The 144,179-nt window shown below is 33.1% G+C and overlaps 12 protein-coding genes across 13 annotated transcripts; 10 read left to right on the plus strand and 2 right to left on the minus strand.

The window, feature by feature from the left end:
• Window positions 1-18,518: 18,518 nt before the first annotated feature.
• Window positions 18,519-26,972, plus strand: LOC131601187 (root phototropism protein 3-like). Its single transcript, XM_058872957.1, has 3 exons — window positions 18,519-19,374; window positions 19,726-20,027; window positions 26,280-26,972. The coding sequence occupies exons 1-3, from the start codon at window positions 18,643-18,645 to the stop codon at window positions 26,584-26,586; spliced, it is 1,341 nt and encodes a 446-aa protein (XP_058728940.1). The 5' UTR covers window positions 18,519-18,642; the 3' UTR covers window positions 26,587-26,972.
• Window positions 26,973-32,133: 5,161 nt separating this feature from the next.
• On the minus strand, window positions 32,134-34,822 carry LOC131601189 (myosin-binding protein 3-like). The gene is made up of 3 exons (XM_058872958.1): window positions 33,789-34,822; window positions 32,517-33,679; window positions 32,134-32,403 (listed from the first exon to the last, which is right to left on the minus strand). The coding sequence occupies exons 1-3, from the start codon at window positions 34,465-34,467 to the stop codon at window positions 32,344-32,346; spliced, it is 1,902 nt and encodes a 633-aa protein (XP_058728941.1). The 5' UTR covers window positions 34,468-34,822; the 3' UTR covers window positions 32,134-32,343.
• Window positions 34,823-40,586: 5,764 nt separating this feature from the next.
• Window positions 40,587-44,818, plus strand: LOC131601190 (pentatricopeptide repeat-containing protein At1g15510, chloroplastic). The gene has a single exon (XM_058872959.1). The coding sequence runs from the start codon at window positions 42,021-42,023 to the stop codon at window positions 44,637-44,639; it is 2,619 nt and encodes an 872-aa protein (XP_058728942.1). The 5' UTR covers window positions 40,587-42,020; the 3' UTR covers window positions 44,640-44,818.
• A 3,306-nt stretch (window positions 44,819-48,124) lies between these two features.
• LOC131601191 (molybdate transporter 2) lies at window positions 48,125-50,070 on the plus strand. Its single transcript, XM_058872960.1, has one exon. The coding sequence runs from the start codon at window positions 48,274-48,276 to the stop codon at window positions 49,708-49,710; it is 1,437 nt and encodes a 478-aa protein (XP_058728943.1). The 5' UTR covers window positions 48,125-48,273; the 3' UTR covers window positions 49,711-50,070.
• Window positions 50,071-53,465: 3,395 nt separating this feature from the next.
• LOC131601192 (uncharacterized) lies at window positions 53,466-57,147 on the plus strand. The gene has a single exon (XM_058872962.1). It carries the CDS (start codon window positions 53,791-53,793, stop codon window positions 56,983-56,985), a length of 3,195 nt encoding a protein of 1,064 aa, XP_058728945.1. The 5' UTR covers window positions 53,466-53,790; the 3' UTR covers window positions 56,986-57,147.
• A 4,141-nt stretch (window positions 57,148-61,288) lies between these two features.
• LOC131601193 (pleiotropic drug resistance protein 1-like) lies at window positions 61,289-68,071 on the plus strand. The gene is made up of 20 exons (XM_058872963.1): window positions 61,289-61,945; window positions 62,059-62,179; window positions 62,272-62,445; window positions 62,540-62,699; window positions 62,852-62,928; window positions 63,007-63,060; window positions 63,144-63,536; window positions 63,658-63,939; window positions 64,030-64,346; window positions 64,436-64,596; window positions 64,705-64,808; window positions 64,886-65,042; window positions 65,126-65,215; window positions 65,299-65,423; window positions 65,522-65,854; window positions 65,938-66,228; window positions 66,303-66,748; window positions 66,824-66,995; window positions 67,305-67,559; window positions 67,644-68,071. The coding sequence occupies exons 1-20, from the start codon at window positions 61,608-61,610 to the stop codon at window positions 67,902-67,904; spliced, it is 4,311 nt and encodes a 1,436-aa protein (XP_058728946.1). The 5' UTR covers window positions 61,289-61,607; the 3' UTR covers window positions 67,905-68,071.
• A 642-nt stretch (window positions 68,072-68,713) lies between these two features.
• On the plus strand, window positions 68,714-70,571 carry LOC131601194 (probable 2-oxoglutarate-dependent dioxygenase AOP1). The gene is made up of 3 exons (XM_058872964.1): window positions 68,714-69,128; window positions 69,330-69,654; window positions 69,765-70,571. The coding sequence occupies exons 1-3, from the start codon at window positions 68,755-68,757 to the stop codon at window positions 70,011-70,013; spliced, it is 948 nt and encodes a 315-aa protein (XP_058728947.1). The 5' UTR covers window positions 68,714-68,754; the 3' UTR covers window positions 70,014-70,571.
• Window positions 70,572-73,738: 3,167 nt separating this feature from the next.
• Window positions 73,739-77,614, plus strand: LOC131601196 (probable 2-oxoglutarate-dependent dioxygenase AOP1). 2 transcript variants are annotated; one of them, XM_058872967.1, is made up of 3 exons: window positions 73,739-74,245; window positions 74,334-74,655; window positions 77,109-77,614. In XM_058872967.1, exons 1-3 carry the CDS (start codon window positions 73,872-73,874, stop codon window positions 77,193-77,195), a joined length of 783 nt encoding a protein of 260 aa, XP_058728950.1. In that variant the 5' UTR covers window positions 73,739-73,871; the 3' UTR covers window positions 77,196-77,614. The 2 variants fall into 2 exon arrangements, with proteins under 2 accessions (XP_058728950.1, XP_058728949.1); XM_058872966.1 differs by lacking the exon at window positions 77,109-77,614 and adding an exon at window positions 75,191-76,558.
• LOC131601195 (putative pentatricopeptide repeat-containing protein At1g17630) lies at window positions 77,172-79,307 on the minus strand. Its single transcript, XM_058872965.1, has one exon. It carries the CDS (start codon window positions 79,293-79,295, stop codon window positions 77,172-77,174), a length of 2,124 nt encoding a protein of 707 aa, XP_058728948.1. The 5' UTR covers window positions 79,296-79,307.
• Window positions 79,308-84,181: 4,874 nt separating this feature from the next.
• On the plus strand, window positions 84,182-95,221 carry LOC131601197 (probable CoA ligase CCL8). The gene is made up of 16 exons (XM_058872968.1): window positions 84,182-84,515; window positions 91,903-92,033; window positions 92,128-92,280; window positions 92,389-92,578; window positions 92,675-92,832; window positions 92,969-93,022; window positions 93,164-93,271; window positions 93,365-93,463; window positions 93,562-93,654; window positions 93,769-93,846; window positions 93,924-94,028; window positions 94,138-94,228; window positions 94,330-94,403; window positions 94,498-94,665; window positions 94,810-94,863; window positions 94,981-95,221. The coding sequence occupies exons 1-16, from the start codon at window positions 84,332-84,334 to the stop codon at window positions 95,020-95,022; spliced, it is 1,782 nt and encodes a 593-aa protein (XP_058728951.1). The 5' UTR covers window positions 84,182-84,331; the 3' UTR covers window positions 95,023-95,221.
• Window positions 95,222-119,346: 24,125 nt separating this feature from the next.
• On the plus strand, window positions 119,347-120,793 carry LOC131603548 (probable CoA ligase CCL8). The gene is made up of 6 exons (XM_058875900.1): window positions 119,347-119,493; window positions 119,588-119,740; window positions 119,849-120,038; window positions 120,135-120,278; window positions 120,428-120,483; window positions 120,614-120,793. Exons 1-6 carry the CDS (start codon window positions 119,347-119,349, stop codon window positions 120,791-120,793), a joined length of 870 nt encoding a protein of 289 aa, XP_058731883.1.
• Window positions 120,794-122,788, plus strand: LOC131601199 (probable CoA ligase CCL8). Its single transcript, XM_058872969.1, has 9 exons — window positions 120,794-120,913; window positions 121,013-121,105; window positions 121,239-121,316; window positions 121,394-121,498; window positions 121,608-121,698; window positions 121,846-121,919; window positions 122,003-122,170; window positions 122,359-122,412; window positions 122,530-122,788. The coding sequence occupies exons 1-9, from the start codon at window positions 120,809-120,811 to the stop codon at window positions 122,569-122,571; spliced, it is 810 nt and encodes a 269-aa protein (XP_058728952.1). The 5' UTR covers window positions 120,794-120,808; the 3' UTR covers window positions 122,572-122,788.
• Window positions 122,789-144,179: the final 21,391 nt, after the last annotated feature.

Genomic DNA, 144,179 nt, shown 5'->3' on the forward strand with positions numbered 1-144,179 from the left:
CGATTACGAATGATTTTCTATTTCTTAAACTTAAGGTTTCAGTTTAAGTTTTCTCAAATCTCTCATAACCATATTGCGCCTTCTTATAATCTTTTTCAAGTACATATCACGTCTTCTTCTCTAGTCTCTCATCTCTTACGTTCTTTCTTTTTCATCTATATGTGTATGTATGACTCAATAAACTATTGTAAAAAAAAACCAACCGAACAAACTTAAATCACATTGGTTTGATTTGGTTTGGTTTCTAAACGCCAATCGAATCAAACCAAACCGCACTTTTTTTCTCTTGCGGTTTGGATGATTTTTTACGTCAAAACCGCCAAACCGCACCGTAAACACCCGTACTTAGGCTATATGCCCTATTCCAGTTAAGTAGGTCAATTCTAAATTTGATTTTTTTAGGGTCGCTTCTCTCACTCTAAGGGGTGCTCCTGTACTTTTGTGCAAAATAAAAAATTCTCTTTAAATTTTGAAGTATATTTTCTGATGCATTTCAATTCACATTCAATCCATTTGCAATTGAGACACATCCTCGTTTAAAAAAATTAAAAATTAAAAATATAAATATAGGCCCGTAGGACCTCAACAACACCACAACTCTCTTGTTTATTTTCAAAGCACACTTTTTATAATATTGGCTAAAGTTTTTAAACATGCAAGCCTAAAATTTTCATCTCATAGTCATTGGTAGGAAGAAGAATGAAGGCAATCATCTAGTCCATGGACGTGTGTATTTATCATTTTAACATTTGTAAAGGAATACTTTGCCAAAGCTATATCAAATATATTACGAGATCTCCAAATCTGATTTAAAAGTATATTTTTGGGACTATTTGTAATTAAAATGAGTGTCACATTTAAGAATATATGAATTGTAAATGAGATGTGTTCAAAAATACATCTTCAGATTTGAGAAGTATTTTTGCATTTTCATAAGATGACTCTCCACCTCTTAGACCATCTCCAGCGCAAGTTTTTTCTCATGGTTCGCCAGCTTGGAGTGTGAATATAGCATTGGAAAATGGAAAAAAGTTTGCCAGCTGGTCAACCGTTCCTTCACACTACAACGTTGCATTGAATCATTTTTCAATAAAATATATTAAAATATATTTATAAATAATAGAATGAATGAAATATTCCAATAGAATATCATAAAATATTAATAAAAGATAAAATTGTGGGACCCAATATGAGTATTTTAGAGTTGCACCATTGAAGTAAAATATTAGATGAGTTGTTTCAAACTGATGTGGCAATATGAACCCCACAAAGAACCCAAAAATAAATAGCACCATTGGAGATGCTCTTAGGATTAGGGGTGAGAGAAGTATTTTTTTAATGGAAAAAGTTAAGACTTTTTTGCAAGTGTATTTAGCTTTGAAAAAAGAGTTGGGCTACAAGACAAAAATATTTAAATGCTATTATTATTATTATTATTATTATTATTATTATTATTATTATTATTATTATTATTATTATTATTATTATTATTATTATTATTATTATTATTATTATTTAATTGTAATGTATATTAGTGCACAAATTTTTACATCATTAGTGCATTATAACCATTAAAAAGTATTATTTTAAAAGAAATTAAAATTAAAGTTAAATTTAAAATAAATTAATGGTTCTGATTTATTGAATATTTCTATTAAATTTTTATTATTACTTATTTTGGAACGAAATTTTTATTTGATCTAACGCTAATTTAATAATTTAAATGTATTAATTTTTTTCTACATATTTAAATGTTATTGTAAAATATAATTAAAATATAATATCATATATAATTATTAATTAAATTATGAAAGTAAAATTTGTTTTCATTGGTCTACTAATCTGTTTGACTATTTAAATACAAGTTAGTTTGTATTTTGTTTAAAATTAACTTTTAATTGATTAATAAATCATATTGGATTTTTATAGATTTTTTATACAGATTAGCACTTAAAAATAAGTTATAGGTGTTCAAAACAAAACCGATCCAATAAAAAATTGTAAAATCAAATCGAACTACATCGAAACCATAAAAAATGTATTTGATTCGGATGTGTTTGAGTCATTTTTTAACAGAATAACACGGTTCGGTTTATAGTTTGTATTTTGTAAACCGAATCAAACCAAAACAAATCTAAACCGTATTATGAAACAAAATCTTACTAATATATATATATATATATATATATATATATATATATATATATATATATATATATATATATGTTGTGAAAAACGATACCAATAACAAAGTATAATAGGGAATTAGGGAAGAGAATAAGAACACAAGAATTGGTTATAACTGCTATTCTTTCACTTTCTCTTAAAACAAGATTACAAGTTTACAAGAATAACAAATAACCTCTCTCACCCTAAATTAGGATTTGCAGCTTAGCAATGATGAGAGACTAGTATGCTATTTATAATAAAACCTAACATACTAACTAATGGGCTTTTTCAGCAAGGCCCATTACACAAGCCAACTTAATAAACAAGCTAACTTAACAAATTAGGGTTTAAACACTAAAACCTAATTTAACATGCTAACAACCCTAGCATCTTCGACATCTGCATGCTAGATCCATCTTCGACTACAACATGCACACTTCGACACCAGCATGTGAACAATCCTTCGACTTCATGCTTAACTCTGTCGAACTGTCGAACCAAGAAGCTACCTTTCGACAATACTAGAGTTCGATCCAATATCTCACAAATCTCCACCTTGGACCTAACTCTACAACGTCAAGGAACAGACTAGCTTTCTTCATGCAGCTTTATCAACTGCATACAGTGGAAAAACTTGCAACTCGGCAATGTCTTGGTGATCATATCAGCAGCATTGTCTTCAGTCGAAACCTTCAGCACTTGGACTTCTCCACGCTCGATTACTCCTCTGACGAAATGCAGCCTCACATCAATGTGCTTAGTTCGCTCATGATAGGCTGAATTCTTCGACAGGTGTATTGCACTTTGACTATCACATTTAACAGTGATACCTCGACCTTGAAGTTTTAGCTCCTTCGCAAAACCTTCAAGCCACAATGCTTCTTTCACAGCTTCAGTTAGGGCAATATACTCCGCTTCAGTGGTTGATAGAGCAACAACCTTCTGAAGTGTTGCTTTCCAACTAATTGCAGTGCCAAACATAGTGAAAACATATCCAGAAATAGATTTTCTGGAATCCATACAACCTGCATAATCAGAGTCGACATATCCTTCTATTACTGCTTTACTATCTTCAACCAAGGCTCCACCATAAATTAGGACTCTATTCAAAGACCCATTTATGTACCTTAAAATCCACTTCAATGCTTGCCAGTGAGCCTTTCCAGGATTCGCCATGTACCTGCTTACAAGACTGACTGCGTAAGCTATGTCGGGTCTAGTACAAACCATAGCATACATCAAAGAACCAACTATATTAGCATACGGAATGCTATTCATATAGGCTCTTTCGACATCAGTACTGGGACACTGATCAATACTCAGCTTGAATTGAGGGTTTGTTGGAGTCACAACTGGTTTCGAATTCGACATACCAAACTTTTCAAGAATCTTCCGTAGATATGCCTCTTGAGATAGGCATAACTTCGACTTCTTTCTATCTCTTCGAATGTCAATTCCAAGAATCCTGGAAGCAGCTCCCAGATCCTTCATATCGAACTCCTTATTGAGTTCAGCCTTCACCCTCATCACATCTTCGACACTGTTGCTTGCTATGAGAATATCATCCACATAAAGCAACAAAATAACAAATGAATTACCAGATCGAAATCTGAAGTAAACGCAGTGGTCGAACTGACTTCTAATGAAACTTATGCGTGCCATGAACTTGTCGAATCTCCTATTCCACTGTCGAGGAGATTGTTTCAGCCCATACAAAGATCTCTTTAACTCGCACACATAATCTTCCTTCCCCTTTTCGACATACCCTTCAGGTTGCCTCATCAGGATCGTTTCATCTAAATCACCATACAAGAACACAATCTTCACATCCATTTGTTCCAATTCAAGATCGAACTGTGCCACCATGGCAAGCAACATTCGAATGGACCTATGCTTCACAACAGGGGAAAACACATCATTGAAGTCGACACCTTCTTTCTGAGTGAAACCCCTTGCAACTAACCTTGCCTTGTATCTTTTCGACGTCACTCCTTCAATTCCTTCCTTAACTTTGAAAATCCATTTACAGCTGACTAACCTTGCCTCAGCAGGTTTCTTGATCAGTTCTCAGGTATGATTATCATGAAGAGATTTTATCTCATCATCCATGGCCTTCAGCCATTCAGTCTTATTTCGACTCCTCATAACTTCCTTATAGTCTCTAGGTTCTTCGTCTAGAACCTCACTTGCAGAGATTAAGGCATAAGCTATAAGATCTGCATATCCAAGTCTTTGAGGTGGCTTGATGACTCTTCTCGACCTATCTCTCGACAATAGGTAGTCATCGTCAGTTTCCTCAACTTCAGCATCTTCTGCTTCTTCTTCGACTTCATCTGGGATATGCAATTCAGCATCAACATGCTCCACCTCAACAGGAATCTCTACCTGTTCCAGCTCTTCGTCAGATGTTTCTGTACTTCGACCAACATCATCAGTTTTCTTAAAAGCCATTTCAGCTTCATTGAAAACTAAATCTCGACTGGTGATACACCTCCTGTGACCTGGCTCTAGGCACCATAGCCTATAAGCTTTGACTCCTTCAGGGTATCCCATGAACATGCATTTCAGAGCTCTAGGTTCGACCTTGTCTTGCCTAATGTGAGCATAGGCTACGCAGCCAAATACTCTCAGTTTGTCGAGATCTGGTGGATGTCCCGACCAAACTTCTTCAGGTGTCTTCATATCTAACGCTGTCGAATGACATCTGTTTATCAGATATGTTGTTGTCGAAACAGCCTCAGCCCAGAACACCTTTGTTAACCCCGCACTAGTCAACATGCATCTGACTCTCTCCAAAATAGTTCGATTAAACCTTTCAGCCAAACCATTTTGCTGTGGAGTACCTGCAGTAGTTCTATGCCTTGCAATACCAGAGGCAGCACAAAAACTGTCGAATGCCTCATTGCAAAATTCAAGGCCATTGTCGGTTCTCAACCTTTTGAGCTTTCTGCCAGTCTGATTTTCAACCAGAGTCTTCCAACTTTTGAAATTCTCAAAAGTTTCATCCTTAGTCTTCTGGATGAATACCCATAATTTTCTGGAATAATCATCTACTATGGATAGAAAATACCTTGCTCCTGAATGTGATGGACACCTTGCAGCCCCCCAAAGATTAGCATGGATGTAATCAAGGGATCCATGTGTTCTTTGTTTGCCTTTGTTGAACTTCACTCTGCAAGATTTTCCAAGTACACAGGGTTCACAAAACTTCAGCTTTTTGATTTTGTCTCCACCAAGCAGATTTTGTTTCCCTAATTCGACCAGACCCCTTTCACTGACATGGCCCAATCTCATGTGCCAGATTTCTGTTTTCGACAAAGGTTTCGTGGATGCAACATTTTTCGAACCACTTACAACTTCAGCCTCAAGGGTATACAAGCCTTGTTTCTTCACGCCTCTCAAGACTTCCTTCGAACCCTTCATGACTCTTAGGATACTTTTCTCTCCTTGGAAAACATATCCTTTCTTGTCGAATTCACCAAGAGAAATCAGATTTCTCTTCAAATCAGGAACATACCTGACTTCAGTCAACAACCTTATTGACTCATCATGGAGCTTGAATCTCACAGATCCAACACCTGCAATCTTGCAAGCCTTGTTGTTTCCCAGCAATACTGATCCACCATCTTGATCACATAATTCCTCGAACAAGTCTTTGTTTGGAGTCATGTGCCAAGTGCAACCTGAATCCATAATCCACTCCTTCTTAGAGTCACTGCTTGAAACCACAAGAACATCAGATGATTCGAAATCATCTTGAACAATGGCAGCGTTGCCATTATCCTTACCTCCATGATATTTCAAGCGTTCAGGGCACACCTTTCTTGTGTGACCCTCCTTCTTACAATGGTAGCATCGAATGCCAGATGCTTCGCCACTGTAAGTCTTCGACTGGCTTTTGCCTTTCTTCTTGTCGAACTTACCATCCTTTCGTAAGAGTTTTCCTTTAACGGCCAAACCTTCGCCAACAGTCGAAGGTTTATGCTCCTTTCGTTCATTCAAGTCCTTAGAGTACAAGGCTGATTGAACTTCTTCAAACGTCAGGGACTCCCTTCCATACAAGAGAGTTTCTTTGAAGTGAGCATGTGATCGAGGCAAAGAACACAATAGTAACAGCGCTTGATCTTCATCATCGATCTTCACATCAATATTTTCAAGATCAAGAATCAGCTTGTTGAACATATCCAACTGCTCAGCCAATACTTTGTCTTCAATCATCTTGAATGAATACAAAGCTTGCTTTAGGTAGATTCGATTTACCAGCGATTTGGTCATATACAAACTTTCAAGTTTCACCCATAACCCTGATGCCGTCGTCTCCTTTGATACCTGCCGGAGAACCTTATCACCAAGGCTCAACAAAATTGCGCTGTGTGCTTTCTCGATCATATTTGTCTTCTCCGCTGCCGTCAATTCTGCATTCATGGTTGCCTCTCCCTTCAACGCTTCCAAACAACCCTGCTGAACCAGTAGGGCTTTCATCTTCAAGCGCCACAGACCGAAATCATTCACTCCGGTGAACTTTTCAATCTCATACTTTGTTGAAGGCATCTTCTCCACGCTCACCGCACCAATTTGTTGTGAAAAACGATACCAATAACAAAGTATAATAGGGAATTAGGGAAGAGAATAAGAACACAAGAATTGGTTATAACTGCTATTCTTTCACTTTCTCTTAAAACAAGATTACAAGTTTACAAGAATAACAAATAACCTCTCTCACCCTAAATTAGGATTTGCAGCTTAGCAATGATGAGAGACTAGTATGCTATTTATAATAAAACCTAACATACTAACTAATGGGCTTTTTCAGCAAGGCCCATTACACAAGCCAACTTAATAAACAAGCTAACTTAACAAATTAGGGTTTAAACACTAAAACCTAATTTAACATGCTAACAACCCTAGCATCTTCGACATCTGCATGCTAGATCCATCTTCGACTACAGCATGCACACTTCGACACCAGCATGTGAACAATCCTTCGACTTCATGCTTAACTCTGTCGAACTGTCGAACCAAGAAGCTACCTTTCGACAATACTAGAGTTCGATCCAATATCTCACAATATATATATATATATATATATATATATATGATATTTATTTTAATTTATATATGATCAAAAATAAAATATTATTCATTTATAAATACTATTTTGACAAAATATATTTTATCGTAATTTTTGTATAATATTTATTGACGAATGTAATTTTATGTATATCATTCTTTAGACTTAAGATAGCCTTGAGTTCTTATTTCACAACTCCTTGCCAATTTTCATCTTTAAAGGCTTGATAGAGGTCAATTGGCTCACATTCAACTACCATTATTTCTTCAATCAGGTCACTGTCTTCACCTATCGTGTGGTCTAAAAATATTTCTTAGTCAGTAAGCCTAACTGATTGAGTTCTAGTCCTAGCGAATCTTCTCACCTCTTGAGTTTGAGCCACTTCACTTACTTGGTCATCTTGTAAGGTAGTGCTAATGTGATTTGAGCCTTCACATTTTGCATTGGATTGTTTAAAACTTTCGATCAGTTTTGTCCTTTGCTTTCATAAAATTACACATCTCTACTTTACCTTATTCTCATTTGGTGAGAATAGTTTATAAGCACTTGTTGAGTGATAGTCATCCCTAAATAAAGTTCATAACTTTCTAATTTAGACTAAAATAAGTATATTTAAAAATATATTTTCAAAATAAATTTAATGGTTAATTAGCTTAACTTGCTTTCCTACTAACATTAATTCATTGGTGGTTAATTAGCCTGCCTTATACTTTCATGTATGGGCAAAAATTTAGGTAAGCAATTATTAAGAATTTAGATGCCTTATAAATTATATTTTCAGTTAGAGGTGTTTATGGGTCGGTTTGGTTTGGTTTCGAGAGAATTATATTTCCAAATCGATCAAAACTATATGGATTGATTTGAATTAGATATACACATTTTTGCGATAAAACTCAAACCGGACCAAATCAAAAAATAATAAGTTAGTTTACGTTGGATTGATCTGACACATTAGAAACAAATGTACAAGAATATTTTTAAAATATCTAATTTACTTCAACAGATTTTTCATAGTAATATTAAGTTTCTAACTTTTTTCATTTCACCATATAAGTTATATAAGTTATGAATGTCATAAAAGGTGTTTCATTTTTTTCCTTCTTGAAGTGGAATATCTTATACTAGCTTTCATGATAATGAAGACATAAATTATATGAATTAATATAGTTGATTCACGTAAACACTCACGCGGGTAGAATTTTGGGAATCCGTTGTTTGAACCAATTAACATCGAGTTTCATTAGTTTGGTTTTTGCCCAAACTAAAAAAAGTCCGACCCAAACACTATGTTTTGGTTTAGATTTTTCCAAACCAATGAACACCCATACCTTTAGTGATTTTAATTCAATTAAAAATTATAATTCAAATGTATTACCTGTTAGAATAACAACTAGTAGAGAATATTAAAGAGAAACAAAAGTACAAGACAACGAACACGACTGATAATGCATTTCGGCCAATTATGCCTATCTTTTCGACTTTAGAGAAACTATAGTTTCTTTTTATTTCTGTGATTAATTAAGGTTACATTGTTACAAACAACATATACAATACTACAGCTCAGTTTACAATACTATCTCCCCCGCACCCCTAGTTACTTACCCACAACTAAAAGTTGGTCCTAAGACACGTTTTGAGTTTTCACATATTTTCCCCTTTGTCTTAGTATGAGTCATAATAAAAAATTTCCACCTTGGAGAATATCAAACACTTATGAAGACCTCATGCATGGAAATTACATCGTGATAACTAGGGAGATACACCTCCTGCTTAACATTGAGAAATATAAACGCTTGAGCTTGTACCTAATGATTAGCTTGGTTAACATACTAACGACATCCTCTAGTATAAACCTTTACAATTAATATCTATTTAAATGCAACTATCTCTATGATCTTGTCAAACCTCACATCAATATGTTTAGTCATGACATGATACACCTGATTATTTCCAAATAAATGATAACCTGACTATAATAATACAACCAAACTCCACCTTGCTCAACACCCAATTCTATTGTCAATCTTGTAAGCCATAAGGCTTCTTTTGTAGCTTTACCTACTTCACTTGTCTACATAGCCACTATGGATTGAACTATTGATTTCCACCAAATAGTTCCTTGTACTAAAGTAAATACATATCTTGTTATAGACCTTCTATCATCTATATCACTAGTATAGTCTTAACCAATATAGCCTACAGTTGAATTATTACCATATCCACTGCAAAACATGATACTATGATATGTTATATCCTTCAAGTACCTGAAAATCCACTCGATAACCTTCTAAGGACGCTTACCTAGTTTTGACTTATAGCTTGTGCCAAATCTAGTCTACTTCAGACCATAATATATTAAACAACCAACAACAATGACATAAGGAACCTTTGACATATACTCAACTTCTTAATGTGTGTTTGGACATTGATCCAATGACAACTTAAAGTGATTCACTAATGGAGTAATCATAACCTTCAAATTACTCATGTCAAACTTGTCCAATACCTTTTCAACATAACTTTACTGAGAAAATCATAATTTTCTAGCACCCACATCCCTGTAAATTTCCATACCAAAAATCTTCTTAGTAGCACCCAAGTCTTTCATGTCAAAATCTTTTCCCAACATGATATTCAGTTCATTTACGTCATGCAAATGATTAGAAAAAAAAACATATCATCAACATATAGTAACAAGATAATAAAAGTATGTGTGACGATCAAAGAGAAAATCTCATCATAATCAGTCCTCTTCTAAAGCGAGTACTACTTTTTTACAAGAAGAGCCTTGAACTTTTTTCCTTTTTTTTTTCTTTCGGTTACTACTGGTTTTTTCTTGAACACCCACTTGCAATCAATGATATTTTTTCCCTTAGGAAGTTGAACAAGCTTCCATCTTTGATTTTTTTCTAGAACTCTATCTCCTCCACAATTGCACCCATCCACTCATCATTCTTCTGAATAACTATAGCCTCTCTAATGGTTGAAGGGATTCTAAAACTAGTAAGAAGTGTATAGGCTACCAAGCCTTCATTCCCATATCATTTTGGTGGTTGGGTTTAATGGTGCTCTATATCATGTATAAGAATATAATCTTGTACTTCACTTAAAGTTTTAGCTCTATGGTCTATTTCAATATATGAGTGTGGTTCCTCTTGTTGTTCAGCATTTCTTGCATATCATTCACAGGTGACGAATCAATATCCACTTGATCCACTTGTTTGTTGGAAGTTTTTCTTTTAGATACTGAGACATATGTTGTAACTGAATAGTTTGTAGATGTTACCGGCTATCCTCCTTGCCATCATCACACTCAAGGTACCTTTGCTAACCTTCAAAATGTCTCTATCTCCATCAGACCTATAGGAGAAACCATTTTCTTGTAGAGTACCTAAGAAAATCAAGTTCTTCCTCAATTCTTAAATATATTTGACATTGTTCAATGTTTGCACACCACCATTGTCCATGACAATTTTAATTTGTCTCATTCCAATGATAATGCATATTTTATTATCACCATTATGAAAATCTAAATTACATGGCCTGAATTTAGTGAACTATTCCTGGTGAGATATCATGTGGTAAGAACAATCAAAGTCAAGAGTCCACACATATGTGCATTTGTTGGATGAAACACTCAATACATCTGCTTCACTGCTAGAATCATCAATTTGAACAACATTTGTAGAATTGGATGGACCTGTTTTTATTTGAACAACCCCTCTTCCAATTCTAAATATGTTTGCAACTATAACAATCGATTGTTTATCAATTCTTAAATTTAGACCTCTTATTTCTAGAACTTGCTTTACCCTTGTTCCATCCACGATCTTGATCCTTATTCACCAGCAGACCATCGTCTTGAGTTCCTCCCTCTATAATTTTCCTCCTTTAAGAATGAGTGAAAAGTATAACAATAACCACATCAAAATCGATATTATATTTTCCGTAAGTAAGAGTAGTTACTAAGTGGTCATAAGAACCTGGTAACAAGGACAACACAATAATTGTCTTATCTTTGTCATTAATCTTCACCCAAATTTTCATGAGATTAATGATTATGTTATTGAAAACATTGACAAGTTGTTGCAAATTGGACCCTTCCTGCATTCATCAGTCTGTGTAGTTGTTACTTCGTAAAAAATTTGTTCCTTAACGTCTTTGACATACACTGACTCTCCAATTTATCTCAAACCTCCTTCGGCATTGTTAGGTGCAGGATATGACATATTACCTCGTGTGAATCACATAAGAGAATCAATCTTGTAACCTTCTCCTTCATCTCGGTCAAATCGGTATCCTCCATGTAGGCCAATTTCGTCTCATGCAGTGCCTTTTGTAAACTTCGTTGAGCTAATAAAACTTTAACCATCCTTTTCCATAATCCAAAATTATGCGTTCCATCGAATCTTGTTACCTCGAATCCGCAAGAAGGTTAATCACCATTTTATATAAATTTTTAGAACACCAACCAATATAGAAGATTAAAGATAAATGAAAGTAAAAGACAATCAACACGGTCCATATTTAGTAACGCAGTTCGGTCAATAATATCTATCTTTATGACTATAGAACATCTATAGTAAGGATGACAATTTGGCCTATACCTTATGGAACCCGCAAAAAATGTCCACAACAGGTAGGTTAAAAACTCGCAAAATGGGTACGGTTATGGACACGAGTAATTACCCATTAAAATAAGCGAGTATGGGTGTGGGCACAAGTATCTTACTACCCACCACTCCCCATACCCGCACTACACATTTATATAATGTCATTTATATTATTATATAAAGATTCATGTCTATCAATTTTCAAAAAATATACCGGTATTAGACTATTACACATTCTAATAAAAGTGTTTATTTATTTCTTAACTCAACACTAACATTCATAATTTTTTTAATATTGTTAAAAAACTTAAAATTATATGATATTTTGTAATTAATCGATTTAATTTTATTAGAAACGCGGTACCTAATCTAGGGTTCTTTTTTATTTCTAAGTCTCGCCCCCCTAGTCAATCAATTATCACAATAAATAATTGAATCTAAGACAACTTTGAAGTTTTTAAAGTTTCCACTTTTTTTTGGCTTATCACCACTTGTTTAATTACATCAAGTAGTTCAAGTGGTTCAAGCCCTCTTTCGATTGTAGTTGCGGGGAATCGAACTGTGGTCTTCCCTACCAAATTCAACGCCAATCACCACTGAACCAACTAACGATTGGTACATATTATATCTTTTTTTGTTACCACATATTATTTCTTTTTGTCTTAACATGAGTCATTCTCAATATTAATGATGTATTTAATTTATACACCCTCCCGTTACTATTATAAATAACAAAACACTTTTTAAATTTATTGAATAAATAATATATCCGATCATTATTATATACGAGATACATCAATTATTCAATAAATTTAAAATTATTTTTGTTGGTTATAATAGTGACCACAACCTATATATTAAATATAGGGTCTTGCTAACCATTACCCTCGGGGCACTCTTTAAGCATATCAAATAAGAAAAGTATTCTTTATAAAAATTAACATTTCAATTTCCAATACATTTTCAATACATTAAATACACGTATTTTAATAAAAACTTATCACTTTAATCACTTAAATAGTGTCCCAATGACACTAGTTAGCATTTCCCTTAAATATATTATTTGTTCAATAAATTTGAAAAGTTATTTTTTTTAACAAAAAAAAAGAATTTTAAGATCGTAGAGAAACTAGAGGAAAAAAAAGTTCTCATTAAAGAATGGTCAAATGCTGAGAGTGGGACTCTATTTTTCACTTCACAACTTCTCTACCCATCACAAAAAGTTGGGTAGCGTACCTTCCACCAATCACATTACATAATTTAATTTTATCTTATTTAATTAATTATTAAATAGTATATTTTTTGGTTGTTTCCAAGATATTTTACATTAAGGTAACTTTACCCAACTTTTTGAGTTGGGTAGATAAGAGAATTCACCATAATTGATATGTTTATATAGACTTGTACATTTGTACTCCATCGAATCTTGAATATCTACAAATAATAAATACGTTTACCTTATTTAATTTTATTACTCTTATATTAGTTTTCTTATTTTAGTCTCATTCTAATAAATATTTTATTTTTTTATGAAACAAGTTTTAATGTGTATCATAATCTTTAAGAGGTTTAATGTAAAATAATTTTATACTTTATTCAATTGAGATTTATCAATCAGTTATATTATATATTTTTTTAAAAATAATAATATGATTTAATACTTAACATGATCATGATTGATTGACACTGTCAAATTAATTTTTTTTTCTAATCTTAAATCTAAAAACTTCAAAATTATAACATGAAGTACAAAAACATAGTAAAAGTGTGAGAAAGTATTATGAAGATTCTAAAGTCTCATATTAGTTGGAGATAGAGCATTGAAAGAGTATATAAAAAGGGAGACACTCCCCACTTTACCAATTGGTTTTGTAAGAATGAGTTAGTTCAAACTCTAATATGGTATCAGAGCCAATCGATCGGACCATGGGCCGTCTCTCGTTCCGTTAATATCCACGCATCAAGGTCAGAAAGAGTGTTGGACGTGTATATAGAGGGAGACACTTCTCACCTTACCTACCAGTTTTATAAGGATGAGTAAGGTAAAAAAAAATCGAGAAAAGAACTTTTGTTGGTCCAAAATATGAAATAATGAAGGCACCACCAATTGTTCGTTACATTTAATAATAATACTCACATAATAAATGCAAGGGGCCAATTATGGTGATGCTTCATTTGTCTTCTTCAATAGTGACGACTAAAATTTTCAATCAAAGTAAGTAAAATTGGTCACGAGTTTGGGTACGGATTTGTGATGTGATATACATGCTAGATTACATTTTTTATTTTGTTTTGGATTTTAACCTAACTTTGTTATTTTCTTAACTTTTTTCAAAGAACGTTACATCATACTTTTAGGATTTATATTCAATAGCAATTAGATGAGATGATAAGCATTTTTCTTAAGATAATAGGAAGTTTTGAATTTAAACCAATTTAACTCAATTATATAGAATATGTATTTTATTTTAATTAAATTAAAAAATGTGAAACTTTTGAAGTGGATAATTGTAATTGTTGAGTTTAAATATAAGTAATTAGTTTCACATTTTATTTATTAATAGTTAAATTTAATATATAAGAGTAGGGATGTTCAAAACTGTACCGACCCAATAGAAAACCGCAAAATCAAATCGAAACAGCAAAAACCACATTTGATTCATATGTGTTTGAGTCATTTTCTAGCAAAACAAACTACATTATGTTACAAAATCTTATTAACTAATATATATTTTTTTAATTTTTAAAGAAAAATCAACTAATATTATATGTATATTTTATTATTTCTTTTATATAATATTTATTTTAATTTACATAGCATCAAAAACAAACTATTATTAATTTATAAATATTATTCTGATAAAATATATTTTATCGTATTTTTTGTATAATATTTATTTACGAATGCAACTTCATGTATATCATTCTTTAGACTTAAGATAAAATTGTAAGAGCATTTTTATGTGTCAAATTATAAATTTATCTTGACAATTATAAACTGTTTATGGTAATGTATGAACGATTAAACACAAAATTATATTTTCCTTTATATGTGTATGTAGGGCTCAATATTTTTTTTTTTTTGTAAAAAATCGAACAAACCCAACAATTCAAACCGTATTTGTTTGGTTTTATTTTTTAAAGTCAACCGAAGCACACTTTTTTTGACCTTATATAGTAGCATAAATTTTGTGAGATTATTTGAAAAAATTTATGAAAACAACTTATGACATTATTCATAAGATTTTTTAACTTATTTTTACATGTTCTTCAAAATAACTAAAATTTATTATTTTTGTATTTTATGAGTATTTATTGAGATAAATGAAACAATTCCATATAACCTAGTTATAAAAATCCCAAAAATATTAGGCCTAGGCCATCTTTATTATATATAAAAAAAAAACCAAAAAATATCCATTTCTATGTTTGAGAAGAATCTATACGAGTGCTACATTATTATCATCACTACATTCTGGTGAGTTGTGTTCAGCAGGTGGCCACAATTTCATATATGAAGAATAGTATTCTTGTTTGTCTTATCAACTGGATTTTTCTTTGAAAAAAATCAAATCTAGTAAACTATATGTAGATTTGTTCATATGTTAGACAAACCTTTTATATATAAAATTAAATGACACCAAGGTGTCAAAGTTTAATTTGACACCAAATCTCAACCGTTAAAATAATTGATCAAATGGTGATACTAAATGAAATAAAATAATAATAATAATAAAAATATATAGCATATTTTTCTCTTAAAAAATAGGCTATTTAGGAGACGGACGTGGTCACCCTCTCAATTGGCGAAAAGTCTAAACAATAACCACATCCTCATCTTCTGAAGAGGAAACCTCCACTTCTATTCGAAAATGGAGTATATGTTCGTCAAAAGCATAATAAATCCAATGTCCTCAATGTCTTTCGGCACGACAGCAGGGGCAACCATTGTCTTTTTGTTCTTGAGAAAATAGTAGATAAAAAAATCACCACCATCGTCGCAATCGTCAACGAGGATGACTATAACCTTCAAAACCTACAACCCTGCGCTAACCTAAACCATATATCTAATATTTCTTCAAAAACCTACTCATTACAAAATGAAGGTTGTGAACAAAGAATCAGGGGTGTGGAAGAGATGTGCATTTTCATATGAGCTCACAAAAATTATGGGAGAAAAATAGAGCAATGGAATGGAGGGAGAAACTTATTTAAGAGAGTTAAAGCCACAAGGGAGCTTTTAGGTTCCCCCATAATTTTAAAAAGCTTAGCACACTTATGACATGTGTCATTAGCGTTTAAGGTATCGATAAAAAGACCATCATTACTTACATTAATAAGAAGTAAGTGTGACTATCTGAATGATTGATTGACATTCTCAGCTGACATTTTAGCTATTAATGAGACATATGGTAATGGGAGATGACTCATGTAAGGTCCCAGACTACTTTTAGGATTACCAACTGAACCCACACATCAACACGAGTCTTTTTAATATGCTTTGTCCTCACTCACACGCTATTCTGGAAACTTCCCAGAAGATCACCTATCCAAATACTACTTCAAGTCAGCGCGCTTAACTATGGAGTTCTTATTTGTTAGGATACCGAAAAGAAGATGCATCTTGTTGGTATAGGTAGTACCAATCAATCCTTATAAGCTTTCCTTCAATATGCAGTCACTTTCATATGTGAATTCGATTTTTGCCTGAAAACTGCTAGGAGTCGCTCATTGTCATGCCTTGTGGACCGATAATCACTTCACCCCCTCGCCGACCTCAGGTGTTACAACTCACCCCTCAATTAGGGGGCTTATGCAAATAAAAGGAGGGGTTCGCCTCCCACTAATAAGGTCGCCTTCAATTGAGACTCGCCCTAAGTTAAGGGACTTACCTCCCGGTCGCCTTCAGCTGAGAGAGTCATCCCAGACTAAGGGAGACACCTCCCATTAATAAGGTCGCCTTCAACTGAGGGACGCACCTCCTAAAACAAAAGGGTCATACCCGATGCCACGAGACGAAACCCAAGATAAGCTTTAAAGCACTTCGCCCATTTACAAGCCCTCGTGCTTAAGGGACTGTGTAGTGTTATTTTTGTTAAAGTCTCCAATAGGGGTGACTCTAGGGTCCCTGCATGGCGTGATATCGTCCGACGACATCTTCACAGAATGTGGGAGTTTCCCTTGAAGCAAGTGACGTGTATAGTACTGTTATCTCCTATTAGTCATATGAGAAGAAGTCATATCACGACTCCCTAGAAAATAAGTAGTCAAGAGTTTCCCCTAATCATGGGGTAGCAGTTACTGCCTCTCAGGATTCCCTACACCCTAGACCCAAAAGGCCGCTATATATATTTTTTCCCTAATTGGAGAAACGATAGATGATAATTTATGCATAACATCCAAAGTATGACGTTTATATACAAAGTCTTTCATCCCATGTGAGCAGATTTTCTAAAACCACTGCAGAACCACCATATAGAACTTCTTGCCGTCGTGGACAAACCTTAACTACGGCAAATTTTTATAAACCTACTAAAATCTCTAAATCTCTAAGTATTCTCTACCATTATAGGAATATAATGCACACATGCAATTTTTATTTTTACTTTTTGACCCGTACACATATTTTTCTAATACATTTATAAACTATAAAAAGAAGCTCATAATTAAGATAAGTTAGTAAAAAAAACCTTCCAAGGCTAAAATTATATTGATAGACAATGTTTATTCCTTCTTGTGTCCAGTTGTAGCTTCCAGAGAGTGTAGTAGGCCTTCATTTTTTTTCTAAACAAAAGTCACACCCCATCTCAAATATATGTAATATATATAGCATTGTCCTATAAAGATATCAAACAAATTTTCACTGTCCCTTTGCTTATTATCCTTATTGGATTCCTTATTATAGTAATCTGCAAATATAAATGGAATAAAATCCAGATTTCTTACTCAACACATGCTTGAGATAGGGAAAGAACAAAGGTGTCTGTTTCATGTTCCTTTCAAGTTTGAGAGTGCAATAATTAGTTTTGTGCCTGCATAGAAAGATATGAACAAAATATGATATCTTCTCTGTCATAAGGAAAGAATAAACGGCCTTATTATGAGTGGTCTCATTCCTTTCTCAACAAAATACCTTATCCATCCTCTTCATTCCTGTCTTCATCTTCACACTAAAATCTCATTTCCATAATGTCAAAAGAATAAATCTAATACATATATACTAGCGCGGATACAAACACTAACACGCCGATATGTCCGTTTTTAAAAATATAAAATTATAAAATTTATTGGATTATTTTAAAAATATTCAATTATTAAATCACGTCAAATGAACATATACATGCACACATCTGAGTTTTATGACCAGAGTCGTCTTTAAGAGTGTGTATGATAGACTGCAGCAGCATATGGCCTAAAATTTGCCACCGTGGCCAAATTGGACCTCATGACAGATTTGTCATGATTAAACTGTGACTAAATAAAACTTATAAAACTCCACAGTTAAATTATAGTTAAACTACACAGAGCCTCCTGAAATATAAGAGAATTATATCATTTCATCATGATGTCATTTTGTTATAGTATTTTCTAAAGGACATCATCAAATATCTCTCTCCATAGTGAAATATAATTGTAAGAATGTGAAAAAACTTTTTACACTGGTGCATAGTAATTACACTGATATAAATATGTAACTTTTTCCACATAGTTTATAATGCAAACATGTCAAAGACAGATACTACAACATAAAAAAGTTGTTCCACTACATTATTTGAGCTTCTGACAGAAATGAAGAACCAATCTTCTACAGAACAATCCAATTTCCATCCAAAATCACCATCAAATTTCACCTCAGAATGCTGGTTCGACGATGCGTGCATTCTAGACATGGATTACTTTGTGAAAACACTTTCTGGAATCAAAGCAAAAGGCGTTCGGGCCGATTTAATCGGTTCCATTATCACACACTATGCCTCCAAATGGCTACCTGACTTAGCTGAAAAGGGTGTAACACAATTTGAAGATACATCGTCATCGCCCGAGAGTGTAACAGCTTTATGGATGAAGAAAAGGTTCTTTGTAGAAACCTTAGTTAATGTTCTACCACCAGAGAAAGACTCAATTCCATGTAACTTCTTGCTTAGGCTATTGAGAACTGCTAATATGGTTGGTGTGGATGGAAGCTATAGACAAGAGCTTGAGAAGAGAATTTCGTGGCAGTTAGATCAAGCTTGTTTGAAAGAACTTGTTATACCTTCTTTTAGTCACACTTGTGGAACACTTTTGGATTTTGAACTTGTGATTAGGCTTGTTAAGAGGTTTGTTAGTTTGGATAATGAAGGTGCTAAAAGTGGTGCTGCTTTGGTTAAAGTTGCTAAGTTGGTTGATTCTTATCTTGCTGAAGCTGCTGTTGATGCTAACTTGAGTTTGGATGAGTTTGTTACTCTTGCTGGTTCTCTTCCAAGTCATGCTAGAAATACTGATGATGGTTTGTATAGAGCCATTGATACTTACCTAAAAGTATGTTTTCTTTACCTTTGAACTTTCAATTTATATCTTTCGTGTCCGTCTGCATACTAGTATTATATGAGATTGTTAATACCTTTCGTGTCCGTCTGGACGCTAGTATTATATGCAATTGTTAATACCTTTTGTATCCTTCTGGACGTTAGTATTATATGCAATTGTTAATGCCTTTCGTGTCCGTCTGGACGCTAGTATTATATACAACATTCATACACTTCAAACTTATTTCAAAGGACAAAACCCTGAGAGGCTCTGGCAGCCAAAACGGACAATACCTCGTAGCCATAGTGGTCAGATGGCTTGAGATCGTTCGGAATATACTAATTATGGTTTTTTTCGTAATAGGCTCATCCAAGTGTGTCAAAGCAAGAAAGGAAAGGTCTATGCAGACTAATAGATTGCAGGAAACTAACACAAGAGGCATCACTTCATGCAGCGCAAAACGAACGGTTTCCGGTGAGAGCAGTAATTCAAGTCCTTCTTTCTGAACAAACAAAGCTCAACAGACACAACAACAGTCACAACATTGATTGGAGTGGATCCATAATGAGTATAACCAGAAGTCCAACAAATGGATTTGGACTCGAGGCAGTTCCAACGGCAAGGTGTTTATCGAAGCGCGAAATGAATGCTCAGCATGTTGAGATAAAGATATTGGATTAATATTAATTTATTAATTAATTAGGTCTGACTCATGTAAATAAATATTGGCTTTAAATAAAGATACCTAAATGTGATGATTGTTTGGGTTTAATTGGTAATTAAGCCAAGGGGTTTTATTTTGAAATTCAAAATACAAATCCCTCTTCTCTCTCTTCATGACTGTTGGGACGTAACTATTGGGATAGGATGTGATTGTTGGAATAAAGTGTCTATAAAAGGACACCCTTATGCAAGAAATACCAACTTTTCTCATTCCTTCTCACTTCTTACAAATATACAAAAGTATCTTCATCATCAAGGATACACATAAGGAAGAAGGAAGAGAGGAGAGAACAATTGCTTTCAAGAATCGCCATTATGGATCCGGGTACGTTTTTATTGTTCATTCATAGAAATTAAAACACCGTGAAAAACATAATATCAAGATCCAAAACAAAATAATGCTAACAGTTGGTATCAGAGCAAGGTTACCGATATTATGATTTTCCGGTAATTATTAACTTGTATGAAAGTTATATTAAATTATGAAAGTTTATTAATATATATGTTGAAAATTTCAAATTGCAACGTTAATAGAAAATAAAATTAGTTGTGATAGTTTTCGTATTACCCTACTGCTTATATATACGTTAGCGTAGTACCAATAATGTTGATTACAGGTAAAGACAATTCTCATACTGTGTTAGTATGCAAACGCACTGTTCCAAAAATGTGATATATATCATTCTACAATTCTAATATGACATATTGGAATTGCATTAACAGTAACATGATGATATAGTAACTATTACATAGTAACAGTGCAGGATAGTAATGAACTTTTATATTAACCAGGGCGAATATTAACGTTTTAGTATAGTTGCTTCCTGTGCATAAATTACAATAATTTTTATATATTATATATAACTAATTACTTTAGAATTATTATATTGAGAATTTGTTAATCACCAAAGTGATCGAATTCGTTAAAGTTTACGATTCTAAATTATGAAAATGAATTTTGATTTGATATGAATAACATATTCATGTTAAATTATAATTATTATAAGACATATATAGATCATCCAAAGATGGATCATGACTTATAATTAATGAAATTAAAGTATTTATTTACTCGTTGCTTGTATATCCAAAGATAGACATGCATGTTATTTTGAGTATGACTAATTCTTCATTTTGCATCGGTTTATTTTATTAAAATGTGTTTATGAATCACCCAAAGGTGAATTTAGATACATGTTTAAAGGTAATTGGTTTGAATCCTTGAAGTTTATTCAAAGCACTAACGTATGAGCGCGTTTTAAATGTTTGCAGTTGCTACTAATATGTTTGCTCTGGGCAATGCAATGACAAAGTTCAATGGGCTGAACTATGCTGATTGGTCTGAAAAGATTCAGTTTCAACTGGGTGTTATGGACTTGGATATGGCATTGATAATGAATGAAAAGCCCGCGGCCATTACAGAGGATAGTACCGAAGATGAAAGGTCTCTTTTTGAGGCTTGGGAAAGGTCCAACAGGTTGTCTTTGAACTTGATGAGAATGACGATGGCAGACAATGTTAAGCCATCTATACCCAACACTGAAAATGCAAGGGAATTTATGAAAAATGTGAAAGAGTATTCAAATTCTGAAATTACTGACAAATCTGTTGTGGGGAATTTGATGAGTGAGTTGACGACTAAAAAGTTTGAATGGTCTCAACCCATTCATGATCATGTGACACAAATGGGAAATTTGGCGGCAAAATTGAAGTCCTTAGGTATGGACGTGAATGAATCTTTTCTTGTACAGTTTATCATTAACTCGCTTCCTCTTGAGTTTGGACAGTTCCAGGTGAACTACAACACCATCAAAGAAAAATGGAACTTTCAAGAAATTAAAGCTATGTTGGTTCAAGAAGAAGGGAGGCTAAAGAAGATGAAGGATCATTCTGTTCATCTCACGACTCACGATGGAGCCAGTTGCAGTAAGGTTAAGCCCGGCAAGAAGGACAAGAAAAAGGGAAAATCTCCTTTAAAGGTTAATGATGGTGGAGTCCAAAAGGAAAAGAAGTGCTATTTCTGTAAGGAGAACGGACACTTCAAGAAGGATTGTCCTAAGAGAAAGATGTGGTTCGAAAAGAAAGGTATGTTTTATGTTTCCATAAATTTCGAATCAAATCTTATTGAAGTACCAAATAATACTTGGTGGCTTGATTCGGGTGCGACTACTCATGTGTCACATATTATGCAGGGATTCCTTTCGATCCAAACCATAAAAGGAAGTGAAAATTTTCTTTATATGGGAAACAGAATGAAGGCACGAATAGAAGGAATAGGGACGTATAGATTGGTCTTGGATACTGGATATCATATAGATCTGAAAAGTTGTCTTTATGTACCTGGATGTGCTAGGAATTTAGTTTCTGTTGCAAAGTTAGATGGATTGAATTTTAATTTTAAGATTGGAAACGGTGTATTTACTTTATTTAAAGATTCATACAATTATGGTTCTGGTATTTTAATTGATGGTTTATATCGTTTTAATCTTGATGATAATTTTAAAGAATCTCTGTTTAATATTGAACATGTTGTTGGTAGTAAGCGAAGTAAAAATAATGAGAGTTCTGCTTATTTGTGGCATCAAAGATTAGGTCACATATCTAAAGAAAGAGTAACGAGGTTAATGAAAGATGAAGTATTACCTCTTTTAGATTTTGGTGACTGGAATATATGTTTGGATTGCATTAAAGGAAAACATTCCAAACAAATATCTAAGAATTCGTCTACAAGAAGCAGTGAACTCCTTGAATTGATACACACTGATATTTGTGGTCCCTTCGATGTCCCTTCTTGGGGAGGCGAAAAGTATTTTATCACTTTTATTGATGACTTCTCACGTTATTGTTACTTGTATTTATTGCATGAAAAATCTCAATCAGTGGACGTGCTAAAAGTATTCATTGATGAGGTGGAAAGGCAATTAGATAGAAAAGTAAAGATAGTGAGGTCTGATAGAGGTGGTGAGTATTATGGAAAATATAATGAGAAAGGACAATGTCCAGGCCCATTTGCAAAGTTCCTCGAAAGTCGGGGCATATGTGCACAATATACTATGCCTGGCACACCACAACAAAATGGTGTGGCTGAGAGGCGGAATCGTACTCTCATGAATATGGTTAGGTCAATGTTAAATTATAGTAATGTACCATTATCATTGTGGACCTACGCATTAAGGACCGCTGCGTATTTGATTAATAGGATTCCTAGCAAGGCAGTTCCTAAGACTCCTTATGAACTATGGACAGGAAGGAAACCTAGTTTAAGACATCTTCATATTTGGGGATGTCAAGCTGAAGTAAGGGTGTATAATCCACATGAAAAGAAGCTTGATGCAAGAACCATTAGTGGTTTTTTCATTGGGTATCCTGAAAAATCAAAAGGGTATAGATTTTATTGTCCTGATCATAGTACGAGAATAATTGAGTCTGGTAATGCTCGGTTTATTGAAAATGGCCAGTTCAGTGGGAGTGAGAAATCACGTAAAGTAGATATTATGGAGACTCGTGGAGAACCCTCTTCACCTAAAGAATCTTCTCAGGTTGTTCTCCCTGTTGTTGTAGTACCGTCGTACAACACACATAGACAACAAATTAATATTCAAAACCCACAAAATGAACATATAGTTGATGAACCGGTTGACAATGTACAAGTCAGTAATGAGCAAGAACAAGTTATCGAAGAAACACAAGAAATAGCGGTAAGAAGGTCTGAAAGGCAAAGAAGACCAGCTATTTCAAATGATTATGTTATTTATTCACTTGAACATGAATGTGACTTGAGCATTGGTGAGGATCCAGTCTCATTTAAACAAGCCATGGAAAGTGACAATTCTGAAAATTGGCTCAATGCTATGAAAGAAGAGTTAAAGTCAATGCGTGACAATAATGTATGGGATCTAGTTGAGTTGCCTAAAGGTTCAAAACGAGTTGGTTGTAAATGGGTCTTTAAGACCAAACGGGACTCGAAAGGCAATATTGATAGATATAAAGCTAGACTTGTCGCCAAAGGTTTCACTCAAAAGGATGGTGTTGATTATAAAGAAACCTTTTCTCCTGTTTCAAAAAAGGACTCTTTGAGAATTGTTTTGGCTTTGGTGGCTCATTATGACTTAGAGCTTCACCAAATGGATGTGAAGACCGCCTTTCTAAATGGTGACCTAGAGGAAGAAGTATATATGGCTCAACCCGAAGGTTTTGTTACTACAGGAAAAGAAAATTTAGTGTGTAAATTAAAGAAGTCAATATATGGACTAAAGCAAGCTTCCAGACAATGGTATCTTAAATTCAACAATACTATTTTGTCATATGGTTTTGTAGAGAACACCGTAGATCGGTGTATCTATATGAAGGTTAGTGGGAGCAAATTCATAATTTTAGTTTTATATGTTGATGATATCTTACTTGCTGCCAATGATTTTGCTTTATTACATGATGTAAAGAAGTTTCTCTCCAATAAATTTGAAATGAAGGATATGGGTGAGGCATCATATGTGATAGGAATAGAAATATTTCGTGATAGATCACAAGGATTGTTGGGATTGTCTCAGAAAGGCTATATAAATAAAATATTAGAGAGATTCAGAATGGATAAATGCTCCGCAAGTATAGTTCCTATTCAGAAAGGGGATAAATTTAGTCAAATGCAATGTCCCAAAAATGAATTAGAACGAAAGGAAATGGAATATATTCCCTATGCATCAGTGGTTGGGAGCTTGATGTATGCCCAAACATGTACCCGACCGGATATTAGTTTTGCTGTTGGTATGTTAGGTCGATACCAAAGTAATCCTGGAATGGATCACTGGAAAGCTGCAAAGAAAGTTCTTAGGTACTTACAAGGAACCAAAGATTACATGCTCACATATAGAAGATCAGATCACCTTGAAGTGATTGGCTACTCAGATTCAGACTTTGCAGGATGCGTGGACTCAAGAAAATCCACATTTGGATATGTTTTTCTTTTGGCTGGAGGAGCAATATCTTGGAAGAGTGGAAAGCAGTCCATCATTGCTACTTCTACTATGGAGGCAGAATTTGTGGCATGCTTTGAGGCCACAATTCAATCATTGTGGTTGCGGAACTTCACCTTAGGGCTTCGTATTGTCGACAGTATAGCTAGGCCGCTAAGGATTTATTGTGATAATTCTGCAGCTGTCTTCTTCTCTAAGAATGATAAATATTCCAAAGGTGCTAAACACATGGAACTGAAGTACTTATCAGTGAAAGAAGAAGTGCAGAAACAAACGGTGTCATTTGAACATATTGGTACAGATTTAATGATAGCGGATCCGTTAACTAAAGGTTTACCGCCCAAGACATTTGTTGGCCATATAGAAAGGATGGGCATTATGTAAAAGTCCTTGTTAACATTATATAATTGGTATATATACATGTATAGTTTAATGTTCGTATTGTATGACACTTGTGAATTCAATTAAAGTTATGTTTCTGCTGAGTTTGTTATCCATATTATGTTATAAATGCTATTATTAATATGTGATGACTATGGTGTCTTTGAAAAGACATGAAAGACACATTATTGTATCCCCTAAAGTTATTTGAATTGAATTGGTTTGTGATACATGGAAGGAATCAAGTTGATGAATAATTTGTGACCGCCATGATCCGATTATTTCAATTCATTAAAGAAAATGACTTGGTGCTTTAAATGAATGGTGCACAATTATGATATAAGATTGAAACATCAAGTTGTCACATGAGTCAAGTGGGAGATTATTGGATTAATATTAATTTATTAATTAATTAGGTCTGACTCATGTAAATAAATATTGGCTTTAAATAAAGATACCTAAATGTGATGATTGTTTGGGTTTAATTGGTAATTAAGCCAAGGGGTTTTATTTTGAAATTCAAAATACAAATCCCTCTTCTCTCTCTTCATGACTGTTGGGACGTAACTATTGGGATAGGATGTGATTGTTGGAATAAAGTGTCTATAAAAGGACACCCTTATGCAAGAAATACCAACTTTTCTCATTCCTTCTCACTTCTTACAAATATACAAAAGTATCTTCATCATCAAGGATACACATAAGGAAGAAGGAAGAGAGGAGAGAACAATTGCTTTCAAGAATCGCCATTATGGATCCGGGTACGTTTTTATTGTTCATTCATAGAAATTAAAACACCGTGAAAAACATAATATCAAGATCCAAAACAAAATAATGCTAACAAAAGAAACTGAGGGAAGATGTCCATAGGCTGCAGAATCAGTGCAATGCAATGCAGGCTCAGATGGAGAGAATGGTTGAGAAGAAGAAAGGGTTTTTTAAATGGAGTAAGAGGTTTGGAGTGAGTGGTTTTGGTAAAGGAGAGAGTGGATTGGAAGGAAGAAAAGGAGGAGGAGATGGTGGTGTTGATGGTGATGGTCAGGTTGAGTTTGGAAGACAGACACCTGCTGCTAGTTCTGATATGAAAACTAGGTTGGTTAATGTCAAAGGTAGGACTACTCCTAATAGGTGGAGGAAATCTTTATCTTGAAAATGATTAGAATTGCGGTTGGACTTATGAGTTATGATTGAGTCGCGATTATTGATATTGCAGGAAATTGAGCACGAATGTGCGCGAGTAATTGGAGTTACGAATTACGATGATGATGTGGAAGTCTCTGCAATATTGCAGTCACAATTGCGGTTGCAGATGATAATTTTATAAGATGAAGTGAAGTGAAGTGAAGGTTGCATGGCATGATTGAATTAGTTAATAGTTTGTGTTTTATTATATTAAGCAAATTGATTAATGTAGTTAATAAGTTTGTTTGTTGATGTTTAGTTTGTGAGGAGTAATATGCAAAAGTATTGTATTTGGAATATAAATTATGAGAATGAAACTAAGAAATTCAATGGCTTATGTTGGAATGAATCAAAGTTCACATGATATAGTATTATGATGGTAAATTCATCTTGTGACATATGCTAAAGGCAAGTTAAGAGATACACTGTCACTACATATATAGCACAGAGAGAGGGGACCAGAATGAGAATCCCCTAATTGCATTGCACACGGTGCAACTGGTGTACAATGATGAGATATAGATTCAGATTTATTGCCTCAGCTTCATTTTTGCTTTTTGGACAATAAATCTATGTAGCGACAAGAATTATCAACATAATCATTCGATGATATTAAAAGGTTGATGGCACAAAAATATTAATCCTTCTGTTCAAAATTGTGTTTGGTGCTACAAATAAGTTGTGGCAGCAAAAAGAAGCATGAGCTCTTAGACCAACATTATTTCAAAGAAACATAATATCTATTACTAAGATGAACATGAAAAATTCACATTGAAAGATGTATGGAGATTCTTAAAAAAAAACCCAAATGGCCCACAGGTTCATCAAAACCGTCCACAAAAAGAGAATAAAGAATTTCAATTTTATGTCTTTTTCTAAACCATTGACACCAACAAGCGGCAGGTACAATCTATCATTTTTTTTTTTACATCATTAAGTCATTCAAAAAGTATCCAAAAGAAAAGAGAAAGAAAAGTGTGTGGAAGCGTCTAACTCCAAATTCCAATTTAATACCATGAAAGATAGTTTCACCATTTTTTTTAGAATTGATGTAAGTGTTTGCACATGATTATACATGTTATTTTTCAAACTACTTTTTATTCAAATTAGTCATTATTTAAATTAGTTGTTATTCAAATTATCCATTATTCAAATGAGTTGTTATTCAAATTAATTGTTATTCAAAATTATATGGTATTCAAAATAAATGTTACTCAAATTAGTTGTTATTCAAACTCAATATTATTTTTTTGGATAACTTGAATTACAGGTTATTTGCAAATTAAGGAAAATATAAAAGGATGAAGATAAATTGAGAGAGAGAGAAGTATTGTACTATCCAAAAAGAACATGTGTATGTGTGTTCCGTATGCAGGGGGTACTCTAGTAGGTATATTACACGTTTGAGGATGAGGGCTATCTCACGGTGGCAAGTAATCATATATGGTGGATTTTGAGGCAGTTTAAGGGACCTGCTCACGTGAGGTGAGAGGCCCTGTTGGTGGTCGGCAGGCGGGTGAGTTGACGGTGTTAGAACTACTAGGATTGAAGTGATCTCTGAGTAGTAATGGGTGATATTGAGTGTGTATGACTTAAGAGTTTGTCCTTCCTTCTCCTTGGTGGTCGGTGGACGGGTAGATTGACGGTGTTACAGGCTTGCTTCGATAATGGTCTTCCTCGTAAGCTGCCCCTCTTTAAGGCCCAGCAAAAATATAACACTACAAGTATTATTGGAATGGAATTGAGTTTTTTTTTTGCAAATATGTGTTACATCATTTATATAGGATCATATTACTAAGTAACTAACTTCTAGTTAGTAACCATATACAGAGTTAGCAGTAAGCACATGCATAACTAGCAATAACCACATGTTGAGCTATCAATAACCACACAATGAACTAGCAATAACCACATGCTGAAAATTGAATTACACATCTACTCCCTCCGTCTCATAATAAATGTCTCATTTGCATTTTTTTCTTGTCTCAAATTAATTGTCCATTTACAATTCCAATGCATCAATCATTATTATTTTTCCACTATTATACCCCTATTTATTAACTTTCACGTTATTCAACTACTATTAATAGGGGTATTCTAGTAAATGACATTAACTTTTTTACTAAAACCAACACATCCAATCATTTTCTTAAAAACCGCGCATTGCTCAAATAAGACATTTATTATGAGACGGAGGGAGTAATATTATTTAAACTGATTATTATTCTTATACAATAATCTTAAGATGCATAATAGCTTCAAAATTCTTCCAACATTGTAAAAACTGGTCCTTTCAATCCTTCTCACATTGCAAAAATGTTCATAGGTTATATGAATGATGACATGGACGAAGACTTGTGAGATATTCTATGAAAGTTTGGCGCAAGAAGAAGTTATGAGTTCTAACATGTTCTGATGACGAAGAATGAATATAGAGAGGAATCATGAAGAATGACATGCCTGATTATTCAATGAGCATTTTCGTCGAAGGTATCAAATGCATAAACACGTGTTCCTTCATATTGTTGAAACTCTTGGTCAGTGGAATGAGTATTTCCAATTAGGTTTGATGGAACTAATAAATCTAGTCTTTCACAACTACAAAAATGTATTGATATTATTTAAATGTTGGCATATGAAACATCCACTAATAATGTGGATGATTATTTGAGAATTTGAGAAACCATCACACTTAAATGAGTTAATAAGTTTGCAAGGGGTATGATTCACATATTCGGGGGATCTTATTTACGAAGGTCAACTAGTGAAAATATTGAACACTTGCTACATATCGGAGAGACACGTGGCTTTCCAAATATATTAAGGAGCATTATTTTTTGCATCAGGAATGAAAAAATTATCATGTTGCATTGAAAGGACTTTATGCATTAACTTAAAAACAAGATTTCTACAGCATGATAACATGATTCGAATAATTCACATCAAAATATCTAAAAATATATATTTGAAGGTGTATTCCAATAATATTAGATGAATATGTGTGAGAAAGGGGGGAATATGACATACAAACTAACATAGACTTACGACATAGCATACACAGACTTAGGTTAGACTTGACCTTTTTTGAAATAGAAAAAGTTTAGGTTTTTTTATAAGCCTATTTAAGTAAAAAGGATATCTCACAAGACATAAAAAAAGTTTTTTAGGCCTATCAGACCGACTTATTTAAATTAACATAAATAGTTTTATAATTATTATATTGTATTTTGTATTTAGAATTAAAATACGAAAAAATAAAACTTAGTTATCTTGAAGAACTTATGAAAATAAGTTGAAAATTTTTTATGAACAATGTCATAATTTATTTTTATAAATTATCTCATATAAATAATATCACAAAATTTATGCTAATAGATAAGTGCAAATGATTCAATGAAAACAAATATTTAATATTAGATAAATTATTTATTTACAAATATTCAAATGAAATAGAATTTTAAGTAGGTTAATAGATCAATATAGGTTAAATTTAGACTTTAAATTTTTTAGCAAGTCATACTCAAATTTGACAAAAATTTGACAAAGTCTATCTGAGTCTACCTTATTCCCACACTTGAGATAGAGAGTTAAGTTCACTTTGAAAAACGACAATGAAAATAAAATTAAAAATAGTGACTCCTTTCCTCTTAAAAATTAATTTTATAATGTTGAATAAAACTCAATATAAGACTATTAAAATATAGTACATGTCTACTTATATCAAAGAATAAGAGAATCCTTTTTAATATAAACAAAAGGAGGGATGGGTGTGTTTAAACTTTAATAAAAAGAGAGTATACTACTAGATATATAAAAAAAGAGTATAATTTTCCCATTAGTCTCTTTTTACCAAATTTTCCTTATTAGTTCACGTTTTAGAAAAGAATTTTAAAAAAAAAAAAATACTCTATAATTCAGTTGAATTCATATTCATCACGTGATAATTTAATGTCATTATTTTTCATAATTAATAATTTGATAATAGTTTTAAATATAATATATAACCAAACTATAAGATATCAAACAGTTTTTCTCTATTACTAGATTTAGCTGATTCAAGAAAATTGTTAAGTAAAATAATTTATTTAATATTTTAAAATATTATTTTAGAAATATTTTATTTAATGTTTTAATATTGAAATTTTATTCAAATTTTAATGTTAGTAAAATTATTCCGCCTGACTAATATTTATTTAGAATATTACCTCTTTTGTAATGTACTAAAGAAATTTGTATAAAATTTTAGATCATTTTCTTAATTTTTGTACTTCATTTATTTAGCCTCCTAACATACATGGTTGTGATCAAATGAATGCAATTACAAAACATATAAAAACAAATAAACATGTATTTTCTTTGACTGAAAAAACAAAGATGTTGGGATATACACAGGAGAAGGATCTTCTAACTTTAGGGTGGGAACTGCACTCTACCTTTCTCTCTATCTCACTCTAAAAATGCTTTCTCTCTCATGTAGTTTCCCTCCTTATTTTCATGTTTTTTTCAATTCTCTCTCATCAAAATTGCCTAAAGTCAGAGGAAGTTAGGGAATCCAAAGTTAGAGGATCTCCTTCCGATATACACATGGCTGAGTTTTTAAAAATGATTGAGATTTAAACATATCACGTGTGTAATGAGAAATCAGCTTTCTAGTAGTATTAGTTTATCAAAATCAACAAACTCATCCTCTCACCAAATAGACACTTAATTTACTATGTTTTGGTTAGTATACTCTAAAACATGTGTAAAATGAACTCAAAATAAGACTAAAGATATTTTTAATTTTTAATTTCTTTAAACATTAAATATGGTCAAGAATTGTGTTTGTGCAGTTTTTTTTGACCGGTTATTCTTTACGCGCATTTGCAGAGACTAAACCATCAAATCAGAAAGGATTACAATGAGCGCTAAAGTTCTCTCTTGTGAGAATTTAACACTATTGCACACTCAGACCTAAGTTCGAACCCAGAAAGGATCACAATGAGCGCTAAAGTTCTCCCTTGTGAGAATTTAACACTATTGCACACTCAGACCTAGGTTCGAACCCAAAATATTGGACTGGGTGCTTGGATATAAACTATTAGTGATCCGAATTGTCGATATGAAACTTAGTTTTTCCAATAAGTCCATGATTACCATAATAGAATTAAAATTTAACCTAACTCTTCCTTACAAATCAACTTATAATGCGAGAGATATCATCTATATAAACTCTTTGTAAGCTCTACCTTTAACTAATATGAAACATAATTTTTTCCAATACACTCTCTCACTCTCCGAACTACTGTGTGAATATAATCGGTGGATGAATTATCAATACCTGGGACTTGATTTTTTCCAAAAATTCCAAACTTTAAAAAAGCCTCAGTTTGAATGACCAAATTTATAGTCTCAATTTTGATCTATAAGATAGAAAAGTAATCTCAATCTGATGTTAAAAAAACACAGCTCGTGTTGGTGGGTAGGGTGTTGTTGAACACCAATTATGTCTTCCATGCTTTTCAACAAAAAGGCAAAAGCAACAAACTGTGACTAGTTTGACTATGATGACACATAACATTTATTTATTTACAAAAACTAAAAGTTCTCAAAACATACAACAAGGTAAACGGAAGTACTGCTGAATTCTAGTGGCAACAAGAGGCATTTCACATAGCATTTACAAGTTTACAAAGATTCTTGGCTATGAATGAAACCTCATGTCAATTAACAAACTCTTCATGATTTAGGAGCTTTCACAAGTCTCCAAGGTCACACTTTGGCACCGCCTCTTCCTCTCGCTCCCCTTAAATGAAGAAAAAAAATCGGTTAAGATATAAACACCAGACACGGTACTGACACATAGACCCTTAATAGCATAAATTTAACTGCGGATAGAAAACAAGTGTGAAGTTATACCTGAGTCCATGAAGGGGGCAACGATGCACCACGCACGGGCCTAGGGGGCAAGGAGGCGTCACGTGCAGGCTTTCTTAATTGTTTAATTTGTTGAAGACGGGCAGCTATCTCATCCAAAAGCTTCAACTGACCTTTTTCGTTTTCGCCTTTGTCTGCAAACAAAGTCAATTTCTCTTTTTCATGCTTCACTGTCCTCAGCCTTTCTCCAAGAACTTCAATCTCATTGTCAATCCTTAACTTTTCGTTATGAACCAAATACGGAGAATCACTTTCGGTATCAAAAGGCATAGATTTGCATTTTGAGTCGGCATCTGAACAACTTGCGTGTTCAAGACGTGTACTCATCGGTTTGTCTGAAAGAGTACTATATGAAGAGCTACTTAAATTTTCAGTCTCCTTTTCCTTATGTTCGATGTTGTCATCAATAACATGGACGTCGAGAACATCAGATTCGGTATCATAGAAGGAGCTATGCAGATCATCGCTCGCTTGATCCTTGTGTCTAGCGTTCTTCTCCAGCTCTTCTCCATGTTCTGTATCGGTAAAATCTCCCTTAACATTTGATACGACACTTTCTGTCTGCGGTGGATCATCATATATTTCAAACGAAAGCGGTGACCTTTGTTTCCATTCGTTAAGCCGTACATCCGCCGACTTAGACTTCGACTCACAATTTCCCGCCAAACACATTTGTCTATAACTTTCGAGTTCCTTTTCCAGAAAGAGATTCTCCTTTTCCCTTCTTATAAGAATCTCTTGCATAATACTCATCTCTTCCTCATCATAAGCAACTCTTTCTTCAATCAACCTATCGTATTGTCGCACTTCCATTTCCATCAAAGCTTTCTCCTCTTGCAGACGCAATATCATAGCCATGGCTTCATCCGCAGCAGTAGCAGCCGCAGCTCTCTCCTTCTCTAGCTCTAGATAAAGAGCCGCGTAAGCCGCTTTCTCTTCTTCAAGCGCGTTTTCATACATCTTGATACGGTTGTCTTCATTTCCAACAATATGAACATTATCTCGCGCAGCAGTAGGACTCGAGTAGTGTTCCAAAGACGACGAATATATTCCCTGTCCCGGACTTTCAATTATCGATGCATTGAATTCGTAACTGTGACATGTTTTTTCATCCAATTCATGGCTCGCCCGGTCATCGTCATCGTCTAAAATAACAGGACAGAAAAAACTATAAGCTAATATCCAGTACATGTATAATAAAAATCATCGAAATCATCGAAAGAACGATAACTATGTTGAAGATTTCTCACTTACATTGTAAATTTTCTTCTTTCCCTGACGCAGAATTCGAGCTCTGACTGGATCTATCTATAACTATACGGCTGCTTCCGTCAAAAGGCGTGGAAGTGAATGTAACATCAGACTGAAAACTATGATGACGAACAACCGAATCGATTTTTCCACAATCATAACCACTCCTCTTCCTACGCCGAAACCCTGACCTACGTTTCAAACTCAAACCCCCCTTTCCTTTAACATCATACCCGATTTCCCTCAAATGCGGACCCGAACTCGAACTCTCATCTTCCAATTCAACAACCCTATTACTATTATTATCACATGTTTTCTCATCAACATTAACAACCATTTTGTTCTCATTGATATTATCTAAAGAATGATCTTTCTTGACCCAAACCAAATCAAATGGAAACCTTTTCATTGCCATTACTTGAATGGAGCATATCTTCCTCAAAGGCCATTCAAACAATAACATATGAAAACAAAGATAGCTATTTCTATAACCTAAAATCCCTTTACAAGGACAAGGCATATAAAATCCAAAAAACCAAAGAAAATTTGAAAGAAAGAAAGCAAAAGTGGATCCACAAAGTAATACATAAGCTACAAAAAGGTCAATAAAGGATCCAATTATTCCTCCTAAACTCCATGAATCACTTTCCTCTAAAGCCATTTTCACAAGCTCAACATGCATACTCTAAAGTCTCAAGTCTCAACAATGAACTAACAAGAAAGAACAAAAAAAAACAAACAAGACCCAACAAGCAAAAACTAATCTTTATAGTTCCAAACACTTAAACATCACAAAATCATGAAGTACAGAAAGGAAAAATCAAAGATTTGAATCAAAGTAAGTAATAGAACAAGTTGAAGAAGAAAACAAAAATAGAACAAAAAGTGAATACCATGGTTTGTTTGTTGAAGGAAAGGGGTGAGATGAAAACCGCAGGAAGAAAAGACACGAAGAGGAACAGTGATGATGTTGGAAATGAAATGATTGCGTATACAGACGAATATTCAGATTGACATCATGACATGTGTTATTAAAGCTATACCCCTCTCATCACAACACACACAATATATATATATATATATATATATATATATATATATATATATATATATATATATATATATATATATATATATATATGAGAAGGGATCATTTGACACCGGTGTCAAAGTATTAATTTTGACACCAAATCCTACCCCTTTATTCTTAACAATTCAAAGGTTAGGATACATTCACTTATAACTAACACATGAGTTTTTTAAGGAAATATATCCTAACCTTTGAATTGTTAAGAATAAAGGGGTAGGATTTGGTGTCAAAATTAATACTTTGACACCGGTGTCAAATGATCCCTTCTCTCTATATATATATATATATATATATATATATATATATATATATATATATATAAAAAAATTACAAAAACTAATTTTTAAGTCGGAAAGAATCATAATAAATCATAAAATTCTCTTTAAAAAATTTAATAATATGATATATATTTATCATTAAGTTCGAACTCAGAAATATTGATTAATTTTTCTAGAGTTTATAGTAGATTTTATTTAACTTGATTTGTAATGTTTTAAATCACATAGATTAAGAAATTAGTTATATTTACTAAAATATATTTTGTATTAATAATTATCATATTAAATTTATATTGTAGCTGTCAACTTAATATAGAAAATGAAATAATCGGTAAAATTTATTTTTTTGATTAATTTAGTGACTTATTTATATTTGAGATCCACAAAATTTGATGAATTTTATATATAAATAAAAGGAAGTTATATTATTAATTTATTAAACTTAATTAGATTTTTGACATTTTGCCTTTTCTCATTCACAAAATTGGTTGTTTCATTTTAAATTCAAATATTATTTTTCTCTCTGACATCTAAACCGCACACATAAACATCAATTAATTAGTTTCTACACTTGATATACTGGTTAAAAAACATATATTGCAACCAACTAAATCTTACTATAAATTTTGTTTTAATAAATTTTATTCACTTTGAACTAATTTTACATGAATTGTCTTGAACATCAAATATTAATATATATAAAAAATGGACAATTCATAGCAAAGTTCCCTCAACTTCTTCTTTACGGCACAGAGACAAGGATCGCGGCAGTCCAGATGAACCAAACGGCATCTTCCCTCAAGATAAACAATGAGATGTCATACTAACAGATAGAGGAGTTTTGAAGTTACACATCACTGTTCATTTCAATAATTTTTTTAACCAATCTTCTATTTTGCATGATAGTGTTCCAATAGAGGAAACCATACATACCATTCCTATTATGGTGAATGATCAAGTCAATGACATGATCACAGTTATTCCTTATGCTCGAAAAATTAAGGAAGTTGTCTTGAATTCTTGATGTTTTTGAGATCTTTTTCTACCACAAGAATTGGAATATAATTAGCTTTGATGTGAGTATCCTAAAGCTTTTGACACTATTAGTTGTCCTTTTTTTTCAAAAGTTTTTGCGGTAATATAATTCTCAAAATTGATATTTCTAAAGTTTTTGACACTATTATTTGTCCTTTTTTTTTCTTAAGGTTTTTGAAGTTTTTTGGATTTAATAGAAAATCTTACTTGTTCTCTAAGATATAAGATATAAAAAGTGCTGTTAATAGAAAAAATAAAGTTAGAAATTTCTTTTTTTAGATTTTTTTTTTTTTTGAATATTTTATGATTTTTGGTGATTTTATAACTAAAAAATGCATAAAAGTGAAAATTGATTATTTTAAAAAATGTATTTTTAATTAATACGAAAATTAATAAAAACTAAGAAAAAATACATTTTTTTTTTATTTTTCATGATTTAATATTAAAAAGTAAAAATGAAACAAAAAAGGAAAGTATAGTTAGCAACAAGTATAAATGCAAAAAGATATAAATGCAAAAAGATGAAAATATGCGGGATTCGAGAACCCGAGACTTTTCGCTCTTGTACCTCTTACAATCAAATTCTTACCAACCGGGCTATGTCACTTATTTAAAATAAAAACAAAAATTGGAGATATATGAAAGGTATGACAACGTGCTTCTACTTGAGTGTAGTAACCAAATAAATCACCCTTGAGTAGGGAAAACCGAAATCACGAGAAAATCTCTTAATCCCTTGCCTTAGGAGCTCAATGAAATGAATAATTGTGAATGTTATGACTTAGTGGTATATGCATATGAGTGTGAAACACAAGCCCATTGGGGTAAGAAGCATGAGGGCAAAATTTGGAGTGCAACATTGTGTAATCTTGATTGTATCAACACATCTTTGATTTGAACTTTCTACAAGTCAAAAAAAAAATCTTCCATCAATTTTCTCTAGCCCAAACTGCACAGTGAAACTTGTGACTGCAGCTCAATAACTCTTTCACAACACCACCCTTCATTTATGATGTGGAAGATCAACAAAGCTTTAACCACAATGCATACTAAGAACTCTTATCCCCAAATTGAGCCAAAAGAGTAGCAGTGTTGTAATTGTGTTTCTCTTTTTTTTCCAACAACTAGTATCAGAGTCGTCAGGCAAAAGCATGTTAAGCTTGTATTTGACTTTCTTTATTATCATATACTATTGTATTAGAGTGTTATGAGATGTAAGGGCGGAAAACAGGCATGCCCGCCCCACAAAAGCCCGTGAAAAAATGAGGCGGTGTGGGGCGGGCATATTTGAGATTGCAGATCTAAAACCTTGTCCCGACCCGCAAAAAAGTGAGGGTGGGGCAGGGAAAGCCTGCGAGCACTGAACCTTTTAGGCCTGAAAATAGTAAAATTATATGAAAAAGTTCATGCCCGCTAAAGCCCACAGTAACACGGGGCGGTCGGTAGGCACATTAGGGGGAGTGGGCCTATAACTTTGCCCTGCCCCGCGAAAAAAGTGCGGGTAAAACGGGGGATTGGGTGTACTGGGGTTCTGAGTTAGTTAAGGATTATATTATGTGTTGTAACAATTTTCACATAGTGTTTTTCTCTGGTTGTCTATTGACAACGACCGTGATTTTTTTTCTTCTGTTTTTTGAGTTTCCATGTTATGTTCTTGTGTTGTTATTTTTTTCCTCTTTTTCTTTATGTTTGTTATTTTTCCCAACAAGTGGTATCAGAGCCGTGGTTCAGCTTGGTGGAGAGTGGTGGCTGAATCCAGTGTTGGATCCTATTATAGGATGTGGGAGACTCACACTTGTGGGGGAGAATGTTGGATGCAAGTATGAGTGGTTAAAGTCCCACATTACTTATGAATCAGTGGTCCTAGAGCATTAGTCTCATTGATTCTCCCGACTCTTACGAACTTCCCAACACTATTTAGTACAATAGGGAGATTAAGTAATGTGATGCTAATTATTCACCATTTCAACGATTCATTTGAAATTTTAATGTCTTGTTTTGAGCATAAAGGAAAAAAGCTAAAATTTAAGCTAGAAGAATAGTTGATTGCAACAAAGATAAAAATAGGTACAAGTCTTACAAGAATCAATGTTAACTCTAAGATTGTTCGAAGAAGGGAGGTCAAGTTTAGATCATCAACTTTTGAAAATGAAAATTATCCCATAAAAAGAACATTTTTAAGTAACTGAAACATATAACTTCTAATAATCTCCAACTCACCAACAACAACTTTTGCTATTTCAATAGTCACACCTTCTTGGTCATCATTTTCAAAGGTAATTAGATCCTATAATGAAAAAAAGGATAAAACTTGCATATAAACAATTTTCTATAAATAACTTATCTAGAAAAAAGTAAAACTTGGATATAAACAATTTTCTATAAGTAACTTACCTCTGAAAAATTGTAAAACTTGCAGGAGATTGCTCTTTCTCTTCTTGTAAGCTCTGCAATCATTTTATCATTTTCTTTCGTAACTTCATTGTCATACCCCAAAATTTACCTGATACCATTCTCGTTTTAATTTATTAAGGGGGTTAAAAATTAAGAGTCATAGGATTTAATATATCTATTATTAAATCCGATCTCTTATAAAATGCCCTTAAACGGAGGTGTGAATAGCAAATATTTGAGACCCAATTTGTTTTAGGCCCATTTATTTCATTTAACCATTCTATTATTTTTTATATATATATTATTGCTAATTACAAGATTATTATATGTTAATATTAGAATTATTAGAATATTAGTTAGTATTATTTTATATTGTTGCTATTAATAATTATTATTATTATTAGGCTATAAAAAAAAAAGGAAAAAAAAAAAAAATCAAATTGGCCTTTCTACAAGATTCTCACGCTTCTCATGGGCAAGAGGAACAGATTGCAAGCTTCTCAAATCTGAATCAGATCTTTCCTAAAAAACAAACAACAAATCTAATCCTTCCTAACTGAATAACTAACCCTAACTATGAAACAGAGGAAAAGATTGTGTGATAAGGGGGGTCGGCCTCCAAGGGCCATGGCCGGATTCTAAAAAATCCAAGAAAAATTGAACTTTGATTTCGTGGTTGCACGGTGTTTCGATTGGTTACAGTAATTCTAACGCGATCTGGGAAGGATTCTGAAGCCCCTTCGGTGGCCGCGTGCAGAATCACGCTCCCGGAGCCACGGTTTGTTGAAATTTAGTTTGCTTCGATTTTGAGTATTCATGCGTAGTTAATATAATTTGGTAGCATATATGTGTTATTGATGATGTTATGAAGCTTTTGGCATAGGTTAATTGAAGTTTAATTACAGAATGAAGAATCCACCATTGTTGGGGTTTAAAAGCTTGAAATTGGGATTTTTCCATAGAAGCAAAATTAGCCAGAATTAACAGTTCCATCGCATTCAGAGGGTGTCTTTTAGTATATCTGGATAATTAATCGGGATTTATTTGCATTGAGTGATGAAATTGGAATTTGCAGGTCTATGGCCATGCACCAAAAACGTTGCCATAGAGTTTTTTTGTGTTGTTTCAGAAAGCTAAAACGAAGAAGACGGCAACAGCCCGCGCGTGCAGTTTTTAAAAAAGGGTTTTTGATTAAATTATTTCTTATATAAATTAATCGATATATTATGTTGACAACAAAAGCAAAGTGGTTCAGTGGTTAATGCCTTTTGTCTTAAGCGCGAGGGGGACGGTTCGATCCTCGTCTCGTGCAGATTATTTTGTGAATTTTTCTATGTCAGGAATCACTTGCAGATCCTACGCATGCCATCCAGGGGGGCTCACCATACCCTCTCACATCACAGCCTCAGATTTCCTCCAATTCAGATCTGACGCACACAAGGATGAAAGACTACCATGGAATTTTCAGACGCTACAACACTGAATCATATCCCAGGTTTTTTTTTTATATATAATTTTCTATTTTATTATTTAGATTATATATATTAATTAATATTTTTAGTTTAATCAATTAATATAATTAGGATTAGGACTATTAATATTAGGATTAATTCCCGACTATTCTCCCGGTTATTTTCCTCGATTTTTTTCGAGTTAATTTATTTAATTAATTTTGATTATAATTATAAAAAACCATAAAAACGCTTAATAAGATATTAGGTTTCGCCCAATCCCATTGGCCAGTGGCCAAAGTATTAGGATTAGGGTTTTCCAACCAGCTTGGGTATTTAGCCAAGCAATTTAGGATTTTATTCGCTTCGATTAAATCAATTGATCGCGGTGGGTAACAATCAAATAATTACTCAATAATTAAAATATTAAAATAATAATTATTTTGCTAAATGGTTTTAACCAAAGCTATTGGTTACGATGATTAGCATTTTCTCTTTATCAAAATTCGTTATTATTTGTAATCGAATCTATCGATTATGAGGAGTAACGATAATTAAAATATGCACATTTGCTATTCGCGATAATTGAAACTATCGATTATAGTGGTTAGCAATCCTCCCTTAATCCGTTAGCCATGGTAATCAAACCTATTGATTATTGCAACTAACGGTAACAAATTAAAATCAGGGTTGTACGCCCAAATCCTAAAAACACTCAAAATACACTAAACCGCGATACTACAGTTTTTCAACACTGCGATGTTCACAACTGCGATAAGGTAATTCAAAATACCTTCGAACATTTGCATTTCAAAACAACTTCAAATACAATCAAATTCAATTCTAAGGCGTACAACCCTGTGCCCGAACTACGTTGACTCTGATTCTCCATAAGGAGATACGTAGGCACTTGGCAACAAGGCGAGTCCCCTTCCCTAAAATCTCAATTTTCCTCTTATTCATTTCCTTACCTATAAACTTCAATAATTTTAGCCACAAACCTTTACCTTAGATTCAAAGCCAATAGGAAAGGGTTGAGGGTGCCTAACACCTTCCCTCAACCTGCAATATGGTATCTTACCCTGATCTCTTAATTGCATAGGTTTTCTATTCGCCTTGGTAGAATAGGTGGCGACTCTCTAAGTATAATTTTTAGGCAGGTTGCTACATTCATCCCACCATTGTTTCATTTCTTTCAAAGATCAATCATCTTTTTAAGCTCTGCAGTCACAAAACAACAAAAACCCATGATTCCAAATTTAAAATGGATTGATTTTTTTCAACAAAGAAAACCCTAAAATCCAAAAAAGATTAAACCTACCACTGAATCACCCGATAGCATTGAAAACGAAAAGAAATTAAGCATAGCTCTGAGATCTGAAAACCAAAACGAAAAAAACGTTATATCCAAGTCTCACAAAAGCAATACACAAAAACGTCGGACTTCACTATTCTAACTTATCAAACTTGAGCAAATTGATATGGTTGTTGAAAAAGTCAACAAAATCAAGTTTTAGCCAGACAAAAAGGAAGAAGTGAGTGAGGTGGTGACTAGGTTTGAGAAAAACAGAAAAAATTACTTCATACATTCAACATATTTTATTTTTAAATTTTAAACTTTAAATTTTAAATCAATATAAAATAAAACAGTTACATGTCATCTAATATAGAACCAGCAAAACTGCACACATATAAAACATATCAAAATTTGATAAAATTTAACCGACATGACTTAATTAATATAAATAACAAAATAACTTTTAAGAACGTTTATTAAATAAGAAACTTTAGCAAAATTTTTAAATTATACTAAATGACCAAAAAATAAATTAACTCTAATAAAAAAAAATTAGAAGACTATGACTTAACATAAAACAACATTCAAACTAACACAACAAAGTTTTGGATAAGACTATGGTTATGGTCGGCACATTTAGAAACATACACGACAACACATTTCATTTTGGTTAAACCCTCACATGCTCCTATGGCTGCCTTTGCTAAACCCTCTCAACTCCCCACTCCTCAAAGGCACCACCACCCCATTATTCCAACCAATTTCATCACCTCAAAGTTCAAAACTTTCACTTCCACACACAACTTCAAGACCCTTAAACACTCTCGGGTCTCAAATTCTTTCACTGCCACAATCACTTCTTCCATTAGCAGCGACAATCCAAACCATGATCTTTGTCAACTATGCCTTATTGGGAAGTTGGAAAGTGCTGTGAGCTACTTAGAAACCATGCACGAGCTTCAAATTTCAGTTGAAGAGGATTCTTATATTTCTTTGGTACGTTTGTGTGAGTGGTCTAGAGCTAGAAAAGAAGGTTCTAAGGTGTATTCGTATGTTAAGAAGTCAATGATGAGGACCCATTTGAGTCTTAAGCTTGGAAATGCACTTTTGAGTATGTTTGTTAGGTTTGGTAATTTGGTTGATGCTTGGTATGTGTTTGGTAAAATGCCTGAGAGGAATTTGTTTTCTTGGAATGTTTTGGTTGGTGGTTATGGGAAAGGTGGGTTTTTTGACGAGGCGTTGAATCTTTATGAAAGGATGTTGTGGGTTGGTGTTAGGCCTGATATTTACACTTTTCCTTGTGTTTTGAGGACTTGTGGTGGTGTTCCTGACTTGGTTACGGGTAGAGAGATTCATGTTCATGTTTTGAGATTTGGGTTTGAGTCCGATATAGATGTTATTAATGCGTTGATAACTATGTATGTGAAATGCGGCGATGTTGTTACTGCTAGGTTGGTGTTTGATAAGATGATTAATAGAGATAGGATTTCGTGGAATGCGATGATTGCTGGGTATTTCGAGAATGGAATGTGTTTGGAGGGTTTGAGATTGTTTTGCAGGATGATTGAACATCCGGTTGAGCCGGATTTGAAGACCATGACGAGCGTGATTGCTGCTTGCGAGCTTATGGGTGATGGGAGATTGGGGAGGGAGATTCACAGTTATATAGTGAGAACTGAGTTCTCGATGAAATCTTCGGTTTATAATTCGTTGGTTCAGATGTACTCATCTGTTGGGCTTGTTGAGGAAGCTGAAAAGGCTTTTTCTCAAATTGAATGTAGAGATGTGGTGTCATGGACTGTAATGATATTGGGTTACGAGAATAATTTGATGCATCAGAAGGCTCTTGAAACATATAAAACGATGGAGGCGGAAGGTGTCGTGCCTGATGAAATTACCATCACGGCTGTACTCTCTGCCTGTTCTTGTTTACGCGATTTAGATATGGGGACGAAGCTTCATGAAGTGGCCAAGAAGACAGGGCTCATTTTTTATGCTATGGTTGCAGACACACTTGTTGACATGTATGCTAAGTGCAAATGCATTGACAAAGCTTTAGAAGTTTTCTACTCTATTCGCCACAAGAATATTATAACTTGGACAGCTATCATCAGTGGCCTTAGGATCAACAACAGATGTTTTGACTCTTTGTTTTTCTTTAAAGAGATGATGCGCAAACAAAAGCCGAACTCGGTTACTTTAGTTTGTGTCCTATCCGCATGTGCTAGAATAGGGGCTTTGACATCTGGAAAAGAGATCCATGCTCATGCATTGAGAACTGGCGTAAGTTATGATGGTTTTATGCCTAATGCAATCTTGGACATGTATGTAAGGTGTGGAAGAATGGAATATGCGTGGAAACAATTTTTCTCGTGTGATCAAGATGTGTCCACATGGAACATTTTGCTAACTGGATATGCTGAGCGCGGGAAAGGAACACTTGCTACAGAGCTTTTTCAAAAAATGGTAGAGTCAAATGTTGTTCCTGATAAGATTACATTTGTCTCCATATTACGTGCCTGCAGCAGGTCTGGTATGGTTGAAGAAGGCTTAGAATATTTTGACAGCATGGAACATAAGTACTCTATTAAACCTAATCTGAAACACTACGCTTCTATGGTTGATTTATTGGGACGCGCTGGAAAATTGGAGGACGCCTATGGATTCATACAGAAAATGCCAATGAAGCCAGACCCTGCAGTTTGGGGAGCCTTATTAAACGCGTGCAGAATCCACCGCTGTGTTGAACTCGGCGAACTAGCTGCTAAGAATATCTTTCAAGATGATAAAACTAGTATTGGATATTACATTCTTCTGTCAAATCTATATGCTGACAACGATATGTGGGACAAAGTTGCGGAAGTTAGAAAAATGATGCGACAGAACGGGATAATAGTAGATCCTGGATGCAGCTGGGTGGAAAACAAGGACACGGTGCACGCTTTTCTCAGCGGTGATAACTTTCATCCTCAAATTAAGGAAATAAACGCACTTTTGGAGAGATTTTATGAGAAAATGAAGGAAGCTGGTATTCAAAGGTTGGGAAGCAGTCGTATGGATATAATGCAAGCTTCTAAGGCTGATATATTTTGTGGACACAGCGAGAGATTTGCGGTTACATTTGGACTTATTAACTCAGCACCTGGAATGCCGATTAGGGTAACTAAGAATCTGTATATGTGCCAAAGTTGCCATGACACTGTCAAATTTATCTCGAAGGAAGTACGCAGAGAGATTTTTGTGAGAGATACGGAGCGGTTTCACCATTTCAAGGGAGGTATATGCTCTTGCAAGGATGAAGGTTATTAGCTTTAGCATAAGTAGAAGGGAAAATGTAGGATTTGTAGCATCATATTGAAAAGTTAGGATTGTAAGATATTACAGTACTTTGAAATGTTGTACAACAGTGATTAATGGGCCTAGGAAATGTTGATCAGCACTATGTATAACATGTTTTACATAGAAATAAATTATTTTTAGATCTCAAATTTTCAAGCGAACATCCTGGTGTAATCCAATAATTGGAAATATTTAAACACTTTGCTATCACAAAAAGTTTCCTACAATTTGAAAATGCAAGGAGCTAAAATCCATAATATCCTATCCACGTGTATATGCATGTCCCATACGAAACAGAAGTTCCAGACAGAAAACAAAAATATCTAGATTCTGTTATTTATAACCAAAAGGAGCCACGTCTAGGGGTGGGAATAGGCCAGACCAGCCTACAAGGGCCTATGGCCTAGCTTATATAAGGCCAAGTCAGACCACGCTTATTTAACAAAAAGGTTAGGCTTTTTTAAAAGCCTATTTAATAAAATAGGCCAGACTTAGGCTATTAAAAAAGTCTATCAAGCCTTATCAATCGGCCTATATTTTCATGTATATTAAAAATAGGCTAAATAGATCAGCATATATTTGCATGTTTATTAGAAAAAGGCTAAATAGGCAAGCCTATATATGCACATATATTAGACCAAAGGCTAAATAGGTCGGCCTATATATGCATATATAAGACGACTTATAAGGTTTTTTTAAATAATATGGATTAACTGAAAACCATAATGAAAAATAGGCTTTTAAATAGACTTTCAGGTCAGACCAGACTATTAAAAAGGCCAGACCAGACCAAAAAAAAGAGTCTATCATAGGCCACAAGCCAAGCTCAGACCTTTCAAATTTATTGTAGACCAGACCCAGGCTTTATAAAGCCTAACCTAACCTAACTTATTTCCACCCCTAGGCCCACGCCACAATCTAATCCAAATCTGTTTCTCAGTGTTATAACTAACCACGCAATAAGATCTCATTAGCTTCTCCATCAAGTCACAATATTATTTATTCATTCCACTCACTTTCCATCTATTTATTTATTTATTTATTTATTTATTTATTTATTTATTCGCGTAACATGCCAACCATTACTTGGAACCTTTTGCTATTTATTTACTTCTAAGACTTTGCTGCTGCGACTTTACATATTGGGGCATGATGTAAGCTAGTGCTGATGGGAGAAAGTATATATAATTAGAAAAATTAATGATTAGATTTCTAATTTTTAAAATTACACATCATTTAACAAACTTTTTGTAAAATATAAACTAAATTTAAGAAATTTCATAAACATAAAAAATTATTCAAAAATTATTTTATTTATTAAATTTAACAATATCCTAAAGTACGACTCCTGTCCAACTTAACAACTTGACTTACTTTTGTCTTCTAGAGTTCTTTTTTAGAGTTCTATTAAAACCGACCTTGAGCTTTTTTAAGTTCGGCCGAAACAACTTTCAACAATACTTGAAACTTTTAACAAGATTAATTCACAAACCTTCTAACAACAATACTCGTCGATTAAATAATGTTGAATGTCTTACTTTGGACAAGTTAAGATTGGTGGTGAAGATTATAACACTTTCAATTTCTAGAAGGATGACTTACACTCTAAGATCCACTTGAACCTTTCGCCTTTTCTTAGGGTTTTGAAAAATGGGAAGCTCTATCTCCTACGCAAGAGAGAAATATTGACAAGGAGACTATTCTTCCCATAAGTTGTTGTACTTCTTTGATGCTTATCGTACTTTTCATGTTAATGACATCTTGGAACTTTTGTGAGTTAACTTCTATTCCTATGTTAGTCAACATAAATCCCCAAAAACTTACGCACGTTGACTTCAAAGGAACATTTGGATGGGTTGAGACTCATATTGTACTTTATGACTAAGCACATGATCTCTTCTCAGTCCGGGTAACAAGAGTCATCTTCATCCATCTTTATAACTTTGTTGTCTATATATACCTCTAAATTTCTACCACTTTTATGCTTTAAAAAATCATGTCCATAAGACTTTGATAGGCCACACCTACATTTTTAGGCCAAAACGACATCACTTTGTAGTTTTAGTTGCATGTGTTTGATCGTGAATGCCATTTTAGGAGTGTCCAAGGGATCCATCTTGGGTTTTTTATATCTCGATTACGTGTCTATAAATCTAAAGACTTTGTTGATAGAATTGTTAATGCTTGATAAGGAGTGCAAATCCTTTGGGCATGACATATATTATATCGACGAAGACTATGCACATTTTTCATTTGTTGTAGTTTTCCTAACCATTATGATGTTCGCTACTTAGATGCAATACTTGGTCTCTTTGATGAAGTTAACATCCTTCAACTGCCTTACCTTTTCATCAGCTATTTTCTCCATTTCTTCATATATGCATAATTTCTTTGATATATCGGCTTGACTGAAGGGAAAAATGATAACTTGTGGCTTATAATACTTACCTCGATGCTTGGAATGTAGGATGATTGACAAATATAACGACTCTCTTTCTCTCTTAGTAGAGTCCTTATTGCCACTCTAGCTTCCAAGGATGTTTCGAGTTTTGTAGCCTGACGAATGTGCTTTCCTATACACCTTCTTCAAATTTTAAATGGGACATGTCATTCTTTCCTGAAGTCTCCGCGTAGGTCCAAGTCAATCATGTCTTATATGTGGTTTAGGTTATGTGAACTTGCCTTAGATAAGGGCACACTCTCGACTTTTCCTAGTTTAGTCTTCAATTTGTCATGGTACTAGCACCTTGCTACTTCTTTGTCCCCTTCTACTATCCCCTGTCACTGTTGTCTATTGAGAATTTATGTGTCAAATATAGAGTGGAGGTGGTGACCCACAACGCATTGAACATCGTTCGTTCTTTGACTATGTTGTATGATAAGAATGAGGTGTGTACAATCATGTAACACACCTTCATTGTTTTTACGACGACTCTACGATGTGTGCCAAATGTTCTCGCTAAGTATACGAAGGACCTTGCTATGAACAAGACTCCATAGAGTTCATATATGAGGCAAAGTGTGGATCATTTAAGGTTCTGCACCGATCATGTATATATAAAAAAAGATATGATCACACATTCATCTTAATCGTAATCGAGGTAATAATCCCCGACTTCAAATAATTGTTACGTCCACTTTTCTCCGCTCAATTGTGATTTTATGACACATGATCAAATAAGAGACCTCTATAATTTTTTAAATTGACTTTATCTTTTCTTAGTGCTTCTTAATTAAATGTATTTTATACTTTAAAAAAGGCCGTTTTTAGTGTTTAAATAATAATAATTATTATTATTACCCCTCTAATCTTTAATATAAGAAGAAATTTATTTTTTAAGTTGGAAGTAATGTATTTTGACTATACCTAGTCTTGATACATTAATCTAGAAAATAAATTTTTTCTTATATTAAGGAAGAACTAGAAGTAGTATTATATAAACTTTTAGAATGTGTCTTTATTTGATGTATATGGTGGTAAACACAATTGTTTGTCCAATAGTTTAGGGATTTTTTTAAGACTTTATATATATAATGACAAAAAGCACTGTCCACTCCACTCCATAGTTTCTTACCAACACAACTAAACTTTCCTCCAACCACCATGGCACACGGCATCTCCAACGACCAACCACCACCGGAAACCTCAACACCACCTCTCCTCCGCCGCAACTTCCTCCGTCTCCCCTCAACCCTCAAACTCAAAACCTCCCTCTGCTCAGAACTCTCCGGCGCCGTCGGCGATTTAGGAACCTACATCCCAATCGTACTAGCTCTATCCCTAGTCAACAATCTCGATCTAACAACCACTCTCATCTTCACTTCTCTCTACAACATCATCACCGGACTCTTCTTCGGCCTCCCCATGCCAGTTCAGCCTATGAAATCCATCGCCGCCGTCGCCATCTCCGAATCTCCACCTCTCACAATTCCTCAAATCTCCGCCGCCGGTTTATCCGTCGCCGCCGTCCTCCTCTTCCTCGGAACAACCGGTCTCATGTCGTTTCTCTACCGGTACCTCCCTCTCCCGGTTGTTCGCGGCGTTCAACTCTCTCAGGGACTTCAATTCGCTTTCTCCGCCATTAAATATATTCGCTATCAGCAAGATTTATCTTCCGGTTCGTCGAAAACCGGTCCAGTCCGTCCTTGGTTTAGTCTAGACGGACTGGCACTGGCTCTCGTTGCTGTTCTTTTTCTTGTCCTCACCACTGGCGCTGGCGAGGACAATCATTCAGAACAGCAACAACACGAGCTAGAAGAAAATGAGAGAGTTGATAATATTCGACGAAATAAAATTCGTCGAAGATTGAAGATTCTATCGATGATTCCGTCGGCTTTGATTGTGTTTTTATTCGGATTATTATTGTGTTTTATTCGCGATCCTTCGATTTTTCATGATTTGCAATTCGGTCCTTCTAGGATTAAGTTGATTAGAATCACATGGGATGATTTTAAAGTTGGATTTGTGAGAGCTGCGATACCGCAGATTCCTTTATCAATTTTGAATTCGGTTATTGCGGTTTGTAAACTTTCCGGAGACTTGTTTCCGGAAAGAGAAGCTTCAGCTATGAAGGTGTCAGTGAGTGTTGGAGTGATGAATTTTGTTGGATGTTGGTTTGGTGCCATGCCATGTTGCCATGGAGCAGGAGGATTGGCTGGTCAGTATAGGTTTGGAGGGAGGAGTGGTGCTTCAATTGTGTTTCTTGGGATTGGTAAGTTGTTGATTGCTTTGGTTTTTGGGAACTCTTTTGGGAGGATTTTGGGGCAGTTTCCTATTGGGATACTTGGTGTGTTGCTTTTGTTTGCTGGGATTGAATTGGCTATGGCTTCTAAGGATATGAGTAGTAAAGAAGAATCTTTTGTTATGTTTGTTTGTGCTGCTGTTTCTTTGACTGGCTCTAGTGCTGCTTTAGGGTTTTTTGTTGGGATTGTTCTTTACTTGTTGTTGAAGTTGAGAGAGGTTGATTGTGGATTTGGATTTTTGTCCAAGTCTAACAAGGACAAGTCTTCTAAGGATGAGGAAACTCCCTTGATTGCATAAACATTTTGATTTGGATTGTGGTCCGAAGTGTGAAATAGATTCATCTGAGTCAGAAATTTTCTGCATTGACGCCGTCTTTATAAATATTTTTGAATTAGTGAATTTGAAACTAAGATGTTAATTGAGTAAATGCGGGGAATTCTCAACTGCAGAGAATTTAGATCCGCATTGATTGAAGATGGTGTTGAAGATGATCAACAAAGCTGTGATCATTTATCATTTGAAGTAGAAAGATTTTGAAAGTACATAGTATATCTTTTTCATCTGTCTTTCTTTTGTGAAATAATGTTGGCTATACTTGTGTTTGTTGTAATGTTCTATTTAAGGTGTACAAACATATATGTATGTGTATTTTATACATTTAAAGTTCATTATCCTTTTGAGTGTGGAACTTTTTGCAAGATGTGTTGGTTCAATAGGGAACATGGTTTTGTAGGACCCTTCAAGTGTTTGGATGAGTACATGCTTAATAAGGATTCATGTTATGATTCATAAGCAAGCACTTGTTAAGGAAATTTCATTCATCTGCAGCAAATCATTATAGCCCACAAGAGCACATTCAATTTTCTAATTAGTGAGTATTTAACTTAAATTTAAGAATGTTTCAATATTTTCTTTAGGTAGGAAAAGTATTACCAATTTTTTATAGGCATGTATAGTGTATACTAAAATTTATGATAAAAATATTGAAAAGTTTTAATCAATATATGGAGGGGCTTTTAAGTTAAGATATGAATGTACATCTAGTTGTCATCCAATAACTAATTTTTTAAATACTTGATGTTTTCATCCCAAAGGGTACGTAAGCAAAAAAGAAAGATTAAAAAAACAATGAACAAGAAGCACTCGAACAAAAATAAAATACTACTCAAGTGGCCAAATAAAAAAATGGTATTGCAAATTCAAGAATCTTATGCTTTTTTTTGGTCAAGAAGAATCTTAAAGTTAGATCATGGTATGCATGTCTGATACGAAACAGAAGTTCCACACGGAAGACAAAAATATCTAGATTCCGTTAATATGCATAGGCAAAGAGACACGATGTTATCCAAATCTCAGTGGCAGTGTTATAACGACACAATAGGTGCTCAATAACTCCATCCATGAAAAATCACAATAAAATACGATAATATAATTTTTAGATAAAAATAAAATTGTAGATAAACTTTTTATTGATTTAACACTCAGATTTTTAAAGAAAATAACTTTTTGGTGATTTAGAAGTCTACTCGAAGATAAGTATATATTTTATCTAAATATTTACATTTTTAAGAAAATTATTTTGGTAATTTAGAGTTCTACTAAAAAAATAAATAAAATATGAGCAATAATTATTATTAAAAAATAACTGCGATTTTTGTTGGGTGATAACATCTTTTCATTGCTCTAGCTAAGAGAATTCTACAAAGGCTAAACTTCGCTCAGCAAAATCAAATCTTGACAATAACACAACAGAATAAGTCATATTAGAGTCTGACTTCATAGTTCAATGCACAACGGAATAATTAAATGCAGAAGTAAGAGACTTCTTGCTAAATCCTACTTCTTGCTAAATCCTACAGTTTGAGACTTCCTGCTCAAGTTCTCCAGACAAGAGACTTTCTGCCCAATCCTCCAGATCGAGACTTCCTACTAAAGCACGCATGCAAGAGACTTCCTTGCTCAATCTTGGAGATCGAGACTTCCCTGCTCAAGTCCTCAGACATGAAACTTTCTTGCCTAAACCTCAATTCAGGACTTCTTGCTCAATCAAACTGAAAGAGACTTGTGCTAAAGCATGACTGCTAGAGACTTCAGATTCTTTTATCAAAAGAATCTGTTGTTAACCTTTGTGTTTGTTTGTGTGCTTCTTGGTTAAGTAGATACACAAAGGTTTTGCACTCGGAACATGATATAAGTTGAGTAGCTCCTAAGTGTATAAGAATGAATTCTTCATTCTTTTCTCTTCTTCTGCACATATGATCTTTTTTTGTCGTGCCTTGCTGTTCTGTTGATCTGCTAATCATATTCACATATTCTTTCTTTTGACTCTTCTAGTCATATGTGAATATGTCTTGCCCTGCTCACTTAACACACAATAACCCTTTTGGTTGAATTTCTTCTTTTGTGTGTTACTCTAAACTGTGTTTTCTGTCTAACACTGTTGTTCTCTCAACTCCCATAGTGTGGTCTGGTATCACATTTCTTGTGTACACAATCTTACACACGCAGACACACACAATTCTTCAATCTTCTTCTTCATTTATAGAATCTGAAAATAGATTCATTGAGGATTGAAACCACTCACAGTACAAGTAGCCATTGAAGGTTGAAACTAATCATAGTGTAAGTAGCTGTTGAAGGTTGAAACTCCCATAGTACAAGTAGCTGTTAAAGGTCTTTAGCTAGAACACGTAAAGTGAAGTGTAAGTACATCTAGCATAAATACATTGAGATGAGCATAGTAGAGTTTGCAGAACATCTAAAGAGATGGGATCATGACGGCGTTACTTTTTTGAATATACATAAAGTAGATGTGCGTTGTCATAAGATCCTCTTAAGATAACTTCTGACTGGATATTTCTTGTAGACGTTTGTTGAAGCTTAAGTAGATTCATTGTTATCTTTTATACTTAATTTTCTGAATCAGAGGCTTCTTATAGAATTAGTTAAAGCTTGATCAGAAGTTAGAGTATGCATTCATAACCTGATTAAAGTGATACTTCGAAGTCTTGATTTCAAAGGTTCTGAGTTTTTCTTTATCCGAGTCTTGATCAGAACTAATCTGGATGAATGCTTTTAGAGTTGTTCACTTGATATAGACAATAATTCTTTGAAGTAGAGACTTCATAACTGTTGATGAAGCTTGTTCACAAGTTGAAGAGTCATTCCTTATAACAACGTCTGCTTGCTTCAAATGACTCAAGTATTCATATATTGCTGGTCTTTAGATTTCCAAATAAGCTTCAGCACAACACCTGAAAGACTTGTGTTTGACTTCTCGAGAGCATGAAATCTTGGTTATGATCCTTCTGATTCAGAACAACTGTGCATCTTTCTTGATGATTCTTCTAAGTGTTTGTCTTGATTTATATAGGGTCTTTAGATTTTGCACACATGAACAACCATTAATAAAACCCTATTGTTTTTAAAATCCTTTGTTATCAACCTTTTAACACTGAATACTTTGAGAGAAGAAAGGGAGCTTGAGGATAGTCATACATGTGGCTAGGAAGCATGGAAACTCATCCTTAGTCTATGATCATGATTCAACACTGAATTAGTACTTGCATGTGATGATTAAATACCTTGACGATTATATGAATATGCATGATATCATTCTATAATTTGGTATGCCTATAATGACAAATAGATTATGATTCTCTACTAATTAATATGAAGATCATGACTAGATGATATGAATTATTTGGTGAGAGTATGATGTGTTAAAACTTAAAACTTAGGTCTTCTGCTGTGAAACTGTGCAAAAAATAGTTATGCCTTGATTTGTAAATGTTAATAAATGTTGGTCAAGGATATTTGGCATTGACTTGGTTACTTGTGAGTTGTGTTAATGATCAATTCAACTTAACCAAAACTTTGAATTTGATTAGAAGCCTTAAAAATACATAATGCAAACTCTCTTATCTAATAAAAAGTGATTAATGTGATTGTTTTTGTATATAGCTTATCCAATTTATTATTTTAAAAAACCACCCTATTTTTCACTCAAGTGAACATTTTTAATTTATTTTTAGTTTAATAAAAAAAATAGAAGAAACTAATTATTCTAGATCTGGATTACCAACCAGCCATAGAAGACTTCAAGTCTTCACTCTTTCTTCACTTTCTCTCATTCCCAAATCAACCCCCAATTCCAATTTCAAATCCCTCAAATTTCTTCAACATCTTCAATCATCCCAAAAATTCTACTTTGATCTGTGCCTCATTCAGGTTTGTTATAGATCTTCTTTGAAAATATGATCTGTGGTTGAATTTGATGCAATGAAATTGAAATTTGATTAAATAAGCAACTGGGTCTCTTTGTTAAGTCAATTCCTGAAGAAAAGTTTTGACCTTTTTCTTGCATCGGTTAGGATCATGAAATTACCATTTTCGGTTTCAGCATTTTGTTTGTGTTTTGTTTGTGTTTTGTTGGTGATTGTTCTTGCTGATTCACAACTTCCTGAGGAAATGTATAGATTTGATAATGATAAGAGATCTCATGTAAGCTATAAGTATGATAGAATTGATGAAGTTCAGAAACAATGTGTGTCTGTTTTAGCTTCCGCATCTGAATTGAGGTTGGGGTATAGTGGTGTTGTTGGGATGAAAAGGGAGTTTTCTTTTGTTAATGGGGATTGGGTTCAGGAGGATGGTAAGTTTCCAATTATGCCGTTTGATGATGGGGATTCTCCGGGGATGTTACCAGGAGATCGAAGTAGTCCGATGAAATTGGTGTCTTTTCGAGTAACGGATGTTGATCATGCTCATCGGTTGAAGAAGTCGATCCCGATTAATGGTTTTATGGCGATGGGAATTACTAGGGATGGTAGTTTTATGGAGAATGTGTATGGTGATGGGAATCTTGATTTTCGGTTATGGCCTGGACATTCTCAGCTTTCGATTCCTTTTCAAGGGGTTTATACGGAATCGAAGAGAAACGGTGGGGAGAGGGTGTTGTGTTTGTTAGGGAACACTAGGCTTCCGACTCGAGAAACTGATTCTGCTAATCCGTGGGAGTGGATGAAGAAGAATCCTAGTGATGTACCTATGTCGGAAGATGATCAAATCCTGCTGATTCTTCGCTATCCGTTGACGTTTACTTTAACAAATAGGATGATCACCGGAGAGTTGAGAAGTTTGAACCGTGATACGAATCCTAAATACTTTGACGTCGTTCACATATCGTCTCAGTTGGGTAGCTCGGCTAAGTTCACATTTGGCTCACAACATATTGTATCGAAAGCATGCGATCCATATCCGTATAAAGATAATCTGACGAGTAATGTCATTACTGTATACAAAGGGACAAGGTTCTGCGAAATCCTCGAAGAAGTTACTAGGGATAAACCTTTATCTGTTGTACCAAACTGGAGGTGTAACGGCACAGACGATTTCTGCAGTCGATTAGGTCCTTTTTTGTCGGATGAGAGAGTGAAATCAACACACGGAAGCTTTCAAGATGTTAAACTTTATATGCAGGATGTTATCTGTGAGCAAGCAGCTGGTAAACATAATTCTGGCTCCACTATGGTATCTGCAGTTTTTAGAGCGGTTTCTCCATCTGAGAATCGATATAATGCAGCAAAGAGATCCGGCGTCAACAACATGTCGCTTGCCACCGAAGGAATATGGAAATCTTCTAGTGGACAGCTTTGTATGGTCGGTTGCCTTGGACTTGTCGATGCCAAAGGGAGTAACTGTAATACTCGGATTTGTTTGTATATACCTACCACTTTCTCCATAAAGCAACGTAGTATTATTTCGGGAACTTTGTCTCCTATTAATAACAACAGTGACTTTTTTCCTCTATCATTTGAACAGCTTGTGCAACCTACAGAACTCTGGAATTATTTCATGTTCACTCATCCAAATTACAGTTACTCCAAAACTAATCTTGCCGGCACGATCCTAGAAAAAAACGAGCCCTTCAGTTTTTCAACCGTCGTCAAGAAATCATTGCTAACTTTCCCTAAACTTGAAGACGAGACATTCCAAGATAGTCTGTCTCTTCTTTCGGAAGATCTCACTTTTCATGTCCCAGGTTTTCCCGATCCTATGCCTCGTGTGCAGGCCCCAAGAGTTGATATTCAGATGGAGATTATCTCTGTTGGTCCAATGTTTGGGCGTTATTTTGACGCCCAAAATGGTTCAACAGTGGAACAACTAGACACACCGAATCAAGCAAGCACCGCTGAATATACCGAAAAACAGCTTCTTTTAAATGTATCTGCACAACTGAGTCTTAGTGGAAAAGGTTATAGTAATTTTTCCATGCTTTTTCTGGAAGGTCTTTATGATCCACATGTTGGAAAGATGTATCTTATTGGTTGCAGAGATGTGCGAGCATCATGGAGCGTCTTATATCAGAGCTATGATCTAGAGGCTGGAATGGACTGTTTAATTGAGGTGGTTGTTTCGTATCCTCCGACAACAACTCGGTGGCTAGTCAATCCCACTGCCACAATTTCTATAGAAAGTCAAAGGACAGACGATGATGGTCTTCGGTTCAACACGATAAAGCTCCAAACTTTTCCGATCATATACAGAAAGCAACGCGAGGATGTCCTCTCACACCGAGGCGTCGAAGGGATTCTCCGGATCTTGACACTAACTTTTGCAGTTGGTTGCATTTTTAGCCAACTGTTTTACATAAAGCACAATATGGATTCTCTTCCATATACATCTCTTGTTGTGCTTGGTGTTCAATCTCTTGGTTATAGCATTCCTCTAATCACAGATGCAGAAGCTCTTTTCAAGAGAATGGTTTCGGAGTCTTATGATGTGTCGTCATCCGGTACTTTGGAGAACAGTGAGTGGCTCCATATCATCGATTACACTGTGAAACTTTTGTTGATTGTATCGTTGCTACTAACCCTGCGGCTTTTTCAGAAAGTCTGGAAGTCTCGAATCAGATTGCAAAAGCGAACCTCTTCTGATCCCCTTTCTGTCCCAAGTGATAAAAGGGTACTTCTTTGTACCTTCGCCATACATCTTATCGGTTACATACTTGTTATGATAATTCACAGCACGAAAACCAGTCCGAAACATCTTAGAGAAAAGGCATATATGGTTGATAAAGAAAATTCTCATTCGTTGCCAGATTGGGCGGCGGAATTGGAAGAATATGCAGGTCTTGTGCAAGACTTTTTCTTGTTTCCACAAATCCTTGGGAACTTAATCTGGCAAATCAATTGTAAACCACTCAGGAAACTATATTTTATCGGAATCACTCTAGTAAGACTTCTTCCTCATGTATACGACTACATTCGAGCTCCGGTTCCAAATCCTTACTTTACCGAGGACTCAGAATTTATCAATCCAAGTTTGGATTTTTACTCGAAATTCGGTGACATTGCTATTCCCGTGACTGCGATTATTCTTGCAATTTTGGTCTATATTCAACAAAGATTGGGCTATGGCAAGTTGAGTGAGGTTCTGACATTTGGGCGATATAAGCTTCTTCCAAGTTTCAGATATGAAAGGTTGGATTCTAAGTCCTCTGAAACAGAACTAGTTTCAGGCATCAATGGTAGTGGTGAAAATGAGAAAGAACATGGTGATGTAGAATGATGTAGAACTGATTTGTATTACTGACAAAAGCTTTTGTATTGTATACTTGCATCATTGCATTACTTGCATGAAAAGTTAGCACATGTTTTTGGGGGAATGTATTATAATGTGTATGAGAGGTTGAGTTTTAAGTACAGAATAAACAAGTATATTGTGGTTTCAGTGTGCAACTTCTGATTCTTTTTTTTCCATTTCTATGCTTTTAGTTCTTCAATATTGTTCTAGTGTGTTTTCTCAACTTCATAAAAACTCTTCTGAAAAGAATTCAGAAACTTTGATCTTGCCCAATTGTGATTTTATGTTGTTATTCATACTATCGCAACATTTGCACGAGTTTTTCAAATTCGTCTTCATCATCTACTTTAATTTCCAATGAACATACTCAATCCTAAAATGAAAATTAGTATCATATAAACACGAGTTCAAAGAAATACAAAATTTAAATATAAACAATACCTATTAGTTGTTATGTTTCCTACATGCATCATTTGATTGATTCATGCTCCAACAAATCTATTTTTATGAGGAGCTAACCATGTGTCTTTCACATAATCAATAAATATACTACAATCAATACATACCAACTTAAAATGCTGCAATCGTTGTTGATTCCCCGTCTCATTATTGGACCGTACAAGTTCTCTCCATAACGTGTTTAGCGGTTCTTGCTTATCATTCAAAACATACTACTTGCATCTTGAAGAAACATTTTTGATTATGTGAAATCGACAAAGCAAATTAGTTGTCCTTAGAAATACAATTTCAATTGTTTTTATCAAAACAAGATTTCTATTGGCCAAAATCACTTAGGGACATAACCCTTCCTTAATAAACAAATGTTCATGCTTATCTAATACTCAACAAAAATTCTTCGTCAGCTCATATATGCAAATATAATAAAAAATGTCAACTCAGTTAACGTCATACCAACAATTTTAAATTGTGGTTGGATGTATTTGTATGTCTTATATGTGTCCATAATCAACATGATTGAAAAAATGTTCATTAACTCGACTAAACTTGATGGGTTAAAAATATATCTCTTACAACATCTTAGTTATCTCTCTTCTATCCAATAAAAATCATATCATATATCAGTTTAAATAATTATTGTATCTCAATTTTAAGACTTCTTTTTATGCATATTTTTATGTTTAAATATTTGTGTGATTTGAGTTACATTTTCAAGATCTTGCTCTTCCAACAACAAAAATATGTGTCTAAGTGAATCATGACACTTAAAAAAAAAACATGTTTATGCTCATATGCACTTAGACGTTTCACATACACACTACAAAAATAAATACATATCCAAATACTTAAATGTAAGTAATTTGATGATCAAAATTAATCTACAAACCAAAGATGTCTCACATCAAGGATTAGAATTGAATCCACAACTTCATAGGCTGGACCCTAAGGGTTAGCTACCAAGACCACCGCCTAGGGCCACAATTTTTATTTATTTATTTAATGTAATCTAATTGTTTTTATAGAATGGAATTATTAGTAGTATTTTAAATTATTTTTATAATAATTAAATATTAATATCAGTTTAAAATGTGTATTAGTTAATTTAAAAATTATTTTTATAGATAAATTATTTTCTATAACCTATTACATAACAAAAAGTTTGATATTTACTATTTTATTTTTAAATTGTGACATTGCTTTTTTTAAATGAGTTTTTCAAAATATAATGAGAAAAATGAATTGATTTTATATCTATAAAAAATAAATGAAAATTAATTCAAATAATTTAAATAAATAATTTTTCATCTTAAAAAATTCATTACAATTTAATTAAAAAATATAGATTTTTTAAAATATTATTATTATATTAAAAAATAAATTTTTAAATTTGCTTTAGACTTTAAAATTTATTGGGTCGACCCTCCAACTTTATAGTGTCCAAGTTAAGTTCTTACCAACTAAATCGAACATCTTTACCAAATTACATGAATTTAAATCTATAAAAATATTAAATAATGTGTTTTATAAAAAGAAAAGAATATTTTAAGCATACACAAATCACATAAATGCCTTTTGCATCTGTATATTGCTTATCTCTATTCTAATAATATCGGAGAATGTTTCTTTCTACTCTTCTACTCTTATGATTGCTTCTACACCACTCTAAAAGTCCATAATATTCTTAACATTTGAAGATGCATCTTCGAACGAATCTACTTTTTATAATTTTTTAAATTAAATTGAAGAGACATCTTTTTTACGTTAAAAATAAATTTAAAAAGATATTTTTGTATGTAATTTAGATGTGCCTAAAGATATATCTCCGTCCGGACGTATGACGAGTAGTTTTAATTTTTTTAAAAGAAGTGATACCTTTGTATAAGAGCCTAATGAGCCATTCCCATAATATTTTTCATCCGTGATATATTCATGTAGTCTTTGACTTGGAACTTGGAAATATAGCTTGATATTTAGAGTTAAATGAAAGCTTCATTTATAAATGTAAATGTCTATATAGCTTTTTGAAGCATTAGTTTATTTAGCAATCCATATAAAAATAACGATTGGGGTAAACTCATAAAATAAAATAACTAGATTTTGGCAATTTCTTTACCTCTAATATTGCTTGTAACCAAATTTAGTCAAAGATCTATATGATACGCCTAAACTACTTGATACATTAATCCCAACAAAAACATTATAATTGAGAGAATCTTGTGTAGTGTAGATAGTACTAATAAATATAAATTGGACATACATAAAATGAAAAAAATACAGAAAATAAAAGTGTATATTTTTGAAAAAGTTAATTAATGTGTATTGTGTGTACTCTATTTGGCATACACGTAATTTAGAAGCCATGAGATGACATTGGAGTGACAAAAGTTTAAGGTAGACAAGAATAATAATGGTAAGAAGAAATTGCAACGTTGTTGGTAGTACCGATTATTAATGAAAGTTGCATGTGATGATTTGGCAATAAGTCAAAGATTGGTAGCCACCACATTTATTTTGCAAACAATTCATAATCTAAACCTATGTGCACATGTCAAACTTCTGCCATCCCAATGTTTCATAACTTTTTCATCGTTATTTTTTTTTCTCTCATTTAAGGTAGGTAGTTAAAGAATTTCGGTTAGTGTCCAATTTATTAGGAGAACTAAATTCTAAGTTGGCATGACTTCTTTTTCAACGACTATCAAAAGGAAAAGAACTCTATTTTATTTTGTCTTAATTTAATATATATTAATTTTTCAAAATTTGATAGGGTTATGAAAATGAACTATCCGACCTTAAACGCGGTCTTACATTAGAGTTAGACAAAAAAATATGATATTATAATGTGTTCAAAATATATTATTAAACCCGATTTTAGATTAGTTGTGGGCTATCCAACTTTAATAGAACTATTTAATTATTTTTTTTATAAAAAATAGAATAAAAAATCTCATAATATTTATTATATAAAGTATACTACTTTAAATACAATACAATTTTATATATTATATTAGTTTTTCAAAAAAGATATAATATGTTTTTAATACAATACAAGTTTAAAATTGTTTAAAATAATACTTAAATATCCAACACAACACAGATTAATAAAATAATTTTTTTTAAATAAAATGTTAAATAATTAAATATTAATTTATGAAGATAGAGAAATTAAATATAATATAAGAAATAAAATATTGTAAAGTGTGACAACTCAATGTTCGGTTTTTGAATAAAACAAAATAAATATTAGTACGATTTTTAAAAAAATTAGTTATACGGACCAAATATCTCGTGTCTCACCTTAAAGTTACTCTTAAACCAATGTGTATGATCCTCTGTACTCATCTCATAATTCAACAATAGTATCAAAGTCGATGATTAACCGACCTCTTGTGCCAAAAGTTTTACAACGACAATAATAGATCGACAATAAAAATATAAGTGTATATGGATAAAAAAATTCTGCTTGAGAGATAGTAAATATCTAAATGGATGTTACACTTGACCCAGTTTTAAAGTATGAATACTTATAAAATGATAAAGTACTAATACTAAAGAATTAGTACATGTTCCATATTCGAGGAATTTTATTTTTCATATTATTTTATTTTGAATGAAATTTGTGATTTTCATATAATACTATAATATTACTTATATATTTTAATTTTTTTTCTTTGTAATTCAACACATTTAGAATTTTTAAACTTATATTGTAATGTACATTTTAAATTTAAAACACCTCTAGTTTAGATTGGATATGCAGACACATGAAAAAGAAAAGGGCTAATTGGTTGGTCACACTCACACATCTGATTTCAATAGGGAGGCCATCCAACTGTTACCACAAAACAATATTTAAACAATCTCGTGTCATAAGTCCTTAATTTATTGAGCATGTATTACTCTATTTCATTTCTGTTGTCAACTTTCAATGTGTATGCATTAATCAACCATATACTCTAACATGTGATCATCTATAAGAATGCACAAAATCTTTTTTCATATCAATATCTTAGTGAAGCAAGTACATATGATAAATACTAAAAAAACATACACAAATCATATACTAATAGCATTGTTTTCTGGTGTCTGTCATATCAGTTTGCAAAAGTTGTTAACATTTTGTATACTAGTGTTGAGTTGCAGCAGCCATGGAAGGAAGTGATATATACGGGGCGAGTACTAGTTTCCGGGCGAGAAATTCTTCTAGTATAGCTTGGAGAAACAGTGGAGTAGAGGCCTTTTCGTCGCGACGTGGAGGAGAAGAGGATGATGAAGAAGCTCTTAAATGGGCTGCACTTGAGAAACTTCCTACTTATAACCGTTTGAGGAAAGGGTTGTTGGCAACCTCGCGCGGAGTGGCTAATGAGATTGATATATTAACTGATCTTGGGTTTCAAGAAAGACAGAAACTTTTGGATAGGTTGATCAATGCTGCTGAAGAGGGTAATGAGAAGTTCTTGTTGAAGCTCAAAGAAAGAATTGATAGGTAACTAATAATAAGATGTTTTGGTTTTGTTTTCGGTTCGACTGAATAACATAAGAGAATATAGATCCAATATTTTTCTCATCATTTGCTATCTTTGTGTTTTTTTTTTATAGAGTTGGGATTGAGGTTCCAACAATCGAAGTTCGATACGAGCGGCTAACTGTTGAGGCGGAAGCTTACGTCGGAGGAAGGGCTTTGCCAACGTTGTTGAATTCTGTCACTAATGCAGTTGAGGTAAATTTAACCAGATTCTACTTTCTCGGTCGTCGTTGTTTCTTTGTTTTCGAATTAGTCTCTTCATAACAATGCTTTCTTTGGTCTTTCAGAGTATCTTGATATCTCTTCATATTCTCACAAACAAAAAGAAACATATGACAATCCTCAAAGATGTTAGCGGAATTGTAAAACCTAGTAGGATGACACTTCTTCTTGGTCCTCCGAGTTCTGGAAAGACCACGCTTCTTTTGGCCTTATCAGGAAAGCTTGATCCCAATCTCAAGGTGAAAAGCAATTTCCCTTAATATAAGAAAAAGTTTGCTTTTTAGATTCAATGAATAATAAATGTATCTGGTCTATATAATAAATGTCGTCCAGGTATCAGGGAGAGTGACCTATAACGGACATGGAATGGATGAATTTGTACCTCAAAGAACTGCTGCATATATTAGTCAACATGATGTTCATATCGGAGAAATGACTGTTAGGGAAACCTTGGCTTTCTCAGCAAGATGCCAAGGTGTTGGATCACGATACGGTTAGTCATTTTCTACACGAAGTTCATATTTTTTTTCTAAAACCATATACATGTCCGGAAGTATACTTCTGAATAGAAAACACTGCTTTTGTCCAGAAGTATACTTCCGGACGACATAAGATATATGTAATTAATATTTTTGTGATCCATAGACTTGTTGTCGGAGTTGTCTAGAAGAGAAAAAGAAGCTAAGATTAAACCAGACCCCGATATCGATGTTTTCATGAAGGTGAGAAAAAGCTATTATCAATATCTATTGCAATAAAACAAAATGATGACATTAAATTGACTTTGGATATATATACAGGCAGTATCAACTGGAGGCCAACAGGAAAGTGTGGTAACTGATTATGTACTCAAGGTATTATAATAAGCACTTATGCTAGAAGCACTTAATTAAATTGTTTATCCAAACAGAACTTTAATGACTTGAAAATTATGCAGCTTTTGGGGTTGGATGTATGTGCTGATACTATGGTTGGGAATGAAATGTTGCGCGGTATCTCAGGAGGACAAAGAAAACGAGTTACGACAGGAGAGATGTTGGTTGGACCAGCAAATGCTTTATTCATGGACGAAATATCGACTGGTTTAGACAGTTCGACAACTTTCCAAATCGTGAGATCTCTTAAGCAATATGTTCACATTCTTAATGGAACCGCGGTTATATCCTTGCTTCAACCAGCACCAGAGACTTACGATCTTTTTGACGATATTATTCTTATATCGGATGGTCAAATCGTCTACCAAGGACCGCGTGAACATGTTCTCGACTTTTTTGAATTTGTTGGTTTCAAATGTCCTGAGAGAAAAGGCACAGCTGATTTTCTTCAAGAAGTAAGTCAAAGTTTAACTGAGTTCGGCTCTCGGCCTCTTAGAGCCAGACCGAACCGAGTTGAACCATGATTCAGTCTTTTTCGTTTTATTAGTCGTCGGTATAATCTATTCCTTTTTGTAGGTAACTTCAAAGAAGGATCAAGAACAGTATTGGTTCCACAGAGAAAAACCATACAGGTTTGTAACGGTTACTCAATTCGCCGAGACGTTTCAATCATACCATGTTGGAAGGAAAATAGGAGACGAGCTCGCAATTCCATTCGACAAGTCTAAGAATCATCCAGCAGCATTAACCACTGAAAAGTATGGTGTTAACAAAAAGGAACTACTAAAAGCTAACTTCTCAAGAGAGTATTTGCTTATGAAAAGAAACTCCTTTGTTTACATCTTCAAGATATGTCAGGTAAATTCTAGTTCTAGTTGCTCTATAATCGATTGTACGAATATTTCGAATTCATGACTTTAACTTTTGAACATTCTTGTGTTTTTTTAGCTTATCTTCATGGCAACGGTTACAATGACGCTATTTTTAAGAACTGAGATGCACCGCGAGTCCTTGAACGATGGAGGTGTATTTGCTGGTGCTCTATTTTTCGCAGTAGTTATGATTATGTTTAATGGAATGGCTGAACTTTCGATGACTATTGCGAAGCTTCCTAGTTTCTACAAGCAGAGAGATCTTCTATTTTATCCTTCATGGGCATATGCTATACCTGCATGGATCCTCAAGATTCCTGTTACATTATGTGAAGTCGCCGTTTGGGTTTTTCTCACCTATTACGTAATAGGATTCGATCCGAATGTTGAAAGGTAAAGAACCTTCCCCTTATATATTTCCAACATGTCAATAGTACTAGTTCTAAATTTTACTTATGGTGTGAGGTTTCGTGTTCGTGCAGATTATTAAAGCAGTATCTTCTGCTATTGTTGATAAACCAAATGGCTTCTGGACTATTTCGAGCTATTGCAGCACTCGGTAGGAACATGATTGTGGCCAACACGTTCGGGTCGTTTGCACTTCTCACACTTCTTACATTAGGTGGCTTCATTATGTCCAGAAGTGAGTTTAAATAACAGAATTCACAAGCTAAATCCTTCGTTTTATCGTATAATGGAAGATGATATTAATGTTTCTTTCGATTTCGTTGGCGATGATATTACGATGCAGAGGATATCAAAAGATGGTGGATTTGGGGTTACTGGATTTCACCTTTGATGTATGGACAAAATGCTATAATGGTGAATGAATTTCTAGGAGATAGTTGGAACCATGTAATTTCTTAAACTTGCAACTTTAGTACTTTTTCGTAAACTTGCAGGCCTAATTCGTTTTCTCTTTGACTGTATAGATTACACCAAATTCGAATAAAACACTAGGAATTCAAGTTTTGGAATCTCGCGGATTCTTCACAGACGCGTATTGGTATTGGATAGGTGTTGGTGCATTAGTAGGATTTATGTTTCTTTATAACATTATATTCACCGTGGCTCTCACTCATCTCAATCGTGAGTATCTTCGTATTCGGTTATTTAAAATTCTTATGTTTGCGCAAATATCTCATTAACTATAAGATGAATGATTGTTACAGCATTTGACAAGCCTCAAGCAACAATAAACAAAGAATCAGAAGACGGAACAACGAATGGCACACTCCAAGAAGTTGAATTACCGCGTATAGGTGATCTATCTTTTTCGTACCACTCACGAAAACGTGATTCATAATGTCTTTAGAATCTTAACAAATTTGCAATTGCTATGCAGCAAGCTCAGGAGGATCTTATAATGGCGTGGACTCTAGCCGCAGACAGAAGCGAGGAATGGTTCTTCCTTTCGAGCCACATTCTATAACCTTCGATGAAGTAGTGTATTCTGTCGACATGCCTCAGGTAAGTAAATTTCAAAGTTTGTTAAAATCTAAGACTTAGTTTTCAATTAATGTTTTCGGTTAACTTCGAACCTTGATTCTTGAGATTCTAATTGGCAGGAAATGAAGGTTCAAGGGGTAATAGAGGATAGGTTGGTGCTTTTGAAGGGTGTTAGTGGTGCATTTAGGCCTGGTGTTCTCACAGCTTTGATGGGAGTTAGTGGAGCTGGAAAAACTACTTTGATGGATGTTTTGGCCGGTAGAAAAACCGGTGGTTATATCGACGGGAGCATAAAAATTTCTGGATACCCTAAACGACAAGAAACGTTTGCTCGAATCTCTGGTTATTGTGAGCAGAACGATATCCATTCTCCTCATGTTACTGTCCATGAGTCATTGCTCTACTCGGCATGGCTTCGTTTACCATCAGAAGTTGATTACAATACAAGAAAGGTTCGTATTTAAAGCTCGAGTCACTTTGATATTTTACTTTATTACTCGATTCATTGATCGAGATATCTGATAAATTGTTGTAGATGTTCATTGAGGAAGTAATGGAACTAGTGGAGCTGAATCCATTGAGAAACTCTTTGGTTGGTTTGCCTGGTGTAAACGGTCTTTCAACCGAACAACGCAAGAGGCTAACTATTGCAGTCGAGTTAGTGGCCAATCCGTCGATAATTTTCATGGATGAGCCTACATCTGGATTAGATGCTAGAGCTGCTGCAATTGTTATGCGAACCGTTAGGAACACAGTTGACACAGGAAGGACCGTTGTTTGCACCATTCATCAACCAAGTATCGACATATTCGAAGCTTTCGATGAGGTAAGAAAGCGTTTCATATTCTTCATCTTCTGGACTTGAAAATCGAAATGACATATCTTATATATTTCTTTTAGTTATTCCTGATGAAACGCGGAGGGCAAGAAGTATATGTCGGGCCGTTGGGTCGTCATTCGAGTCAACTGATCAAGTATTTTGAGAGTATTGAAGGGGTTAGTAAAATCAAAGATGGCTATAATCCGGCAACATGGATGTTGGAAGTTACGAGTTCGGCGCAAGAACTAACTTTAGGTGTTGATTTTAATGATACATACAAAAACTCTGAGTTGTTTCGGAGAAACAAGCAACTTATAGAAGAATTAGGCAAACCTGCTTATGGTTCAAAGGATCTTCATTTCTCCTCCCAATACTCACAGTCATTTTTGGTCCAATGCATGGCTTGCTTATGGAAACAACATTGGTCGTATTGGCGCAATCCGCCGTATACTGCAGTGAGGTTTTTCTTCACTACTTTCATAGGCTTGATGTTTGGAACAATATTCTGGGATCTTGGCAGGAAATAGTAAGTGAAACTTCATTATGAGTCAGTTTTTCTTTCCAACATGAATAAATTCTAACTTCTTTTGTTGATTTTCAGCTCAAATAGACAAGATTTGTTTAATGCGTTCGGTTCGATGTATACTGCTGTTCTCTTTCTTGGTGTCCAGAATTCATCGGCCGTACAGCCCGTGGTAGCCGTTGAAAGATCTGTCTTCTATAGAGAAAGAGCTGCTGGAATGTATTCTGCCTTGCCCTATGCATTCGCACAGGTAAAAAAAATCACAATGTTTACGAAATAGTACTTATATACACGCGATATCAGGGCCGTCTTAAGTTTTTGAAGGCTCTCTGTAGATTAGTCATGCTTCAACCTAAACAAAAGAACTAGGGATCCTTGTTAACACGATTTAGCCGTGAAAAACTATTATGAGGCATTATTTAGTCACAGTTTAACCTTGACGAATTTAAGGCCCTGTACTGTAGTCCATGTTGCACACTCTCAAAGATGTCTGATTTCAAAAGTACTATGGTTTGCATGATTACTCATTATTGATAGAATTCGCTCTCTTTTGTGACAGGTTATAATAGAACTTCCTTATGTTTTTCTCCAAGCTATATCATATGGTGTAATAGTTTATGCCATGATTGGATTTGATTGGACTCTAGAGAAATTCTTTTGGTACATATTTTTCATGTACTTCACATTGTGCTACTTCACCTTCTATGGAATGATGGCGGTAGCAATTACTCCAAATCACCACGTCGCGTCAATCGTGGCTTCAGCATTTTACGCAATTTGGAATCTCTTTTCAGGATTCGTCGTTCCACGACCGGTAAGTGTAACACCAATGACATACCTTAAATGCATTTTTTTGATGTACATACATACAATGTTGTAACTTTTTACGCGATGACAGATGATTCCGGTATGGTGGAGATGGTACTATTGGGCATGTCCTGTGGCTTGGACTATATATGGATTGATAGCATCACAATTTGGAGATATAAGCATCATGATGGAATCAGAAAATGAAACAGTTGAAGAATTCATAACAAGTTACTTTGGTATCAAGCATGACATGATAGGTGTTTGTGCAGTTGTTGTTGTTGGGACTGGAGTGTTGTTTGCATGTATCTTTGCTGTCTCAATCAAACTCTTCAACTTCCAAAGGCGATAGATTGGAGGATTTCAGACAATTTTGATGGATTTTCTTCACTTCTTTCGAATTTTTGTACCCAGTGATTACTTGTATATCTATATACTCTTCTTGTTTATGTCAAATATTATCAGATGTGAAATTTTTAACACTATACAATATATTGTTCAACGTGAAACTTTTAACTCAATATTTATTAGTGTTTTGAGTATTTTTAAAACGTATGAATGAATATTTACCTAAAGAAATCGACGTCAAATATTTTAGCTTTTTTTTTTTCTTCATTTTTTCAAATGTGTATGTAACATAAAATAGTAAAAATAAGTAAGATAACAATAAACACATACTGTAATACTTTTATTTTTTATATTAAAAATTAAAAAAAAATAATATATGCATAATAATTGTAACAAAAGTTAACATTAATTTTGTACTTTTTTTTTAATCAATACAATTATATTTGTCTAACACTATCATTATTTATTGAAAATAATTGTAGGGCAACTAATTAATTTTTGTGGTCCCATATTCAATAAAATTCAAGAGTATAAGTTTGTCACTTTAGACAAAATTCATTACAATAATTTAGTAAATAATTTTGTAAGCTAAAAAAACACAAACACAATAGTTTCACTAAATATTATTATTTACTTCAAATAATTGAAAAATGACATATTATATAACTTCATATAATTAAATATGAAAAAGATACCGCATCAAATAATTGATGCTTGATAATATATTATTCAATAAACATTTCAATATTATCAAAGTCACTATATCAATGTAGAGCACACACATATTATATATAAATCAATCACCAAAACTAATCATAAAACTCATAAGTTCAAACCTAGCTTAAACTTAAAATATGGGCTCAGAAACCACTCCAAAGCTTCCACTAATTAACTTCAATAATCTCAACTTAGAAACCAAAAGTCCTAATTGGGAGTTAGTGAAGTCCCAAGTTTACAAAGCACTAGTAGAATATGGTTGTTTTGAAGCAATTTTTGATCAAGTTTCTTTGGAACTTCGTAAAGCTATATTTGATTCACTAGAAGAGCTTTTTGAACTTCCTTTACAAACCAAGCTACTCAATGTGTCTAAGAAGCCATATCATGGTTATGTTGGTCAATATCCTACGATTCCACTTTATGAAAGCATGGGCATTGATGATGCAAATGTCTATGAGAATGTCAAGAACATGACCAACATCTTGTGGCCAAATGGGAACCAAAGTTTTAGGTATGTAGATCAAATCATCAATACGGTTAGGTCAGAACGGTTTTAAGTTTTCAGATGCGCTATTTTGTCATGGTTTAACCGTGACAAGTATTTTATGAGATTTTTTTAGCCTATGTGTGATAATCCGTTTTACTTGCACTCAAAGATGTTCCTGTATACAATATCAATTTTTTTAATACACAATCCTTAATTATTTTGCAGCAAAACTATACATTCCTTCTCCGATGAGTTAACGGCGTTGGATCAGATTGTTAGGAAGATGATTTTGGAAAGTTTGAATGCTGAAAAGTATTTGGAGGAACACATGAACTCAACCAATTATCTTCTTAGGGTTATGAAGTACAAAGGACCTCAAACAAGTGACACAAAACTAGGCCTTACCACACACAGTGACAAGAATGTTGTGACCATATTGTACCAAAATCAAGTGGAGGGTTTACATGTTATGACCAAAGACGGAAAATGGATAAACTACAAGCCTTCTTCTTCAAGTAGCTTTGTAGTTATGATTGGTGATTCTCTCCATGTAAGTTCCATTCACCCTTCAATCATTAATAACAAATTATCAATTATTAATCAATAAAGCGTTTGTTTGATTATATTGAATGATTTTATATAACGAATGATTTTTTGCAGGCGTGGTCAAATGGAAGGCTTCATTCCCCGTTACATCGGGTGATGATGAACGGGAATGAGGCACGATATTCAACCGGATTGTTCTCGATCCCTAAAGGAGGATGTGTTATAAAATCTCCGGAGGAGTTGGTGGATGAGGAACATCCTTTACTCTTTAAGCCTCATGATCATGTTGAGTTTCTCAAGTATTATTACTCCGAAAAAGGCCAAAGGGATCAAAATGCTATGCGTACTTTTTGTGGTGTTTGAACTTATGTTATGTTATTGAAAGAGGATGTGCGCGCACAATATATATAGTTAAAGAAACAGAACATATTTGTATTTGTATTTGTATTTGATTAGAAATAGAACATAACATACCCGAATCGATTGGCTTTGTAATAAGGAATATTAGAAATACATGTATCATCGACGTGTAATATCCAAGCATCTTTATTACTAGGAACATGAATATATGATTTTGCATAGAAAACAATTTCGTCTACGATGATGTTCATGTCAAGTTCGTATTGTCCACCAGTCATGTAATTTTTAACGTGCTTATAGAAACGAAGTGGCACCGTCTTCCACGGGCGCACATTATTATTTGAGGCCATACTTCTCATCATCAACCTCGGACGAAGAAGAATCTAATTCATCAAAAGATCTGATGATGATGATGATGAGGCTTTTGATTCTGCTTCTGCAGCAGCTTCAACAGTAGGTTGCTCAATAACCTCAACAAAAACGTTAAACATGTCTATTGTTTGCATGATCTTTATCTTTAGCATCATGTTGGTATAAAATAGTTATGGAAAGAAAAGAAAGGAGAACATTATTTTTGACCAAACTATTTTTAATTTTATTTGAACAAAATAAAAAATTTAATAGTTTCGTTAATGTAGCTCGGTTGAAAGTTATGTAAGGACATTAAATATAGTATCGCGAGTTCAGAATAAAGATCCTCTCTATTTTTCAAAAGAAATGGATAATTCTATTACTAATATTTTCATTATATACAGATCAAAATATACAAAGTATATGTCACACATTTTAAGACAGCCATGATTTTTCTTTAAGAAGAAAACAAATTTTGTTGATATTCAATTGAAATTTCTCACAACTTATAAAAATTATCTCTTGATATTCAAAAGTATATAGATTTTAATGGAGATTGCTTTGAAAACGTCAATTTCTATTCACCAGTACACATTGAATTTGGGAGGAAAGTAATGTGTTATTTTATGTGAAACCTCTTAAATGTGCTTTTCAGCCCTTTTGTTGTGGTATGTATGAGGGAATAACTGGGTGAATGCCAGTGAGAGAAATTTAGAGAGGCAAAAGGAGAGATTTTTAGAATTTAAGACTATGAATTCCAAGACTTTTTGAAGTATCTAACGAAATTGCAGTTATCATTGATACTATTTTAGTTTTAATGATTTGTCAATTTGTGTGTGTATATGCATTATTTGATTTATCGTGTGTTTGTATTTTGTTAATGGTATGAATTTATTTGAATTGCATTGAAGTTTTGTTGTTGTAGTTCATTTGAAATTCGTTGTATTCGTTCGTGTAGGCTATATCTAGGTGAATTAGGAGGAAGAGAAATGATGAATATCTCATGTTGTGGCTCTTACACTTATTCACAAGGTAAGAAAAATAAACTCATAACATGAATAACATGATAAGAGAACCAAACACATGCAAATATACATAAATAAATAAATAAAAGTATAAATACAAATAATTTTTTTTATCTAATCTAATCTCTAAAACTAATAAATTTAAGGCAAAATACTTTTTTTGTCCCTTAACTATACCCCAAGGTCTATTTTGGTCCCTTATCTCTAAAAAGTGTCAAAGTGGTCCTTTAATTGTTCAAAAAGGACCACGTTTGTCCTTTCTGTCAGCTCCGTTAGTCAACGTCTATTAAAAGTCTACGTGGCAGTGACATGTGGATCTGACCAAGTACTGTGACAAATTTAGCGTCGGAAAAACGGAAGCTAAAGCTATTTCTGGATTTTAATTATTTTTGTTCATCTTCTTCCCCAAATTTTTCCTTAAAAAAACTCAGAAATTTAAGGATAACAACAAAAACCCATCATTCTCAAATTTCAGCTTCATTTTATATAGTACTGTTTATTTTGGAAAATACAAGATAATATTCAAAGAAATTTGATGGACAGGAAATACAAACTGAGGTTTGTACATTTAATTCAAATTAACAACAAACATGAAATTAGTAAAACGAAATATTAAAGACAAAATCAAAAAGGGGATTAGGGTTTCTGTGAAACAAGTTCTTTGAAAACTCAGACTCCCTCTTCTCTTTTGCAAGTGCGCCGACGACGACTGAGAAATCTTCTCCGGTCAGCTTCATCTCTTGCGCGTCCTCTTTTCTCACTTTCAGACTCAATGAAACAACAATGGAACCCACAATCCCTCCTTTACTTGTCGCTCCTTTTTTGTTGGGTTTTTGTTGGATGTGGGATTCAACCTGTGGTGGAGCACTATGCCTGCATGGTTGGTGTTCTTAGTCGAGCTGGAAAGCTCTCAGAAGCGGCAAAGTTAATTTCTGAGATGCCAATTGAGCCAACTGCTAAAGTTTGGGGTGCTCTGCTGCAAGTAGCTTCTATCTATGGCGACGTGGAAATGAGGAAGTTTGTTTATGGCAAATTTGTATTCGTCTGCTAGGAGATGGGTAAAAGCTGGTAAGATTAGGGAAATGATTGATGAAATTGGATTGCAGAAAATTAGGTGAACAACTGGATTGAAACGAGTGGAAGGTTAGTAGAGTTTATTGCCAAGGATATGTCAAATGAAATGTCTGATGGGATTTATGCATTGTTGGAAGGATCGGTTTTTGTTCTCATTCACCAACAATGAGAATGACGGGTTTTTGTTGTTATCCTTAAATTTCTGGGTTTTTTAAAGGAAAAATTTGGGGAAGAAGATGAACAAAAATAATTAAAATTCATAAATAGCTTTAGCGTTCGTTTTTCCGACGCTAAATCTGTCACAGTACTTGGTCAGATCCACATGTTATTGCCACGTAGACTTTTAACAGACTTTGACTAACAAAGCTGACAGAAAGGACAAATGTGGTCCTTTTTGAACAATTAAAGGACCACTTTGACACTTTTTAGAGATAAGGGACCAGAATGGACCTTGGGGTATAGTTAAGGGACCAAAAAGAATATTTTGCCTAAATTCAAAGAAATTCAAAAAATTGAAATGAAAATTAAGTGAGACTTTTAGTCTAAGCAATTTGTATACATGAGTAGTTTCTACTAACCTTCATATTCATTCATGAAAGAATCATTTTCATTAGCATCATCTTGAAGAGAGAAGTTTGATGTTTGGTTTGTCTCACTGTTAACTTCATCTTCATTAAAATATGATAAGCTTTGATGAGGGTCTTCAAGACATGGAGGAGGGTAGTTTAAATCAAATTGAAACTCATCAATACATGGAGGGTTATTTAAATTAAAATGAATTTCATTTGTTTCTTCTTCACTTGAGTTGGTGAAAGGAACATTCAAGTTTATGTTAAGTGGCATTTTTCAATTTTAATTAACTGAGAGTTTGTTCTATGTACTTTAAATATGTAAATGTAAAGTTTTCAAATTTATCTATTTTTGGTGGGGAATCTAGTTTCGAATAATTTTGGTGGGAAATTTGGTAAAAATGTGTAAGAATAAGAGTAGTTATTGTGTGAACACTCCTGCACTCTCTGTCCTTTAATTAATTAATCATTTATAATTTTTTTTTAAATATTAAATAATTAAAATTGTGACAATTTTTCATCGCACCCTATGCCTTCTCTATTATAAGGACAAAAAATTACTATTATCATTGTCTAACACTACCATTATTTTTTGAAAATAATTGTACGACAACTAATTAATTTTTGAGGTCTAGGTACACAACTTGTACATGAATGACATCTAAGAGATTATTCTATTCTTGTGTTTTCTTTGCTTTATTTTTTATTTCTTGGTTCATCCATTGTCCAGTTTCAATATTTATAATAGTTCCATACACAAAACTAATCATAACTCTCATAGGTTCAAACTAGCATAAACCAAGCATTACCTTTAATCATATTAGGGAAGGAAAAGTGAAAATATGGGCTCAGAAACCACACCACAGCTTCCACTAATTGACTTCAATAACCTCAACTTAGAAACCAAAAGTCCCAATTGGGAGTTAGTGAAGTCTCAAGTTTATAAAGCACTAGTAGAGTATGGTTGTTTTGAAGCAATTTTTGATAAAGTTTCTTTAGACCTTTGCAAAGCCATATTTGATTCACTAGAAGAGCTTTTTGATCTCCCTTTACAAACCAAGCAACTCAATGTTTCTAAGGAGCCTTATCATGGTTATATTGGTCAATATCCTATGGTTCCACTTTATGAAAGCATAGGCATTGATGATGCAAATGTCTTTGAGGAAGTGAAAAGCATGACCAACATCTTGTGGCCACATGGAAACCAGAGTTTTAGGTATGCATAGTGAATCCTCAATTTGATTCCTAAATTGTTGAGATGGAATGCTATTAACTTTGTTTGTTATTTTGCTTTGATTTTGCAGTAAAACTATACATTCGTTCTGTGAAGGGCAAACGGCGTTGGATCGCATTATTAGAAAGATGATTTTTGAGAGTTTAGGAGTTGAGAAGTACTTAGAGGAGCACATGAACTCGACCAATTATCTTCTTAGGGTTATGAAGTACAGAGGACCTCAAACAAGTGACACAAAACTAGGCCTTAGCACACACAGTGACAAGAATGTTGTGACCATATTGTACCAAAATCAAGTGGAGGGTTTACAAGTTATGACCAAAGATGGAAAATGGATAAGCTACAAGCCTTCTCCTGGCAATTTTGTAGTTATAATTGGTGATTCTCTCCATGTAAGTTCCATTCACCATTCCTTATTACTAACAAATTATTCACTAGTCAATAAGTTTTTTGTTGTTTTAGTACACCAAAAAGTCACACGTCATCAAGAAACCATGTAGGGGGTGAAGATATACCACGCTAGATAACTCAAAGACCCTTTAGAACTTTAGCCTCAACGATGGACTATTACTCTTGTTAAGAAAAGAGGTCGGGCCTAACACATTCCTACAAAACCGGCTTGCAGGGTGAGAATTGCCCCCACTTATAAGGACATGTTCAGGTCATATATTGTCCGATGTGGGACTCTCAACAATTCTCATACATAGAAAGATCTTACATTCTTCAAAAATTGAGGCTAAAAGTAGTTTGTAAGCAATATACATCCTTCTCATTCCACCGAATGAGACAATACTTCGTAAATAAGGTGTCGTAGAACTGAGGGCCTAGGTCACAATCGCATATAATTTTTAACTAGATTGTTAAAATTTAATATTATGGCATTTATTAAACTATATTGAAAATCTTCATATAACATGAATTTGGAAGGCATGGTCAAATGGGAGGTTGCATCCCCCAATTCATCGGGTGATGATGAGTGGGAATGAGGCAAGATATTCGACAGCCTTGTTCTCTATCTTTAAAGGAGGGAGCATTATAAAAGCTCCAGAGGAGTTGGTCGATGAGGAACACCCTTTGCTCTTTAAGCCCTATGATCATGTTGAGTTTCTTAAGTATAATTTCTCTGAAGAAGGCCAGAGGGATCAAAATGCTTTGCGCACTTTTTGCGGTGTTTGAACAAAGGTTATGTTATTGAAAGAGCGTGTGCCATATAAATAATGTGTTTAAGTGCTTTATGTAATTAATATCGAAGTCTGGCGTATGTGGTTGGTCAAAATGTGTTCAAATACTCTTGTGTGTAAACATATATGCAAAGTTGAAGATAATATCAAATTAATTAGAATAAGTACAATGATTGTCAGGAATGGCTCTAAAATAATAAAACCTGGTCTTATTCATTGGACACTCTTCAAAAAAATCATATTCCATGTCATAGAAATAGACATTATAACTTACCAATTAATTAAATGTGCAATTTGAGTGATGAATCATGTTAGTAGAGAATGGACAAATGAATGAAGATAGTATTCTTGTTTTATCCTATCACCGATGATGTTGAGTGGAAATTAGCTGCCGGATAGAAAGGTCGAATGCTTATTAAATACTAACATTAAAAAATTATAAGAGAGTGATGTGTACCTGCGAGATCCACTAAGTTGCCCAAATGGGAGGAGCTCCATTCTGAATTCTCTAATGTTGCTACACACCAGTCCTCTAAAATTGTCTGCTTCTGTTAACATGTCACAGACAAATACTTTATAATCATGTTGTATGAAATTCATAATACAAACATACCCTTTTTTGGATCACTTGTGTGAGTTGTCAGACACATGTTGTAAGGGTGTCATACAGATGTCGGAACCGGTTTAAGAAGTGTCAAAGCAAAGACGAAGAAAAATGGGGACGCTTGTTTGAATTATCTAACTTACATCGTACGAGTGTCATTCAAATCTCAGACACCGACGACGTGTCGGAAACCACGACACGCCTAGTCTGAGAGGTGTTCGTGCTTCATAAGATTCAATTCAAGTTAGTGAATTGTGGGTGAATATAGGTATTAGGTGTGATCCGTAAACTAACAGAAATGGTTCGGTTAGTTTCAGTGCAGTTCGGTTTTACAGTTTGGTCAGGCATAAAAAAGTTATCTTATGAATTGACCTTTCAGATAGATTGGACCAAACCAATCAACGTATCACCTAATCTATTTTTTTTTTCCTTCAAAAAAAGTGCAATCAGCTTCTGATGAAGTTAAGAAAACGTATAAACTAGAGGGCCTTTAGAACTCACTAGTAGATTAACACAAGATTATAAGCAGTGATTTGCTTTTTAAAATTGAGAATAAGTTTGTTATATGAACATGTTAGTTTGTTCATCAAAAGAATAATCTTTGTTCACATCTTTCAATTTTTATTCCTTGCAATAGATGGATCTTTGAACACTTACAACCAGAACAACAAAACCATTGTTCTATACAACAAAGACATAGTAAGCTGCTATCACCGCCTTTTTCTTGTTTTCCCTATCAATCTATATGTTCACTGTACTCATTGATTGGACTCTCATGTTCCACTTCAACATTTTTGAACGGGAGCTCATGTTAGGGATCAAACAGACGAATCTGACTTTACAGGGTGGAAAAGAAAAAACAAAACAGGGACAAAAACTGAATTTTACTATATTTGTAGGTTCTAAACATATACTATTAAATGAAAAATCATTTGGTTATAAGTTGTAGCATACCTTTGAACTATGTGTCAAAATCAAAATAATATGTATAACAAGTTGATCCTATGTGTCAACTACATGTGATGCATCAAAATGAATTGTTATTTTCCTAATTAACCAGATTCCAAAGCAGTTACAAAAAACGAGTATTGCTGTTGGTGGAGAAAGGCATGGCTCGAAAAGACTAGTCTCTCTCAGTTTCCAGTAAGAGCTTTGATTGGTCACAAATACATTGTTGATCAAAGCAACTATTGATATTATAATTTACACTCGCCATTTGAAGTGCCAATTCATCAAGGATCGCATAGATTTCACCCTGCTCCAAATGGACTACATTCCCTGCAGAGAATGTGTATACCTTCTTTCTCACCTCAATCCAACTCTGACCAGGTACCTTTTTTAAACCTTTTTTCTTTGCTGAGACCCTGACCCTTGCAGAATCATCCCATCTTTCACTTGCAGCATAAATATTGGACAGAAGCATGAAGCTCCCAGTTATTTCTGACTTCTGGGCTAGAATTTGTGATGCTGTTTCTTCTATAACATCTGTATCTTTGTACATTCTACATGAGTTTAATAGTGCTCCCCATACACACTCATTAGGTTCAATCGGCATGTTTTTCACAATATCACTCGCTTCATGCAAAAGCCCTGCACGACCAAGGAGATCAACCATGCATGCATAGTGCTCTACATTAGGCTCAATCCTAAACTCTCCGACCATCCGATCAAAAAGGTTGCGACCCGCAGCAACAAGACCCGCATGACTACATGCAGATAGAACAGCAACAAATGTGATGTTGTCTGGTCTCATTCCGGTTTTAATCATCTCATCAAAAGTTCTTAAAGCATTCTCACCAAGCCCGTGCATTCCATAACCCCCAATTAGTGAGTTCCATGAGATTAAATCTCTACCCTTGATATTATCAAATACTAAATGTGCTTCCTTGAAAACCCCACACTTCATATACATGTTAATAAGACCATTCCCCACCAAAATTCTGTCATCCATGAGATTCCTAACGGCATAAGCATGGAGCTCCCTGCCAGAGTTCAATGCTGCTAATTCTGCACAAACTGATAAAACACTTGATATAGTGACACAATTGGGCATCACCTTCGCAAGCTGCATTCGTCTAAACAGTTCCAATGACTCCTCACCACACCCCTTGGAAGCAAAACCACTAATCACAGCACTCCAACTTATGACATTGGGTCTCACCGCCGGATAACCATTCGATTTCTCCAGCTGCAAAAATACTTCATAGGCCTCATCACATAATCCGGATTCAGCATAAGACGATATCAAAGCATTCCAACTTACTAAATTCTTGTTCTTTATGTCAGAAAATATTTTATGTGCATCCCCAAGATGCTCATGCTTCTTCCCATAAGTCCCTATCAAAGCATTTTTCACAAACAAATAATCTTCATAACCACCTTTAATAACATACCCATGAATTTCTTTCCCCCATTGAACTCCCTCCATATCAGCGCACACAGACAATACCACAGCTATAGCTTCAGCGCTAATCTCAACCCCCTTCATTCTCATCAACTTAAACAACTCCATAGTTTCATCACAAAGTCCACACCTAGCATGACTCGACAAAAGAGAAGTCCAAGTTACATAATTCGGCTTCAAACCTTCCAACTCCATCCGTTTAAAAATCCCACAAGCACCAACAGAATCAAGATTAAAAGCATAACCCGAAACCAAAGTATTCCACGACAAAACACTTCTCACAACCATTCCATCAAACACTTTGCACGCATCCTCCATTCCCCTAACTCTCCCATACATACCCACCAATTCATTCCCCACATGAACATGATTCCTAAAACCCAATTGCAAAACATGACAATGAACAACCTTACAAATCCTAACAACCCCAAGATAAGAACACGACTTAACAATCAAAGGCAAAGTAAACCCATCAGGTAAAAATCCAAACTTTCGCATTTGAACATAAAGTTGAAGCGCATATCCATAACACCCATGAGATACATTGGCTCTAATAATGGAATTCCATAAGAGAATGCTTTGAAGAGACTCAACTGGGGTGGTTTTGAACACTTTCCGGGCATCGAAAATGGAGCCGAAACGGGCGTATGTTGCTATGAGCCTGGCGGATAGGAAGGAGGAATGGTGGGCGGTTGTGAGGATTAATTGGGTGTGGATTTGACGAACTTGTTGGAGAGTGGAGCATCGTTGAAGAAGAAGAGAATCGAAGAAATCGAGAAGATGGTTGTTGTAGATTGAAGGTGTGAGTTTGGAACATGAGAGTGATGATAACAAGTTTTTCATATCAATGGAGTTTGAAATTGAGAGAATGAAACCGTTTGATTTAAAACCGGTTATAACAAAAAACCGGTTTATAATAAAAACCGGGTTTGAGCCGGATTCAAACTAGTTTGAATATGCATAAACCGTTTTTTTAGTTTCTTTTTAAAACATCATATTCAGTCTTTCGATAAACTAATTCAAGAAGAGTTTGTCGTTCTTACTTACGGTGTTAATATTTTGGTTAAGAACTCAAATTCACAATGGTGACAACATGATTAAGGATCATAACTATGTGATGGTGTTGATTGGAATATTTGGCATTAGAGGAATATCCGCAAAGTACTTACAAGTAACTAATAATACTCTGATGCCAAAGTTAGTATGAACTGTTAGGTTTTTAAGGTTAAAAAGTGTGTACCTTGAGTGATGGTAGTGTTAAGCTTATACAACTATACAATACATTAAGAAAAAGGGATTCGATATTGAAAATGATTCCGTATTTTATTTATTACTTTTTCTTGGTTGCTTATCTCTTCACTTTAATTCTAATCTTGCAAACTCGTGATATACCCCAAAAATTAACAAATGTTGGCCTTTAAATAGAAGCAAGGCAAGTGTGTTAAGAAATTTTTCCGCTCTCATAGCTACTTTAACCAAATTAGATTTACTAAGGTATTTTTCTACTCACTTAGCAATTTTCATAACAAAGTGTTTTTTCATTTGTACTAGTTAAAAAGTACAGGAGCTTTTGGGTTCCATAAGTTGATAAGGGATACTCCGAGGCTTACGTAAAATGATGATGGTTAGGGCTTGCCCGTGGTGGCGAAAGACCATGTTTGCTAATGTTTACGGTGTTTAAGATGGTATGATAGGGCCAACTCACGTGAGGTGAGAGACTCGTTGTATAAGAGTTATGCTCATTGTGTAATGGTTTGTCTGTCTCCTGTTATAAAGGCTCTTTGGGCATAGGATTCAGGAAACCCTTAGAGATGATAACAACTCCCCCAAGACTGGAAAATACTATTGGCTTCCTACTTTCTAATGGGATGTGGCGTGACTTTACCCAGGTGGTTAGTGTTTGGGTAAAGGTATTGTACACATATTTCCTGAGGACGAGTTCCCCATGACATACAAAAGGTCTCTTTAGGAAAATTTTAAAGGGACTAAAATTGAAAAATATCTAAACTCTAAAAACAATCATAAAATACTAGCAAAAACTAAAGTTGCATGATATAAAACTGTATATTTTTTAAATCGCATAAAATTGTATTAGCATTAAAATAACTAAAAGTGAAACATTCAAAATTAGTTAAGGTCATAGTTCACTAATAGTAAATGTTAAGAGATTAAAATTGCAACAACTAAGTTATATTCATCAAAGTCATTAAAATTGTAATAATAAATGTTTGATTAGCGGGTCAGTGTGTTTTTTGGGTTTGAGTCTGATTTTACCCGAATCCAAATTTTTAATAATTTTTTTTTTAATTTTTAAACTCGAGAATTTCTCATCGCACCCTTATACCTTCTTCGGGCCCATGGCAAAATGTAAAATATGTCTCTATTTTCGGAGATACATCTCCGAACGGACCATTTTTTCAAAATTTAGTTTGAAGATGCATCTCCAAATTTTTCTGAGGTGAATTCGGAGATGTATCTTCGAAAATACACCTGATATTTCCAATTTACAGTTGGAAACACACTGCTACACAATAATAATTACTACACAATAAGGAAATTAACATTGAATCATGTATCTTATTCACACCATAAATTCTTGCAAATCTACAAAGCGAAACTTATGAAATCAAAATACAAAGTTTAGGAACCAAGCGGTTGATCTCCATTGGCAAGGAGCCCCGTCCAAGGACGTACTCGGGGAATACCGAGTTCGATTCTCAGGCGAAACAATCTTGCTTGGCCAGTGCGCATGCCTCTCCGCACGAGTCGGCCTATGGTGGGTCGACACCGGTGCGAATAGAAAAAAAAAATACAAAGTTTACAAAGATTAGGAATATCAGAGGCATTTATATAAAACACTGCATAATATGAATTAAAGAATTTTCTATGTTCAGATAGACTAAAAAAATATAACTGTTATGCACGAATAGAATCTAAATGATGTTAAAAATCTGAATTGAGAATTTTAAACTTGATCTTAGTTCTATGGAAGCTACTTTGCATGTTAGAGTACTATTATGAGTTGCCATATTTAAGATGTTTTTGAGATGCTTTTAAAACATTAAAGGCGTTATTTATTCTTCAAGAAGAAATTGAATCAATAAGTTTATAATATTGTTGAAGTTCTTAGTTCATACTTTAATAGACTAGGATAAATCTTAAATATTACTATGATGGGTCAGTAATCACTCACAAACACAAGTCAAATTAATAACAATGAGAACTAAAATACTTTGATCCTTAAATATTATAATTTGTTATTATTAAACCTTATTTTGAAATAAAATGGAAAAGGAGGAGTAAATAAAATGTGTAGTGGAAATAACTAGAACAATACTGTAATTTGATTAGTCTCGCTGTTGTACTTGACAGTATAAAGGAAAATAAAAGAAGCAAATTTGGTCGGTTGAAAGTGCGCTACAGCTAGAAGAGAATGGGACACACTACTTGTGTCCTCTTTGATTGATTAGCCACAGATATAGATTGAAGAGAAAGAAACAAAAAATGATTTGTTCTTTGTAAAGAAATTTATACCATAACTATGATCAAGTTTAAAATTCTAGATGATCAATAACTATGTCCTTTACCTATTTTCTTTTAGGAAACCTTTTCCGGTTTCGGTTTTGGAACGGATCAATAAAATTTTTGTTACTAACGAGTATCCAGGGGTAATTTTTAAACATATTAAATAAAGAAAATATTTTTTTATAAAAGTTAATATTTTAATTTCTAATACATTTTTAATACATTAAATATATGCATTTTCAAAAAAACTTATCACTTTAATCATTTAAATAGTGTCTCAAAGACACCGGTTAACATTTCCCATAAAAAAAATCAATTACACTATTCACCGATGAGTGATTTACTTAAAGTCAGAAGAGTGAAATATGATATTTCTCAAAATAGAAATCATTACAATATTGTATTTAGAGTTTACATCACTAATAAGAAATAATAAGCACTTATCATTCTAAAAAAATATAGACACTGTCATCGTTAGGTCTTTATTCAAATTTAAATCCTAAATCTTACAATTGAGTGTATGAATTTTGTGTAACATTTGACATTTCACTAAATATTATTTGTGTAACATTTGACATTTCAATATATATATATATATATATATATATATAACGTGTATAATTTAATTTAATTTATTTATTTGTTATTTTTAAAATTAAATATAATTTGAATTATTATTTTAATATAAACAAATAATTAATATTTATTAATTAATAATTTTAAAAAAATTATTGTTTTGTCAATATTATTTTCAAATATTTATGATATTTTAGTTTTAATTTTTAAAAATAAATATCTTATTTATATTTTAAAAAAAAATTATATAAATATGCATTGTTGAATTTATTTATATTTTATTTTGAATTTTTTTTTATAAATTAAAAATTTAGTTTTGACAACCCGTATTATAAATATGCATTGTTGAATATTAAAATATTATCAAAATTACGTATTTTTTTTAAAAAGATGATCTTAGAAATAACTTTTATAAAAAATTATTAGAAAATAACTTCACGTCCTATCACTTCTAACTATCACTTCTAACTTTCTGCGGTGAAAAAAATTAATTTTGAGAAAATTGATTTTGTAGAATTAATTTTAGTTAAAATTAAGTTTAATAAAAAGTGATTTATGTTTGGATATATTCACAACTAAAGCGATTTGTATGAAAAATGTTGTTTGAATATTTTATCAAAATTACTTTTCGATGTGTAAATGACAAAAATGGCACACAAAAAAAGACGACGAGAGTTATTGATGCTGTTAAATTTAAGGAAAAAAAAGAAAAACTGAAAAAGGGAGAATTAATTCTTAGAATTGATTTTAAGAAACTAGAAATTGTAGCTTCATAAACAATCAATTTTGAAAAAAAAAAAAAACACAGTGGTAGCACAGTATGTGAAAATGTCAAACATTCCATAATTAATTTTAAGAGTTCGGAATTGATTCTATGCTTTCTACTGGATAACCAAACATAAACTAAGTTTTTTCGCGACATGATTCTTTTCTCCCATTCCTCTCTAACTCTTCCACTCAGTTCTCTTCTCCTCTCTAATCCTTTTTTTAATGATATTTTCATTTGTTTAAGTAAACTAACTTCAAATTTAATCTTTTTTTTTTTTACAATTTTCTTATTTAAAAAAGTTATAATAAAATAATAAAATATTTAGAATAATAATTTAAAAACCGTTGCTTAAAAACTACATAGAAAAAAGTTTATATTTTATTTTGAATTTATTTTTTATAAATTAAAAAATTAGTTTTGACAACCCGTATTATAAATATGCATTGTTGAATATTAAAATATTATTAAAATATTATCAAAATTATGTATTTTTTTCAAAAAGATGCATCTTAGAAATAATTTTATAAAAAATTATTAAAAATAACTTCAGGTCCTATTTAAAAAATTATGTATTTTTTTCAAAAAGATGCATCTTATTTAAAAAATTTATAATAAAATAATTAAATATTTAGAATTATAATTTAAAAATAATTTAAATTAAGTATTTATTTAAAGTATTTTAAGAAATTATAATTTCTTTAAACAAAAATACATTAACATTATTAACTTGTACATATATACCACATAACTCTTTGATTGATTAGTAGGGTCAATTAATGATGTTGTCGCAAAAATGATTAACTTGTACTCTGTAAAATTATTATTCATAGAATCAATTATTGTAAATTTCAAAACCAAACACTCCCTTCAAAAAACATAGAAACGTGGTTCAAATGATAGTGCATGGGGACATATAAAACCACAGTCGATGAATCCAGTTGAGAAAACCAACCAACGTTAGAAAAACTACCTTAAACTCAAAATCAAATTGTTTCAATTCACCATCAAAATGAGCCACTCATTTCAGACATTCAACAAACAGTTTCCTCTTCTTCCATTTCATCATCTTCATCATGATCATAGATTTCCTCACCATCACTTTTCTTATCCGTTGTTGCCACCTTCCTCTGTTAACTACTCTTACACAACCACTATCTCTTGCTCTCAATCTCGTTCTTCATCACATTCCTCCTGTGAGTCTCTCTCATTTCTTTCTTTCTCATAATGCCTATTTCTTTGTATTCTGTGATTTTTTTGTTTAACAGATTATCGGTGTTCACACCGACACTACACTACTAAGTACGTAACACGCGTGATCATATTTAATTTGTTACTTTTTCAAGTTATTAAGGTGTGTGTTTGGCTCAATGTTGAACGGGACATTATATATTGGACGATAAGGAATCAACACTAGAATTAAGTAAGTATATTAGAGATGAGAATATTATATTGAACGTGTGGTAAGATTAAATGTGATAACAATATAAATGATAATATTCTAGAGTGTTAGGGTATTATTTATAGTAAAAAAATAATTGAAAATAAACTTAGGTGGTTTGAACATGTAGAGAAAAAATTGTAAATTATGTGACAAGGAGAGTATATGCTTACTACCCGCACAATAACATGAGGCCAACTTATCCAACTCGCTCCATTGAGCCAAAGATATACATACCTTCACAAAAGGTTTATCGGTACATAATCTTTAATCTCCACTCTCACTATGATTATCTTGAACCCTAAACTGACTTGGACGTTGGAGTGCTAACCATACAGCCGCAGGTACCCCCCTTTGATATGTCGTATAAGATATTAGCAATGTCAATTCAAGATCGACATTGATTAATGAAGTTGAATCAAGATCAGCGTCTACGGTTCAAGAAACACTATGATCGCAACCTCCAAACCCCGAGTGCATCACTGAATTGCTCAGGAAACTTTGCTCCGCCGTAGTTTCCGTAGTCCTCTCCAGATTTGGTTCCGCAATGGAACAGTGGCGCCGTCTGTGGGAAACGACTTTCGATTCCTATCATTTCCACGATTTCATATCCTATTTTCACTCACATACTCGTAATATTCTTGTAACGTTGAATCAAAATCACATTCAACCTTTCAATTCAAACTATCTCTTGAAATTTGCACACGCCGTTCGATTTCTTCATTCACGACTATCTAGATTTCGAAAGCGGTGGTGCGCGGAGACCATCGAAGTTCGCCGGAGCCGACTCGATCACAGTTCCACTGTCAAGATCTACAATTTCCTCGAAAATCCTACGAATCACCGGGGAGGATGATCTCAGATCCAGATCTAGGATTGTACTGGTCTCCAAAGGCAATTTTTGAGAACACCAGGCATAAACCCCACCGACCACCTACCAAGCGAAGACGCCAGGGTTTTCTGCCACAACCGGGATGGTCGTGTGGGAAACATCAAGCAGGTTTCATGTCCCTCATCTGTAAGTATGATTCAAAACATAACGACATTTAATCGGACACATACTTTATTCATATGAATATGATTTAAAGCATAGTTGCGTCTAACCGGTTTCCTGCGAAATCATTACAGGTGCATTATAAAGCATGAACGCCCAGAGCTGAGCTCATGTCTCACCATTATGAATCCAACGTACGGACACATCAAATTGAACCAAATGTTTTTCTTACGCAAGCATGTTCTAACTAAAGCTACATCCGAATGACTCGAAATATTGTCAAGACAACACGTACATCTTAACGGGACATGCTAACAAACAAGGCATCCAAACATGGCATCACAAAAAACTTGAAGTTATTTACACTTTAATCAAATATTCTTTACCGCTCTTTATAGCAAATAAATCAATAAATTACAGGGCTCGAAATCGATCCCTGACGCTCTTCGACCTTCAATCACCGAAAAATCTTGATTAAGAAGAGCACAATAAGAAATTGAAAGAACAAGTATGGTAATGGTATAAATAAATATTGATTACAAATCGAGGCACAAAAGGCCGACAAAATCTTACAGGAGCAAAACAAAAGTAAAATAGAAAGGGAAGCACAAAGACCCTCAAACATCAGCGTCCGACTCCAAAACATTCGGGACACCTCCTGCATCCTCTTTAGGAACAACTCGAAAAGGATCCGGTTGATCGGCTGTGACAGAAATTATAGGACAAAATCTTCGCATCTGCTCCAACATATGATCCCGGACCCGATACACGACTTCCACTGCCCGCTGAAGAGACTCTTGAGATTTCTGCCATGTGGCAACCACCTCCTCCTCAATGCCTTTCAAAGCATTGATCTGATCATCCTTCTTCTGCTGAAGAACTTTTCAATCCGCTTCGAATGCACGACACACTTTCGCTGCATTTTAAGAAGCCTTCTTCCAACTTATCTCTTACTTAGCAAAAGAAGCCTTTAACCTCGTTATTTGAGTAGAAATATTTGACAGAGAACCTTACCAATCTACCTCTTTCTGCAAAGAGGTAGCAAGCTCTAACTTTACCCGTAACTTGGCCAACTCCTTCTCAGCCGCGAAATTTTCTTGCTCAAGGGCCCCACATTTCTCCTTTTAACTCATCCCGCCCCCTAAAAAGGTCACCATAGCCCACTATATTGTCATGTCCTGAAGCTACCATCGAAATCAGGGCTCCGACCCTAAACTGGGTTTAGGAAGGATCTACAAAAAGATCCTGCTTGATAGTTACGAATGAGCTCCGGACAAAGGTTAGGTCCTCATTGGCCACAACAACAGCAAATTCCTCTAAGGTGCTAGGTACCCGAGATGGAAGAATAATAGAAAGCTGGAAGAAAGGAGTAATAGCCTCCAACTCGGAACCCTACGACAGGCGAGCCCATTTAGAAGAATATCCTTCAATAGAAGTGGGAAAGCTATCACCCCAACTCCTCTTGACAGAAGAAGAAGATAGTGAAGGCTCGCGGATAAAGAAGTTGGCCACCACAGTAGTCATTTGTTCCACCTCAGGAGTTATACCCGAGATAGTAGTCCAACTACTGTCTGGGCATCAACTGTAATCGGTTCCTAAACCCCTAGAGCAAAAGTAGAAGTAACACAGGAGTCACCAACACTCGACCAGATAAACCGATTTTAAGACTCCGATCCTTGGTGAATGCGAGAGCCTTATGCAACTAATGCATGGATGTTATCTTCAAGGCACCAACTACACTTTTTAAAAAAATGCTCTGAGTCCCCATCCTTACCAAAGAGTTTTTGCCTCTCAACATGACCATGTGCAGTGATAATTACATAAGTGTCTATTCGCTTATTCTTTCGCAGAGAAATAGGTGCTTCACCAAGACCAAATCCTTCTTAATAACTGAGCCCTTGATACCAACACACAGATCCTCTTTCACTTTCACCTCCTCGGAAAATAAAGTAATTAGCCCATAATGGTAAGAAGAAAGAGGCCGACAAAAATAAGTTCTAGACCAATACTTCAAAAAACCGCTTTTGCAAGAATGGGCACATCACATCGGGGTCGAGAACAAATAAAAGGAAAAATAAGCCTCAGGAGTAATAGGTTTCACCGACATGAAACATTTAAGAAAGCTACCCCAGTCAGTGGTGAAAGGGATGAACTAAGGAACTTAGGGGCGAAGGGAGACCAATCTCCGATCCCAAGGATCATCCTGAAAAGTATGGGCCATGAAAAAAGATCTAAAAAGATCTCTAGATAAGGCTTTCAAGATTGATGCTCTTCGTAGAGTTGGAACACCTTCATAAAAACTCAAGTTTCGAGATGAAACTACGAGGGGGAAACTCTCAAACGGTCCATCACAACCACCTCAAAACCAGGGTGAAGAGACATTCATATAAAGGAACCAGACAACCCTCAAAAGAACTGCATATCCTCTCCGTCGGGCATATTGGAAGAATCAACTAATCTGAGGGGATGTCGTCTGTAATGTCAGCATTCGCTATAGCCTCGACAATATTCAAGATGGAAGGAGTCCCAACCACTTTGACGGCCAAGGAATGATATCTGTTGCCGTTAGTCGACTAAATTAATTGAAGTCCATTACGGGCCAGTTCATTACCTTTATAATGATCACTGAGACTGATCTAAGACATAGCATTAGATTGTCCCTGACATTCTAAATGACGCGTGATTTCGTTATCACTAGGTTCAGTGTCAATCGCTCCCCGATATACTTTGACGAAGATACCAACATGTTCCCTCTTTTACTAAGAAGCTTCTATTTCTGCCTCGGTCAAGACAGGAGGAGGCATTAGTTTCTCAAAAGGGTCACCACTTTCACCATTTTTCCCTATCAGGAAAATTCCCAAAGGGCCGGATGACAAAGTTTTCTCAAAAAAGGAGTCCTTAAACACTCCTTAAGTTTCCGAATCCCCAATCAGAGAAGTGATCTCCGATTCAAAATCCCTCTAGGTATAAGGAAGGGAATGCGGCGCAGATTCCCTCCTCCTTCTCAAAAAGGAAGAAGCACTATCTTCTGAGTGACTCTTTATGATAATAGGGTTATCTTTTATCGTAACAAAAATACAATAAATGCTTGAATGAAAAACCGAAGTGGAGGGAAGGTACCTTGAAATGTAAGGTTGTTGGAGCGGTATAGCGGCAAGCAACAAAAGTTTTGGAAGTATTTATCCGGGAAATTATCGTCTCCATAGGGACTAGTGCTACTGGACTGCCGTTCGACGGATTCTTTGTTATGAGTTCGGGTTAAAATGGGTTTAGACGGTAAAAACTGAAAAGTAACTATGAACATAAAAAGAATTCATTCTTCAAATAGAAGAAACTATCAAGGATTGCATATAATTTACTCTTCACAAACTTAAACTTATTGACCTAATATACTCAACTTGTAACCTATCAATATTACCACATGTCAACAACATAACCCACAACATTATCTAAGTGACGATCTCTCAGACACCTAAACAACACATGAGAAATCCGAGCTTCCCGTAAATGTTGATCTCTCAGACAAACACGACCACTCAGACGCATTAAGCACTGACACTAAGTGATTATCAACCTAATCCATCTCTGCAATTAAATTAATAGAAAATCATCCTAGATAAGCATTAGTGCCCTACATCTCTATAGCAACTCAAACACATAGCCACAAAGCAACAATCTAAGACAATAATCCATAAAAATATGAAAGCAAGCTTTATATAACATAATAGTCAACAAATATACATGAGATCAAAGTATATACATAACAAAACTCACAAAAAAAACTACAAAGAGAAGAAATGGAGAAAAACCCAAAAATCTCCCGGTTTGTCGGCTCCGATTGATGAAGGATTCAACCCCGGATCATCCATTTGACAGCTCCAATGTGTTTTCTAGCATCATTCCACTAAAAAAATGTTATTGGATGGATTGGAGCTCTAAAATATCCAACCATCTCTCAAAAATGTGATTTTTCCTCTTTTATGACTTTCTAAACCGCCCTACAGCGCGCGTCGCGCCCAACCTGCTGTATTGAAAATTTAGTAAAAATGACGTAACTTGAGAACCGTAACTCCGATTTGCGCCCGGTTCGAAGCGTTGGAAAGCTTATTCAATTTCCTATCTAACAATGACAACATATCAACCAAATTGGTGATTTATTATTTTTTGGTTTTGAGCCTTATTCGTTGATGCGCTTGTTCCGTTGCTCAAAATCGCGCGTTTGAAGCCGTGTCTTCGACACTTTATTGCTCATGCTCCAAATACGCAAGAATACCTACAAAAAGAGTAGAAAAATATCAAAAGGTATAAAAGTGTATGAAAATATATCTATTCACAAAGCATACGTATTTATGCACAAAACGGGATATTATTCAAACGGTATTAACAAAAAGTATCGTTAAGTGCAACAAAACATATATACAAAATAAGTACATTTTTGCACTTAACAAAGGTCAGGGGAAATAAAGCAAAAAAGAAAGGTGAAAGCCAAAAGGCTTTAAATGTGTGGAGATGGTTACTCTTGTAAAAATGTTATCAAAGAAGAGAGAAAAGCTCAAATGAAACAAGGAAAACTCAATCTACAAGATTGTGAAAAAAGTTTCTCCACATTTTCTCTATCCTTATATAGGAGAAGACAATCGGGCAAATCAAATTGAAAGTAAGAAGCAAAGTCTGGATGAAAGGTCAGATTTTGTCTTGGGAAACACAACCAAACTCAAGCACATTCAAGTGCACAGTAAACTGCATCACGCCACTTCATACCTTTTCAGGTCACACATCAAAAAAAATGGTGAAACATTTCTGTGATGGAACTGCATTTAATGATCACGCTCTCCATTACACTTTGGTAAAATCAAAGAAGCGCATGCCAGCCGATGCTTGGACAACCATTCCCCAAGGCTGGCCACAACTGCTAAAAGACTCCTTCGACATCCTGAATGTCCGATGAGACTTAGGGGAAACTATTCCATGTCAGCCAAAGACTCAATCACACGAGGCCCACTTATCAAATTCGCTCCATTGAGCCCAAGGTATAAATACCTTCACAAAGCATTTTCAGGTACACAATGTCTAATATTTGGGCGTTGGAGTGTTAACCAAGCAAGTACCTCCTTGATCTGTCGCATCGGAGATTAGCAACGCCAATTCAAGATCGAAAATGATTAACGCGTTGATTCAAAACCAATATCTACGGTTCAAGATACACCGTGATCGCAACCACCGATCCACGGTGTTGCATCACTGAACTGCTGAGGAAGATTCGCTCCGCCATAGTTTTCGTAATCCTCTCCATTTATGATTCCACAACGGAACAGTAGATAAGATGGAAGAAGTCAAACAACTAGAGGAAGAAGAAAACCTAGAAAAACTATAAGGAAAATTATTATGAAAGATTTCGAAATTAATATTTGGATAGAAGCATGGTCTTGGATATAACATAATGGCGAAGTTAATCCATCTAGTCGAATCCACTTAGTGAGATAAGACTTGATTATTGTTGCTGTTGTGTCACTGTGTGGGTCAGTGCTTGATAGATACTATGTTCTGAACTTTTACTCCAGATTGGTGCATGAAATTGTAAGGTTGAAAAAAAAATGTCATAGAAATTATGGGTCATTTTAGTTCAGATATTACCCTATGTTAGTGAATGTATCAGATTAGTCCATAAATTTGAAAACTACCAACAATTTGGCTCAAATTTTTTTAGTATGATTGTTAAATTAGTCCTGTGAGTGTTGGTATGGATTAAGATGACAGACAGTTTGCAGCTTTTGGAATTTTTGTAGTTGTAGCAATTTCTCTTATTTTTGGACTAGCTTAACAATGTCATGCAATTTCAGGATCAGAATTGGGAAGGTTGGTTAAGAATTCTCATTTTTATGTTTATCTTGCTTATCCTTAACAGTTGTAGGGTTCCAAACTCACTTGAATTCCCAACACATTGATTATCATGCAAATACCGAAAAAAACTAATGTAGACATTGAGTTGTTAGTCCCTTGAGAAAAATACCGAAAAAATATCTTTCTTGTTCAGTATTCATAATGTAGACATTGCTTTGTATCTAATAATTTCATATGTAAGGTTATTTGATTGTTTCTTCCTTTTATATCGCATCTCAATCTACTACATTTATGGACATTTTCAAAGCAATTGCGAAACAAGAAGTTGCAAGTCATGAAAGTGTTGCTATCAGAGTTGATCAGAAGAGTTATAGTTACAATCAGCTTATCTCATCGGCACAAAAGCTATCTAATCTCTTGTGTGAAAATGATGTCAAGGTAGTGAGCTATACCTTTGATTTCCTTTTATTTTAAAAACAACTTATACTTATATATAAGCGCTTGTGCTAAAAACAATTATGTTATTTTCTAGGGAAATCTTGCAGGAGCTCGAGTAGGAATTGTAGCCAAACCATCTGCAGAATTTGTTGTCGGAATACTTGCAATTTGGTTTAGCGGAGGTGTTGCTGTTCCACTTGCACTCAGCTTTCCAGAAGTAGAGCTCCTGTATGTGATAAATAATTCGGTATGCTTTGGAAAGTCTCACTTTTTCTTACATGAGACATCCTTTTCTTTTGTTTGTTTAACATATGCTTTAACCTTGGATTGAATCTTAGTTGAAATTTGATTATAGGATGTGTCTGCAATACTGAGTACCGAAGATCATAGCGAGTTAATGCAAAGCATTGCCAACAAAACATCATCTCGGTTTTTTCATATTCCGCCCGTTCCTAATAAGTCCTCAGAGAAAAGCAATAATAAGCATTCACAAAATGGAAAACTTGACACAGACAGAATTTTCCTGGAAAATATCGGAAAATCTAGTAAGAGTATCACACTTTCGGTTTTTAAAAATTGATAAAGTTGTAATTTTATGACAGTTCTTTCTCATCATCTGTTTTTCGTATCCTTTGACTTAGTTGAAGATCCAGCATTGATAATATACACTAGCGGCACAACAGGTAAGCCTAAGGGAGTTGTTCATACACACAGAAGCATCCTTGCTCAGGTCCAAGCATTGACAAAAGCATGGGAGTTTACATCAGCTGATCGGTTTTTGCATTGTCTACCACTACATCATATCCATGAAAGACTTTTTTTAATGCGTTGTTCGATACTTTTGTAATTGGAAAAAAATTTATCATATTTAGTATATTTGCTGAAAATATGATCTTGATATCTTTGTGATGTCAATCCTTAACATACATGAAGTACATGTCCACGGGCTTGTCAAGGGTTTACTAGCCCCTCTCTACGTCGGTTCCACGGTAATTTACTTTTCTCACTTCTTACAAAGCAAATACAATAAGATAAGAAAGTGTTACTTGTGGTACAAGTAACCTCAAAATAGCATCCATTCTGAATGTATGATTTTTTTGTCGCTAAGAGTATAAACTACCTTGTTGAAGGTTGAGTTTCTTCCGAAATTTAGTGTCAGTGGAATTTGGAAGAGATGGCGCGAGTCATATCCAACTGATGGACACAAGGCTGATGACGCTATAACTATATTCACCGGAGTAAGTATGATTAGTATCAACATTGAGCAAATCTATGATATGGCTCATTCTCACAAAATAACTGAAGTATGATTATATATTTTCTAAATGAAGGTTCCGACTATGTACATTCGACTAATACAAGGCTATCATGCCATGGATCCCGAGCTGCAAGTCGCTTCTGCATCTGGTGCGAGGAACTTGCGTCTAATGGTAAATAACCGTTATATGTATAAAACATTTGTGTGATGACTATTGACTAACCATTCTCAATCTAAAAAAATCTGATATGTTATCATTCTGCTACTTAGATGAGTGGATCCTCTTCGCTTCCTCAACCTGTTTTGCAAGAATGGGAATCCATCACTGGACATCGCTTATTGGAGCGCTATGGCATGACTGAAGTAAGTAAAAACTTTAACGAATCATTTTTACTCGTCAAGAATCATGCACATTTTTTATTAATTCTGCGATGATTTTTTTAGATGAACCTTACGTTATTGTATCGATGTTTCTAGTTTATTATTGCGCTGTTAAATCCTTTGAAAGGTGAGCGTAAAGCAGGCACCGTTGGCAAACCGTTACCTGGTGTGCAGGTTAGTTGAGCTAGCACTTTTACATTTTCTGTTAACCATAGAAAGATGATACCTTGGCTTTTCTGCATGAATGGCAGGTCAAGATTCTTGCAGACGAGGAGCATGAGAGTGGGGAATCGGGGGGTGGCGAGCTTTGCGTCAAAAGCCCTTCATTGTTTAAAGAATATTATAATCTCCCCGAGGTACTTTCAGGATGTTAATTTCTCGTATTTAATCATTCTGAAATCATCATTTTGTTATAATTATTACCCTTGTACTATATCTCCCTCTAAGAAATTTTGCATTTTTTAGAAAACGAAAGAATCGTTTACAGATGATGGATTCTTTAAGACCGGAGATGTTGTCACTACAGATAAAGATGGATATTTCATCATTTTAGGACGTAAGCGAAAGATTCATAAATGTGATCTTATCATCAGAGTAGTAGAAGTTCGATTGCGATGGAAGTAAAACCTATTGAGTACATTCTATACTTTTTATCAGGTAAGAACGCGGATATAATCAAGAACGGTGGCTATAAGCTGTCTGCATTAGAAATTGAATCAGTAATAGTTGAGGCAAGTGGCTCTCATTTTCTCATCCTATGGTTGTCAGCTGTTAACAATACCATACATTTATGATATGATATTCACAATCAAAACCTTTTTGCAGCATCCAGCAGTCTCAGAATGTTGTGTTTTGGGCATACCGGACAAAGTCTACGGAGAAATTGTTTGTGCAATTATCGTGCCAGCCGCAAAGAGCGAAGAAGAGTCGAAGCCTGCTCTAAGCCTAGCAGAGTTATCCACTTGGGCCAAAACTAAACTTGCACCTTACAAGGTATTGTTGCATGACCATTTTCGTACGTGTTAAGTGAGAGCATGAGAATTCGAACAAGAGTTGCAAAAATTTCATCAATCTATTCATCATAGTTACAAGAGTTGCAAAAGTAAACTTCTTCTAATAATTTGTTTATACCTTTAGATACCAACTCGACTTATCGTGTGGGAGTCGCTCCCTCGCAATGCAATGGGGAAGGTAAACTACTTTCGCTTCTATGCGTCCTAATCATAATCAAACATCAGTTTCCTTTTCATTTCGTCGCAAAATAATCTTTAGGAAGCAAAGTTAATTCTTGTCTGATTAAAATTTCAGGTAAACAAAAAAGAGCTGAAGAAGTTGGTGAGTTCAGAATGAGCTTTATTTACTGGCCAAAGTCAATTTTTTGAGACCAGTTTCATGATGATTCAATGTAATTTTATCTATCTAGACCTATATATTATTAAAACTATGGAGTATGGCTTTTGTAATGCACTCAATCTTATATTATTATTATTTTCTTTAAAACTATTGGCAACATTTTGTAATGTGATTAGTAAAATTTATTTATAGTAAATTTATGATAGTGATAAGCTTAGGATCTGCTGCATTTGGAAGTTGAGGTGATGGAATTGGCAGTATTCCATTACCACACTGGAAATCAATAGTGCCTGCACCTCTCATTCATAATTCTTTCAGAAAAAAAAATTATCTGAAAATTACTATATTGTAAATCATGGTGAAAAGTACAATATTTATAAATTAGAAATAAAAGTGAGGTGGAAATACAAAATTATTTTATAGGAAGTTTATATCATTAGGATAATGTTTTATTTTCATCTAAAGAATATAGAATGGATCTGAAAAAAATCACTTACAATTAGGAAGAACACAAGTGGGGAATTCAAAGGAACCAGGTTTCACTACAAGAATAAAAGAAGGTTGAGCGGTTTTTTTTAAGAGTTAAGCGGCTGCCGCAATACTTGGGTCGCGGCGGTTTATGTTATGTCTCAAAAGCGTGTGCCATCAATATGAATTGCGGCGGCGGTTTTAAAAGACGTCACTCCAAACCATTTGCGACGTTATTGAACTGCCTTAAATAATCATTTGCGACGGATTCAAACTGTCATGAATATTTTTAGGTGTTGTTCAACCTAGGGGTGGCAAAACGGGCCGACCGCCCCGCCCCGCATTAAGTTCGCCAATGAAATAGCGGGACGGACAAGCCCGCCAAGTGGAAATGGGCATAAATTATTTTTTAGAACAATTTTAATAGATTAATAGATTTTTTTACCTTTAAATTAAAATTTTTACTTATTTTTTAAAACAATTTTTTATAAAATATCTTTTTAACAAATTTTATTTAAACATACATGTTACATATATTTACAAACAAATATATAAATTAAACCATCAAGAATAGCAATTACTAGAATTAACTAACAAATGACGGACTTAAGGCGGGACGTATTGAACGAATAGGTGGAGGCGACTTTGGCGGGCGGCGGGTTTTGACAGAGTGAGTATTGGCTGGTGATCAATTTTGGCGGTGTGGACTTGAGTGGGCGGCAGGCCTAAAATTTCAATCTAACCCGTCATTTTATGTCGGATGAGTAAACCGGTCCCACGAGCCAGACCCGTTTTGCACCCCTAATGCAAACTATCCTGAATGTGAAATTGTAACTTTTTTAACCGTCGCAACTTGTTTTAGAATTCCATAACAATTTATTTGGTAACAATGTATAGTGATACTAATTATTTATTTTATACATTGAACTATTATTAATTATCATTTCAACTTTTTTATTCTTAGTAATATTTTTTTATTCTCTTATATTTTTATTTCTCTAAATTATTATTTTTTATTTGGGTGAAATTCTTTTACCTTTTTTTTAACTTTTATTTTATTTTCTTTAATATTTTGCAAAATGAAATTGCAATCGCAAAATTCTAATATCAATTAAGTATCATAATATCAAGAAAAGTGTGAGTTCTTTAATTTGATATAATACAATATATAGTGAAAGTATATCAAATCCTAATCTTATAATAAGCATAATGACAAAAAAAGTATAAGATTCATAGTCATAATGTAATACATAGAAAAAATTCATAATAAATTAGTTCTTAGCAAAGGATAATTAGTTCTTTAGCAAAGTCTAATTAATTCTTAGCAAGGTCTAATTAATCTTTCTTGATGTTTCATTATCTTTAATTTGGTAGTTAGAGTCAAGAACATTTATTATCTCCGAGTGATTTTAAGTATGATCTCTGAAAAAAGTATTAAAATAAAACTCATTATACTTATTTTCTTTAATTTTTTAAGCATGTTTTACACTATGTAAAAATTCATTAAGATAAGATGAATAAAAATAATATACATTCTAGTAGAATTTTGCATTTGCATTAAAAGTGCAATTTCCCCTTCCTAGAATTGTCCATTTGCTTTAATAATGGAATTTCCTCCATTATTAATTCATCAATTTTTAAATTCTTTTCATTAAGTGTAACAATTTTTTCTTGCATTTCCTTTATTATTTTATTTTCTTTAGAAGAAGACGACGATCTCGTAAATCTATTAATTTGAGAGCACGAGAGTTTCCACGAGCTTCTTCATCTTCCTCTTTAGACCAATCTTCTCCTAGCTTCATGGATTGTGTGTCATCTTTTGTAGTAACTATTAGGGTGTCCATCCTATAATGTATGCTTTCCAAGTTTTTCTATCCATTAACTTAAGAAAATCAATTGCGTGAGATTTCCAATAATTATAGTTTATGTCATTTATAATAGGTGGTTAATTTATAGATCATTCTTCTTTAGCATTGTCCACTTTGAACAGAATGTATAAATCCTTTAGAGCTCATCCAATCAGAACATGGTTCTTATTGTGATGCCAATTGAAATTCTATTTATCGAATGCCAAGATATCGGGCACAATGTCATAAAAATGTGTATGACAAGAGTAGCATGAAATCAGTAAAATAACAATGATAAGTAAAATGACATAAGGATTTGTTAACGCAATTCAGTGCAAAGTCACCTACGGTCTGAAAGACATTAACCCAAGAACGGAAATCCACTCTTAATAGTCAAAAGTAAAAGTTGGTCTGATTTGAACTCTCTTAGTTCAATGTCGCTTTTCTTAATACTGCCCGTGATTTCAACTCAAAACTCTCCTTGAATATGAGACCCCTCTCACTTTCTCTCAAGCACTCTCCCAACTGTTTGGACAGTTACAATAAATTACGAATGATGGAACGAATTGTAACTCAAAATACTCTATTATTTACCATATGAATAAGACTTAATAATATAGTATAACTAAACAAAACAAATAGACTCAAACAAATAAACATGCCTTGCTTGATTTTGTAAGGTCTGAATCTTAACAATGTCAAACTCCTCCTTAAGTAGAAACAAGGTCTAGTTGCAAAGCCCATTAGGGTTTTCATCTTTGAACGTGACTAAACAATTCCACAAGCGCAAGTAACCAATTCCTCATTATGTTGATTTTCAATCATTGATTGATTAAATCTTACTCATATCAGATTTGATCTATTTTAATCTTGATGAAATGATCTTTTTGGGAAATTTTCCTTATTCTAAATAGTGCATAAAAGATTAAACATGGTTAGATAAATATAAAAACAAATCTTCAATCAACGCATGATTTACTCAGTGCACAACAACTTCTGGGCAAGACAAAATATCTCCTACCAGGAACATTATGCTCAATATGTTACTTCCTTAATAGAATACACAGAGACACGATGTCTCACACAATGTCATGACATCTTGCGACACATGTTGCATATAAAACAACGCTACTAAGATGTAACAATATGTTGTGTCAATCACCCTAAGAAATTTGTTGTGTGGGGACAAAGAACAACAGAAACAAAAATAAATAATCTTTAACAAAAAAATTCTCTATGTAACAAGACCACAACTTAACTTCACAGAAGAAGTTAAAGGATTACAAATGAGTTGTTCTCTGTGCAATGGAAACACAATAACTTGTTTACCTGTCCGATTAAATGATCTACTAGAGAGAAGAGAGAAACTCTATAATTCAGTATATTTCCAAGAGTTGTTACAAAAGATTACAAATGAGTTACAAGAAAATAATCACCTAAGTTCCCACGAAAAATCTGACTTTTCACCATCAAGTGTTTCTTACTCTTTCCAACATTCTATATATGATTCCATTAGCCCGAAGTGTTTAAAAGTGTTTTCTAAGTTGTCTTAGATATCTTTAAGGTTTTCTCAAATTCCAAGAGCACACTCTTAATAACTTATCCTTTTCTCTCTAAGATTATATAGGATTTCCAAATCCTTTTCTATGTCTTGAGCTCTAAAGTTTACAAGAGTTTTAAGACAAAAATGATAGAGATACATATGTATAATTATTAAAATCTAACGGATATTCTACAAAAAAAAAATTTAGCGGATATTTAAAGAGACTAAAGCACAACCCATTAATAAACTAATCCACATACCGAAAAAACTAAGCTCGATACATGAAAATTGCCTAGACCGAATATGATACTTGACATACCCAAATCTCCCGTCAAAACCTCCTCCGACCTGTCGGCCATAGGTGTTCACCTCTTTCACCAACCCGACTCGCCGCCTCCATTTTCTCGAGCTCCGCTAGTTACCTCTGTCTTTCAAACTATAATACACTGCCACCAGCCTTCCCAACGCCTCCACACCAGCTCCGACATCGGACATTGTTGACTTCCACAATGATTTTTGGTTTCAGCAATCTCGAAACATGTTTACTTTCTCTTTATCACTTAAGATTTTAAGGCATACTTCAACATAAAAAAATCAAAATTTAGACATACCATTAAAGAGAAAATTCAGTGATAGGCATTGTGTGTGAAATTCTAGAGATTATTTAAGACGTGACATCAAATAGAAACAAGCTTTCACGATAATATGCTTGAGTTTTTTTGGGAGTACATCGTCATTGGAGGTTATCAGAGTAATTCAAATATTTATAAAGGTCGATAGCCATATATTGAGAAACATTTTCACTCACAGAGAATGGATGTGATTAGCTTTGAGGTTATAGGTTTGATTGACTACGGAGGTGATGCTGAGAGTTTGTTGAAATAGGGGATGTGGCGACATGAATGTACTTCATTTTTTGAAGATTTTAACCTTTGGTCTTTAAGGTGTGTTTGTTTCATGGAAATAAAACATATTCCTAGGATTTTAAGGCTCGAAATAAAAATACATATGTTTGTTAGAAGGAAATATAAAATTGTTCATAGAAAAAAATTATATTCAAGAAATAATTTTTCCCATGTTCATTAACTTTATAATTTCTTCTCATAAGTGTGTGAATATTTTATTCCTCACAGATACCATCAAATTTTATATAAAAATAGTTGGTTACTTCCACTACAACACACTATTTTATTTCTATAACTATTATTTTTATCTATAATTATAATTTATTATTAATTAAAAATAAAATATTCCTAAGATTTTAAGGAACTATCCAAACACGTTTTATAAAAATTTATTTCTTGAAATGCTATGCCTTGAAAAATTATTTTTGGGATTAATTTTTTATACCGTAAAACAAACGTCCTCTTATAGTTGTGTTTTGGTACCCTATACATGTTGTAATTGTAGATTGAAGTTTGAGATCTCAATTGGATCTTCAAAACACATGGTGTGACAAGTTTTCAATTGGGCAAGATAAAATGATAAGAAGTTTCCTATCAAAACTATCAAATTAGGGTTGCAACAATAAAAAAGAAAGACGTTAAAAATAAACTAAGAAAATAGAGATAAAAAGATAACTTTGATTTCTTTGATACTCTAAGATGTGTCAAAGACACTACATATATAATGTTCCTAATGGATAAATAACTAAAAGCCCAAAAGCTATTAAAAGATCAAAATATCTTAAGAATATTCTAAAAAACATAATAACATCTAATACATCAAAATACTAATAAAATTAATAATAAATTATTCTATTAAGCTCTCTATCATTGTCGACGGATTCACTTGAACCTTGTCCTCAAGGTTCTAACATTAACCCAAAAATAATAGAAAGAGATGAGGTGTGAGAATTGAAGTGACCATTTCTTTAATAAAGAAAAGTAAATATCTCCACTCGAGTGTGATTATGAACAAGCAACCATTTCTTCAAAAGTGGAATCTATTGATAGGAGTGATGATGCATTTTAATAGAGATTGATTTGTGAAAATAGCTCCACTTTTTTTTTTCACGTGACAGGACACAGAACCACTCACTTTTAATCATATCAATTCCTTCATATTTTCCCAACTCAAATAATCAATCTATTTTTTTTATGAATAGTAGCTGACACGTTGAAGAAAGGTATTTTGTCATTTAGCTTCACATAAGATTGTATTGGAAGTGAGAGAGATAATTATACTATCACATGGAGATATAGTACATTGAAAACCTTTCCTCTCTCTTTTCTTTCCTCTCTCTTTTGTTTCTTTCCTCTTCTTCCACACCTCTCTGCGTTTCCTTTTCTTTCCAACAATACTAAATAATAATCCAAATTAAGGAAGCAGTATAAAAATGGTAGTGGTTCTACCGGAGATCGTTGCAAACCTGTTAGTGTTCCCGATGGCCATAACAAATCCAGTGGTTTTTTTGGTGGTCGCAAAAATGGGTTTGAAAACATCACTGATTGTTGTTTTAATGGTTCTGTTATTAATATCAGAGAAGATGACACTAGAGGTGAAGTCAAAGGCAACAAATCCAGTGGTTTTGGTAGTGGTGGTTTTTGTTGTGGATCTGGTGGTTGTAGTAGTAGATTTGGTTGTAAATCTGAAACCGAAAACTTCTTCAAAATTATAACCGCAAGTGATGCTATCAGAATAGTTGCTGGATTTTTCGTCGGATGTGTTGCCGGAATGCTTGCCGGAGTTGATGTTAGTGAAACAAAAACTTTTTCAATATCTTCTTTCTCTTCCTCCATCTGTTTTTTCATAGTACTCAGAACATATTTCTCTTTCAATTTTTCTTGTGTTTTTTTGAATGAATCAGAAAGATTTTGAATTTGTTCTTTCAAATCTTCTCTATATTTGTTTGAGATCTCATGAGTCTCAATCAAATATTGTTTTAGAGTTTCTAACTCTTGGTAAAATGTTTCTTGAACTGAATCTGTGGACAGGTGAGTTTGCTGGGAAATGGTATAGGATGGATGTAGATGAGGTGAAATAGAAGAATGTTGTTGATGTTTGTTCTGCGGGGAATGATGAGATGTTGAATCTGATAGCTTTGGTGTGGGTTGGTAGGGAGGAATAAAAGGAGTTGAGATATTTTGTTGGTAGAATGGTGTGTAATAGTCATATGTAGGTTGTAGATGTGGTGCGTATCCATGATTATAGGATAAATTTTGAGATGGAGTTACAAGAGAAATGTTTAATTTGTGGAATAAGATGGAAATGAAGGAGCAAAAGTGGTGAAGTTGTGATGATATGGATAAAATTGAGTAGTGAAAGATAGGGGACATACGCATGTCATTGGAGGGTTTTGGTGTTCAAGAATGAAAGCACTAATTGATAGGTAGCTATCCTACCAAAACTATCAATTTAGGGTTCAACAATAAAAAGAGAAAGACATTAAAATAAACTAAGGAAATAGAGATAAAAATAACTTTGATTTCTTTGATTGCTCTCAAGTGTCAAAGGCACTACATATATTTAATAATACTAATGGATGATAAACTAAAGGCCCAATACTAATTAAAGCCCAAACTATCCTAAGAATATTCTAGAAAACATAATAACATCTAATACATCAAAATACTAATAAAACTAATAATAAATTATTCTATCAATCTCCCTATCATTGCCGCGGGGTTCACATCAAAACTATCAAATTAGGGTTGACACAATAAAAAAGAAAGACATTACAAATAAACTAAGAAAATAGAGATAAAAAGATAACTTTGATTTCTTTGATACTCTAAGATGTGTCAAAGACACTACATATATAATGTTCCTAATGGATAAATAACTAAAAGCTCAAAAACTATTAAAAGCCCAAAATATCTTAAGAATATTTTAAAAAACATAATAACATCTAGTACATCAAAATACTAATAAAATTAATAATAAATTATTCTATTAAGCTCTCTATCAAAAAATCTCAACCAAGAAAAATAAAGTAATGTTAAAGATGTGAATCCATGTTTAACGGGGTTGTGAATGAAATTCGATAACTGTTTTTTCATTGACAATGCCAATGTTATGATCTAGTACTAAGTTTCACAATGATGATGACATAATGATGAATGATAACTCGATTATGGTGTAGGTTGGGATATTTGTCATCCGCACATGCAAACACTTTGACGCTCAATTTAATATAGGTTGAGGTTTTTAGGGTTAGATGGTGCGTGCATTTGCGTGATGGTAGAGTATTGAGTTTAGATAGCCAAAAGCAATGAGCACAACAGTAACCTTACAATACATTAAGAAATAGAATAGATTGAATGTTCAAGATGATTCCTCAAACTTCTCCATACTCTATTATCCTTTCTTGGTCACTCTCTATCTCCTCACTCTAGTTCTAGTCTTGCAAATTTTTCATATATCTCCAAAAATCACAAATGTTGGCATTTAAGTAGAAGCAAGACAAGTGTATATTCGTCGAGTGAGCCAAATTTTTATTAACAGATTAAGTTTCTTCATTGTAAAGACATTTTCAATTGTGCAAACCACCTTAAATTTTCGGGGAGTAATAATTTATTTTCATCGATTTAAGTTAATAAGTGCGTTGATTATATAGCATAAACTACATAATTTTGGCACTTAATAGTACCTTAACTCAACATATAAGTAAGAATTTAGGTGGCTTAACTTTCAATGAGAGCACCAATAGTGAGGATTTAAGGACATACATAGACCCATACCCAAAACACTAGCCTTGAAGTACAATAATAATAATCACATGGAATGAGGTTTCAATTGTGAGTTGTGACCACTTAAAAATTACGTTTTAAATAAGTTCAACTGAGTTTCATAAGGGAAAGGTGCTTAGTTAACCATCTTAAAGATAATAAGCAAGTGTGCTTCATAATTTTTGATGTCTAGTGCTTCATAATTTTTAAGACAACTAAGTGGAGTTCATATGATGTTAAAAATCTGAGTTGAACTGGCCAATATTTGAGAATTTTGGGCTTGACCTTTATAACATGTGCATTCTTAAGTATATAGATTTGATGAACACATGCATGATGCATGCATGTTGATTGTGTTTAAGATATGATTGTTGAATAATGTCTTTTGCAGTAGACTACCTTCTATAAATTTTTTTTAAAGTCCAAATAATATATAAATAGATAATCTGAACTCCTGGGGGAGGCAACAAATTTTTTAAGTCCAAATAATATATAAATAGATAATCTGAACTCCCTCGAAAATAAAGTCCAAATTTTTTAAGTGTCAAAGCGGCAACAACAATCGAAAAAAAAAAGACAATATTCTTTATAGATCCCCCGGGGGAGAACTCCTGCTGAAAACCCTAAAATATCTCTAATTTCGGAGATGTATCTCTGAAGTCTTTTGGAAGATTTTTGGGTGCTATACTGCATAAAAATCACGAAGTTCGTTAAACTTGCAAAGTTTTGTATTTTGAAAGATTTTCGTGTGCTATACTATATAAAAGTCACGAAGTTTGTTAAACTTGAACACATTGGTATTTTAGAAGTTTTTCATGTGATATACTAAATAAAAGTCATGAAGTTCGTTAAGCTTACAAAATTTGGTCTTTTTAATGATTTTCATGTGCTATATACTACATAAAAGTCACAGAGTTCCTCAAACTTGCAAAGTTTTGTATTTTGGATTATTTTCGAGGGATATACTACATAAAAGTCAAGAAGTTAGTTAAGCTTGCATACATTGGTATTTTGGAAGAATTTTGAGTGATATACTACATAAAAGTAACGAAGATCGTTAAACTGGCAAGAGTTGTTCTTTTTGAAGATTTATTGTGTGCTATACTACATAAAAGTCAAGAAATTTGTTAAACTTGCAAAGTTTGGTATTTTGGATGATTTTTGTGTGATATACTACATAAAAGTCACGAGGTTCGTTAAGATAATATACATTGGTAATTTGGAAGATTTTCGTGTGCAATACTACATAAAAGTCAAGAAGTTCGTTAAACTTGAAATTTTGGTCTTTTTGAAGATTTTCGTGTGCTATATACCACATAAAATTCACCAAGTTCGTTAAACTAACAAAATTGGATCATTTGGATTATTTTTGTGTGCTATGCTGCATAAAATACACGAAGTTCGTTAAACTTGCATACATTTGTATTTTAGAAGATATTTGTGTACTATACTGCATAAAAGTCACGAAGTTCGTTAAACTTTCAAAATTTGGTTTTTTTTGAAGATTTTCAAATGCTATACTACATAAAAGTCAGGAAGTTGGTTAAACTTCCAAAATTTGCTCTTTTTAAAGATTTTTATGTGCTATGCTCATAAAAGTCACGAATTTTGTTAAACTTACAAACTTTGGTATTTTGGAAGATTTTCGTATGCTATAACTACATAAATTACACGAAGTTTGTTAAACTTGCATACGTTCGTATTTTTGAAGATTTTTGTGTGCTATACTACATAAAAGTCACGAAGTTCGTTAAACTTCCAAAATTTGCTCTTTTCAAGATTTTCGTGTGCTGTAATACATAAAAGTCACGAAATTCATTAAACTTGCAAAATTTGGTAATTTTGAAGATTTTCGTGTGCTATACTACATAAAATTCACGAAGTTCGTTAAACTTGCAAACTTAGGTGTTTTAGAATATTTCTGTGTGCTATATACTACATAAAATACACGAACTTCGCTAAACTTGCATACACTTGTATTTTGGAAGATTTCTGTATGCTATAGAGCATAAAAGTCACGAAGTTCGTTAAACTTTCAAAATTTGGTCTTTTTGGAAAATTCTGTGTGCTATACTACTTAAAAGTCACAAAGTTCGTTAAACTTCCAAAATTTTGTCTTTTTGAAGATTTCCATGTGCTATAATAAATAAAAGTCACGAAATTCGTTAAATTTGCAAAGTTTGGTCTTTTGGATGAATGTTATGTGATATACTACATAAAAGTCACGAGGTTAGTTAAGCTTGCAAACATTGATATTTTGGTGTATTTTCGTGTGTTATACTACATAAAAATCAAGAAGTTTGTTAAACTGGTAAAATTTTGTCTTTTTGAATAATTTTGTGTGCTGTGTTACATAAAAGTCACAAAGTTTATTAAACTTGAAAACTTTGCTATTTTGGAAGATTTTCGTGTGCTATACTACATAAAATTGACGAAGTTCATTAAACTTGCATACGTTTGTATTTTTGAAGATTTTCGTGTGCTATACTATATAAAAGTCATGAATTTCGTTAAACTTCTAAAATTTGGTCTTTTTGAAGATTTTCGTGTGCTACTACATTAACGTCACGAAGTTTGTTAAACTTGCAAACTTTGGTATTTTGGAAGATTTTCGTGTGCTATTCTACATAAAATTAACGAAGTTCATTAAACTTGCATTTATTACTATTTTGGAAGAATTTCGTGTGTTATACTACATAAAAGTCCCGAAGTTCGTTAATCTTGGAAATTTTGGTCTTTTTGAAGATTGTCGTGTGCTATACTACATAAAAGTCATGAAGTTCATTAAACTTACTAACTTTGGTATTTTGAATGATTTTTGTGTGCTATACTACGTAACATTCACAAAGTTTGTTAAACTTTCATATATTGGTATTTTGGAAGATTTTTGTGTGCCATACTCCATAAAAGTCACGAAGTTCGTTAAACTTACAAAATATTATGTTTTGGAAGATTTTCGTGTGCTATACTATATAAAAGTCCAAGGTTTGTTAAACTTGAACACATTGGTATTTTATAAGTTTTTCGTGTGATATACTAAATAAAAGTCACGAAGTTCGTTAAGCTTACAAAATTTGGTCTTTTTAATTATTTTCATGTGCTATATACTACATAAAAGTCACAGATTCCTCAAACTTGCAAAGTTTTGTATTTTGGATGATTTTCGAGGGATATACTAAATAAAAGTCACGAAGTTAGTTAAACTTGCATACATTGGTATTTTGAATTTTTTTTGAGTGCTATACTACATAAAAGTAACGAAGATTGTTAAACTGTCATGATTTGGTCTTTTCGAAGATTTATTGTGTGCTATACTACATAAAACTCAAGAAATTCGTTAAACTTGCAAAGTTTGGTATTTTGGATTATTTTTGTGTTATATAATACATAAAAGTCACAATGTTAATTACGATAGAATACATTGGTATTTTGGAAGATTTTCGTGTGCAATACTACATAAAAGTCAAGAAGTTCGTTAAACTTGACAATTTTGGTCTTTTTGAAGATTTTCGTGAGCTATACCACATAAAATTCACAGAGTCCGTTAAACTAACAAAATTTGGTAATTTTGAATATTTACGTGTGCTATACTACAAAAAATACACGAAGTTCGTTAAACTTTCAATATTTGGCTTTTTTGAAGATTTTCGTATGCTATACTACATAAAAGTCATGAAGTTGGATAAACTTTCAAAATTTGCTCTTTTTAAAGATTTTCGTGTGCTATGCTCATAAAAGTCACGAATTTCGTTAAACTTGCAAACTTTGGTATTTTGGAAGATTTTCGTGTGCTATAACTACATAAATTACACGAAGTTTGTTAAACTTGCATATGTTCGTATTTTAGAAGATTTTTGTGTGCTATACTCCATAAAAGTCACGAAGTTCGTTAAACTTCCAAAATTTGCTCTTTTTAAGATTTTTGTGTGCTGTAATACATAAAAGTCACGAAATTCATTAAACTTGCAAAATTTGGTAATTTTGAAGATTTTCGTGTGCTATACTACATAAAATTTATGAAGTTCGTTAAACTTGCAAACTTAGGTGTTTTGGAATATTTCTGTGTGCTATCTACTACATAAAATACACGATCTTCGCTAAACTTGCATACACTTGTATTTTGGAAGATTTCTGTATGCTATACTGCATAAAAGTCACGAAGTTCGTTAAACTTTCAAAATTTGGTCTTTTTGGAAAACTCTGTGTGCTATACTACTTAAACGTCACAAAGTTCGTTAAACTTCCAAAATTTTGTCTTTTTCAAGATTTCCATGTGCTATAATAAATAAAAGTCACGAAATTCGTTAAATTTGCAAAGTTTGGTCTTTTGGATGAATTTCATGTGATATACTACATAAAAGTCACGAGGTTAGTTAAACTTGCAAACATTGGTATTTTGGTAAATTTTCGTGTGTTATACTACATAAAAATCAAGAAGTTTGTTAAATTGGTATAATTTTATCTTTTTGAATAATTTTGTGTGCTATGTTACATAAAAGTCACAAAGTTTATTAAACTTGAAAACTCTGCTATTTTGGAAGATTTTCGTGTGCTATACTACATAAAATTGACGAAGTTCATTAAACTTGCATACGTTTGTATTTTTGAAGATTTTCGTGTGCTATACTATATAAAAGTCATGAATTTCGTTAAACTTCTAAAATTTGGTCTTTTTGAAGATTTTCGTGTGCTACTACATTAACGTCACGAAGTTTGTTAAACTTGCAAACTTTGGTATTTTGGAAGATTTTCGTGTGCTATGCTACATAAAATTAACGAAGTTCATTAAACTTGCATTCATTAGTATTTTGGAAGAATTTCGTGTGTTATACTACATAAAAGTCACGAAGTTCGTTAATCTTGGAAATTTTGGTCATTTTGAAGATTGTCGTGTGCTATACTACATAAAAGTCATGAAGTTCATTAAACTTACTAACTTTGGTATTTTGAATGATTTTTGTGTGCTATACTACATAACATTCACAAAGTTTGTTAAACTTTCATATATTGGTATTTAAAAGATTTCTGTGTGCCATACTCCATAAAAGTCACGAAGTTCGTTAAACTTACAAAATATTATGTTTTGGAAGATTTTCGTGTGCTATACTATATAAAAGTCCAAAGTTTGTTAAACTTGAACACATTGGTATTTTATAAGTTTTTCATGTGATATACTAAATAAAAGTCACGAAGTTCGTTAAGCTTACAAAATCTGGTCTTTTTAATTATTTTCATGTGCTATATACTACATAAAAGTCACAGAGTTCCTCAAACTTGCAAAGTTTTGTATTTTGGATGATTTTTGAAGGATATACTAAATAAAAGTCTCGAAGTTAGTTAAACTTGCATACATTGGTATTTTGGAAGATTTTTGAGTGCTATACTACATAAAAGTAACGAAGATCGTTAAACTGTCACGATTTGGTCTTTTCGAAGATTTATTGTGTGCTATACTACATAAAACTCAAGAAATTCGTTAAACTTGCAAAGTTTGGTATTTTGGATTATTTTTGTGTTATATAATACATAAAAGTCTCAATGTTAATTAAGATAGAATACATTGGTATTTTGGAAGATTTTCGTGTGCAATACTACATAAAAGTCAAGAAGTTCGTTAAACTTGACAATTTTGGTCTTTTTGAAGATTTTCGTGAGCTATACCACATAAAATTCACAGAGTCCGTTAAACTAACAAAATTTGGTAATTTTGAATATTTTCGTGTGCTATACTACAAAAAATACACGAAGTTCGTTAAACTTTCAAAATTTGGTTTTTTTTAAGATTTTCGTATGCTATACTACATAAAAGTCATGAAGTTGGTTAAACTTTCAAAATTTGCTCTTTTTAAAGATTTTCGTGTGCTATGCTCATAAAAGTCACGAATTTCGTTAAACTTGCAAACTTTGGTATTTTGGACGATTTTCGTGTGCTATAACTACATAAATTACACGAAGTTTGTTAAAATTGAATACGTTTGTATTTTAGAAGATTTTTGTGTGCTATACTACATAAAAGTCACGAAGTTCGTTAAACTTCCAAAATTTGCTCTTTTTAAGATTTTCGTGTGCTGTAATACATAAAAGTCACGAAATTCATTAAACTTGCAAAAGGGAGTATTTTTGAAGATTTTTGTGTGCTATACGACATAAAATTTATGAAGTTCGTTAAACTTACAAACTTAGGTGTTTTGGAATATTAATGTGTGCTATATACTATATAAAATACACGATCTTCGCTAAACTTGCATACACCTGTATTTTGGAAGATTTCTGTATGCTATACTGCATAAAAGTCACGAAGTTCGTTAAACTTTCAAAATTTGGTCTTTTTGGAAAATTCTGTGTGCTATACTACTTAAAAGTCACAAAGTTCGTTAAACTTCCAAAATTTGGTCTTTTTGAAGATTTCCATGTGCTATAATAAATAAATGTCACGAAATTCGTTAAATTTGCAAAGTTTGGTCTTTTGGATGAATTTTATGTGATATACTACATAAAAGTCACGAGGTTAGTTAAGCTTGCAAACATTGGTATTTTAGTAGATTTTCGTGTGTTATACTACATAAAAATCAAGAAGTTTGTTAAATTGGTAAAATTTTGTCTTTTTGAATAATATTGTGTGCTATGTTACATAAAAGTCACAAAGTTTATTAAACTTGAAAACTTTGCTATTTTGGAAGATTTTCGTTTGCTATACTACATAAAATTGACGAAGTTCATTAAACTTGCATACATTTGTATTTTTGAAGAATTTCGTGTGCTATACTATATAAAAGTCATGAATTTCGTTAAACTTCTAAAATTTGGTCTTTTTGAAGATTTTCGTGTGCTACTACATTAACGTCACGAAGTTTGTTAAACTTGCAAACTTTGGTATTTTGGAAGATTTTCGTGTGCTATGCTACATAAAATTAACGAAGTTCATTAAACTTGCATTCATTAGTATTTTGGAAGAATTTCGTGTGTTATACTACATAAAAGTCACGAAGTTCGTTAATCTTGGAAATTTTGGTCATTTTGAAGATTGTCGTGTGCTATACTACATAAAAGTCATGAAGTTCATTAAACTTACTAACTTTGGTATTTTGAATGATTTTTGTGTGCTATACTACATAACATTCACAAAGTTTGTTAAACTTTCATATATTGGTATTTAAAAGATTTCTGTGTGCCATACTCCATAAAAGTCACGAAGTTCGTTAAACTTACAAAATATTATGTTTTGGAAGATTTTCGTGTGCTATACTATATAAAAGTCCAAAGTTTGTTAAACTTGAACACATTGGTATTTTATAAGTTTTTCGTGTGATATACTAAATAAAAGTCACGAAGTTCGTTAAGCTTACAAAATTTGGTCTTTTTAATTATTTTCATGTGCTATATACTACATAAAAGTCACAGAGTTCCTCAAACTTGCAAAGTTTTGTATTTTGGATGATTTTCGAAGGATATACTAAATAAAAGTCACGAAGTTAGTTAAACTTGCATACATTGGTATTTTGGAAGATTTTTGAGTGCTATACTACATAAAAGTAACGAAGATCGTTAAACTGTCATGATTTGGTCTTTTCGAAGATTTATTGTGTGCTATACTACATAAAACTCATGAAATTCGTTAAACTTGCAAAGTTTGGTATTTTGGATTATTTTTGTGTTATATAATACATAAGAGTCACAATGTTAATTAAGATAGAATACGTTGGTATGTTGGAAGATTTTCGTGTGCAATACTACATAAAAGTCAAGAAGTTCGTTAAACTTGACAATTTTGGTCTTTTTGAAGATTTTTTGTGAGCTATACCACATAAAATTCACATAGTCTGTTAAACTAACAAAATTTGGTAATTTTGAATATTTTCGTGTGCTATACTACAAAAAATACACGAAGTTCGTTAAACTTTCAAAATTTGGTTTTTTTTGAAGATTTTCGTATGCTATACTACATAAAAGTCATGAAGTTGGTTAAACTTTCAGAATTTGCTCTTTTTAAAGATTTTCGTGTGCTATGCTCATAAAAGTCACGAATTTCGTTAAACTTGCAAACTTTGGTATTATGGAAGATTTTCGTGTGCTATAACTACATAAATTACACGAAGTTTGTTAAACTTGCATATGTTCGTATTTTAAAAGATTTTTGTGTGCTATACTCCATAAAAGTCACGAAGTTCGTTAAACTTCCAAAATTTGCTCTTTTTAAGATTTTCGTGTGCTGTAATACAAAGAAGTCACGAAATTCATTAAACTTGCAAAATTTGGTAATTTTGAAGATTTTTCGTGTGCTATACTACATAAAATTTATGAAGTTCGTTAAACTTGCAAACTTAGGTGTTTTGGAATATTTCTGTGTGCTATATACTACATAAAATACACGATCTTCGCTAAACTTGCATACACTTGTATTTTGGAAGATTTCTGTATGCTATACTGCATAAAAGTCACGAAGTTCGTTAAACTTTCAAAATTTGGTCTTTTTGGAAAATTCTGTGTGCTATACTACTTAAAAGTCACAAACTTCGTTAAACTTCCAAAATTTGGTCTTTTTGAAGATTTCCAAAGTTTGGTCTTTTGGATGAATTTTATGTGATATACTACATAAAAGTCACGAGGTTAGTTAAGCTTGCAAACATTGGTATTTTGGTAGATTTTCGTGTGTTATACTACATAAAAATCAAGAAGTTTGTTAAATTGGTAAAATTTTGTCTTTTTGAATAATTTTGTGTGCTATGTTACATAAAAGTCACAAAGTTTATTAAACTTGAAAACTTTGCTAGTTTGGAAGATTTTCGTGTGCTATACTACATAAAATTGACGAAGTTCATTAAACTTGCATACATTTGTATTTTTGAAGATTTTCGTGTGCTATACTATATAAAAGTCATGAATTTCGTTAAACTTCTAAAATTTGGTCTTTTTGAAGATTTTCGTGTGCTACTACATTAACGTCACGAAGATTGTTAAACTTGCAAACTTTGGTATTTTGGAAGATTTTCGTGTGCTATGCTACATAAAATTAACGAAGTTCATTAAACTTGCATTCATTAGTATTTTGGAAGAATTTCGTATGTTATACTACATAAAAGTCACGAAGTTCGTTAATCTTGGAAATTTTGGTCTTTTTGAAGATTGTCGTGTGCTATACTACATAAAAGTCATGAAGTTCATTAAAATTACTAACTTTGGTATTTTGAATGATTTTTGTGTGCTATACTACATAACATTCACAAAGTTTGTTAAACTTTCATATATTGGTACTTAAAAGATTTTTGTGTGCCATACTCCATAAAAGTCACGAAGTTCGTTAAACTTACAAAATATTATGTTTTGGAAGATTTTCGTGTGATACACTATATAAAAGTCCAATGTTTGTTAAACTGGAACACATTGGTATTCTATAAGTTTTTCGTGTGATATACTAAATAAAAGTCTCGAAGTTCGTTAAGCTTACAAAATTTGGTCTTTTTAATTATTTTCATGTGCTATATACTACATAAAAGTCACAGAGTTCCTCAAACTTGCAAAGTTTTGTATTTTGGATGATTTTCGAAGGATATACTAAATAAAAGTCACGAAGTTAGTTAAACTTGCATACATTGGTATTTTGGAAGATTTTTGAGTGTTATACTACATAAAAGTAACGAAGATCGTTAAACTGTCATGATTTGGTCTTTTCGAAGATTTATTGTGTGCTATACTACATAAAACTCAAGAAATTCGTTAAACTTGCAAAGTTTGGTATTTTGGATTATTTTTGTGTTATATAATACATAAAAGTCACATTGGTATTTTGGAATATTTTCGTGTGCAATACTACATAAAAGTCAAGAAGTTCGTTAAACTTGACAATTTTGGTCTTTTTGAAGATTTTCGTGAGCTATACCACATAAAATTCACAGAGTCCGTTAAACTAACAAAATTTGGTAATTTTGAATATTTTCGTGTGCTATACTACAAAAAATACACGAAGTTCGTTAAACTTTCAAAATTTTGTTTTTTTTGAAGATTTTCGTATGCTATACTGCATAAAAGTCATGAAGTTGGTTAAACTTTCAAAATTTGCTCTTTTTAAAGATTTTCGTGTGCTATACTCATAAAAGTCACGAATTTCGTTAAACTTGCAAACTTTGGTATTTGTGAAGATTTTCGTGTGCTATAACTACATAAATTACACGAAGTTTGTTAAACTTGCATATGATCGTATTTTAGAAGATTTTTGTGTGCTATATTCCATAAAAGTCACGAAGTTCGTTAAACTTCCAAAATTTGCTCTTTTTAAGATTTTTGTGTGCTGTAATACATAAAAGTCACGAAATTCATTAAACTTGCAAAATTTGGTAATTTTGAAGATTTTCGTGTGCTATACTACATAAAATTTATGAAGTTCGTTAAACTTGCAAACTTAGGTGTTTTGGAATATTTCTGTGTGCTATATACTACATAAAATACACGATCTTCGCTAAACTTGCATACACTTGTATTTTGGAAGATTTCTGTATGCTATACTGCATAAAAGTCACGAAGTTCGTTAAACTTTCAAATTTTGGTCTTTTTGGAAAATTCGGTGTGCTATACTACTTAAAAGTCACAAAGTTCGTTAAATTTCCAAAATTTGGTCTTTTTCAAGATTTCCATGTGCTATAATAAATAAATGTCACGAAATTCGTTAAATTTGCAAAGTTTGGTCTTTTGGATGAATTTTATGTGATATACTACATAAAAGTCACGAGGTTAGTTAAGCTTGCAAACATTGGTATTTTGGTAGATTTTCGTGTGTTATACTACATAAAAATCAAGAAGTTTGTTAAATTGGTAAAATTTTGTCTTTTTGAATAATTTTGTGTGCTGTGTTACATAAAAGTCACAAAGTTTATTAAACTTGTAAACTTTGCTATTTTGGAAGATTTTCCTGTGCTTTACTACATAAAATTGACGAAGTTCATTAAACTTGCATACGTTTGTATTTTTGAAGATTTTCGTGTGCTATACTATATAAAAGTCATGAATTTCGTTAAACTTCTAAAATTTGGCCTTTTTGAAGATTTTCGTGTGCTACTACATTAACGTCACGAAGTTTTTTAAACTTGCAAACTTTGGTATTTTGGAATATTTTCGTGTGCTATGCTACATAAAATTAACAAAGTTCATTAAACTTGCATTGATTAGTATTTTGGAAGAATTTTGTGTGTTATACTACATAAAAGTCACGAAGTTCGTTAATCTTGGAAATTTTGGTCTTTTTGAAGATTGTCGTGTGCTATACTACATAAAAGTCATGAAGTTCATTAAACTTACTAACATTAGTATTTTGAATGATTTTTGTGTGCTATACTACATAACATTCACAAAGTTTGTTAAACTTTCATATATTGGTATTTAAAAGATTTCTGTGTGCCATACTCCATAAAAGTCACGAAGTTCGTTAAACTTACAAAATATTATGTTTTGGAAGATTTTCGTGTGCTATACTATATAAAAGTCCAAAGTTTGTTAAACTTGAACACATTGGTATTTTATAAGTTTTTCGTTCGATATACTAAATCAAAGTCACGAAGTTCGTTAAGCTTACAAAATTTGGAATTTTGGAAGATTTTTGAGTGCTATACTACATAAACGTAACGAAGATCGTTAAACTGTCATGATTTGGTCTTTTCGAAGATTTATTTGTTAAACTTTCATATATTGGTATTTAAAAGATTTCTGTGTGCCATACTCCAAAAAAGTCACGAAGTTCGTTAAACTTACAAAATATTATCTTTTATATTATTTTCATGTGCTATATACTACATAAAAGTCACAGAGTTCCTCAAACTTGCAAAGTTTTGTATTTTGGATGATTTTCGAGTGATATACTAAATAAAAGTCACGAAGTTCGTTAAGCTTACAAAATTTGGAATTTTGGAAGATTTTTGAGTGCTATACTACATAAATGTAACGAAGATCGTTAAACTGTCATGATCTGTTCTTTTCGAAGATTTATTGTGTGCTATATACTACATAAAACTCAAGAAATTCGTTAAACTTGCAAAGTTTGGTATTTTGGATTATTTTTGTGTTATATAATACATAAAAGTCACAATGTTAATTAAGATAGAATACATTGGTATTTTGGAAGATTTTCGTGTGCAATACTACATAAAAGTCAAGAAGTTCGTTAAACTTGACAATTTTGGTCTTTTTGAAGATTTTCGTGAGCTATACCATATAAAATTCACAGAGTCTGTTAAACTAACAAAATTTGGTAATTTTGAATATTTTCGTGTGCTATGCTACAAAAAATACACGAAGTTCGTAAAACTTTAAAAATTTGGTTTTTTTGAAGATTTTCGTATGCTATACTACATGAAAGTCATGAAGTTGGTTAAACTTTCAAAATTTGCTCTTTTTAAAGATTTTCGTGTGCTATGCTCATAAAAGTCACGAATTTCGTTAAACTTGCAAACTTTGGTATTTTGGACGATTTTCGTGTGCTATAACTACATAAATTACACGAAGTTTGTTAAACTTGCATATGTTCGTATTTTAGAAGATTTATTTGTGCTATACTCCATAAAAGTCACGAAGTTCGTTAAACTTCCAAAATTTGCTCTTTTTAAGATTTTCGTGTGCTGTAATACATAAAAGTCACGAAATTCATTAAACTTGCAAAATTTGGTAATTTTGAAGATTTTCGTGTGCTATACTACATAAAATTTATGAAGTTCGTTAAACTTGCAAACTTAGGTGTTTTGGAATATTTCTGTGTGCTATATACTACATAAAATACACGATCTTCGCTAAACTTGCATACACTTGTATTTTGGAAGATTTCTGTATGCTATACTGCATAGAAGTCAAGAAGTTCGTTAAACTTTCAAAATTTGGTCTTTTTGGAAAATTCTATGTGCTATACTACTTAAAAGTCACAAAGTTCGTTAAACTTCCAAAATTTGGTCTTTTTGAAGATTTCCATGTGCTATAATAAATAAAAGTCACGAAATTCGTTAAATTTGCAAAGTTTGGTCTTTTGGATGAATTTTATGTGATATACTACATAAAAGTCACGAGGTTAGTTAAGCTTGCAAACATTGGTATTTTGGTAGATTTTCGTGTGTTATACTACATAAAAATCAAGAAGTTTGTTAAATTGGTAAAATTTTGTCTTTTTGAATAATTTTGTGTGCTATGTTACATAAAAGTAACAAAGTTTATTAAACTTGAAAACTTTGCTATTTTGGAAGATTTTCGTGTGCTATACTACATAAAATTGACGAAGTTCATTAAACATTTAAGAAAATTACCCCAGTCAGTGGTGAAAGGGGTGAAACAAGGCACCAAGGGGTGAAGGGAGACCAATCTCTGATTCCGAGCATCATCCTGAGAGGTACGGGCCATGAAAAAAGATCTAAAATGATCGTTAGAGAAGACTTTCAAGATTGATGCTCGCCGCAGAGTTTGAACACCTTCATAAAAGCTCAAGCTCCAGGATGAAGCTGCGAGGGAGAAACTCTCAAACTGTCCATTACATCCACCTTAAAATCAGAGAAGGCTAAACGTATTCCCAACCTGGTGAAAAGACATTCATGTAGAGGAACCAAACAACCCTCAAAAGAGCTGCATATCCTCCCTGTCAGGCCTTCTGGAAGAATTAACCAATCTTAGACGCTGTCGTTCGTAATGTCAGCATTTTCTATAATTAACCTCGAAAGTATTCAAGATGGAAGGAGTCCCAACCACTTCGGCGGCCAATGAGTGATATCTATTGGTGTTAGTTGACTCAATTAACCGAAGTCCCCTGCGGGCCAGATCATCACCTTTATAGTGATCACTGAGACTGGTCTAAGACATAACATTAGATTGTTCCTGGAATTCCAAATAACGTGCGATTTCGTTATCACTAGGTTCAGGGTCAATCGCTCCCCAATATACTTTGACGAAGATACCAGCACATTCCTTCTTTTGTTAGGAAGCTTCTATTTCTGCTTCGGTCAAGACAAGAGGAGGCATTAGTTTCTCAAAAGGGTCACCACTCTCACCTGTTTTCCCGATCAGGAAAATTCCCAAAGGGTCGGCTGACAAAGTTTTCTCAAAAAACGAGTCCCTAAACACTCCTTCTGTTTTGAAATCCCCAATCAGAGAAGTGATCTCCGATTAAAAATCCCTTTCAGGCTTTAAATGTGTGGAGACGATTACTCTTGTAAAAATGCTATCAAAGAATAGGGAAAAGCTCAAAAGAAACAAGGGAAACTCAATCTACAAGATTGTGAAAAAAGTTGCTCCATATTTTCTCTGTCCTTATATAGGAGAAGACAATCGGGCAGATCAGAATGAAAATAAGAAGCAAGTGTGGATGAACGGTCAGATTTTGTCTTGGGAAACACAACCAAACTCAAGCACATTCAAGTGCACAGTAAACTACATCACGCCACTTCATACCTTTTCAGGTCACACGTCAAGAAAAAATGGTGAAACATTTCTGTGATGAAACTGCATTTAATGATCACGCTCTCCATTAAACTTTAGTAAAATCAAAGAAGCGCATGCCATCTGATGCTTGGACAACCATTCCCAAAGGCCGGCCACGACTGCTAAAAGACTTCTTCGACATCCTGAATGTCCGACGAGACTTAGGGGCAACTGTTATGTGCTAGCCAAAGACTCAATCACATGAGGCCCACTAATCAAACCCGCTCTATTGAGCCCAAGATATAAATACATTCACAAAGCGTTTTCATGTACACAATCTCTAATCTCCATTCCCTCTATGATTATCTTGAACCATAAGCTCACTTGGGCGTTGGAGTGTTAACCAAGCAAGTACCTCCTTGATCAGTCGCATCGAAGATTAGCAACGCCGATTCAAGATCGAAAATAATTAACGCGTTGATTCAAGATCAATGTCTACGGTTCAAGAAACACCGTGATCGCAACCACCAATCCACGGTGTTGCATCATTGAACTGCTGAGGAAGCTTCGCTCCGCCGTAGTTTCCACAATCCTCTTCATTTTTTATTCCGCAACGGAACAATAGATAAGATTGAAGAAGTCAGACAACTAGAGGAAGAGGAAAACCTAGAAAAACTATAAGGAAAATTATTATGAAAGATCTCGAAATTAACGATTTGGATAGAAGCATAGTCTTAGATATAACATAATGGCGAAGTTAATCCATGTAATCGAATCCACTTAGTGGGATAAGACTTGATTATTGTTGTTGTTGTGTTAGTGTGTGGGTCAGTGCTTGATAGATACTATGTTTTGAACTTTACTCCAGATTGGTGCATGAAATTGTAAGGTTGAAAAAAAATGTCATAGAAATTATGGGTCATTTTAGTTCAGATGTTACCCTATGCTAGTGAATGTATCAGATTAGTCCATAAAATTGAAAACTACAAACAATTAGGTTCAATTCTTTTTAATTATGATTGTTAAATTAGTCCTGTGAGTGTTGGTATGGATTAAGATGACAGACAGTTTGCAGTTTTTTGAATTTTTGTAGTTGTTGCAATTTCTCTTATTTTAGGGACTAGCTTAACAATGTCATGCAATTTTAGGATCTGAATTGGGAAGGTTGGTTAAGAATTCTCATTTTTATGTTTATCTGGCTTATTCTTAACAGTTGTAGGGTTCCAAACTCACTTGAATTCCCAACACATTGATTATCATGCAAATACCGAAAAAAACTAATGTAGACATTGAGTTGTTAGTCCCTTGAGAAAAATACCGAAAAAATATCTTTCTTGTTCAGTATTCATAATGTAGACATTGCTTTGTATCTAAAAATTTCGAATGTAAAGTTATTTGATTGTTTCTTCCTTTTATGGAAATCTTCAAAGCAATTGCGAAACAAGAAGTTGCGACTCATGAAAGTGTTGCTATCAGAGTTGATCAGAAGAGTTATAGTTACAATCAGCTCATCTCATCGGCACAAAAGCTATCTAATCTCTTGTGTGAAAATGATGTCGAGGTAGTGAGCTATACCTTATATTTCCTTTTATTTTAAAAACAACTTATACTTATACATAAGCGCTTGTGCTAAAAACAATTATACTATTTTCTAGGGAAATCTTGGAGGAGCTCGAATAGGAATTGTAGCCAAACCGTCTGCAGAATTTGTTGTCGGAATACTTGCAACTTGGTTTAGCGGAGGTGTTGCTGTTCCACTTGCACTAAGCTTTCCAGAAGTAGAGCTCCTGTATGTGATAAATAATTCGGTATGCTTTGGAAACTCTCTCTTTTTCTTACTCAAGACATCCTTTTCTTTTGTTTGTTTGACATACGCTTTAACCTTGGATTGAATCTTAGTTGAAATTTGATTATAGGATGTGTCTGCAATACTGAGTACCGAAGATCATAGTGAGTTAATGCAAAGCATTGCCAACAAAACATCTTCTCGGTTTTTTCATATTCCGCCCGTTCCTAATAAGTCCTCAGAGAAAAGCAACAATGAACATTCACAAAATGGAAAACTTGACGCAGACAGAATTTTCCTGGAAAATATCGGAAAATCAAGTAAGAGTATCACACTTTCGGTTTTTAAAAATTGATAAAGTTGTAATTTTATGAAAGTTCTTTCTCATCATCTGTTTTTCGTATCCTTTGACTTAGTTGAAGATCCAGCATTGATAATATACACTAGCGGCACAACAGGTAAGCCTAAGGGAGTTGTTCATACACACAGAAGCATCCTTGCTCAGGTCCAAGCATTGACAAAAGCATGGGAGTTTACATCAGCTGATCGGTTTTTGCATTGTCTACCACTACATCATATCCATGAAAGCCTTTTTTTAATGCGTTGTTCGGATACTTTTGTAATTGGAAAAAAAATTATCATATTTAGTATATTTGATGAAAATGTGTTCTTGATATCTTTGTGATGTCAATCCTTAACATATATGAAGTACATGTCCATGGACTTGTCAAGGGTTTACTAGCACCTCTCTACGTCGGTTCCACGGTAAATTACTTTTCTCACTTCTTATAAAGCAAATACAATTAGATAAGAAAGTGTTACTTGTGGTACAAGTAACCTCAAAATAGCAATATATAATTTTTTTGTCGCTAAGAATCTAACTATCTTGTTGAAGGTTGAGTTTCTTCCAAAATTTAGTGTTAGTGGAATTTGGAAAAGATGGCGCGAGTCATATCCAACCGAAGGACACAAGGCTCATGACGCTATAACTATATTCACCGGAGTAAGTATGATTAGTATCAACATTGAGCAAATCTATGATACGGTTCATTCTCATAAAATAACAGAAGTATGATTATATATTCTCTAAATGAAGGTTCCAACTATGTACATTCGACTAATACAAGGCTATCATGCCATGGATCCAGAGCTGCAAGCCGCTTCTGCATCTGGTGCAAGGAATTTGCGTCTAATGGTAAATAACCGTTATATGTATAAAACATTTGTGTGATGACTATTGACTAACCATTCTCTCAATCTAAAAAATCTGATATGTTATCATTCTGTTACTTAGATGAGTGGATCCTCTTCGCTTCCTCAACCTGTTTTGCAAGAATGGGAATCCATCACTGGACATCGCTTATTGGAGCGCTATGGCATGACTGAAGTAAGTAAAAAATTTAACGAATCATTTTAGGTTTTTTTTCTTTTTTTAACTTGTCGAGAATCATGCACATTTTTCATTAATTTTGCGATGATTTTTTTAGACGAACCTTACGTTATTGTATCGATGTTTCTAGTTTATCATTGCGCTGTTAAATCCTTTGAAAGGTGAGCGTAAAGCAGGCACCGTTGGCAAACCGTTACCTGGTGTGCAGGTTAGTTGAGCTAGCACTTTTACATTTTCTGCTAACCATAGAAAGATGATATCTTGGCTTTTCTACATGAATGGCAGGTCAAGATTCTTGCAGACGAGGAGCATGAGAGTGGGGAATCGGAGGGTGGCGAGCTTTGCGTTAAAAGCCCTTCATTGTTTAAAGAATATTATAATCTTCCCGAGGTACTTTCAGGATGTTAATTTCTCGCATTTATTCATTCTGAAATCATCATTTTGTTATAATTATTACCCTTGTACTATATCTCCCTCTAAGAAATTTTGTATTTTGTAGAAAATGAAGGAATCGTTTACAGATGACGGATTCTTTAAGACCGGAGATGTTGTCACTACAGATAAAGACGGATATTTCATCATTTTAGGACGTAAGGAAATTTATATTTCTCGTGCATAATTATGTTACAAAATTTGAATTCCTCGGACGATATAAATGTGATCTTATCGTCAGAGTAGTAGAAGTTGGATCGTGATGGAAGTAAAACCTATTACGTACATTCTTTACTTTTTATCAGGAAAGAACGCGGATATAATCAAGAACGGTGGCTATAAGCTGTCTGCATTAGAAATTGAATCAGTAATAGTAGAGGCAAGTGGCTATCATTTTCTCATCAGCTGTTAACAATACCATACATTTATGATATGATATTCACTATCAAAACTTTTTTGCAGCATCCAGCAGTTTCGGAATGTTGTGTTTTGGGAATACCGGACAAAGTCTACGGAGAAATTGTTTGTGCAATCATCGTGCCAGCCGCAAAGAGCGAAGAAGAGTCGAAGCTTGCTCTAAGCCTAGTAGAGTTATCCACTTGGGCCAAAACTAAACTTGCACCTTACAAGGTATTGTTGCATGACCATTTTCTATGTGTTAAGTGAGAGCATGAGAATTCGAACAAACCACTATTTTTTGTGATTCATGATTGACAAAACCGATTTTTTTATGCTATTTTGATATGATGCGTCAATCTATTCATCATAGTAACAATTGCAAAAGTAAATTTCTTCTAATAATTTGTTTATATCTTTAGATACCAACTCGACTTATCGTGTGGGAGTCACTCCCTCGCAATGCAATGGGGAAGGTAAACTACTTTCTCTTCTATGCTTCCTAATCATAATCAAACATCAGTTTCTTTTTCATTTCGTTGCAAAATAATCTTTAGGAAGCAAAGTTAATTCTTCTCTGGTTAAAATTTCAGGTAAACAAAAAAGACCTGAAGAAGTTGGTGACTTCAGAATGAGCATTATTTACTGGACAAAGTCAATTTTTCGAGATCAGTTTCACGATGATGATTCAATGTAGTTTTATCTATCTAGACCTATATATTATTAAATCTATGGAGTATTGCTGTCAACTATTGACACAAATTCTGGTGTGTTGAACCCGAGATCTATGTGCCATTACAATCTCCTTGTCATTAGGAATCAAATTCGGTATTCTGAAGTTTGAGATCTCAATTGGATCTTCGAACGTGGTGTGACAAGTTTTCAATTGGGCAAGAAAAAAGCAATGAGCACAACAGTAACCTTACAATACATTAAGAAAAAGAATAGATTGAATGTTCAAGATGATTCCTCAAACTTCTCCATACTCTATTACCCTTTCTTGGTCACTCTCTATCTCCTCACTCTAGTTCTAATCTTGCAAATTTTTCATATATCTCCAAAAATCACAAATGTTGGCCTTTAAGTAGAAGCAAGACAAGTGTGTATTCGTCGAGTGAGCCAAATTTTTATTAACAGATTAAGTTTCTTCATTGTAAAGAAATTTTCAATTGTGCAAACCACCTTAAATTTTCGGGGAGTAATCATTTATTTTCATCGATTTAAGTTAATAAGTGCGTTGATTATATAGCATAAACTACATAATTTTGGCACTTAATAGTACCTTAACTCAACATATAAGTAAGAATTTAGGTGGCTTAACTTTCAATGAGAGCACCAATAGTGAGGATTTAAGGACATACATAGACCCATACCCAAAACACTAGCCTTGAAGTACAATAATAATAATCACATGGAATGAGGTTTCAATTGTGAGTTGTGACCACTTAAAAATTACGTTTTAAATAAGTTCAACTGAGTTTCATAAGGGAAAGGTGCTTAGTTAACCATCTTAAAGATAATAAGCAAGTGTGCTTCATAATTTTTGATGTCTAGTGCTTCATAATTTTTAAGACAACTAAGTGGAGTTCATATGATGTTAGAAATCTGAGTTGAACTGGCCAATATTTGAGAATTTTGGGCTTGACCTTTATAACATGTGCATTCTTAAGTATATAGATTTGATGAACACATGCATGATGCATGCATGTTGATTGTGTTTAAGATATGATTGTTGAATAATGTCTTTTGCAGTAGACTACCTTCTATAAATTTTTTTTAAAGTCCAAATAATATATAAATAGATAATCTGAACTCCTGGGGGAGGCAACAAATTTTTTAAGTCCAAATAATATATAAATAGATAATCTGAACTCCCTCGAAAATAAAGTACAAATTTTTTAAGTGTCAAAGAGGCAACAACAATAAAAAAAAAAGACAATATTCTTTCTAGATCCCCCGAGGGAGAACTCCTGCTGAAAACCCTAAAATATCTCTAATTTCGGAGATGCATCTCCGAAGTCTTTTGGAAGATTTTTGGGTGCTATACTGCATAAAAATCACGAAGGTCGTTAAACTTGCAAAGTTTTGTATTTTGAAAGATTTTCGTGTGCTATACTATATAAAAGTCACGAAGTTTGTTAAACTTGAACACATTGGTATTTTAGAAGTTTTTCATGTGATATACTAAATAAAAGTCACGAAGTTCTTACGCTTACAAAATTTGGTCTTTTTAATGATTTTCAGGTGCTATATACTACATAAAAGTCACAGAGTTCCTCAAACTTGCAAAATTTTGTATTTTGGATTATTTTCGAGGGATATACTACATAAAATTCAAGAAGTTAGTTAAGCTTGCATACATTGGTATTTTGGAAGATTTTTGAGTGATATACTACATAAAAGTAACGAAGATCGTTAAACTGGCAAGAGTTGGTCTTTTTGAAGATTTATTGTGTGCTATACTACATAAAAGTCAAGAAATTTGTTAAACTTGCAAAGTTTGGTATTTTGGATGATTCTTGTGTGATATACTACATAAAAGTCACGAGGTTAGTTAAAGATAATATACATTGATAATTTGGAAGATTTTCGTGTGTAATACTACATAAAAGTCAAGAAGTTCGTTAAACTTGAAATTTTGGTCTTTTTGAAGATTTTCGTGTGCTATATACCACATAAAATTCACCAAGTTCGTTAAACTAACAAAATTTGATAATTTGGATTATTTTTGTGTGCTATGCTGCATAAAATACACGATGTTCGTTAAACTTGCATACATTTGTATTTTAGAAGATATTTGTGTGCTATACTGCATAAAAGTCACGAAGTTCGTTAAACTTTCAAAATTTGGTTTTTTTTTGAAGATTTTCATATGCTATACTACATAAAAGTCAGGAAGTTGGTTCAACTTCCAAAATTTGCTCTTTTTAAAGATTTTTATGTGCTATGCTCATAAAAGTCACGAATTTTGTTAAACTTACAAACTTTGGTATTTTGGAAGATTTTCGTATGCTATAACTACATAAATTACACGAAGCTTGTTAAACTTGCATACGTTCGTATTTTAGAAGATTTTTGTGTGCTATACTACATAAAAGTCACGAAGTTCGTTAAACTTCAAAAATTTGCTCTTTTTAAGATTTTCGTGTGCTGTAATACATAAAAGTCACGAAATTCATTAAACTTGCAAAATTTGGTAATTTTGAAGATTTTTGTGTGCTATACTACATAAAATTCACAAAGTTCGTTAAACTTGCAAACTTAGGTGTTTTGGAATATTTCTGTGTGCTATATACTACATAAAATACACGAACATCGCTAAGCTTGCATACACTTGTATTTTGGAAGATTTCTGTATGCTAGTGCATAAAAGTCACGAAGTTCGTTAAACTTTCAAAATTTGGTCTTTTTGGAAAATTCTGTGTGCTATACTACTTAAAAGTCACAAAGTTCGTTAAACTTCCAAAATTTGGTCTTTTTGAAGATTTCCATGTGCTATAATAAATAAAAATCACGAAATTCGTTAAATTTGCAAAGTTTGGTATTTTGGATGAATTTTTTGTGATATTCTACATAAAAGTAACGAGGTTAGTTAAGCTTGCAAACATTGGTATTTTGGTAGATTTTCGTGTGTTATACTATATAAAAATCAAGAAGTTTGTTAAACTGGTGAAATTTTGTCTTTTTGAATAATTTTGTGTGCTGTGTTTCATAAAAGTCACAAAGTTTATTAAACTTGAAAACTTTGCTATTTTGGAAGATTTTCGTGTGCTATACTACATAAAATTGACGAAGTTCATTAAACTTGCATACATTTGTATTTTTGAAGATTTTCGTGTGCTATACTATATAAAAGTCATGAATTTCGTTAAACTTCTAAAATTTGGCCTTTTTGAAGATTTTCGTGTGCTACTACATTAATGTCACGAAGTTTGTTAAACTTGCAAACTTTGGTATTTTGCAAGATTTTCGTGTGCTATGCTACATAAAATTAACGAAGTTCATTAAACTTGCATTCATTAGTATTTTGGAAGAATTTCGTGTGTTATACTACATAAAAGTCACGAAGATCGTTAATCTTGGAAATTTTGGTCTTTTTGAAGATTGTCGTGTGCTATACTACATAAAAGTCATGAAGTTCATTAAACTTACTAACTTTGGTATTTTGAAAGATTTTTGTGTGCTATACTACATAAAATTCACAAAGTTTGTTAAACTTTCATATATTGGTATTTTGGAAGATTTCTGTGTGCCATACTCCATAAAAGTCACGAAGTTCGTTAAACTTACAAAATATTATGTTTTGGAAGATTTTCGTGTGCAATACTATATAAAAGTCCAAAGTTTGTTAAACTTGAACACGTCGGTATTTTATAAGTTTTTCAAGTGATATACTAAATAAAAGTCAAGAAGTTCGTTAAGCTTACAAAATTTGGTCTTTTTAATTATTTTTATGTGCTATATACTACATAAAAGTCACAGAGTTCCTCAAACTTGCAAACTTTTGTATTTTGGATGATTTTCGAGGGATATACTAAATAAAATTCACAAAGTTAGTTAAACTTGCATACATTGGTATTTTGAAAGATTTTTGAGTGCTATACTACATAAAAGTAACGAAGATCGTTAAACTGTTATGATTTGGTCTTCTCGAAGATTTATTGTGTGCTTTACTACATAAAACTCAAGAAATTCGTTAAACTTGCAAAGTTTGGTATTTTGGATGATTTTTGTGTTATATAATACATAAAAGTCACAAGGTTAATTAAGATAGTATACATTGATTTTTTGGAAGATTTTCGTGTGCAATACTACATAAAAGTCAAGAAGTTCGTTAAACTTGACAATTTTGGTCTTTTTGAAGATATTTGTGAGCTATACCACATAAAATTCACAGAGTCCGTTAAACTAACAAAATTTGGTAATTTTGAATATTTTCGTGTGCTATACTACAAAAAATACACGAAGTTCGTTAAGCTTTCAAAATTTGGTTTTTTTTGAAGATTTTCGTATGCTATACTACATAAAAGTCAGGAAGTTGGTTAAACTTCCAAAATTTGCTCTTTTTAAAGATTTTTATGTGCTATGCTCATAAAAGTCACGAATTTTGTTAAACTTACAAACTTTGGTATTTTGGAAGATTTTTGCGTGCTATAACTACATAAATTACACGAAGTTTGTTAAACTTGCATACGTTCGTATTTTAGAAGATTTTTGTGTGCTATACTACATAAAAGTCACGAAGTTCGTTAAACTTCCAAAATTTGCTCTTTTTAAGATTTTCGTGTGCTGTAATACATAAAAGTCACGAAATTCATTAAACTTGCAAAATTTGGTAATTTTGAAGATTTTCGTGTGCTATACTACATAAAATTCACAAAGTTCGTTAAACTTGCAAACTTAGGTGTTTTGGAATATTTCTGTGTGCTATATACTACATAAAATACACGAACTTCGCTAAACTTGCATACACTTGTATTTTGGAAGATTTCTGTATGCTACAGTGCATAAAAGTCACGAAGTTCGTTAAACTTTCAAAATTTGGTCTTTTTGGAAAATTCTGTGTGATATACTACTTAAAAGTCACAAAGTTCGTTAAACTTCCAAAATTTGGTCTTTTTGAAGATTTCCATGTGCTATAAAAAATAAAAGTCACGAAAGTCGTTAAATTTGCAAAGTTTGGTCTTTTGGATGAATTTTTTGTGATATACTACATAAAAGTCACGAGGTTAGTTAAGCTTGCAAACATTGGTATTTTGGTAGATTTTCGTGTGTAATACTACATAAAAATCAAGAAGTTTGTTAAACTGGTAAAATTTTGTCTTTTTGAATAATTTTGTGTGCTGTGTTTCATAAAAGTCACAAAGTTTATTAAACTTGAAAACTTTGCAATTTTGGAAGATTTTCGTATGCTATACTAAATAAAATTGACGAAGTTCATTAAACTTGCATACATTTGTATTTTTGAAGATTTTCGTGTGCTATACTATATAAAAGTCATGAATTTCGTTAAACTTCTAAAATTTGGCCTTTTTGAAGATTTTCGTGTGCTACTACATTAACGTCACGAAGCTTGTTAAACTTGCAAACTTTGGTATTTTGGAAGATTTTCGTGTGCTATGCTACATAAAATTAACGAAGTTCATTAAACTTGCATTCATTAGTATTTTGGAAGAATTTCGTGTGTTATACTACATAAAAGTCACGAAGTTCCTTAATCTTGGAAATTTTGGTCTTTTTGAAGATTGTCGTGTGCTATACTACATAAAAGTCACGAAGTTCATTAAACTTACTAACTTTGGTATTTTGAAAGATTTTTGTGTGCTATACTACATAACATTCACAAAGTTTGTTAAACTTTCATATATTGGTATTTTGGAAGATTTTTGTGTGCCATACTCCATAAAAGTCACGAAGTTCGTTAAACTTACAAAATATTATGTTTTGGAAGATTTTCGTGTGCTATACTATATAAAAGTCCAAAGTTTGTTAAACTTGAACACATCGGTATTTTATAAGTTTTTCAAGTGATATACTAAATAAAAGTCAAGAAGTTCGTTAAGCTTACAAAATTTGGTCTTTTTAATTATTTTCATGTGCTATATACTACATAAAAGTCACAGAGTTCCTCAAACTTGCAATGTTTTGTATTTTGGATGATTTTCGAGGAATATACTAAATAAAAGTCACGAAGTTAGTTAAACTTGCATACATTGGTATTTTGAAAGATTTTTGAGTGCTATACTACATAAAAGTAACGAAGATCGTTAAACTGTCATGATTTGGTCTTTTCGAAGATTTATTGTGTGCTATACTACATAAAACTCAAGAAATTAGTTAAACTTGCAAAGTTTGGTATTTTGGATGATTTTTGTGTTATATTATACATAAAAGTCACAAGGTTAATTAAGATAGTATACATTGATTTTTTGGAAGATTTTCGTGTGCAATACTACATTAAAGTCAAGAAGTTCGTTAAACTTGACAATTTTGGTCTTTTTGAAGATTTTCGTGAGCTATACCACATAAAATTCGCAAAGTCCGTTAAAATAACAAAATTTGGTAATTTTAAATATTTTCGTGTGCTATACTACAAAAAATACACGAAGTTCGTTAAACTTTCAAAATTTGGTTTTTTTGAAGATTTTCGTATGCTAAACTACATAAAAGTCAGGAAGTTGGTTAAACTTCCAAAATTTGCTCTTTTTAACGATTTTTATGTGCTATGCTCATAAAAGTCACGAATTTTGTTAAACATACAAACTTTGGTATTTTGGAAGATTTTCGTGTGCTATAACTACATAAATTACACGAAGTTTGTTAAACTGGCATACGTTCGTATTTTAGAAGATTTTTGTGTGCTATACTACATAAAAGTCACGAAGTTCGTTAAACTTCAAAAATTTGCTCTTTTTAAGATTTTCGTGTGCTGTAATACATAAAGTCACGAAATTCATTAAACTTGCAAATTTTGGTAATTTTGAAGATTTTCGTGTGCTATACTACATAAAATTCACGACGTTCGTTAAACTTGCAAACTTAGGTGTTTTGGAATATTTCTGTGTGCTACATACTACATAAAATACTCGAACTTCGCTAAACTTGCATACACTTGTATTTTGGAAGATTTCTGTATGCTATAGTGCATAAAAGTCACGAAGTTCGTTAAACTTTCAAAATTTGGTCTTTTTGGAAAATTCTGTGTGCTATACTACTTAAAAGTCACAAAGTTCGTTAAACTTCCAAAATTTGGTCTTTTTGAAGATTTCCATGTGCTATAAAAAATAAAAGTCACGAAATTCGTTAAATTTGCAAAGTTTGGTCTTTTGGATGAATTTTTTGTGATATACTACATAAAAGTCACGAGGTTAGTTAAGCTTGCAAACATTGGTATTTTGGTAGATTTTCGTGTGTTATACTATATAAAAATCAAGAAGTTTGTTAAACTGGTGAAATTTTGTCTTTTTGAATAATTTTGTGTGCTGTGTTTCATAAAATTCACAAAGTTTATTAAACTTGAAAACTTTGCTATTTTGGAAGATTTTCGTGTGCTATACTACATAAAATTGACGAAGTTCATTAAACTTGCATACATTTGTATTTTTGAAGATTTTCGTGTGCTATACTATATAAAAGTCATGAATTTCGTTAAACTTCTAAAATTTGGCCTTTTTGAAGATTTTCGTGTGCTACTACATTAATGTCACGAAGTTTGTTAAACTTGCAAACTTTGGTATTTTGCAAGATTTTCGTGTGCTATGCTACATAAAATTAACGAAGTTCATTAAACTTGCATTCATTAGTATTTTGGAAGAATTTCGTGTGTTATACTACATAAAAGTCACGAAGATCGTTAATCTTGGAAATTTTGGTCTTTTTGAAGATTGTCGTGTGCTATACTACATAAAAGTCATGAAGTTCATTAAACTTACTAACTTTGGTATTTTGAAAGATTTTTGTGTGCTATACTACATAAAATTCACAAAGTTTGTTAAACTTTCATATATTGGTATTTTGGAAGATTTCTGTGTGCCATACTCCATAAAAGTCACGAAGTTCGTTAAACTTACAAAATATTATGTTTTGGAAGATTTTCGTGTGCAATACTATATAAAAGTCCAAAGTTTGTTAAACTTGAACACATCGGTATTTTATAAGTTTTTCAAGTGATATACTAAATAAAAGTCAAGAAGTTCGTTAAGCTTACAAAATTTGGTCTTTTTAATTATTTTTATGTGCTATATACTACATAAAAGTCACAGAGTTCCTCAAACTTGCAAACTTTTGTATTTTGGATGATTTTCGAGGGATATACTAAATAAAATTCACAAAGTTAGTTAAACTTGCATACATTGGTATTTTGAAAGATTTTTGAGTGCTATACTACATAAAAGTAACGAAGATCGTTAAACTGTTATGATTTGGTCTTCTCGAAGATTTATTGTGTGCTTTACTACATAAAACTCAAGAAATTCGTTAAACTTGCAAAGTTTGGTATTTTGGATGATTTTTGTGTTATATTATACATAAAAGTCACAAGGTTAATTAAGATAGTATACATTGATTTTTTGGAAGATTTTCGTGTGCAATACTACATTAAAGTCAAGAAGTTCGTTAAACTTGACAATTTTGGTCTTTTTGAAGATTTTCGTGAGCTATACCACATAAAATTCGCAAAGTCCGTTAAAATAACAAAATTTGGTAATTTTAAATATTTTCGTGTGCTATACTACAAAAAATACACGAAGTTCGTTAAACTTTCAAAATTTGGTTTTTTTGAAGATTTTCGTATGCTAAACTACATAAAAGTCAGGAAGTTGGTTAAACTTCCAAAATTTGCTCTTTTTAACGATTTTTATGTGCTATGCTCATAAAAGTCACGAATTTTGTTAAACATACAAACTTTGGTATTTTGGAAGATTTTCGTGTGCTATAACTACATAAATTACACGAAGTTTGTTAAACTGGCATACGTTCGTATTTTAGAAGATTTTTGTGTGCTATACTACATAAAAGTCACGAAGTTCGTTAAACTTCAAAAATTTGCTCTTTTTAAGATTTTCGTGTGCTGTAATACATAAAGTCACGAAATTCATTAAACTTGCAAAATTTGGTAATTTTGAAGATTTTCGTGTGCTATACTACATAAAATTCACGACGTTCGTTAAACTTGCAAACTTAGGTGTTTTGGAATATTTCTGTGTGCTACATACTACATAAAATACTCGAACTTCGCTAAACTTGCATACACTTGTATTTTGGAAGATTTCTGTATGCTATAGTGCATAAAAGTCACGAAGTTCGTTAAACTTTCAAAATTTGGTCTTTTTGGAAAATTCTGTGTGCTATACTACTTAAAAGTCACAAAGTTCGTTAAACTTCCAAAATTTGGTCTTTTTGAAGATTTCCATGTGCTATAAAAAATAAAAGTCACGAAATTCGTTAAATTTGCAAAGTTTGGTCTTTTGGATGAATTTTTTGTGATATACTACATAAAAGTCACGAGGTTAGTTAAGCTTGCAAACATTGGTATTTTGGTAGATTTTCGTGTGTTATACTATATAAAAATCAAGAAGTTTGTTAAACTGGTGAAATTTTGTCTTTTTGAATAATTTTGTGTGCTGTGTTTCATAAAATTCACAAAGTTTATTAAACTTGAAAACTTTGCTATTTTGGAAGATTTTCGTGTGCTATACTACATAAAATTGACGAAGTTCATTAAACTTGCATACATTTGTATTTTTGAAGATTTTCGTGTGCTATACTATATAAAAGTCATGAATTTCGTTAAACTTCTAAAATTTGGCCTTTTTGAAGATTTTCGTGTGCTACTACATTAATGTCACGAAGTTTGTTAAACTTGCAAACTTTGGTATTTTGCAAGTTTTTCGTGTGCTATGCTACATAAAATTAACGAAGTTCATTAAACTTGCATTCATTAGTATTTTGGAAGAATTTCGTGTGTTATACTACATAAAAGTCACGAAGATCGTTAATCTTGGAAATTTTGGTCTTTTTGAAGATTGTCGTGTGCTATACTACATAAAAGTCATGAAGTTCATTAAACTTACTAACTTTGGTATTTTGAAAGATTTTTGTGTGCTATACTACATAAAATTCACAAAGTTTGTTAAACTTTCATATATTGGTATTTTGGAAGATTTCTGTGTGCCATACTCCATAAAAGTCACGAAGTTCGTTAAACTTACAAAATATTATGTTTTGGAAGATTTTCGTGTGCAATACTATATAAAAGTCCAAAGTTTGTTAAACTTGAACACATCGGTATTTTATAAGTTTTTCAAGTGATATACTAAATAAAAGTCAAGAAGTTCGTTAAGCTTACAAAATTTGGTCTTTTTAATTATTTTTATGTGCTATATACTACATAAAAGTCACAGAGTTCCTCAAACTTGCAAACTTTTGTATTTTGGATGATTTTCGAGGGATATACTAAATAAAATTCACAAAGTTAGTTAAACTTGCATACATTGGTATTTTGAAAGATTTTTGAGTGCTATACTACATAAAAGTAACGAAGATCGTTAAACTGTTATGATTTGGTCTTCTCGAAGATTTATTGTGTGCTTTACTACATAAAACTCAAGAAATTCGTTAAACTTGCAAAGTTTGGTATTTTGGATGATTTTTGTGTTATATTATACATAAAAGTCACAAGGTTAATTAAGATAGTATACATTGATTTTTTGGAAGATTTTCGTGTGCAATACTACATTAAAGTCAAGAAGTTCGTTAAACTTGACAATTTTGGTCTTTTTGAAGATTTTCGTGAGCTATACCACATAAAATTCGCAAAGTCCGTTAAAATAACAAAATTTGGTAATTTTAAATATTTTCGTGTGCTATACTACAAAAAATACACGAAGTTCGTTAAACTTTCAAAATTTGGTTTTTTTGAAGATTTTCGTATGCTAAACTACATAAAAGTCAGGAAGTTGGTTAAACTTCCAAAATTTGCTCTTTTTAACGATTTTTATGTGCTATGCTCATAAAAGTCACGAATTTTGTTAAACATACAAACTTTGGTATTTTGGAAGATTTTCGTGTGCTATAACTACATAAATTACACGAAGTTTGTTAAACTGGCATACGTTCGTATTTTAGAAGATTTTTGTGTGCTATACTACATAAAAGTCACGAAGTTCGTTAAACTTCAAAAATTTGCTCTTTTTAAGATTTTCGTGTGCTGTAATACATAAAGTCACGAAATTCATTAAACTTGCAAAATTTGGTAATTTTGAAGATTTTCGTGTGCTATACTACATAAAATTCACGACGTTCGTTAAACTTGCAAACTTAGGTGTTTTGGAATATTTCTGTGTGCTACATAATACATAAAATACTCGAACTTCGCTAAACTTGCATACACTTGTATTTTGGAAGATTTCTGTATGCTATAGTGCATAAAAGTCACGAAGTTCGTTAAACTTTCAAAATTTGGTCTTTTTGGAAAATTTGTGTGCTATACTACTTAAAAGTCACAAAGTTCGTTAAACTTCCAAAATTTGGTCTTTTTGAAGATTTCCATGTGCTATAAAAAATAAAAGTCACGAAATTCGTTAAATTTGCAAAGTTTGGTCTTTTGGATGAATTTTTTGTGATATACTACATAAAAGTCACGAGGTTAGTTAAGCTTGCAAACATTGGTATTTTGGTAGATTTTCGTGTGTTATACTATATAAAAATCAAGAAGTTTGTTAAACTGGTGAAATTTTGTCTTTTTGAATAATTTTGTGTGCTGTGTTTCATAAAATTCACAAAGTTTATTAAACTTGAAAACTTTGCTATTTTGGAAGATTTTCGTGTGCTATACTACATAAAATTGACGAAGTTCATTAAACTTGCATACATTTGTATTTTTGAAGATTTTCGTGTGCTATACTATATAAAAGTCATGAATTTCGTTAAACTTCTAAAATTTGGCCTTTTTGAAGATTTTCGTGTGCTACTACATTAATGTCACGAAGTTTGTTAAACTTGCAAACTTTGGTATTTTGCAAGATTTTCGTGTGCTATGCTACATAAAATTAACGAAGTTCATTAAACTTGCATTCATTAGTATTTTGGAAGAATTTCGTGTGTTATACTACATAAAAGTCACGAAGATCGTTAATCTTGGAAATTTTGGTCTTTTTGAAGATTGTCGTGTGCTATACTACATAAAAGTCATGAAGTTCATTAAACTTACTAACTTTGGTATTTTGAAAGATTTTTGTGTGCTATACTACATAAAATTCACAAAGTTTGTTAAACTTTCATATATTGGTATTTTGGAAGATTTCTGTGTGCCATACTCCATAAAAGTCACGAAGTTCGTTAAACTTACAAAATATTATGTTTTGGAAGATTTTCGTGTGCAATACTATATAAAAGTCCAAAGTTTGTTAAACTTGAACACATCGGTATTTTATAAGTTTTTCAAGTGATATACTAAATAAAAGTCAAGAAGTTCGTTAAGCTTACAAAATTTGGTCTTTTTAATTATTTTTATGTGCTATATACTACATAAAAGTCACAGAGTTCCTCAAACTTGCAAACTTTTGTATTTTGGATGATTTTCGAGGGATATACTAAATAAAATTCACAAAGTTAGTTAAACTTGCATACATTGGTATTTTGAAAGATTTTTGAGTGCTATACTACATAAAAGTAACGAAGATCGTTAAACTGTTATGATTTGGTCTTCTCGAAGATTTATTGTGTGCTTTACTACATAAAACTCAAGAAATTCGTTAAACTTGCAAAGTTTGGTATTTTGGATGATTTTTGTGTTATATAATACATAAAAGTCACAAGGTTAATTAAGATAGTATACATTGATTTTTTGGAAGATTTTCGTGTGCAATACTACATAAAAGTCAAGAAGTTCGTTAAACTTGACAATTTTGGTCTTTTTGAAGATATTTGTGAGCTATACCACATAAAATTCACAGAGTCCGTTAAACTAACAAAATTTGGTAATTTTGAATATTTTCGTGTGCTATACTACAAAAAATACACGAAGTTCGTTAAACTTTCAAAATTTGGTTTTTTTTGAAGATTTTCGTATGCTATACTACATAAAAGTCAGGAAGTTGGTTAAACTTCCAAAATTTGCTCTTTTTAAAGATTTTTATGTGCTATGCTCATAAAAGTCACGAATTTTGTTAAACTTACAAACTTTGGTATTTTGGAAGATTTTTGTGTGCTATAACTACATAAATTACACGAAGTTTGTTAAACTTGCATACGTTCGTATTTTAGAAGAATTTTGTGTGCTATACTACATAAAAGTCACGAAGTTCGTTAAACTTCCAAAATTTGCTCTTTTTAAGATTTTCGTGTGCTGTAATACATAAAAGTCACGAAATTCATTAAACTTGCAAAATTTGGTAATTTTGAAGATTTTCGTGTGCTATACTACATAAAATTCACAAAGTTCGTTAAACTTGCAAACTTAGGTGTTTTGGAATATTTCTGTGTGCTATATACTACATAAAATACACGAACTTCACTAAACTTGCATACACTTGTATTTTGGAAGATTTCTGTATGCTACAGTGCATAAAAGTCACGAAGTTCGTTAAACTTTCAAAATTTGGTCTTTTTGGAAAATTCTGTGTGATATACTACTTAAAAGTCACAAAGTTCGTTAAACTTCCAAAATTTGGTCTTTTTGAAGATTTCCATGTGCTATAAAAAATAAAAGTCACGAAAGTCGTTAAATTTGCAAAGTTTGGTCTTTTGGATGAATTTTTTGTGATATACTACATAAAAGTCACGAGGTTAGTTAAGCTTGCAAACATTGGTATTTTGGTAGATTTTCGTGTGTAATACTACATAAAAATCAAGAAGTTTGTTAAACTGGTAAAATTTTGTCTTTTTGAATAATTTTGTGTGCTGTGTTTCATAAAAGTCACAAAGTTTATTAAACTTGAAAACTTTGCAATTTTGGAAGATTTTCGTATGCTATACTAAATAAAATTGACGAAGTTCATTAAACTTGCATACATTTGTATTTTTGAAGATTTTCGTGTGCTATACTATATAAAAGTCATGAATTTCGTTAAACTTCTAAAATTTGGCCTTTTTGAAGATTTTCGTGTGCTACTACATTAACGTCACGAAGCTTGTTAAACTTGCAAACTTTGGTATTTTGGAAGATTTTCGTGTGCTATGCTACATAAAATTAACGAAGTTCATTAAACTTGCATTCATTAGTATTTTGGAAGAATTTCGTGTGTTATACTACATAAAAGTCACGAAGTTCCTTAATCTTGGAAATTTTGGTCTTTTTGAAGATTGTCGTGTGCTATACTACATAAAAGTCACGAAGTTCATTAAACTTACTAACTTTGGTATTTTGAAAGATTTTTGTGTGCTATACTACATAACATTCACAAAGTTTGTTAAACTTTCATATATTGGTATTTTGGAAGATTTTTGTGTGCCATACTCCATAAAAGTCACGAAGTTCGTTAAACTTACAAAATATTATGTTTTGGAAGATTTTCGTGTGCTATACTATATAAAAGTCCAAAGTTTGTTAAACTTGAACACATCGGTATTTTATAAGTTTTTCAAGTGATATACTAAATAAAAGTCAAGAAGTTCGTTAAGCTTACAAAATTTGGTCTTTTTAATTATTTTCATGTGCTATATACTACATAAAAGTCACAGAGTTCCTCAAACTTGCAATGTTTTGTATTTTGGATGATTTTCGAGGGATATACTAAATAAAAGTCACGAAGTTAGTTAAACTTGCATACATTGGTATTTTGAAAGATTTTTGAGTGCTATACTACATAAAAGTAACGAAGATCGTTAAACTGTCATGATTTGGTCTTTTCGAAGATTTATTGTGTGCTATACTACATAAAACTCAAGAAATTAGTTAAACTTGCAAAGTTTGGTATTTTGGATGATTTTTGTGTTATATTATACATAAAAGTCACAAGGTTAATTAAGATAGTATACATTGATTTTTTGGAAGATTTTCGTGTGCAATACTACATTAAAGTCAAGAAGTTCGTTAAACTTGACAATTTTGGTCTTTTTGAAGATTTTCGTGAGCTATACCACATAAAATTCGCAAAGTCCGTTAAAATAACAAAATTTGGTAATTTTAAATATTTTCGTGTGCTATACTACAAAAAATACACGAAGTTCGTTAAACTTTCAAAATTTGGTTTTTTTGAAGATTTTCGTATGCTAAACTACATAAAAGTCAGGAAGTTGGTTAAACTTCCAAAATTTGCTCTTTTTAACGATTTTTATGTGCTATGCTCATAAAAGTCACGAATTTTGTTAAACATACAAACTTTGGTATTTTGGAAGATTTTCGTGTGCTATATGTAACACCCTTCTAAACCCCCACGGAAATTAATAATTAAATCAGAGTAACATGCACAAGGGCGTCACAATTCATAAATAAAATAAACAACATCGGTCGTATGTCATGCATTCACTAAGTGACATTTCATTATAACTCATAATTCATAATATATCATGTTGACACAGCGGAATAACATCATCAAATTACATCACATAATCGATTTATTAATCCTCAAATAATATTAAACAAAAATGAGTTATTATCATAACTTAAAAACAACGTTTCCCCCAGTGTTACACCTATCAGAGCATGACCCGACGCTAAACAACATATTGACTCATGAGCTAATCCTCACCGAGTCGGAGCCGCTATCCTCAATCTGAAAAATATAGTGTAAGGGTGAGTCTCATTCGCAATTAACAAATATTATTGCATTATAAATAACAACACATCAATAGTTATATTATTCACCCAATCCATCTATATTCAGATAATCCATCATCACACAAAACACACAATACCAATCATAACAATGAAATACATTCAGCCACGTTATCAAATCCATGCATATGAATGCAACTGACACTATGCATGTGGTACCAAACATCACCAGTGGAATCATCCACCGACCGATCTATCATCAATTCAGAAACGGTCCTGCCAGCACCAATTCCACACAATGGGAATTCTGCCCCTCGATGAATCCTCTCATCATATAGGATTCAACTCATGTTTATGAATGCATGTAACATATATATAACATACTTTCATCATTACCAATCTATGAGTAGCATCAACTATACTCATTTCATCATCATCATCATCAATAACAAGCATGTTCATATATATATCACATCATTCAATACAATCAATCATCATCACCATCATTACAGAACATACATGTATTACACTAATCATCATCATCAAAAGTAAGATTATACCTGTATTCACATCTTCCAAAACAATTCAATCCTCATTGTACAATCCTCAACAATCATCACATAATCATGTTTTCAAAACACGTCTTATATTGTCACATCTCATCACATATGTCAACAATATATCATCCATCAAACGAACAAAGTATTTAAATCATACTCATATTATCACATGAAATATCTCATGAGTTCCATTACAAAATCAAACAAGATCATCATACGAATCATGTTTAAAACATAGCATGTATTGTCATATCTCATCATATATATGTACAATACACCATTCATCAAACAATAAATTCATAATTCAAAATTAATTGAAAGCTACACCTCATTTTATCATTTAAACTCATAGGTTATCTCATAAGGTTCATCATACTCGAAACGGCACTAAAAACGGTGTTACGGATCAAAAGTTACGCATCATTGAACTTTCGAAGAAAATCACAAAAACAGAATTTTTACACACAGAACCCATACGAGTATGGCACCTCCCATACGCTCCCATACGCGTATGGCCCAAACCCATACGCGTATCAGCCATCCCATACGCGAATCAACAGAACTAATTTTACACTGAGAATTTCCATACGAGTATGAACACACCCATACGCGTATGGCCTCATCCCATACGCTCCCATACGCGTATCACCAAATCTCATACGCATTTCACCAGTTTTCTCCAAAAATATGCAATTTCGCACCAGTACGTTTTCCACTCGTTTTCACTCATAACAGGCTACGATTTTAAGTCTAAAACACCATCTTTTTACACATTAACATATGGTATTCATCCAATTTCATCAATCTATCATCCTATGTCAGTTTTACACATTAAAACCTAACTTTCTATCCAATTATTGGAAACCCATAACTCATATTCAGTGTTTCATGGAAGAACACAACAACACAACAATTGATAAAATACCCACAACACAAACATCAATTAACATACAATTCTATATAGAATTCACAGAGGTATTCATCAATTATTCAACTTCTATTAAAATTATTCCAAAACCTAACTCTGACATATGATCAAATTGACTCAACAACACAACCAAACATGCATTATCATCCATAATTACAATAAGAGATGGTAATTGGAAGAGTCCCCCCTTACCTTAGCCAAAGATTCTTGATTGGTCTTCTTCCTCTTTGGTTCCTCTTTACGTTCCTCATCTCTTCTCTTCCACTTCTCATTTTTCACGTTCTGACTCTATTTCCTTATTTTCTTTATTTTATGAAAACATAAAATATTTAGTAATGGGCTTACTCACTTAGCACCCCCATACTACTAATCTCACCATCCGGCCCAATGGCCCTTAATCCATAATTCTCCAATAATTCAACAAAATACTAAATAATTCTAAATAATAATTTAATTTCCGATTAAATTAAAATTAGAAAATATGGGGTGTTACAACTCTCCCCCACTAAAAGAGTTTTCGTCCTCGAAAACATATCCCAAGTAACCAGCTCGTATAAGAGTCCTCCACCTGACTCTCCAGCTCCCCATTAACATTACCATCATTCAATCCAAAAAAAATCCATCTGACATAACCAACAGGAAACATGTTCCATAAATTCAAATCCCAGTCCTTACATCGCATTTGACCATCCAAAAGTATACCACTCGTTATATCTCCAAAAGGTTAACAACAACAGAACATTGAGGTACAACCAATACAATACGCTCAACAACCGAGTAATACAATCACACAATCTATAGTATGATCACACTGATCAACACTGCAGTAATGCATACCATCTACCAAACATACCAACCTTAGACATACTCTTCCATCTGAGCGATAAAATAATACTTACACTTTTCACCAACTGCTTCCTTCAAGAACTCAATACTCATATCCCTATACCATTGAATTCCAATTATCTGACTCCTCTTAAGTCAAGCCATCGATTATCCAACACTTTACATTCCGCTTTTTCCGCACTACTCTGACTACTCATCACAATCATCTATACCAAATAGATTTCTGAGTTTTACCCGATTCCGACTCTCTTTACTCATTCGTTTCAAGAATCATTCTTCATCATTCATGGTACTAATCTACCATTTAGCAATCCTTACTTGCATCCAACAAAACCAATTCCTGATTTACTTCCTCTATTTAAACATCCTAACCATCCGAACCAGTGCACACTCATCAGCCTCAATATACCATCGCTCACAAAATAGCTCAACTAAGTCACGCTCTCTACTAAGAATGAAATCAACTCCGTCCTTCATAGAGTGTAATTCCTCATTATATATGTAATTTACAATATCGCCTCAATAACAACACAAAATTATTACAACATCATATAACATCAACTTTTCGTTTCAATTTCGCCGAATACATACTCATTAACTACGTACAATCACAATAACATGCTCATCATCTTGGCATTTATTCAAAAGAGTTCCAATCCTCCGGCACGACATCCTTACATCCACTAGATTCTAAATCCAACATACATATTCTCTATGTAGGCTTCCGACATATTAATTCCTTACTTCCCGCGAGTAGTATTCATAACCCTACTCCACATCACACTTTCGCTGCGCGACTCTGATTACCCGTCTTAAGTCATCGTCCAATATGTTGCACTCTTTCCTATTCACTTCTTCATAAGTCCACACAGCATGGTGAGTGATTATTCTCACGGATTAATATTCATCACATCTTAAACCATTAAGGTAACAAAACAAGCTTATCTCTTCTATATGATTCCCTCTACTACCAACAAGAGATTTAGGGTGATCAAGTCCTAAATTTGTCAATATTAGTTGAAAATCATATTTAAGCATAAACCGTCGTTACTACATAATAGTGTCCATTTCCGAGTTTGTACCCAAACTCATTATCATCGTCATAGTTCAATAATCCACTACGGTGTCCTTCTTCTAGAATATTCTTCCGAAGCTCAAAACATCAGTTACACAAATCTAATCACTCAACCTCATTACACCGTTCTCGTCGATTCTAAATTCACCGCCTTTTCCTTGGTAATTCAAAGTCAACCTATCGATCAACTCAACGTCATCTTTCTAATCTTTTCTAATCTCATCAAGAATACCACTAGTCATATTCTAGCATACTCAATCTAACACTATTAGGAGTGCCTTCACATACCAACTCAAGTCTCAAAATTGTCCAATTAAATCCAACTCATTCATCATTAGCACCGACATATTTAAAGACTTCCTACGCAACACAATAGCACAATATTCATAACTTGCGGTTTTACTCCAAATTCTATTACATCCTTCACGTCCAAATATCATCCCACTCGGAATCCCAACAAAGTCTTCCTCACGTCAACAAATGTTAGAAATTCCCCACGATTCTTCTTTTATACTTATCGTTACTTTGCCATCACAAATACAATTCCAAGGGTTCTAAAGTTTATCCCATATTTACTACTAATTCACTTCTCACTAAAATCCATCGGCCCTCAAACCACTTTTATTGCCGAACATCTCGTCAATAACATGTTCTACTCAACTTCGTTTCAAACAATCGCGGTAAGAACCATTCCTATTCAACAAGTTTCACGCTTCCTTAACCGACTTCACAATATCTTCTCATAGGATCACATATACTGTATTTATAACTCTACCATAATGAAGAACATAATCTCTCCTCTTCATAGGTTCAAACGGCACATTAATCCGACACTCGGAACTCAAGATATGAATTTTCCAATCAATGCCCGAAAATGCAACACTGATATCATGCAGCGACACTCTATACGATATATCCAAAACTCCTCAATTGGTAAATTCAATTCTTAAAATTACTCCTCAACAAACCTTTTAATTATTCCTTCGATCCATTCAACACTAACACTGACATCCCGTGCAGTACCAATAAGTCTAGTTCTAAGAACAAGAGTAACCGTAACTTCACCTCTTTCCAACGTCATCCTGTCACAATTAAATATCTTACAGCTGCTGCAACCATTTTTATAACAAAGTTCATCTCGTTAGCTTTCCGACGCTTCAAACGGAACTCGAATCGGATGTCCAGAACTCCAGTTATGAATTTTCGAAGTTCTGCAGCTATTCAGCAATTTTCCTGCGTTTTGCTTACGAAAAACTCTCTCCAAAACTCATTCTCTTCAACTCTATCACATTCCAAACAGCCCCTTATCGTATCTCTTCACTTTCAAACATTCTTATGACTTAAGCAACACATCCTATCGCCGAAGTGCGATTTCTGGAACATTACAACAGCAATCCTCCTTGCAAACTTGCAGCTGAACCTCTTCCGAGACGTAAAGCTACTCAACTGACATCTTCGCAGTACACCAGTAGAGCTGACACATCGCAACTTTCCAATTTCCTTCTCTTACAATAACTGTCAATTACCTCTAATCATCTTCCTTCAAGATGTTCCAACTCAATTCCCAGTGAAGTCTTAATTCCAAATCACCTTCAACTCGGGAAACAACAAACTCCGACAACGCTCACACTGTTACCAACAACCACCTACCGAATCAATCTTCTTACAACTGAAACATAACCGAGAAGCGAAGCTTCTCCCCCACTTGTTTCAATCCAACACCTGCAACCAACAACCAAGTACTGACAGTGATTCACTCACATGTCGCGTACCAAGGGATAGAACACCGACAGTATTCAACTATCGTGCAACTTAACTGACTCGACAATTGGCCGGACGGACCGACCTGCTCTGATACCACTATTGTAACACCCTTCTAAACCCCCACGGAAATTAATAATTAAATCAGAGTAACATGCACAAGGGCGTCACAATTCATAAATAAAATAAACAACATCGGTCGTATGTCATGCATTCACTAAGTGACATTTCATTATAACTCATAATTCATAATATATCATGTTGACACAGCGGAATAACATCATCAAATTACATCACATAATCGATTTATTAATCCTCAAATAATATTAAACAAAAATGAGTTATTATCATAACTTAAAAACAACGTTTCCCCCAGTGTTACACCTATCAGAGCATGACCCGACGCTAAACAACATATTGACTCATGAGCTAATCCTCACCGAGTCGGAGCCGCTATCCTCAATCTGAAAAATATAGTGTAAGGGTGAGTCTCATTCGCAATTAACAAATATTATTGCATTATAAATAACAACACATCAATAGTTATATTATTCACCCAATCCATCTATATTCAGATAATCCATCATCACACAAAACACACAATACCAATCATAACAATGAAATACATTCAGCCACGTTATCAAATCCATGCATATGAATGCAACTGACACTATGCATGTGGTACCAAACATCACCAGTGGAATCATCCACCGACCGATCTATCATCAATTCAGAAACGGTCCTGCCAGCACCAATTCCACACAATGGGAATTCTGCCCCTCGATGAATCCTCTCATCATATAGGATTCAACTCATGTTTATGAATGCATGTAACATATATATAATATACTTTCATC

This window comes from Vicia villosa, linkage group LG5 (assembly GCF_029867415.1).
Source record: "Vicia villosa cultivar HV-30 ecotype Madison, WI linkage group LG5, Vvil1.0, whole genome shotgun sequence".
NCBI classification, from domain to species: Eukaryota; Viridiplantae; Streptophyta; class Magnoliopsida; order Fabales; family Fabaceae; genus Vicia; species Vicia villosa.

Bases quoted from the DNA above. Each gene is read 5' to 3' on its own strand.
- LOC131601199 (XM_058872969.1), top strand. From the start codon at position 120,809: ATGAAGGTTCCAACTATGTACATTCGACTAATACAAGGCTATCATGCC. The intron at 121,106-121,238 runs GTAAGTAAAAAA...CGATGTTTCTAG, and splicing joins AGCGCTATGGCATGACTGAA to TTTATCATTGCGCTGTTAAA. The intron at 121,920-122,002 runs GCAAGTGGCTAT...ACTTTTTTGCAG, and splicing joins TTGAATCAGTAATAGTAGAG to CATCCAGCAGTTTCGGAATG.
- LOC131601191 (XM_058872960.1), top strand. From the start codon at position 48,274: ATGGCACACGGCATCTCCAACGACCAACCACCACCGGAAACCTCAACA.
- LOC131601194 (XM_058872964.1), top strand. From the start codon at position 68,755: ATGGGCTCAGAAACCACTCCAAAGCTTCCACTAATTAACTTCAATAAT. The intron at 69,129-69,329 runs GTATGTAGATCA...ATTATTTTGCAG, and splicing joins AATGGGAACCAAAGTTTTAG to CAAAACTATACATTCCTTCT. The intron at 69,655-69,764 runs GTAAGTTCCATT...GATTTTTTGCAG, and splicing joins TGATTGGTGATTCTCTCCAT to GCGTGGTCAAATGGAAGGCT.
- LOC131603548 (XM_058875900.1), top strand. From the start codon at position 119,347: ATGGAAATCTTCAAAGCAATTGCGAAACAAGAAGTTGCGACTCATGAA. The intron at 119,741-119,848 runs GTATGCTTTGGA...ATTTGATTATAG, and splicing joins TGTATGTGATAAATAATTCG to GATGTGTCTGCAATACTGAG. The intron at 120,039-120,134 runs GTAAGAGTATCA...CCTTTGACTTAG, and splicing joins GGAAAATATCGGAAAATCAA to TTGAAGATCCAGCATTGATA.
- LOC131601197 (XM_058872968.1), top strand. From the start codon at position 84,332: ATGAGCCACTCATTTCAGACATTCAACAAACAGTTTCCTCTTCTTCCA. The intron at 93,847-93,923 runs GTTAGTTGAGCT...CATGAATGGCAG, and splicing joins AACCGTTACCTGGTGTGCAG to GTCAAGATTCTTGCAGACGA. The intron at 94,404-94,497 runs GCAAGTGGCTCT...ACCTTTTTGCAG, and splicing joins TTGAATCAGTAATAGTTGAG to CATCCAGCAGTCTCAGAATG.
- LOC131601193 (XM_058872963.1), top strand. From the start codon at position 61,608: ATGGAAGGAAGTGATATATACGGGGCGAGTACTAGTTTCCGGGCGAGA. The intron at 62,446-62,539 runs GTGAAAAGCAAT...AATGTCGTCCAG, and splicing joins AGCTTGATCCCAATCTCAAG to GTATCAGGGAGAGTGACCTA. The intron at 62,929-63,006 runs GTGAGAAAAAGC...ATATATATACAG, and splicing joins ATATCGATGTTTTCATGAAG to GCAGTATCAACTGGAGGCCA.
- LOC131601196 (XM_058872966.1), top strand. From the start codon at position 73,872: ATGGGCTCAGAAACCACACCACAGCTTCCACTAATTGACTTCAATAAC. The intron at 74,246-74,333 runs GTATGCATAGTG...TTGATTTTGCAG, and splicing joins CATGGAAACCAGAGTTTTAG to TAAAACTATACATTCGTTCT. The intron at 74,656-75,190 runs GTAAGTTCCATT...TGAATTTGGAAG, and splicing joins TAATTGGTGATTCTCTCCAT to GCATGGTCAAATGGGAGGTT.
- LOC131601190 (XM_058872959.1), top strand. From the start codon at position 42,021: ATGGCTGCCTTTGCTAAACCCTCTCAACTCCCCACTCCTCAAAGGCAC.
- LOC131601195 (XM_058872965.1), bottom strand. From the start codon at position 79,295: ATGAAAAACTTGTTATCATCACTCTCATGTTCCAAACTCACACCTTCA.
- LOC131601189 (XM_058872958.1), bottom strand. From the start codon at position 34,467: ATGCATGTTGAGCTTGTGAAAATGGCTTTAGAGGAAAGTGATTCATGG. The intron at 33,680-33,788 runs GTAAGTGAGAAA...CTGTTATTTTAG, and splicing joins GAAAGAAGAAAATTTACAAT to ACGATGACGATGACCGGGCG. The intron at 32,404-32,516 runs GTATAACTTCAC...TCTTCATTTAAG, and splicing joins TGCCCCCTTCATGGACTCAG to GGGAGCGAGAGGAAGAGGCG.
- LOC131601187 (XM_058872957.1), top strand. From the start codon at position 18,643: ATGAAGAACCAATCTTCTACAGAACAATCCAATTTCCATCCAAAATCA. The intron at 19,375-19,725 runs GTATGTTTTCTT...TTTTCGTAATAG, and splicing joins CCATTGATACTTACCTAAAA to GCTCATCCAAGTGTGTCAAA. The intron at 20,028-26,279 runs AAAGATATTGGA...ATAATGCTAACA, and splicing joins AATGCTCAGCATGTTGAGAT to AAAGAAACTGAGGGAAGATG.
- LOC131601192 (XM_058872962.1), top strand. From the start codon at position 53,791: ATGAAATTACCATTTTCGGTTTCAGCATTTTGTTTGTGTTTTGTTTGT.